This window comes from Haliotis cracherodii, unplaced genomic scaffold (assembly GCF_022045235.1).
Source record: "Haliotis cracherodii isolate W230 unplaced genomic scaffold, xgHalCrac1.p SCAF_17, whole genome shotgun sequence".
NCBI lineage: Eukaryota > Metazoa > Mollusca > Gastropoda > Lepetellida > Haliotidae > Haliotis > Haliotis cracherodii.
In genome coordinates this window covers 27,250,439-27,394,617 of record NW_027266272.1, presented here as the reverse complement: position 1 = coordinate 27,394,617, position 144,179 = coordinate 27,250,439, and the positions used below count along the sequence as shown (strand labels likewise).

Here is a 144,179-nt window from a genome sequence, read left to right as displayed (position 1 = left end):
CCTTATTTCTCAACCTGCCTATATCTACCCACATTAGAACAGTCTGTCAGAAGGATAACCCATTCAGATCGAATAATAAACACCAGGGTGTTAGGGATCGGTTAGGGAAAAACACAGAAACATATGGTGCAAGTCAGAATCGATTTTATCGGATATTATTATTGTTACAGATTTGGTAATGTCCTCCACGTCTCTTAACAAAGGCGTTTTTGTAAAATGTACTGAGGCCTTGAGGAACAACCTCAAAAGCTGTGAAGTGTAGATACCAAAGGCGGGAGCTGCTGGACTATTGGTCGACTATTGGCAAGGTGAAGTCATCCTTCCCGTCACAGACCCGTGTGGATAACGTTTTATCACTCTGAATCCGCAGATCTAAATAGGATTATGAAGAGGTAGGCGGCTGGTAACGCTTTGACTTGTCAGTCAACGGAACACTCGAAACAGCATCTGCTTTCCATTTGTTTTCATCCTACTGACATTTAAGATATCAGGTTAAATATAAGTGTGCAAGTTTGCAAGGCAAGGGTGGTGAAGAAGCAGATCCATATAGCTGTGTCTTTACGCAACGTTGGCGATTGAGTGGTCATTTTACAGTGCTAAACTACTGTCTCGAATACAGAACTATTTGACTCTCTACAAGTCTCGGGCAATATAATCCTTTGCCAACTAGAGATCTATTTGACTCTTTACAAGTCTCTTGCAATACATATTTTGTCAACTAGAGAACTATTAGACTCTCTACACGTCTCGGGGAATATAGCCCTTTGTCAACTAGAGAACAATTTGACTCTCTACAAGTCTCGGGGAATATAACCCTTTGTCAACTAAAGAACAATTTGACTCTCTGCAAGTCTCGGGTAATATAATCCTTTGTCAACTAGAGAACTATTTGACTCTCTACACGTCTCGGGGAATATAGCCCTTTGTCAACTAGAGAACAATTTGACTCTCTGCAAGTCTCGGGGAATATAAAACCTTTGTCAACTAGAGAACTATTAGACTCTCTACACGTCTCGGGGAATATAACCCTTTGTCAACTAGAGAACTATTAGACTCTCTACACGTCTCGGGGAATATAGCCCTTTGTCAACTAGGGAACTATTTGACTCTCTGCAAGTCTCGGGTAATATAATCCTTTGTCAACTAGAGAACTATTTGACTCTCTACAAGTCTCGGGCAATACATTCCATTGTCAACAAGAGAACTATTTTCCTCTCTAAAAGTTTTAGGGAATATAGCCCTTTGTCAACTAGGGAACTATTTGACTCTCTACACGTTTCGGGGAATATAATCCTTTGCCAACTAGAGATCTATTTGTCTCTTTACAAGTCTCTTGCAATACATTCCATTGTCAACTAGGGAACTATTAGACTCTCTACACGTCTCGGGGAATATAACCCTTTGTCAACTAGAGAACTATTAGACTCTCTACACGTCTCGGGGAATATAGCCCTTTGTCAACTAGGGAACTATTTGACTCTCTGCAAGTCTCGGGTAATATAGCCCTTTGTCAACTAGAGAACTATTAGACTCTCTACACGTCTCGGGGAATATAGCCCTTTGTCAACTAGGGAACTATTAGACTCTCTGCAAGTCTCGGGTAATATAATCCTTTGTCAACTAGAGAACTATTTGACTCTCTACAAGTCTCGGGCAATACATTCCATTGTCAACAAGAGAACTATTTTCCTCTCTAAAAGTTTTAGGGAATATAGCCCTTTGTCAACTAGGGAACTATTTGACTCTCTACACGTTTCGGGGAATATAATCCTTTGCCAACTAGAGATCTATTTGTCTCTTTACAAGTCTCTTGCAATACATTCCATTGTCAACTAGGGAACTATTAGACTCTCTACACGTCTCGGGGAATATAACCCTTTGTCAACTAGAGAACTATTAGACTCTCTACACGTCTCGGGGAATATAGCCCTTTGTCAACTAGGGAACTATTTGACTCTCTGCAAGTCTCGGGTAATATAGCCCTTTGTCAACTAGAGAACTATTTGACTCTCTACAAGTCTCGGGCAATACATTCCATTGTCAACAAGAGAACTATTTTCCTCTCTAAAAGTTTTGGGGGAATATAGCCCTTTGTCAACTAGGGAACTATTTGACTCTCTACACGTTTCGGGGAATATAATCCTTTGCCAACTAGAGATCTATTTGACTCTTTACAAGTCTCCTGCAATACATTCCATTGTCAACTAGGGAACTATTAGACTCTCTACACGTCTCGGGGAATATAGCCCTTTGTCAACTAGAGAACAATTTGACTCTTTGCAAGTCTCGGGGAATATAACCCTTTGTCAACTAAAGAACAATTTGACTCTCTGCAAGTCTCGGACAATATAATCCTTTGCCAACTAGAGATCTATTTGACTCTTTACAAGTCTCTTGCAATACATATTTTGTCAACTAGAGAACTATAAGACTCTCTACACGTCTCGGGGAATATAACCCTTTGTCAACTAAAGAACAATTTGACTCTCTGCAAGTCTCGGGTAATATAACCCTTTGCCAACTAAAGATCTATTTGACTCTTTACAAGTCTCTTGCAATACTTTCCATTGTCAACTAGAGAACTATTAGACTCTCTACACGTCTCGGGGAATATAGCCCTTTGTCAACTAGAGAACTATTTGACTCTCTACAAGTCTCGGGGAATATAACCCTTTGCCAACTAAAGATCTATTTGACTCTTTACAAGTCTCTTGCAATACAATCCTTTGTCAACTAGAGAACTATTAGACTCTCTACAAGTCTCGGGGAATATAGAACGATTTTCCTCTCTAAAAGTTTCGGGGAATATAACCCTTTGTCAACTAGGGAACTATTTGACTCTTTACAAGTCTCGGGCAATACAATCCTTTGTCAACTAGAGAACTATTAGACTCTCTACACGTCTCGGGGAATATAGCCCTTTGTCAACTAGAGAACAATTTGACTCTCTACAAGTCTCGGGGAATATAACCCTTTGTCAACTAAAGAACAATTTGACTCTCTGCAAGTCTCGGGTAATATAATCCTTTGTCAACTAGAGAACTATTTGACTCTCTACACGTCTCGGGGAATATAGCCCTTTGTCAACTAGAGAACAATTTGACTCTCTGCAAGTCTCGGGGAATATAAAACCTTTGTCAACTAGAGAACTATTAGACTCTCTACAAGTCTCGGGGAATATAACCCTTTGTCAACTAGAGAACTATTAGACTCTCTACACGTCTCGGGGAATATAGCCCTTTGTCAACTAGGGAACTATTTGACTCTCTGCAAGTCTCGGGTAATATAATCCTTTGTCAACTAGAGAACTATTTGACTCTCTACAAGTCTCGGGCAATACATTCCATTGTCAACAAGAGAACTATTTTCCTCTCTAAAAGTTTTAGGGAATATAGCCCTTTGTCAACTAGGGAACTAGTTGACTCTCTACACGTTTCGGGGAATATAATCCTTTGCCAACTAGAGATCTATTTGTCTCTTTACAAGTCTCTTGCAATACATTCCATTGTCAACTAGGGAACTATTAGACTCTCTACACGTCTCGGGGAATATAACCCTTTGTCAACTAGAGAACTATTAGACTCTCTACACGTCTCGGGGAATATAGCCCTTTGTCAACTAGGGAACTATTTGACTCTCTGCAAGTCTCGGGTAATATAGCCCTTTGTCAACTAGAGAACTATTTGACTCTCTACAAGTCTCGGGCAATACATTCCATTGTCAACAAGAGAACTATTTTCCTCTCTAAAAGTTTTGGGGGAATATAGCCCTTTGTCAACTAGGGAACTATTTGACTCTCTACACGTTTCGGGGAATATAATCCTTTGCCAACTAGAGATCTATTTGACTCTTTACAAGTCTCCTGCAATACATTCCATTGTCAACTAGAGAACTATTAGACTCTCTACACGTCTCGGGGAATATAGCCCTTTGTCAACTAGAGAACAATTTGACTCTTTGCAAGTCTCGGGGAATATAACCCTTTGTCAACTAAAGAAAAAAATGACTCTCTGCAAGTCTCGGGTAATATAATCTTTTGTCAACTAGAGAACTATTTGACTCTCTACAAGTCTCGGGGAATATAGCCTTTTGTCAACTAGAGAACAATTTGACTCTCTGCAAGTCTCGGGGAATATAACCCTTTGTCAACTAAAGAACAATTTGACTCTCTGCAAGTCTCGGGCAATATAATCCTTTGCCAACTAGAGATCTATTTGACTCTTTACAAGTCTCTTGCAATACATATTTTGTCAACTAGAGAACTATAAGACTCTCTACACGTCTCGGGGAATATAACCCTTTGTCAACTAAAGAACAATTTGACTCTCTGCAAGTCTCGGGTAATATAATCCTTTGTCAACTAGAGAACTATTTGACTCTCTACAAGTCTCGGGCAATATAACCCTTTGCCAACTAAAGATCTATTTGACTCTTTACAAGTCTCTTGCAATACTTTCCATTGTCAACTAGAGAACTATTAGACTCTCTACACGTCTCGGGGAATATAGCCCTTTGTCAACTAGAGAACTATTTGACTCTCTACAAGTCTCGGGGAATATAACCCTTTGCCAACTAAAGATCTATTTGACTCTTTACAAGTCTCTTGCAATACAATCCTTTGTCAACTAGAGAACTATTAGACTCTCTACAAGTCTCGGGGAATATAGAACGATTTTCCTCTCTAAAAGTTTCGGGGAATATAACCCTTTGTCAACTAGGGAACTATTTGACTCTTTACAAGTCTCGGGCAATACAATCCTTTGTCAACTAGAGAACTATTAGACTCTCTACAAGTCTCGGGGAATATAGCCCTTTGTCAACTAGAGAACAATTTGACTCTTTGCAAGTCTCGGGGAATATAACCCTTTGTCAACTAAAGAAAAAAATGACTCTCTGCAAGTCTCGGGGAATATAATCCTTTGTCAACTAGAGAACTATTTGACTCTCTACAAGTCTCGGGGAATATAGCCTTTTGTCAACTAGAGAACAATTTGACTCTCTGCAAGTCTCGGGGAATATAACCCTTTGTCAACTAAAGAACAATTTGACTCTCTGCAAGTCTCGGGCAATATAATCCTTTGCCAACTAGAGATCTATTTGACTCTTTACAAGTCTCTTGCAATACATATTTTGTCAACTAGAGAACTATTAGACTCTCTGCAAGTCTCGGGTAATATAATCCTTTGTCAACTAGAGAACTATTTGACTCTCTACAAGTCTCGGGGAATATAGCCTTTTGTCAACTAGAGAACAATTTGACTCTCTACAAGTCTCGGGGAATATAACCCTTTGTCAACTAAAGAACAATTTGACTCTCTGCAAGTCTCGGGCAATATAATCCTTTGCCAACTACAGATCTATTTGACTCTTTACAAGTCTCTTGCAATACATATTTTGTCAACTAGAGAACTATTAGACTCTCTACACGTCTCGGGGAATATAACCCTTTGCCAACTAAAGATCTATTTGACTCTTTACAAGTCTCTTGCAATACTTTCCATTGTCAACTAGAGAACTATTAGACTCTCTACACGTTTCGGGGAATATAGCCCTTTGTCAACTAGGGAACTGTTTGACTCTCTGCAAGTCTCGGGTAATATAACCCTTTGTCAACTAAAGAAAAATTTGACTCTCTGCAAGTCTCGGGTAATATAATCTTTTGTCAACTAGAGAACTATTTGACTCTCTAAAAGTCTCGGGGAATATAACCCTTTGCCAACTAAAGATCTATTTGACTCTTTACAAGTCTCTTGCAATACTTTCCATTGTCAACTAGAGAACTATTAGACTCTCTACACGTTTCGGGGAATATAGCCCTTTGTCAACTAGGGAACTGTTTGACTCTCTGCAAGTCTCGGGTAATATAACCCTTTGTCAACTAAAGAAAAATTTGACTCTCTGCAAGTCTCGGGTAATATAATCCTTTGTCAACTAGAGAACTATCTGACTCTCTACAAGTCTCGGGCAATATAACCCTTTGCCAACTAAAGATCTATTTGACTCTTTACAAGTCTCTTACAATACAATCCTTTGTCAACTAGAGAACTATTAGACTCTCTACAAGTCTCGGGGAATATAGAACTATTTTCCTCTCTAAAAGTTTCGGGGAATATAACCCTTTGTCAACTAGAGAACTATTTGACTCTTTACAAGTCTCGGGCAATACAATCCTTTGTCAACTAGGGAACTATTAGACTCTCTACAAGTCTCGGGGAATATAGCCCTTTGTCAACTAGAGAACAATTTGACTCTTTGCAAGTCTCGGGGAATATAACCCTTTGTCAACTAAAGAACAATTTGACTCTCTGCAAGTCCCGGGGAATATAATCCTTCGTCAACAAGTGAACTATTTGACTCTCTACAAGTCTCGGGGAATAAACCCTTTGTCAACTAGGGAACTATTTGACTCTCTACAAGTCTCGGGCAATACAATCCTTTGTCAACTAGAGAACTATTAGACTCTCTACAAGTCTCGGGGAATATAGAACTATTTTACTCTCTAAAAGTTTTGGGGAATATAACCCTTTGTCAACTAGAGAACTATTTGATTCTCTAGAAGTTTCGGGGAATACAACCCTTTGTCAACTAGAGAACTATTTGACAGTTTGCAAGGCTGGGAGAGTATTAGCTTTGTGAACTAAAGAACTATTCAGCTGCATGCGAGGGTATAGAGATACAGTATTTGCTATTTACAGAAGTATTTGGCTGTGTGGAAGATTTGGGAGATGCATGTTCGGCTTCAGAGGTACCACAACCCTTTTAGGCTAAACAAGTAATGTGTCCGCATTTAGCCTCGGTAAATTTAAACTGGGTCGACTAGATAACTATTTGGCTGCATCAAACGTTTGGCCGGAAAATGGCGTGTTCATGGCGTTTACATGCAATTTTTTGAAAGTAAAATCCGAGTGTTCCAGAGACCTATTTGGCTTCATTAATAACTGGGGAGCAATATGAGTGGTCCCCAGCTCCTCAAACAATAACTGTGATTGCCGAGTAGATCAGCAACCCAAATTTGTATGAATTTTTAAACGAATTCGTGCCTGTCACATGACAATTTAGGTTCTTCCATGTCATAAAAAGACACAAATATGCGTCTAACCTTAATCCAGCAGGACTATTCTGTCATAACGTTTTGAAGACTGGAATAAAGCGTTGTTGTTTAGAAATGTAAACTCAATTACATTTCTATCTGGGGACTGTTGAAGTTGCTGACATACGTTCCTTGCCTTCACGGGGGGCATGGGGCACCCAGTTGTCTAAAGCGCCGCATTTCGCTGTGCAGAGATGCGTCCCTTGGGCATGCCAGGAACTAGAAACCCCTGTTCGCCCCGTTTAAATTTATAGGTTTGTCAGCACCATACCTATGCCTGTGTGTTTCGCCGAAATGGTAAACGTCTAAAACCTTCCTCACTTCGGACTATCCTCCCACTCGCCGTGATATACTGGAATGCTGTTTTACAGCTGCAATCACTGGATTGTTTGGTCCAGACTCGATTATTTACAGACCGCCGTCACATAGCTGGAATATTGCTGAGTGCGGCGTTAAACAACAACAACATAAACAGCAACTCACTTCTTCATCGCCTTCACACACAAAACTATACCACACCAACCGGATGTCAATAAATTATTCTAAGGAATGTAAACATGTAGCCTTTGGTATGTGTGTTTCGTTTTGGTATTGAATGTGACAAATCACATTTTCAGGCTTTATTGTTTTTCGTGTACATGGGGTATAAAAATAGAGAAAAAATGAGGCAGGCATTTTCACTACACAGATGTGATACAGCGCAAATCAAACAAGTAACCAGTCTTCATATGTGCTACACATTCATAACCTAGGGAAGAATGTATTGCTGTGGGGACATTAGACACATAGGATCATCTGTGTACACCAAGGGACGAGTGCACGGCCAATGGCGCGCAGCAATGACTGCAAAAATGCTTCTTTGCCGAGTCGGGATCCGTTCAACGTTGGTTCGAATCCCAGATTCGAACTGCCTATGATCCTTGGATTGTCAGCACCATACCCATGTCCTTTGTTTTTACGAAAGTGGGATACAAGCCTACGATCTGCATCACAATATTGAATCTCCTTCCCAATAAAAAGAAATATTGTTTGGGACAAACCACAACTCATTCACTTCACATATCCAGAACCAAAATAATTATACTAAAAAACACTTGATAGTCGATAATTTTATTTCCATAGAAGATTAGTGTTTTCACAGTACGTATAGTAAACAAACATGTAGAGTGTTGAAGCTCTACAAGAGCATTTTGTCGCTCTTAATACAAGAACGACTCACACAACACCACGCTATCATGCAGTGTTATATAAAGAGGATCTGATTACATGGACTTGAATCACTGATCGGTAGTTTATCTGTTTGTAGCAATTCGTTATAAGAGCGACCCTTCAAAATCTTGGACTAACGATATATTTTACGGGAGCTTCAACTATCCACTCTCCCGTACGCGAGGATACAACTTCGCACTACAACAGCAATACGCAATAGAAACAACTTCTTAGATGATAACTTTGCAAGTGAAGCCACATACATATCTTCGGATTTTCACCCCAATGTTAATGAAAACGTTTTTTTATAATCCTAAAAACTATCTTCTAAAATCTGAATCCATTGTACGATTCCGATTATATCACGAGCATGTGTTTATGAATCACTCTCAAGTAGTAAAGACACCTGGTGTTCGCGAATAGGTTTGTTTCCTGCCCCATCGGATTCACCCGTCAGAAACACATGCAAAGGCATGTCAACTGTTCACCTGTACAAACACGGAAACGTGGTACGTCACAACAGCCAATAGCATCTGACATTATTTTTGTTACCAATACGTCAAATTTGGACATGTACTCAACATGTCCACCATACAAAATGAAAAGCCTTACAAGGAATGGATATCATGAATTGGAATAAGTTGGATTGGTACGTTTCGTTGAAAGCAAAATAGGTTTACCTTAACATAAGGTTTCGACATGCTATTTACAGTACGAATGAAACCTCGTTAACATGGACAGTATTATGAAACCGTCTGCAATTGGGATATTTTGGTATGCATCAACCAAGTCCCGTTAGTCGCCTCTTACGATAAGCATGTTATGTAAAGCATGATTATTGAAGACCAATTCTAACTCGGATCTTCACGGGTAATCTCGAAAACGAAGTAAACGACCTTTCCCGAATGAACATATCAAAGTCCACGCCATGTTATTGTTGTGAATATTGTGTTCACCCTGTCGTTTCTGAGCAGGGTACCAACATTCAAAACCCGCATCTCTGTCCAGAGTTAGTTTTCGTTTGTTACAATCGAAATTCCGAATTGATGAGGCATAGAATTGAAACCTCTTTAAAAAGCTCACATCTGATTGGCTCAAAACCCAAAGCATCCTTCATTCGCTCAAAGGTCGCTCAGAGTGGCATCATATCGGGGTAAAAGATGTGATTTTAATGAGATTGCAAGATTGATGAGGCGGGGATTGATGAAGCAATGCACTCACTCACCTAGTGGAATATGATTCTGAACATATAATAAAAAGGAACATATCATATCAGTTTTAACTGACTCCATAGAGTGGTTATTCGTTATACGAAAAATACCAGTAAATTAATGTTGTTTAACGCCGCAATCAGCTATTTGTTTCCAGCTACGACTAGGTAGCGAGTTTGGGTCAGGCGCGTCAGTGGTTGATAGTATGAGCAAATATCGTCGCCTCGGCACAGTGATCACTGAATGTAACACACACACACACACACACACACACACACACACACACACACACACACACACACACACACACACACACACACCACACACACACCACACACACACCCCAACCCCCACACCCCAACCCCACCCCACACACACTACCCCATCCCCCGTTGGGACCCCGGAATAGAATATATCCTGAGCAACCTATGTTGGTTCTCAAATGCGATGAAATGGATCAGACTCTGTTACTTGCTTCTTTTGGGTGTCTCCGTAATTTGACGGTGTGGGTCGTTGCTCATAATATCAATCATTGGTTTGTCTGGTCCAAATTCGATTACATACACACGGCCCTCATGGAGGGGGGCGATAATAACAAACAAATAAAGCATTGGGCATTCCGCACATGTTTCATATCGGAATCCTCACCGGGAAACTAAATCATGAAGTGTGTTATTTAAAAGTAAGTTACTGAGAACCAAATCGGTTCCATTGAAATATAAACAGTAACGTTATGGTAAGTAATAAGCAATGAAGGACCGACTGTGGTCTGATGGTAGAGCATCCCCCGGAGAGCGGAAGGTCAGGGGATTCCCCGGCCGCGTCATACCAAAAGACGTTAAAAGATGGTACTTGTTGTTACCCTGTCTGGTGCTCGGCATTAAGGGGCTAAAACAAGGACTGGTCGGCTACGGAGTCAGTATACTGTGTCTGAGTGGGATGATCGTGTTAAACTGCGGCATGGTATCTCAGTGGGCTGGCACTATAAAACCGACTTTAGTCGACACACGTTCATCTACGTCGCTATACAAGTGCACTAATCTTGGATTCGACGTTAAAACCCCATTTCACCTCCCATGATACAAAGATGATGTTAACATAATGTAAAAACATACTCGTGTGGATTAAATTAAATTTGCAACTATGAGGTAAAGTTGATAACACTGGAAGCAAACGCAATGGCGAAATTTCTGTTTCGGATATATTGAACGTTTTAGCACAAAAACACTTTTGTTGTTTATCAGTATCTTGTGTCGTATGATACATTCTTAACAACATATGACCGATACATGTCTATCGTGTGGTATGTAAGCAGAACACGTGTGGGGAATGGAAGGACGAGTACACCATCATGAATGATGGTCTTGCTGATATAAGGAGGCTAATAGTCTTAGGTGTACCCACTGGGTAGAATAGTCTCCCTTGTGGTTTGGGTTCGAATTCCAAACATGAAACAATATCACAAAGTTCGGCACATGGAGGAAAATTGTAACTCTGAGTTAGTGCTCATGTTTTTGCTATCAGTTCGATCGTCGTAGGAGTCGTTCCATCTTCATCAGTATCCTGGTTGTGTGTCGCCCATCTGTGCTTAGGCTGGAAGGCGATGCGTATTTTCTGGGGGCAAATAGAATAATTTATATCAGAAACAATTCGTAGATTTCCCATTTACAAGCTACACCGACAGCCAAGAAATAAGACGGTGGAATGAACTGTATGTGAACAAGAGCATCAGTGAGTGAGTATGATTTTACGCCGCTTTAAGCAATATTCCAGCAATATCACGGCGGGGAAAAAGTTCACGGCCCAAAAATGGGCTTCACACATTGTACCCATGTCGGGAAATGAACCCGGGTCTTCGGCGTAACGAGCAAACGCTTTAACCACTAAGCTACCAAGGCGAATAAGGGCATCATATTTTAATGTGTGAGAATTTGGTTGGCTAATAGACTTTTAGGCAATATGAAATAATCTTTATGAAATATTTCGTCCTCCATAATTTTCCTGCCATATATCATCAAACCAACAAGATGCTCAAGGAACTAGATCGGTACAGCTGTGAACTAGCAACGAACTGCTGGAGGAAGTAATCGAACAGTACATAATGGCTTGAAAAAACACATACATGTCGCAACGAAATTCGCTTTTTGCACTCAACATTACTTGCTGTTCGTTGATAATAATGTACGATTCCGATTATATCATAAACATATTTTTATTAAACACCTTCAATACACACTTTGTTCAAAAACTTATGGGTAGAAAACCCCGTGACATTAATTGACGGCGCGTTAGTGTAAGCCTCGTTGAGGGGTTAGGGCTTGAAGTGAGTGAGTGAGTTTAGTTTTACGCCGCTTTTAGCAATATTCCAGCAATATCACGGTGGGGGACACCACAAATGGGCTTCACACATTGTACCCATGTCGGGAATCGAACCCAGGTCTTCGGCGTGACGAGCGAAGGCTTTAACCACTAGGCTACCCGACCGCCCCTTATTAAAGCTTGAAATGAGCTCTGGATCTACCTCTTATACATGACATTGAAAGAACTCAGTACTTACCTCGCGTAAGGAATCTCCCGTGGCAGTGTACACGGAATGGATGAAGAGGAATGGGGTGGGGATGACGGTGGCAACTGAAATAAGCCACCCGAACCATTTGGCCCACGGAGGAAAGTTGTACTCTTCAAACTGGGGTGGATGGTAGGAGTACAGCGAGAAGGCGAACATGACCTGCAATGCGAACACAGGGAGGATCACGATAAGAAACACCCGATAACCTACTGTCACTAAAACTGGGCTGGACGGTAGGAGTACAGTGAGAAGGCGAACATGGCCTGCAATGCGAACACAGCGAGAATCACAATAAGGACCGTTTAACTACTGTCACTCAAACTGGGGTGGGCGGTAGAATGACAGCGAGAAGGCGAACATGGCCTGCAAGCGAACACAGGAAGAATCACAATAAGGACCGTTTAACTACTGTCACTCAAACTGGGGTGGGCGGTAGAATGACAGCGAGGAGGCGAACATGGCCTGCAAGAGAACACAGCGAGAATCACAATAAGGACCGTATAACTACTGTCACTCAAACTGGGATGGGCGGTAGAATGACAGCGAGAAGGCGAACATGGCCTGCAATGCGAACACAGGGAGAATCACAATAAGGACCGTTTAACTACTGTCACTCAAACTGGGGTGGGCGGTAGATGTAGTTTTTCCAACACCTAGTGTCATCACCAAATATTAGTAGTGACCTATGATTCATTTAAATAGAGCAGCCTCAATCAGCATGCACACGTTGAAGGATGATTGCGTCGGGTATACTCACAGCTAATAAAATCGGACAGGCAAATCTCCACAGGAATGATATGATCGGGGAAAGATGTTTGCCCCAGAGTAGCACCATAGCCTTGTCTATCCTCTTCACTCCTGAAATATCAGAAGAATCAGTAGAAGACGAGAGAGTGAGGATTAACGTCGGGAGGTTTCAAGGCTGACGAGTGTTTCAAATTTGTTTGTTTATTTGTTTGTTTTGTTTAACGCCGCACTCAGCAATATTCCAGCTAAATGACGGCGGTCTGTAAATGATCGAGTCTGGATCAGACAATCCGGTGATTGACATTATCACCATCGATCTACGAAATTGGGATACGTTGATATGCCTCAATTAAGTCAGCGAGTCTGACCACCCGATCCCGTTAGAGGTCTCATGTACAAGCATGGGGTGTTGAAGACCAATTCTAACTCGGGTATGTTCACATTTGCTAAGGCTGTATTTGATACCGCGAAAACACCCTTAGCATCTTCACAAGACCAGAAGCCCCACTGAATCGTAATATCACCACTGCTGTTGCACTTAATGATTTGCGAAATGTTTCTAAAGTTACCCGGCCGAAAGACGAACTAACTTCTCAGGTTAGGTGAGGATTTCGACCAGATCTTATGAGGTGTGACCCAATGATATAGAGAAGTCAATTATCTTAAGTTTATAAAATGTATTATGTTTAAAGGGCCTGTGAAAATGAAACTATAAAAGTTGTGTGAATATAGATTCATGTTTGGTATGAAATCCTTGAGTTGTGTGATTACTGATGGGTATACCCTAAAGTACTATTAATTTAATTGTATACGCACCGTATATCCAGCCGACAACGATGCATTCCAACATAGCGAAAAGAATGATAGCAGGGAAAAAAGCATACCACTCCACAAGAGTGAGGAAATATACCCCGCCCTGTAGAACAGAAAAACATGTTTTATTTGTTAATTTGTTGGTTTTTGTTAACGCCACACTCGAGCTATATGATGGCGGTCTGTAAATAATCTACAAATCGAAACATCTGTTTGAACAGTATTTCAGTTACATCACGGCGTATTAGCTTAACGAGGGAGGAGAGCCAAACGTAATAATGGTCATTGACGTCTTGAAGACGTGAGACAGGAGAAGGACGAACCTGTGTCATGTAGGGCAGGGCTAGCAGGAAGGACGGGAACAACACGCAGGCGTTGAGGAGCCATCGTCGTCTGGCGAAGTTCGGGAACCATTCACTGAACATGTTTGTCACAACTTCATAAGATGGAACCTTGAACATAAATAATATATGTCAGTTGTGTTGAAACTTCCACACTGCGTCTATTCCTCATATGTAACGTTGACGGGTTGATTTTTTTATTCCTTGAAAACATTGTGTTTACTCATCGAAATCTCTTTTTCAAATAAAGCCAGTATAAAGTTGTCACATTGAATTGTCTATTCCATACGTGGAAATCATTCCTGAGAATCATAATTGACAGATCGTTTATTACAACAAGTAAATAACAAGTAAAGTCTTTTATGTGTAGCATTACTCTCAAAACCATCTATTCCTTTTATGTTTACTAAAACACCTCCCCAAACTGTCTATTCATTTATATGTACTAAACCACTAACTCTCCTAACTGTCTATTCCTTGAATGTGTACTAAACCACTAACTCACCTGTCTATTCCTTTTATGTGCACTAAACAACTAACTCAGCTAACTGTCTATTCCTTGAATGTGTACCAAACCACTAACTCTCCTAACTTTCTATTCACTTTTATGTGTAACAAACCACTAACTCACCTAACTGTCTATTCCTTTTATGTGCACTAAACAACTAACTCACCTGACTGTCTATTCCTTTTATGTGTACCAAACCACTAACTCACCTGACTGTATATTCATATTATGTGTACCAAACCACTTACTCAACAAACTGTATATTCCTTTTATGTGTACCAAAGCACTGACTCACAAAACTGTATATTCCTTTTATGCGTACTTAAGCACTGACTCACCAAACTGTCTATTCCTAATGTATAAAGCATCACAAACAAGAAGACAGACCAAAGCTGAGGCAAGGGGAGATATGAGGCTGCCTCCGGATATGTAATAAAACCAAGCTTGAAGCCTGCAAAGAGAAACAAATGATTCGTAAGAATATTTTGATGAGAGACATTAACACGAAGTAAAATCAATGTTTTATGTTCTTTGTGTTACAGTGCTGAAATACTGTTTAGTAAATTTGGCGGATCTTCATCACCCATCTAAATGAAGGCTTCGTGGGTTCTTGAGTCAATCAGATATCAGCCTTTCTGAAATGGCTTCATTATATTTCTTCTTCGATTCGGAAATTTCGATTATAACAAAAGAAAACCCACACAGAACACAACTGGTACTCCATTTGAATCTAAAGTTCAGATATGAGAGGATTTGTATAATATCTACAACAATATTTTTAATTTTTAATTACATTCGGAACTAGTCGTCAAATTTCGCTCTTTAAATTTGCAAGAAGCAGTCAATATGTTTGATTGGATAAACCAAGCAATTGTTTTTGTGTTTATTGATAAGAATTGACTTTAATATGTACTGTAAATCCGGAAAGCTTTGCGAGCAGGAGAGTACTTCGAAACCTGCGAGTAAAACACACTCGCTATAGTTTCACGACGCAGTTATTTATTGCAAGCTAACAAGAAACAAAAGATATAATGAGGCATATTTTTTTAATTCCCTGCCATACGTTGTTAAACCAGCTAGTTCGTGAATAAACAAACAATCCCTCACTTCCTGTATTTACCTTATTACACATGGTCACTTAGTGTCAATAGCCTAATTAGTCTAAGTTCACTAACGTGCCACATTACGTCAAGTTGTTGACAAAACAGTATTTATGACGTTATGATGTTACGCGGATTTACACATCATACACACCAGGTTTTGCATAAACGCAAAAAATAGTAAAGTCAATTCTAAATTAACATTTGATTGCCCCTTTGAACCTGGGTACACATTTGTTAGATCTTAAATTTAAGATGTATATATTAATGAAATATGTATTTGTTTTCTTTGTTGTTCAACGCCAAAATCAAGCTTGCGAGTAAGTAAGTGAATGAGTGAGTGAGTTGGGTTTAACGCCGCTTTTAACAGTATTCCAGTTATATCACGACGTGTCAGCTTAATGTGGGAGGAAAGCCCAAAGTGATGCAGGTCTTAGACGTTTACCACTTCGGTGAAACCCTCGAGCATGGGTATGGTGCTGACAAACCTAAAGACATAATCGGGGCGAACCGGGATTCGAACCCACAATCATCGGTTTCTGGCGTGCCCAAGGGACGCAACTCTGCACAGCGAATCGCGGCGCCTCAGACGACTGGGCCCACCTTGCCCCCCCGTGAGTAAGTGCGTGCTTAATGAATTGGGAAAACTCCCTGTATAAGTCATAGTTTGTGATAGCATCGCCAATCATGTTGAAATTAGTGTTTGTTGTTTAACGCCGCACTCAGCAATGTTCCAGCTATATGACGGCGGTCTGTAACCAGTCAATCCAAGGATTGATGTCATGAGCATCGATCTACGCAAGAGGGATACGATGATATGCATCATCCATGTCAGCGAGCCTGAGCACCAGTTCCCGTTAGTCGTTTTTTACGACATGCATAGTCGCCTCTAACGGCAAGCATGGGTTGCTGAAGAAATTTTCTAACCCGGATCTTCACGAATGAAGGCTGTACTGGGTAAGATGTATTATCAGCCGCCATCTGTACGATATGACATACCTGAGGTCTGGAAGTGTTCGATGGGGACATCACGTTTAAACGCCACGTGCCCTGTGATGCAGAACACAGCGAAGCCGAAGAATATCTGTGACAGCAGCGTGATCAACGTGATGAATAACGCATCCCTGTAAATGGGACAGTAACTTTTATTAAATGGTTTGGTATTTTTCTGGTGCATTTGAAAAGAATGAGTGTTGAAACCGATCATATATAATATTGTAATCAAACATTCAAAGATTTTATAACAATATGGAAAATGTTTGTCGTTTGTTTAGTGCATCGGAAGAGTGGACATGTTTTATCAGTAATAGTACAGTGGCCAACGCATAACCAGTGTCTGGCAAACGAATGGTTGATAGCATGTGCAAGGATATACGTCGTCGGTTTGTGATGACACACAACCAACAAGGTCGCGCATTGTGCAATGATGTGCCAACATTCTTATAACCATGAGTCAACATATCTTTCTATGTTATCAAATAAACCTGTACTGTCGAGCGAAAGAAAGTATACAAAGTATACAAAACATTATAAACGTAATCCAAACGTTACCAGACCGAAAAAAAGTCGCCAAAACACTGCGAACGGAAGACCTCAACCACAACTATGTTACTCGCATCAAATACGTCACCATCGAATAATCATTTCTTGTTTGTATCATTTTTAGAAACCATTATTCATGGTGTATACTTTCTTTTGCACGGCAATCAATGTTGCGTTACACTGTCCTCAAGCAGATTGCATGATCTCGACCCATTCTGCTATCTGATCTTCTGGTGATCTTCTTGTCACACTCTCCTACCCAGAGTTCCATGTGACCAGCATTTTGTGATCGTCACATCTTACACAGTCCATTCAAAATATTACACATGTTTTTTCATCTGTTTCATTTTAACAAGTCTACATATCGAGATAAACATATGTCATAGAGTGGTCATATGTCATTTTCATTGAGAAAATATCCTAATTCGTGAAAAACTATTTCCATTTGCGTAGTTATCCTATGTTTACATTGGTTGTCCGGCTCCACGTGCTGTCATCGAAGCCCTACGGAGAGCTAGCGATACGGTCACTTTGGTGTGTAAATATGTATTGTCATGCAACTCACTGTCGAAGTTGTAGTAGCATAATTATAATTATGCAAAACAATATGTACAGCGCCCCTAAATATTTTCATTAGTCCGTTCTATTCTCATTTCTGAAAAACCGCATTTGTTTAGAAACAAGAGAAAAGTCCGGTCACGTGGTATGCAAATTAGCATGTGGCAGTGGTGTTATGCTAAGTCACCACTGCGCCGGAGTGTGTACTTGTCAATCATTCCATTGGTCGGTAAAAGTTCGCGAAATGTCGATGTGACGTTATCCTTAATGGGATGTCCTCAGATCTTTGGTTAGCGGTAGCGAGAACTAAGATCTGATTCCAATGAGATTGCGTGATCACCTGACTATATTGTGGAAAAAAATGGGTTTTTTAATTTGTTATCAAATATAGTGAAAGGAACTCACCTAAAACAGTTGTTGTTGACTGGGTTGTGGGCTGCCATTGTTATTAGGAACCCGTAGCTAATTCCCATTTGATACAAACTCAGTCCGAGTGCCTCCATCCACACCTGAATGTTAAAGAAATCATCATTAGAGTGAGTGAGTGAGTGAGTGAGTTTTAACACCCTTGAACAATAGTCCAGTTCTAGACATTTCAACTGATGAAACCCAGGAGGACGGGTATGGTGTTGACAAGCCAAGGATCATTATCAGGGCGTACCCTGATTACTGAGTGAGTGAGTGAGTGAGTGAGTGAGCGAGTGAGTTTTAACACCCTTGAACAATAGTCCAGTTCTAGACATTTCAACTGATGAAACCCAGGAGGACGGGTATGGTGTTGACAAGCCAAGGATCATTATCAGGGCGTACCCTGATTACTGAGTGAGTGAGTGAGTGAGTGAGTGAGCGAGTGAGTGAGTGAGTGAGTGAGTGAGCGAGTGAGTTTTAACACCCTTGAACAATAGTCCAGTTCTAGACATTTCAACTGATGGAACCCAGGAGGACGGGTATGGTGTTGACAAACCAAGGATCATTATCAGGGCGTACCCTGATTCAAACCCTCGATCATCGAAATCTTGCCAGACAAAGGGATGTAAAGTTTGAAAAGGATTTCAGTTATATCAAGGCATGTCAGCTCGATGTAGGAGGAAAGCCATAGGTGATGGAGGTTCTGGTCGTTTCTACTGGTGGAACCACGAGCACGGGGATGGTGATGACAAACCAAGAATCAGAATCAGAGTATCTCTCATCAGAACCATCGATTAGCGGAACCTGGCAACACCAGGGGAAGTAATTCTGCATATGGAATTGTTGCGGCTTAGAAGACTGGTCCGCCCTAACGGTGGTGACAAAAATCATTTCTGTAACCATATGGAAGATGCTGTCAAAAATGCATGGATATGACAATGGTGAATGAGTGAGTTTGAACATTATTTTAGTTATATCACGGGCATGTATTCGTGTTTGTTGTTTAACGCCGCACTCACCAATATTCCAGCTATATGACGGCGGTCTGCAAATAATCGAGTCTGGACAAGACAATCCAGTGATTGACATCATGAGCATCGATCCACGCAATTGGATTACGATGACATGCAACAACCAAGTCAGCGAGCCTGACCACCCGATCCCTTTAGTCGCCTCTTACGACAAGCATAGTCGCCTTTTGCGGCAAGAATGGGTTGCTGAAGACCTATTTTACCCCGGAATCTTCACGGGTCGATGAGGCTCGAGTTAGTGACTCGTAAATAGTTTCTACCTAGGAACAATGTACCCATCAAAACGAAAACGTATGCTGGTCTATTCGTGTCGTGTATATAGGCATGTTGGTCCGCCTGTCGGGATGATCCTGAATAATAGCACCCTGCAACATACTTGTAAGTTTTATCTTTTTGTTATAAAAGATATTACCAAACTATCATGAAACTTCTGACAACAAACAAGTATATTATACTGCATTGCACAATTAAGAGATGAAATTTAGACTATGTGACGGGGGAGGCTGAGAGGTCTGCTCTTCCACCAGGACAATGCGCCAGTGGAAAATTCAGTCATTGCCATGACGACAATCTTTTCACGGGTCGCATGTATTCTTGATGTAGGAGGACAATCTAAGATGATCCTGATGGAACCCACGACAATACTGTTACGTTTCAGATACGCCTTAGATGACTGAGTTACCTGACCCTGATGACATAAAGGTGTTAGCATTAAAACACTTTACCTTTGGATCAATAAGTTTTTCAAAGTGTGGCATGATGAAGAACATGACACCGTCTACAGCACCGGGGAGGGAGGAACTGCGGACCAGGAACACCAGGATGAGGATGTAGGGACAGGACACAGTGACGTACACGATCTAAAACGGACAACATACATTGGTGAGTGAGTTGAAAGCCAAACATTATGCAGGTCTTAGGAGTGTACTACTGTACTGATAAACACAGTGCTGACAAACCTAGAAACATAATCACGGCGATGTACCCATTGATGGAACCCATGATCACAGATTTCTAACACGGCTGAAGGACACAGCTCTGCCTGCCACCCTCATACGCTAAGTGTACTTCTTATAAACTAATTGGTCATCTATTTTATGATACATGTACTACTACCACTGCTGCAGCTACTACTACTACTACTACTACTACTACTACTACTACTACTACCACTACTACCACTACTACCACTACTACTGCTACTTCTACTACCACTGCTACTACTACCACTACTACTTCCACCACCACTACTACTATTACTACTACTACCACCACCACCACCACCACCACCACTACTACTACTACTATTACTACTACTACAACTACCACTATTCCTAATGCTGTTCCTTCTGCTACTACTACTTCTGCTCGTACTATTATTACTACTGTTGCTGCTTCTACTGCTACTGTTGTTGGTGCTACTACTACTACTACTACTGGTAATACTACTTTTGCTACTACTACTGCTGTTTGTGCCACTACTGTTACTGTCGCTGCTACAGTTACTACTAATACAGATGATGCTACTACTACTGCTACTATTCATACATATGCTGCTACGACTATTATTACTACTATTGCTACTACTACTTCTACTGTTACTACCACTACTACTACTACTACTATTACTACTACTACTACTTCTTCTACTACTACCACTATTCCTAATGCTGTTCCTTCTGCTACTACTACTTCTGCTCGTACTATTATTACTACTGTTGCTGCTTCTACTACTACTGTTGTTGGTGCTACTACTACTACTACTACTACTACTACTACTACTGGTAATACTACTTTTGCTACTACTACTGCTGTTTGTGCCACTACTGTTGCTATCGCTGCTACAGTTACTACTAATACAGATGATGCTACTACTACTGCTACTATTCATACATATGCTGCTACGACTATTATTACTACTATTGCTACTACTACTTCTACTGTTACTACCACTACTACTACTACTACTATTACTACTACTACTACTTCTTCTACTACTACCACTATTCCTAATGCTGTTCCTTCTGCTACTACTACTTCTGCTCGTACTATTATTACTACTGTTGCTGCTTCTACTACTACTGTTGTTGGTGCTACTACTACTACTACTACTACTACTACTACTACTACTACTGGTAATACTACTTTTGCTACTACTACTGCTGTTTGTGCCACTACTGTTGCTGTCGCTGCTACAGTTACTACTAATACAGATGATGCTACTGCTACTCCTACTATTCATACATATGCTGCTACGACTATTATTACTACTGTTGCTACTACTACTTCTACTGTTACTACCACTGCTACTACTACTACTATTGCTTCTGATTCTACTGCTACTACTACCACTATTACCATGGCTGCTACTACTAATGCCGCGGCTACTATTACCACAACTACTACGACAACCGCTACTACTACTAAAACTGATGCTACCACTACTACTTCTGCTGCAGCTACTACTGTTACTACAACTACAACTTCTACTACCAGTAATACTACTACTTTTGTTACTTTTACTACTAAATCAATATATTTTTATGTTATTATTACCCGTCATATATTACATTGCAATATATACCCGCTTACCTTGCCAGATAATTTGACCCCATTGATTAGGCACAAATATACAGACAGGAAAGTTAACGCCAGACACCCGACCAGCGGCCATCTTAGTGCCCCCAAGTTCTCCACACCATCTGACATATCTAGAACTTTGTTTCTGAAACACGAACAATGAAAAGTGAGTGAGTGGAATGCGTTTAACTCTGTTTAGAGCAGTACATATTTCAGTGTGTATACGGCGTATCAGCTTCAGGAGTGAGGGTAGCTTTTTGTTGGAAGCCCAACACATACAAATAATTAAAAGAATCCTTTTCATGACACATGATAGCTTTTATAACGATATCGAGACGCTAGATTTCATTTCTGAATTCAAATACTCAATGAGTCATAATAGGTCCTTACCGTTCCTCATCCTTTGGTTTTAAATCTCTTTTAAATAAATCAATATGTCTGAAGATGTAGACATGATATAATAAATATATCAAACCAGAAATTGTTTTAAATGTTTGAATGTTTTTGAAGTAACACTGACTTTGGTCCATATTATTTAAATAACATACCGAAAGAATTCTTCGGAGGCCGAGATTTCTACATGACTTTTATTTCCAGTCGACATGTTTGTCAACATGCCCAGCGTAGTCGTTATCCCGTAGTCTGAGAAGTTGCTGTGAAGGGCTGTGGAGTTGTAGGCTGTCAATGTTCTGTTGGTGTGTGACGTCCCGTCCACACAGTCCTGTGTGTTCCACTCCTGGTTGCACTGTGTCCAAGGCAGAGTGGGGAAGAAGGAGAAGTAGAGGTAGTATAGAATCCAGGCGAAGAAGACTGGGTAGTAGATGGCGAATAACCAGGATATCATGACTGAACCCAGACCAACCCCTGCAACACGAGGACATAGAATGAGATTAGAATAATACCTTAATATTGGAGGAAACAAGCTGCGCTTGGCGAATGGCCAGGGCTACATCACTGAACCAAATCCAACGTTAAGAAGGAAGGCTAGAGGGTGAGACTAAAGTTAGGCTTGGAGGGACGTAGATGGCTAATGGTCAGGGAGCCACGAAGATGGTATGATAACAGAAGTATACGTTAATAATATCTGAATGCATTTATTCACAAGCGGCATAAAACATCATATGTTTATGGAAACTGTTGGCCAAATAGCAAATCATTTCGGTAGAGCCAAGGACAACAGAACTACAACATGATAAAGAGAGAACCCTTTCTTCTGCCGGACCTAACTTAAAATGAACATGACCCCACGACTTCCGAGGCGATTCCCTTGCGTGTCAAAAGAAGCGTCACTAAAATATGTTAACAGTTCACTGCTTTGCATTCGGAGGAGGCTCGAAGAAAGAAAACGATGCGTCAATTAAACATGTGAAGTAACCCTGCTGAGTGCCTTTATAAGTTTCATAGGAGTGGACTATTGATGAGTGCGGTTTTAACTAGGAAGGCAATATGCGATTAATCAGCGTCACAGTCAAATACGGCCTTTCTTAGATAAACATCATCCGAGATATTATTCCAAAGATGTTTAAATTCGATGCAGTTTGCAACGCGTTATTTCGACAGTAGGCCTCCACTAACATGGATAATGCACTACCTCGTCAGTGTGACTGGTTTTAGGATGTACATGTATCATATGTTTATTCATAATATTAATTATACAATTCATCCTTTCTTTTGAGAAAATCGGTGGCCTGTAAACCCAAAGTGCGAAGTAAGTAACGTTCTCCACAACAATGAAAAGCGTAAAGTACTCAGGCAACCGGAAATACACACTGATGAGGTGAAATGCATGTATCGACACAGTCATCCTAAACGGTGGTACAGTAAACTACGGTTATAACGAACACGCTTATAACGAAACGGCCGATATAACAAACTTATTTTTAGTCCCGTCCATTTGTTGTATATATATATGCTGTATCTATGTTTATAACGAACGACGGTTATAGCGAACTTAATTTAGTGGTCCCGTTGAGTTCGTTATAACCGTAGTTTACTGTACTAAATCAATCATTAGTGCCACTACTCCTGTTCTGTACTTTGACATCACACTCATCACAGTCTTCAGGCCAGACTGGGTAAGTGGCCTTTTGTAATTGTTCGATTTCGTTTTATAATATATTATTTTTATGATTCTGTTTTTACACCAACTGTAAATCGTGAACCGGTTGACAGCATGTAGATTCATGGGAACTAGTGCTTCATCACATTCGGGACTAAGAGCAGATATTTCAAAATTAATTCAGTTAAAATGACAGAGTTTACCCTATATCTTTTGCGACTGTCAAACTTGGCATGTTTTAGCAGCATGTGATGCCAGTCACTGTTTGTTCTTTGGCTTATGTCACATGCCATGTACGTTTCCAGTCATATTTGTGTCCGCTGGCCTAGCATCGTGGAATCTTAGTTTTGAGTGTAGAGTATGTGGTCAGGTAATATTCCGTGAATTCGATCCTGTTTCACACGCGAATGAATAATTATGAAATGCGACTTCGCCTCTGTTATAAGAGTAAACACTTTCTTGTCTTTTAGATTCTTATTTAAAACTTGCCGATGGGCTATACAAACAATTGAAAAAAACAACTCAAGGAACAACTGATTATCTGTCCCTGGTGGAATTAATGTTGAATGACTCTCGCCAAGGCTCGGGACTTACAACTTTAATTTCACTGGGGCACAGATAATCCGTCATTCCTCGTCACTCGTAAATTATTGTCTATTTAATTCCGTATTTAGATTATCTTCTCATATTCTCAAACCCTCACAAAATACCGTCACAAATGTGTGTACAGCAGGTGAGACCTAGTCCGGTGGTGTTAGCTCAGCATGTTTGGAAACATTTTCTGAAGGATTTGTTTCAAATCCACTCTACAGATTGAATCTCGTTGACTGACTGACCGTTTCAGGAAACCCTGAAGGTATTGTTGATACCATTTTGGTAATGTATAAAAACAATAAAACACGATGCCCGTATTCTTGACGAACTCCGTCCTAACTATCAGATTCATGGTAGATTGAATAGAAAGAAGATGAGAAGAAGGTGGTGAATAGCGAGGACACCATCACTGATCCATGATACACACACATACAACACAGGGGAAGGGTAGGTCAATGGATCTCCTTCCTAACTCTGACACACATCAAGAAGATGGATCCCCATAGAAGATGAGAAGTAGGTGGTGAATAGCGAGGACACCATCACTGACCCATGATACACAAAGTGACGCAATGACCCAGCGGACATCGTGCCATTGTAAACCAATCCTTCGTCTTCGAGTTGAACTAACAAAACTCACCGACTTATCTCCACAATAGATTTATTTTGCTGAGCTGGATCATTGCCATGAGTGATAGTACAATTCGTAACATAAAACGTCCTTTGTCCGCTGTGTGGGATAATTAAAACGCGAAATGTTTCAAGGAGAAGCTACACAGGACTAGACTTTGTAATTCGTGCCTCTATGTCACCAGTCGTAATCTCCATTAACATAGCCTTATCTCTGTATGATTAGGGTAACCGCTAACTGCTAGATGGATAGGCACTTTAGAATTTAAGTTAGCAGACAAACAGAGTCTGCTTTCATCGATTTGAATCACACTTGCGGGGAATGTCAATCTGCCACCTACCTCGCAATGGCGGACATATTTTCCATGCGCTGATTGGTCCACCTCGAGAGTACTGGCCCACGAACATCTCCAGATACGTCAGTGGTACAGATCCAAGCAGAGTGAAGATGATGAACGGGATAAGGAAACTGCCTGGAAAAAAAGGATGTAAACATATCATGGAGTGTGGGCTGCAATCTGATAATTTGAAAAAAATGGTTGAATATATAAATATTTGCTGGATTCCGGAATTACTTTGTTACTTTTATATATTTATTTTGTGTGTATATATATATATACAAAATAATAAAATATATAACGTCCATTCAAGGAAATAATGGGCAAAATACATTATAGCCATGGTAATCAATGAACCACTAAAATTCAGTGATGATACCAGGTATTCGCGAAAACGTTAAGCAAATCCCCCCTAGTCAGTCAAAAAGACCCTGAAACAAATATATCCAATACAGCCCATGCAAGTCTACAATGTTTGGCATGTCTAGATTACTGCAGTATCTTAAACTGAAGAAAGTCTCTGAAAATGAAGAAAGTCTCTGGGGCCCATTTTGTTATATTTTATGAATATAATTTAACAACCGAGTTTTATTGTGTGTAAAACATGTTCATTTCAGAGACTAGATGTTAACCCGTTCCCGCCCGATCGGTAGCACCCGACAAGTCTGCTGCACCTCTATATCAACCTGTGTGGTATGTTAACCTGTATATCTTTGTAAAGCCATGTCTGCTGCACCTCTATATCAACCTGTGTGGTATGTTAACCTGTATATCTTTGTAAAGCCATGTCTGCTGACCTCTATATCAACCTGTGTGGTATGTTAACCTGTATATCTTTGTAAAGCCATGTCTGCTGCACCTCTATATCAACCTGTGTGGTATGTTAACCTGTATATCTTTGTAAAGCCATGTCTGCTGACCTCTATATCAACCTGTGTGGTATGTTAACCTGTATATCTTTGTAAAGCCATGTCTGCTGCACCTCTATATGAACCTGTGTGGTATGTTAACCTGTATATCTTTGTAAAGCCATGTCTGCTGACCTCTATATCAACCTGTGTGGTATGTTAACATGTATATCTTTGTAAGCCATCTCTGCTGCACCTCTATATCAACCTGTGTGGTATGTTAACATGTATATCTTTGTAAAGCCATGTCTGTTGCACCTCTATATCAACCTGTGTGGTATGTTAACATGTATATCTTTGTAAAGCCATGTCTGCTGCACCTCTATATCAACCTGTGTGGTATGTTAACATGTATATCTTTGTAAGCCATGTCTGCTGCACCTCTATATGAACCTGTGTGGTATGTTAACCTGTATATCTTTGTAAAGCCATGTCTGCTGCACCTCTATATCAACCTGTGTGGTATGTTAACATGTATATCTTTGTAAGCCATCTCTGCTGCACCTCTATGTCAACCTGTGTGGTATGTTAACATGTATATCTTTGTAAAGCCATGTCTGCTGCACCTCTATGTCAACCTGTGTGGTATGTTAACATGTATATCTTTGTAAGCCATCTCTGCTGCACCTCTATGTCAACCTGTGTGGTATGTTAACCTGTATATCTTTGTAAAGCCATGTCTGCTGACCTCTATATCAACCTGTGTGGTATGTTAACCTATATATCTTTGTAAAGCCATCTCTGCTGCACCTCTATATCAACCTGTGTGGTATGTTAACCTGTATATCTTTGTAAAGCCATGTCTGCTGCACCTCTATATCAACCTGTGTGGTATATGTTAACCTGTATATCTTTGTAAAGCCATGTCTGCTGCACCTCTATATCAACCTGTGTGGTATGTTAACATGTATATCTTTGTAAAGCCATGTTTGCTGCACCTCTATATCAACCTGTGTGGTATGTTAACATGTATATCTTTGTAAAGCCATGTCTGTTGACCTCTATATCAACCTGTGTGGTATGTTAACATGTATATCTTTGTAAAGCCATGTCTGCTGCACCTCTATATCAACCTGTGTGGTATATGTTAACCTGTATATCTTTGTAAAGCCATGTCTGCTGACCTCTGTATCAACCTGTGTGGTAATTTAACCTGTATATCTTTGTAAAGCCATGTCTGTTGACCTCTATATCAACCTGTGTGGTATGTTAACATGTATATATTTGTGAAGCCATGTCTGCTGACCTCTATATAAACCTGTGTGGTATGTTAACCTGTATATCTTTGTACTTTGTAAAGCCATGTCTGCTGCACCTCTCTATCAACCTGTGTGATATGTTAACATGTATATCTTTGAAAAGCAATATCTGCTGCACCTCTATATCAACCTGTGTGGTATGTTAACCTGTATATCTTTGTACTTTGTAAAGCCATGTCTGCTGCACCTCTATATCAACCTGTATGATATGTTAACATGTGTATCTTTGTAAAGCCATGTCTGCTGCACCTCTATGTCAACCTGTGTGGTATGTTAACCTGTATATCTTTGTAAAGCCATGTCTGCTGCACATCTATATCAACCTGCATGATATGTTAACATGTGTATCTTTGTGAAGCCATGTCTGTCGCACCTCTATATCAACCTGTGTGGTATGTTAACATGTATATCTTTGTAAAGCCATCTCTGCTGCACCTCTATGTCAACCTGTGTGATATGTTAACCTGTATATCTCTGCAGAGCCGTGTTTGCTGCACCTATTTATATATCGGTATGTTTGAACAAACACTGGTTCAAGAGTGCCAAAACAGGCTAGGCGAAAGAATGTATCTGCCAAGGCCATAAAAAATCGTTTGTGTGGGCATTACATTAGAGCGCGAAAACCCACAAGGAGACCAGTACTGGTGCTTCTCGACAGGCAACGATGTATCCGATGGGCACGTCAACATCTAAGGTGGACCAGGTTTAGGTGGTGTAACGTCGTCTTTAGTGACGTGACGAATCACGTTTTAATGCTGATGGGCGTGCTCGAGTGTATCGTCGAGCTGGTAAACGTTTCTGTGATGGCTGTGTAATGCAAATAGACCGGTTCGCTGGTTGAAGTGTTATGATTTGGGCAGGGATTACTGGAAGGGGTAGCACCGACCTTCACATTGTGGATGGCAATATCACGGGGATGAGATTTTGTCCTCTGAGGGTGCATGTGTTTGATGGCACGTTGTTTGAACTGTAAGTCTCACAGCTGAACAGCCCACTTTTGTTGCAACATGACATGGGGTTTCTACATATGCTGTATATTTTATACATTGACGTTTCCGATTCAATAGATTACGGTCGATTTGTCATGGTGTATCTGTATTTGTTGAGTATATGTTAACATTTGGGTATTTGTAAGGCTTATTAACTTCATTCTTTTTGTATATCGGATAAGTGATGGTTGACTGTTTAACCTGATCTTACAATGTCAAGTACATCATACTTAAAAACAATCTACCCCCGGGGCAAATGAAACTAAACGTACTGCAAATTCCAAGGTCAAACGTCACCACGCGACTCTTTGTATGACATGCCGGAATGATACGACTGGTCGTGAATATCAACTTACCCCCGCCATTCCTTGCACACATGTAGGGGAACTTCCAAATGCTTCCAACTCCGACCGTGTAGCCCATCAATGTCAGGAAGTAGTCCAGTTGGTGCGACCATATTTCCCCGCCCATCCTAGATCCAAAACTGATATTAGTCCATAAGCAAACGAAACGAGACACTGCAACACTTAAATAGGAGACACAGTTTATATGAGACCATGCATGCCATGGACCCTGGGACTCCTGTTGTCTCCTGTGCAGACTCATGTTGTCTCCTGTGCAGACTCCTATTGTCAAAGTAATCAATGGAGCAAAGAATTAGTATAATATCTAAGATATTTCTTAATCTAAGAACTAAGGACTAAGAAGCTATGTGAATGTGACGTAAGAATTGTGTGTGGATTTAAGAGTTATTATGGCTTAAAATTCTTCTAAAATCCGACGCAGGTTCTAATAAAATAATGCCAGTATTGATGCTTAACAATGGGGTTCATTAAACCTTAATAATGCCATAAGGTTTGTTTGTGCTAACTGATCCCCTATGATATTATTTTACAATCATATCTACGTTATGGAAGCCCAGCTACCAGTAATCCCATGACTGTTGTATGTTGACAGTTTTATTTAGACCAGATAAAAGCACTAGTATATTGCTATACACTATATTTCATATTTTACTTCCCTTGTGTCGCCAAAGTCTCGCGATAGTGACGGGATTTTATTTCGAAAACGACATCACAGTGGAGCGATAGTGATGAAATAGTGACTCAAAAGTGTTCTTATCCTGACAAAGGGGATGAAAGTGTATCGCGATACCGCGATAGTGATGCAACAAAGGCGGGAAAAGAGGGGAACTTATTTGTGAAATGCTGTGTATGTCCATGTGGCATTTGCACATTAAAGTTTTTTACTTGGAACGAGGTATAAAACCTTTTCCTTAATTATTTCTTATTTTAAGATATAAAACTGAAAAAAGCCACATTTAAGTTTCTTCCAAGTACCAGAAACGCCACTTACCAATTTGACAGAAAGTACCTGGACAGTACAGGGATCAGTGTGTATAGTAATTTCAGATCTGATAAAACCCTTATGCACTCGCGCACGCACACAACCACACACACTATAAACTATTTCATACTCATTACACTGTTAGGTTTATGTTATATTTTTGTTATAAATAAGGGCAAATGATGCTTGATTAGGATTGCACTTTACAGTTTACAACTGTATCTGTCTTATCACAGCCGGACAAGGTGATAACGTTGTACAAAGATACCACTCAGCGACTTGAATGAATGGCCTCTATAAATGGATGAGTTTAAATGTCAGAAATTAATGCTTTGCTTGGTGATGAGGATGCCTAAAGTTTAGATCTTCAATTATTGAATCCATTTTCACAGTTGCAAATGGCGACAGAGCCTCCTGATGAACTAACTCGCTTTCTTGTCTCGTATTATCGCTTTATCGTCTCGTATTATCGCTTTCTCGTGACCGTATTTGAAGTCAATAGACCGATGTCCCCTCTAGGCCACCATACGATTTGGGGATTAACCTTGACTCTTCCATCACACTTAACATGCGTCAGCGTTAGCTTGTGTCCTTACCAAGGTCACATATAAATTCGGGGCTACAAAGAAAACGTCTTTGGGATTTTCCAGGCGTGAGTGAACTGAGTTTAACGCCACATTGAACAGTATTTTAGTTATGTCACGGCGTGTCAGCTTGACGTGATTAGAAAACCTGAAATGATGTAATTCTTGGACGTTTACCACTTCGGTGAGGCCCGCAACCACGGCAAACCTATAGAAAAAATCGGGGCGAAAAGGGAATCGAACCCACAATCATAGGTTTCTGGCATGCACAAGGGACGCAACCAATACTCTGTACAGCGAATTGCGGCTCTTAGACGACTGTGCCATGGAACATGGAAATATGATGTGACTGCATTTATGTACTTAATCACCCAAATGAAAGATAATTTCGATATTCAATATGATACAGTCTAGGTAAAAGCTGTGTCCCAAAACAGTTTTACTTTACTAAAATTAGATAACTGAATAAAATAATTGTAGTTGTTATTCAATTTTTACATATTTGAGTATTTTTTTACAGGCAATGTGTTAACCGCTGTTGCGTTGTGAAACTGAATAAAAAAGCAGTGTGGAATTTTGACCTAATCTTGGCAGACTAATTGTGTAAAATTATGCCTGCACACGCGTAAATCCAAAGCTTTGTATCTATACGTGAACGAAATAATATTATGATCAAGTGCATGTCTCACAGGGCATAGTCCAAATGACATCATCTCACTTTACATTAAAATACTAGCTTTTAATTTGGCTAAGGAGAGGGCAATTATTTTCCACTGTAGCCCGCTCATGTACCCCCTCCGAGAAATCAATCGTAACACGCCGTAACACTTTCTATTCTCGCGTACGAGTCGCATAAGTATCGTTGAGCTGAAATGAACCGATGTTTAGGGCATTGGGTAAAGGGAAGTAACTCGGTTTGCTTGCATCGTATGCTTGCTATCAAAATAGCTGAACCAAAGCGTTTTACTCAGTGAAACTTCGTATATATATTCCGGGTCCGTGTGAATGAATGTGGGCGGGACAAATTCGTTGCCAACCGATTACTCGGGGCATATGGTATGAAGTACCCCATGTGTGAGTCTATGTACCCCGGGTCGTACACAGGCTCACACCATATTCCTCGATTGATAACTGGGAAGGGTACCCATGTTAAACTGCAGCATGGTATCTCAATGAGCCAGCACTATATAACCGGCATTACTCCGGACTAGTACGAGCAGCCACACAGATGCATTTACGTGATAAAATAAGCTCTTTTCATCTCACCACCATTTTCATGTAACTCGTGCGTAAAGTGCACAATCACTTTTGTGAGTGAGCTGTGTTCTACGCTGTTTTGAAGAGTATTTCAGCAATACCACTGTGTGTCAAGTTAATATTGAATGAGGACACCAGGTAGAAATTCCGTGTAATGTGGCTCCCAACCAATGCTGGACAGTTGCTTGTGTGTTTGTTTGTTGTTTAACGCCGCACTCAGCAATATTCCAGCAATATCACGGCGGGGGACACCAGAAATGGGCTTCACATATTGTACCCATGTCGGGAATCGAACACGGGTCTTCGGCGTGACGAGCGAACGCTATAACCAGTAGGCTACCCGACCGCCCCTTCCAGCTATATCGTGTCTGAACCAGACAATCCAGTGATTGACATCATGAGCATCGATCTACGATGGCTGTGATGGTGTCGAGTGCGGCCTTAAACAACAACCAACCAGCGTTAGACGTTAATCACGTTGATGAAACCCTTTAGCACATCTGGTGCTGCCAAACCATTGATCATAATCAGGATGAATCTGGGATTCGAACCTTGATAAGTTCATGCTGGATGTCTGCAATCAACCTGCTTTTCATAGAGCCCATTTAATTATAGAGAGTTGTCGGAACCTGATCACATGAAAAAATCAAAATTGTATTTGACGTCACAGCACAATGAGGTATACTGTTTTAGGTAAGTGTACATTTATGCAATTTAAAAGAAGTTTACCAGTAACGCATTAACATGGAACTTTACAAATACAAATTTGATAAGTTTCAAGCATCAGGTTCCCTCAAAAGGTGAACGAATATTTTCCAAATGAAGGCACACCTACAATCGTTAAGAAAAGGTAAACACTTAGGGGCACAGTGGGCCCCTTGTCGAAGGGGCCGCAATCCGCTGTGCAGAGTTCTGCCCCTTGACCTCAGATCATGGGTTCGAATCACAGATTCTTTCTGATTATATTTCTAGGTTTGTCAGCACCAAACCATGCTCGTGGGTTTCACCAAAGTGGTAAATGTCTAACACTCGCTTCACAGGGACGTTTCTACAACATTAGGCTGGCATGATGTGATCTGAATGAAATAATGTTTAAAGCAGCGTGAAATCCAACTCACTCAAGAAACTCTACCTGTTTAAATATATAAAGGCACTATAACTCAAGTAAGTTTAGTCAGTTGGTCAGTTTCCACTTCGTCACCAGACTACAATCCTATGTTATGATCGGGTGAAAAGCAAACACATTGAATAGGTGTAATTTACATGCAGAATGCGGTTAAGAGCATTTTGGAAACGATAATGTCGCTGCTCAGATTTCTATTACAGACAGGTTATTGTTTTTGTGTCAATTGTTCAAGATGTACAATTTTTATTTTCTCTGAAACGTGAAGCCGAACAATTTTTAACTCAAACATTTTTTTTTCAAATCATCCGATCTGTCCAGCGAACCATATATTTTGTTCAAAATCTTATTAAAGTCGTACCCTCGGGAGCTGTGATTTACACATTCTGACATTAGCACACACATTTACATGTATTTTTAACTGTTAACCAATTCAATAAGTACATATGATTAAATATGGAGCAATGTTAATTTGATATTGTTTCAAGACTGTTACATTATGGGCTGTGTAGGTAATATAACCTGCTATCACAAGATGGCATGAAATAACCATAACTTACATCCTTTTTACCGATGTATGGAACTAAATTTTGTCATGCGTATGACATTCTACTGCGATTTTCCATTCATTGTTTGGAGGAATGCTGTTAAGGCGAGTTGGTCGCTTAAACTCGGTTAATCAAAGCCAGATGTTTTCTACCTCAGTCTGAGATTCGTTGATAAACATACGTCAACAAACACATTTATGATTGAATACAGACGAAGACCGACCGAATGAGTGAATGAGTTTAACTCCGGTTAGAACAGTATTTCAGTTATACCACGACGTGTAAGCTTGATGTGGATGGGATATCTGAAATGAGGAGGGGTGTGGGGGTGTGGGTGGGGTGAGTTGGTGGGGGTGGGGGTGTTGGGGAGGGAGAATGCTGCTGAGGTTTTGTTTTCTGGAACACCCGGTGTCATCACTGATTTCCAAAAGGTCATTCATATAGTTTTCACAGCTACTTTGCCCATTCCGCCAAATGAAATGTTTCGACGGATGAATGCAAGACTGGTTGTCCTACTGCATTGACGTTTAATATTTAGAGAAGGTGTGTATATCTATTCGGTTAAAAACACGCAATGCGTTTCTGGGGGAAAGGATGACATATTCTTCATCACATCATTTTTATCACATCATTTTCAGAACACCCAACATGTCGAGTACATAATTAATTTTGAGGGGTAAACTAGAATTATGTTGTTTTCCTTTTTTGCCACAAAATCAAAAGGTTTAAGACGTTTGCATTTGTAAAACCACAAGGCGGGTATGGTGCTGAATATCTACAACTATTATCAGGGCGAATCTAAGATTCGAACCCATGATCACAGGCTTCTTGAAAGCCCAAGGGGAACAGCTCTGCAACTAATGAAGTTGATTTAAGTAATTAATTGCGCATATAAAATCTGGAATCAAAGTTATGCATTTATATAAACTTTGCGACTCAGAACAGAAAAAGAAAGTAACATTTGTTTATATATTCTCACCTTACCTTCCTATCAGTGGACAAAGAGTTTAGTAAGACCAGAGATTAGTCACCAATAATATAGTTCAGAACTTTCCGTCCAGTTCAAGTGGCATCTAAATAAGAATGAACTTGAACCGTGCCTGGACAAAACTGAAGCGGTTGTGAGGGGATAAAACTAGTTTAGGCTCATTGTCCTCGTACAATTGACCTCGAATGAATGTCACAAAATTGAAGTAGTAGTTCATGATCTATACAGCATAATATCTTACCCTATCATTATTATTTTATTTTATTTATTTATTTGTAAGCTTAGTTCTACAGTGAGTGAGTGAATATTGCTTAACGACGCATCAGCAATTTTGCAGCTATTCGCGGCGACTTAATTCTGCACGTTAGGTTCCAAAATCAATTTAGTGTTGTCAAATCTACTACCATAGTTCTACATTGAAGAAAATGTATGTTTAATTCCTCAATGTTTCAATGTTTACTCATTTCTAAAGATACTAGGTTTTGCATATTCATGATCTGTGACGACAAATTTCTCTTATATGGCAGTGCACGCGAGCATGCATTAATTACACATTAATTCGTCATCGTCATTCGTGGTCATGCGAGGTAAAGGTTTTCCTCTATGTGGCGTCATGTCCAAATCGTCTTGCTCAGCATAACATCATGGTTTGCCATAATTACGCCTTCCTCACCACCTTACCTGTAGCTGTAGCGAGTCTTTTTTAAAATGTAAGGATTGAACTATCCATTCTTGGCGAACATATCTGTTTCAGTCTTAGCGAGTCTCGTCAGATTGACAGTGTGTGCGTTACCAACCATACCAAGTCCCGAACTGTAGATTAAGCTTCCAGTACTTTTTCTCCTTGTCTACCATCTGGTCCGATCCGTGAAGATCCGGGTTAGAAATTTAAAGGTCTTCAGCACTCATGTTTGCTGTAAAAGGCGACTAACGGGATCGGGTGGTCAGGCTTGCTGACTTGGTTGATGCATGTCATCGTATCCCATTTGCGTGGATCGATGCTCATAATGTCAATCACTGGATTGCCTTATATAGCTGGAATAGCAAGGAAATTCCAGACAAAACCTCAACTGAACCTAGACAGAACCTACACTGAAACCATGCAGAACCTTCACAATAATCATGCAGAAACTTCTCTGAAACGAAGCAAAACCTTCACTATAATCATGCAGAACCTCCACCGAAACCATGCAGAACCTTCACTATAATCATGCAGAACCTTCAAAATAATCATGCAGAACCTTCAAAATAATCATGCAGAACCTTCACTATAATCATGCAGAACCATCACTATAATCATGCAAAACCTCCAATGAAACCATGCAGAACCTTCACTATAATCATGCATACCCTTCACTGAAACAATACAGAACCTTCACTGAAACAATGCAAAATCTTCACTGAAACCATGCAGGACATCCACTGTAACCATGCATGTACAACCTTTACTGAAACCATGCATGTACAACCTTCACTGAAACCATGCAGGACATCCACTGAAACCATGCATGGCCTCCACTGAAACCATGCATGTACAACCTTCACTGAAACCATTCATGTACAACCTTCACTGAAACCACGCAGGACCTTCACTGTAATCATGCAAAACCGTCATTGAAACCATGCAGGAACTCCACAGGAATCATGCAGAAACTGTCTAGAACCTTCATTGAAACCATGCAGGACCTCCACTGAAACCATGCATGTACAACCTTCACTGAAACAACGCAGAACCTACACTGAAACCATGCAGAACCTTCACTGAAACCATGTAGAGACGCCACTGAAACTATGCAAGCAGATTCTCCACTGAAATCATGCATAAAAAACATGTTTTTCCACTGAACCTCTACTGAAACCACGCAGGACCTCTACTGAAACCATGCAGGACCTCTACTGAAACCATGCAGGACCTCCACTGGACCGTACCCAGAGAGCCCTCCACGGAAACCATGCAGATTCTCCACTGCAACCATGCATGAAAAAAAAATGTTTTCTTCCAGTGAACCTCCAGTGAAACAATGCATGCACAACCTTCACTGAAATTATGCATGCATAGTCTCCACTGAAACTATGGCAGGGTAGCAACAAGTGCCATCTTTTTAACGTCTTTTGGTATGACGCAGAACCTCCAATGAATCCATGCATGCAGAACCCCCACTCTAATAAAATCATCATTATCGCTATGAGTCACAATGAGTTACACATATTTTATAACAATTCAAAATATAAAAGGATCCTAAATGTCGATAATCTGTGTCAACTTGGGGTTACCTCAACCCCTTGGGGTTACCTCAATCCCTTGGGGTTACCTCAACCCCTTGGGCTAACAATGGCATAGCTCTGTACATCCTAAAACAGTATTCGTCGGCATAAGTAATATTAATACGCATATTTCTGGCAACCTTTAGAAACAAATCTATAGGACAACACACGTGATACGTTTATGTGTGCTAACACGAGTGAGATATGTTTTAAACATTTCATGCTCAGAAAGAAAATGTCGACATTCATGATTTTCGTGTAGTTCGTTCGTTCTTCGGGGTAAAATGGGGATCAGAGTACGTAACAGTAAATGTCGGTTCCCTACCTGTTTTCTCTATACTTCTGTTGTCTTTAGGAGAAATCGGTTACGTCCGGTGCGTTACGAACAGGGTTATTCAAGCTGAGGAAATTTCCACTGAGAACGGGAATATAGTCCGTATCAGGGCAATACCATAAAGCTTGTGAGGCATGACCTAACAATGACAGGTTTACAGGATAAGTTTTCTTAACCTACTATCATGTTAACTGTTTTGCATGAAAAAAAGATCATTAAAAGATGATGGTAATCAAATACGGGAGGATTTGTTGGGTAGCTTGTTTACAGAAGACATAGATCTCCATGTAAGGTGAGAGGAGGTGAAATGTGGTCTAAAGTCGCGTCCAACATTATTGTACTTATATATATGAGTTTCACGCACCCATGGTGTGTGTGTGTGTGTGTGTGTGTGTGTGTGTGTGTGTGTGTGTGTGTGTGTGTGTGTGTGTGTGTGTGTGTGTGTGTGTGTGTGTGTGTGTGTGTGTGTGTGTGTGTGTGTGTGTGTGTGTGTGTGTGTGTGTGTGTGTGTGTGTGTGTGTGTGTGTGTGTGTGTGTGTGTGTGTGTGTGTGTGTGTGTGTGTGTGTGTGTGTGTGTGTGTGCGCGTGTACTAGTCCGGACTAATGCCGATTTTAAATTGCTAGCCCACGGGGATACCATGTCCCAGTTTAACATGAATACCCCACCCAGGTACAGATTACTGACTCCGAGCCGACCAGTCCTTAATGTCGAGCACCAGACAGGGTAACAACATCTTTTAAGTCTTTTGGTTTGACGCTTCCGGGAATCGAGCCCTATACCTTCCACTCCCCGGGGGGACGCTCTGACATTAGACGACGGAGGCATACTCCACGTCAGGATGTGATCTGTGTGAAAGAGATGGGTTATATTACCTTACTCCATTTCGATGACAGAGTAGCCTTGTGGTTAAGTGGTCACGCCGCTTGATTCTTCTCATGGGTACAGTGGTACGCTCATTTCTGGTGTTCCCATTGGTGGATTCTTGCGTAAAATTATATTCCCTCGCTTAATTCGATGAACAGGAAGCATCTACAAATGTGTATTATTTCTTATTTATTACTTTATAATCGTTCAAGAGGGAACACGGCTGGCCCACTGGTCTCAGGCACTAAAATACTCCACACAGAGTTGCGTCCCTTATGGGTGCCAGAATTCAAAGATCGTCGGTTCAAATCCCACATTGTCCCTGATTATGATTCTTGGACTATTTGCACCGTACGGCTCGTGGGGTTCACCAAGTCGGAAGCGTCCAGGGCCGTCATAACTTCACATCAGGTTGATATATCTGAAGTATTGTTAAATTCGGCGTGTGTTAACTCATTAACTCGCTCGAAATGTTAGTTTATACTGAGATACAAATATAAAATGAGAGGTAAAGTTGTTAAATTTGATTATGTCTATTTTACCATCACTCATTCCTGCAACAGTTTGTAAAAAGTAATATGTGGCTGGGAAATCATAACTTGATTAAAAAAAATGAATTTTCGACCCCATGACCCCTACCATGCTAGAAATGTTGTAAGTTTGTGCCGAATACTGTGAAAATGTAGAACACATGGTCCGTAGTTAATGTCAGCCATCGAGCGATGCCCAAAGGCTGAAAGGCCTCAACTGGGATAAACACCATTTTGTCATATCCAACTATTCCACAGTTCATTTCGGACTAGTGGCTTTAGTCGAGTTTAGGAGAAAACAACTAGTCTGTGTAGATTTTCGCTAGTCTCGGAAAAATGGACCAGTCGCCGTGTCGGATCCTGCTAACGTAACACGTGACCTAAATACGTCAAATGGAATAACAGAAGGTCGTCATATAGCTGGAATATTTCTGGAGTGCGGGGTTAAACAACAAACAAACAAACAAACAAACAAAACCTATAATCAGTGTCATAATTACCATTTAAGACTTATTAATGCATCGATGTGGGATAACCAGCGACATGAATGAACGATCAGTGGTTACCTTTAATAACAGCCATAACAAGGTGTGCTGGCCGTAAAATGCCAGTCGGCAGAGTGGAAAGAGCGGCTTGGAGAGCTGGTCACAGCGTCAGCGTCTGATTTGCCCCAACTCCCAATGTGGCCAGCTTCAGATGGATCGAGTGATCAGACTCGTTGCGATCCTCGTGTGACGTTGCCAATAACGTCAATCACTGGTTTACATTATCTACAATGTCAATTATCTTGTCCATTATCTACAAGCCTCCGTGGCGATTGATGCGGTCGGGTAGCCTAGTGGTTAAACCTTTCGCTCTTCACGCCAAAGACCCAGGTTCCATTCAACGCATGGGTACATTGTGTGAAGTCCATTTCTGGTGTGCCCCACATCTATATTGCTGGAATATTGCTAAAAGCGGTGTAAACAAGACTCACTCACTCCGTGGGGATTGCGGGGTAGAATAGTTCCCAGCAGCCTATGCTGATCGTTCGGGACGTCTTAGTGGATAGGGTCAGGCTCGGTGACGTGGTTGGTGGCGTGTCATGGGATCCCGACGGCGTGAAGCGTTGTTCGCAACATTGATCACTGATATGTCAGGTCTAGATTCGATTGTTAACAGGCCGCCATCGTACAGCTGGAATAATGCTGAATGCGGCAAATCATCTTCAGACGATCATTATCTTCAGTCATGGTTTAGCTTGAACACTGCTGAAAACATACAAAAAAGACAAACATTATTGTTGTCATATAAAGTATACATATTTTTTTCTCAAATAAATATGTTTTATGATCATATGGACAATATGCCCGTACAGGCTGGTCAATCTTTTGTGAACACAACAAACAAATTATCAGGAAAACAATAATCAGTTTACAATTAAAAATGAATTTGGAATATTGAAGTGGATTTAAGACAGTCTGGCGTTAAGTGGTCCCCTCATTGTCTATCTGCAATGGCCCCGAGGGGACAGGGTTAAAATCTGTCCTGCACATGAGTGTGAACGTTTCAGAGATTTTGAAGCTCGGCGTTAGCGGATAAGGAAAAGGGAGGACGTGGTTTAACATTACCATCAACATGGTTGTTTATTGTAAGGTGTCGAACAACCAAGAAAGACCACAGTGTCTACAGTAAGTAAATGAACATTTTGGGGGCGGTCGGGTAGCCTAGTGGTTAAAGCGTTCGCTCGTCACGCCGAAGACCCGGGTTCCATCCACCACATGGGTACAATGTGTGAAGTCAATTTCTGGTGTCCCCCGTCTTGATATTGTTGGAATATTGCCAAAAGCGGCGTAAAGCCATACTCACTCACTCACTAAATGAAAGTTTGAGATTAAGTGATCAATAATGGATCAATATACACGATGTGGTATGGTCCTAATCCACCCCGTAATAACAAGTTGAGGGAGTCGTGTCCTTTCCTCTTGCAGCGCCTGGCCAAGTTCGGCTAACGTAGCCGGTGGCCTTTGACATTGCCGTACACGTTTCCTGTGTCCCAGATGTGCTCTGTGGGGTCAAAGGCCAGGATTCTTGGCTGGCTATTGTATTCTGCTGATGTTTTCTTGCTGGAGGTTAAGAAACGTGAAGAGTGGGCCAAGCGCTGCCGCCTTGAAAGACAAAACGTGGACCAGCATGGTCGGCAAACGGCATAACCCAGTATGTTGTCTCGGTAGTAGTGTCAAGTGACTCTTGACAGTATGCAATTCTTACAGTCATATGATCCTGTCCCATGTTATTACACACCCTCCCATAAATCCGTCATATTGCCTTACGTTGACGTTCACATGATGCTGGGGGCGGTCGGGTAGCCTAGAGGTTAAAGCGTTCGCTCGTCACGCCGAAGACCCGGGTTCGATTCCCGACATGGGTACAATGTGTGAAGCTCATTTCTGGTGTCCCCGCCGTGATATTGCTGGAATATTGCTAAAAGCGGCGTAAAACCATACTCACTCACTCACATGATGCTAACATCCTATCCAGAAAATCCAGTCTGCCTAATTGGAGCACAAGACACGATACCATCGCTGATTCTCCAGTTTCTACGATTTAAACACCACTGGTGTCTGGCTGGGGTGAGTCAGTGAGTGAGTGAGTTGTGTTTAACGCCGCTTTTAACAGTATTCCAGTTATATCACGGCGTGTCAGCTTAATGTGGGAGGAAAGCCCGAAGTGATGCATGTCTCAGACGTTTACCACTTTGGTGAAACCCACGAGCACAGGTATGGTACTGATAGACCTTGAAACATAATCGGGGCGAACCGGGATTCGAACCCACAATCATAAGTTTCTGGTGTGCCCAAGGGACGCAACTCTGCACAGCGAATCGCGGCGACTTAGACGAGTGGGCCACCCGTGCCCCCTGTATCTGGCTGTAGTGTGTCGCCGAGCACACAGATGAAAGAACGACGGTGACGTGGTGCACGTGAACAGCGATTTGATTGGCTGTTTGGGGTCGATTTCGTAAAGCATGGTTTCTAATTAATTAATCCTGGACTTGTTGTTGGCCTGGGGCGCCCTCACGGTGCGGAGCCGATCTTTAACATTCTTCAAAAACCATTTCCAAAATCTGCATGTAACAGTTTGAGACAAATTGAACATACTACCTGCCACTTATTGAGCTTTACCGTTATGAAACATACCAATAGCCTTTTGGCATTCATCACGTTGCTCGGCTGGGAATTTGTGGTAACGTTGAAAATATCGGTAAGGTAACTGTCGGAACAAATCATGTATAGCGTATATGCTCAAATTTCCCATCCTTTTTGGATTCCGGTTTAGAACTGGTCCCCAACGACATATGCTTGGGGTGGAGGAGATGGTCAGGCTCGGTGACTTGGTTGATTGCATGAATCAATGTTCTGACGTCAATCACCACTGACAGGAATAGCAAGTGATGTTGAAGTTAGTGAATTTCACTGTCTGTACAGACACTAACATGTTAGTTGACTTTTCTAACAACTTGAAAAATGTTTGCTGATTAGACTAGTAGGTGGCACATCGTTACAATTTACTAATCAGATAGAAGAGATTACTAACTATCTTTCAAAGAATCTTCTAATTTATTAAGTGCAATAGTATATTTACTAAGCTTGAAGTAAGTTTTACTACAATTTAAGTAAGGCTTGTTTCTTGGTCATTTTTCAATCCCTGTTGACAGCTGGGAAAATCTGCGAAAATCCCAAATGACATGGACAATGTATAACAAATAATGTTTTTCAGTGTCATTTTGGGTTTATCTAAACAATGCTATGAAAGAGTAAGTGACAGGAAAATAAAGTAAACAAATATTGTTTTACACTGGCAACCCTTCTTCATTTCACGTGGTCTTGGCGGCGAAAATGAAACAGGTTTCCCCTTCAGCTTCCCTTTACTGCTGCCGAGTGCAGTCTACCAGACAGGAGAGTATATTCGCTGTTTACTAACCTTCTGGCAGCAATTACTAGTTAAGTTAATAAATTTCGCTAGATTTTTCTCAGTGACTACATTGTCTGTCCAAGATTCGATTAATTACAGAGCGCTGTCAGTATGGCTGGAACATTACAGACTGCGGCGTTAAACAACAAACACACAAAACAGTTATTCACTATCTGTTTCGCGAACTTTCTTTCTCCATATTCTTTTTATAATATTCATTTGCCCAATTGGACCTTTCCTATGAATTTTGGAACCATTTCGTATCTTTCTGGAAGGCAGTTTTACCTTACGTATTCACGACAAGAACAGAATTATTTACTTAGAATAAATGTTAAAATCCTAAATGCACCGTTTTCACGTGCAAAAGTGCGTGCGTACATTTGGGCATTTAGTTGTCACTAGTTGACCGTACAATCAGGGGCATATTTTCTAGATTGCATTCCAGGTTTATATGTCCATCAGCATATATGATGGACGGAGAACAATATCGCAAAACATTACGGTGATTATCACATGAACCCGAAAGATAGCTTGAATAATGCAGTATGTTTAAACCTATAGAAAGTCATTAACATGTACAACTGTGTATTTTACTTTGCGGTACACGGCCCCGGCCAATTAGCAGGTTTGGTTCAAATCAGTCAAAGACACAGTTTGTCTGCTATCTCAAATTGCATCATGATGATGATGATGATGATGATGATGATGATGATGATTTAGTTCGTAGTGTAATAAAACCATTCCAAAACATTTCAACACAGATGTCTACTTTCATTTAAACAAAAGGGGACACAGATTACCCAGTCGTCTAAGGCTCCGCGATTCGCTGTGCAGAGTTAAGTCCGTTGGGCACGCCAGAAACTTTTGATTGTGGGTTCGAATCCCGGTTCGCCCCGATTATGTTTCTAGGTTTGTCAGCACCATACCCGTGCTCGTGGGTTTCACCGAAGTGGTAAACGCCTGAGATCTGCAACACTTCGGGCTTTCCTCCCACATTAAGTTGACACGCCGTGATATAACTGGAATACTGTTAAAAGCGGCGTTAAACCCAACTCACTCACTCACTCACTCACTGTGATATTCCTATTTACACGTTTAGACATGGATTGGATATAGAGCCTAGTACTTCATAGAGTGAGTGAGTGATTTGGATATATCATCACTTTTAGCATTATCTCAGCTACATGACGGCGGACACCAACAGTGGGATTTATACATTACACCCATATTAAGATTCGAACTCGGCCTTCGGCGAGACGATCAAGCGCCTTCACCACTGGGCTAGACAACTTCTTTTAAGTTAGCGCTGTCGTTGTAGACGGTTTTTCATAAACAATGTCAGGTCAGATTTGAAGGGTTGTATATTTCACGTAGGTGTTCGTCGGCACTGTCACGTGGTGCCATGGTTACGAGTTGAGCCAATCGAGGCTCACTTCCGTTGCTTCGACTTTTTTTATGGGCGTCCAGACGCAGAAGTGGTGTGTGTTCAAGAACTCCATTGGTACATGTTAATTTTGTTCAACAAGCTTCCGAGAATCAATCTCATTAAAGTCAGATCTTAGTGCTCGCTATCGCTAAACAAAGATCTGAGGACATCCCATTACGGGTCACGTCAGACCAACCTAGCGCGAATTTTGACCTACCAATGGAAGGACTGACAAGAAGTCGACATAAAAAGACTGCTCTATCGTGCTTTACGGCAATAAATTCAAATTGGCGACTACGCTTCGAAACATTTTTTGACAAATTCTCGATTAAAAATTTGAAATCTGAACAAAAGAACATTCTGGAATGGCATATATATGGTCTAGATTGTCTGGATTCAGTCGTTAAACCCGGAACTATCGTTCGGAATACCCCCTGTTAAAGTTTTCGAGGTTGCATGATAAGAAATCACATTCCGACTCTCACTTTCATGATCTGGTGAGCGACGCTCTGATTGGTCGGATGAAAGGTCGTTCTGACGTGACCCCTAATGGGATTATCTCAGATCTTTGTTTAGCGGTAGCGAGAACTAAGATCTGATTTCAGTGACATTGGGTGAACAGATTTAAATTTGAGATGAACATGAACGTAGACATTTATTAATGATGTTTCTATACTATTTACGGAGGCACGGATTGCCCATACGTCTAAAGTGCAGGGTTCCATCCCTTAGGTACACCAGAAACCTATGATTGTGGGTTTGAATCCCGGTTCGCCCCGATTATATATCTGGGTTTGTCAGCACCGTACCCGTGCTCGTGGGTTTCACCGAAGTGGTAAACGTCTGAGACCTGCATCTCTTCGAGCTTTCTTCAAACATTAAGCTGACACGCCGTGATATATCTTGAATACTGTTTAAAGCGTTAAACCCAACTCACTCACTTACTATAGTTTTTAAGCTTTATAATGAACGTCGATTGGATTTTTTTTGTTATGTGCATATTGAAAGATATCCATGAAGAAACGTAGCCAAACTTTGATTTCTGACCCTGCTGTTATTTTGTTGTAAAGTTAAAATGTCGACAAGGAAGGTGCATAAACATTAGTTTGTGACCCGATAAGATCAGGGTAGAGAAAAGGTCTTCAGCAACCCAGGATTGTCGTGAGAGGCGACTAACGGGATCGGGTTGTCAGGCTCGCTGACTTGGTTGACACATGTTATTCACAGGAGTGTCTGATCAAGACTCGATTATGTACAAATCGTCGTCATATAGCTGGAATGCTGAGTGCGACGTTAAACAACAAACAAAACAAACAAACATTAGATTGTTGCCATATGATGTTCTTCACAATGTCCTGCCCCGTAAGAATTGGTCCGCAGAAACCTTTGTTGCAAGTGATAGATCAGGTGGTCATGGTCAGCAATGTAATTGAATGTCGGTCATCCTCGATTTAAGATTTAACGCCGTCTGTAAATAATCGAGTCCGGACCAGACAATCGACAGTGAGTATGATTTTGTGCCTCTTAGCAATATTTCAGCAATATCACGGCGAAGAAACTTGAAATGAACTTTTTATCTATGTGGGCAATTCAACCCGGGTCTTCGGCGTGACGAGTGAACGGTTTAACCACTAGGCATCATTATCTTTACTGATGCAAATGGTTTGGTAATACTATCAGTCAGTTCTTCTTCCTCAGTACTCAGCCTAACATTAATCTTAATTGCCAAAAGGTGGGCCGGTCGGGTAGCCTAGTGGTTAAAGCGTTCACTCGTCACGCCGAAGACCCAGGTTCGATTCCCGACATGTCCCCCGCCGTGATATTGCTGGAATATTGCCAAACGCGGTGTAAACAAGACTCACTCACTCACTCACTTATTGCCAAAGGAACAAATACAGCACTTGCCTAATTGGTTTCAAGTTTCACAGTAAAAATATACAATGTTATGAATTATGCTACGGAAGCGAGACCTGCCTTACATTAAACTACCATAAGACATCGATAAGATTTGAAACAATATTAAAATGAAACAACCTTGATACAAAACAACGTCTACATCAAATAAAGAAGGCACCACGCGTATTCGATACTGTATGATGAGTCCCGTATGTTGTCTAAGGCATATGGCGAAACAACACAGAAAGGTCTTGATGTGAACACTCTCTGCTGGCATCAGACCATATTCGGTCAAGTTAGGAGCGATAGATCAGTGAGAGAATGAAACAAATATTAAATGCCGCGCATCATATTTACATGACACCACATAATATATGCATGTACTAACACTGTTAAAAGTGACAAACCTATAAGAATAAGGTACACTTTCAAACAGATGAGGAGGAGGAGGAGGAGCAAGCAATGCAGCAACATTGCAGGAACGTTAACTCTACCCATTATTTCTTCAATAGTCACTGAAGCGTACGTACAGTACCTTCAGGAGTTTTTTTTCAAGCGGCTGTGAGGAAAGAATATTCCTCTCGTTATTATAGCGAAATGGCGTATGGATGGATGTGCTGGAATTCAAGGTGTCTTTTAAACATACTTGAAAACGACCCATTGACAGTGCATTCTTTTCGAAACCCCGCGAAGATCCGGGGTAGAATAGGTCTTCAGCAACCCATGCTTGTCGTAAGAGCCGACTAACTGGATCGGGTGGCCAGGCTCGCTGACTTGGTTAATGCATGTCATCGCTCCCAATTGCGTGGATCGATGCTCATGGTGTCATTCAATGGATTGTCTGGTCCAGACCACCGTCATATAGCTAGAATAGTGCTGAGTGCGGCGTTAAACAACAAACAAAACAAAAGCATTCCTGTTATATTACCCATAAGTCCCATAGTCTCAAATTATCGTACCATGATTTCCTGTATTAAACTTTGCGTGACCTCAATCAACCGAGGTTACCACTTTTCTAACAAACAGGACTCACTACATAGAATCAGAATTAACCAGGGTTTGTCAAGGATAGTTCTGCTGGTCAAATTGTGTGGTGTTAGTGAGTATGGTTTTACGCCGCTTTTAGCAATATTCCAGCAATATCACGGCGGGGGACACCAGAAATGGGCTTCACACAATGTACCCATGTCGGGAATCGAACCCAGGTCTTTGGCGTGACGAGCGAACGCTTTAACCACTAGGCTACCTGACCGCCCCCTGACCGTGGAGGAGTGGGGAGAGTATAACAATCATTATGCATGAAGTGTAAGAATGAGTTGCGGGTGCTGTCCACACCCAATGATACCCCAGTTTCCGTAGAAAGGCAGTTGTAGTATCAGTTGAGGTCGTCTGGAAGCCTAATTTCATGTGTTCAGACATGCGGAATAGATCGGAAATGCTAGTGATATAGAAAAGTATTTTGCACAAGAGTCATTGTATTGCAGGACAAAGTTAAGTTTTAATGCATGTAAAGAACTGATCTGTAATTTCAGGTGAACTATATCTATCTGAGCTAATGAACGCTTACTCAGTTAACAGGTTTGTTCATTTTGAAATAGATTATACTCATTAGAACAAAGAACGTTTAAAAGTTCAATTTATTTGAAGCCATATATAGTTTTATAGCACTGTAATTAAATTAAGTTCGGTGAGTGCGATTATCGGATTATTGTGTGGCCTGATTCAATTACACCCAGCAACAGCCTGCTGTCCGATTATATATCAAGCTTTTCAGTTTATTTATTTGATGTGTTTAATTTCATTGAATTCACTGTGGGACACTCAGCTATTTATTTTCTATCAACATCTAGGTTTTCTGATAGGCACTAAATCATGTTTTGTTCATTGCTGCTATAGTGACAGTGTACATTTTGCCTTGCAGGACAGCTGCATTAGTTGTTGTCTGGTACTTACCAATTAACGTGTGCCTTCGCGATTACGCAGAGGGGAATGTCTGAGTAACTCTCCATTCCTTAAAAATAATGGAGCAGGGGCCGAGGCCCATTATTTTTAAGGAATGTAGAATTACGAGGATATTCCCCTTCTTAAAACTCATCCCTACTTTTACACTTTGACAAAATTTTCTGTTGTGGAAAATATTTGACAAATAAACCAGAACACTTTGTTGTCTGTATTTATAATGCGTGAGTCGCCATTGCGTGATGCACGAGGAATGCGTTCTCTGTCGCTGTTGCACGTGCCCCAAGCTCCGTCGCGAGCTGACATTTACAATGCATGGTTCACGGTTCTTCATAATTTCGTTGGGACCTAAACTAGTATTTATCAATCGCTTGCACATTGTTAATACATGCTGACGGGAATAATTAGAAATATAGAGCCCCGAACAAAGATAGATATATATTACCTGATTTGTTTTTTCTCTTCAAAGGTTTATCTAACTATCTATAAATATGAACATTGATGTGGGTAACCTGCTCTAACACAAACTATATACATATTACATGTATTTTGAGCTTTAGAGAATTATGCAAAATTATGAAAATATTTAATAGTTAATTTAACACCATACCTCCATGTGCCGCCGTAGCTGAGGTTAACAATTACAGTTTCTCAAATGAAACGATGCGAGTACGTACCCTGCTTGCGACACATGTTTTCGGAAAAAATATGAAATTATTCACTTGTCAATGAATGTGAAAAATAGTTCCGTCTATTCCAAGTGGAAATTAATTCAAATGTTGGTTCAAGATAATGTATAGTTGACAAACAACTCTCCATTCCTGAAAAATAATGGAGCGTTCAAACAATAGAATGACGTCACAGATGTGTTTTAATTTGACTTATTGTCAACCTAGTATGCCGGTGTTGTCGTAAATCAACGCTACAACGGCTGATACGCCCTTAGAGTGTCGTTCATCTTTGTATGAACCGACTTACACCTTGCGTCACCTGGTTCACTCGTACAGTTTCAATGTGATCTGCAATGGCCTGGGGGATGCCACTGACGTACTAGGGTCATCACCTGTTGCATGTCCGAGAGGCGTCATACCAGTGCTACCCGTGAAGAATTGGTCTGCAGCAACCCATACTTGCGTGAGAGGTGACTAACGGGATCGGGTGATCAGGCTCTGACTTGGTTAATGCATGTCATGGTATCCCAATCGCGTAAATCGATGCTCATGATGTCAAGCACTGTTCGGGTGCGGCGTTATACACACACACACACACACACACACACACAGACACACACACACACACACACACACACACACCGGTAGGGCAGGACACCTTTTCAGCGAATACCTTGTTTTTCCTCGATATTTTAGTGATCCACCTATATTCCATTATGCCAAATGGAATACTGAGTATCAGATTTCCTTGTAAAACGGGGAACGAGTGGCCGAGTCGTTTAAAGCGCCACGATTCGCTGTGCAGAGTTGTGTCCCTTGGGCGCGCCAGAAACCTATAATTGTTGGTTCAAATCCCTGTTCGCCCCGATTATGTTTCTAGGTTTGCCAGCACCATACCCGTGCTCGTTGGTTTCACCGAAGTGGTAAACGTCTGAGACCTGCATCACTTCGGGCTTTCCTCACACATTAAGCTGACACGCCGAGATATATCTGGAATACTGTTAAAAGCGGCGTAAAACCCAACTCACTCACTCACTTTGTAAAACATAACGCGGCATAAACATCCGTCTCCCTGTATCTGCACGTCTCCATGTCTATGGACATTGCAGTCTTGGTGACCGTAGAGGAAGAAATTCACCTTTCAGAATTAATGACGAAGAAGACGGAAAGCAATATTTCAATGCCATGCGTTTTGTGTGTTGTACCGGAAGTGCAGACGACAGATGCATTAGTAACGTTTCCGTGTTACTTCAGTTACCTCGTATTTCATCGCATCGTGACGATGCCGATTCATTCTGATTAATTCTGATGTGCCTAGTGACTTTGGATTGAAACGTTTCGCTAATCGGAATAGAGCAAGGGACGTTAAACATATTATATCCCCTGGTTTTCATTCGATGCACACGTAAAATAACTTTGTCAGGTTTTTGTGTCAATCGCATGCGTTTCTTTTATTACTCTTTGGTAGTATCAGAGTCCCGATACATGGTCTCTATACTAATATATAGCCTCTGGTAGTATTTACTACTTTCATCAGAAGCAGACAACATGTGGGATCAAAACGACATTGTCGTAAGGGGCGACTAACGGGATCGGGTGGTCAGGCTCGCTGACTTGGTTGATGCATGTCATATCGGTCCTAGTTGCGTGGATCAATGCTTGTGATGTCAATCACTAGATTTTCTGGTCCAGACTTGATTATTTACAGACTGCCGTTATATAGCTGGAATATTGCTGAGTGCGGCGTTAAACAACAAACAAACAAACTCATTGATGAATGAAATATTCTCTTCTGATGAGCACGTAAAATCGCTATATCTTGACCGGCGATAACCTGATTGCATTTACTAACATTTTGTTATATGCATTTAAGAGCAAATACACAGTTGTGTCGAATTTAAGGTTGTCTCGAAGTAAAAGCTTGGTCCCTATGTATTTCTGCGTTAGTCATCATTTTCGGTTGTGTCGAACCTCTCATAACTCGAAGTATTTACGTATGTCCTTCAACTTCGACACAGCGGTATTTGGCATACACTGAACAGACTGGACAGAAAATAAAATATTGGTAATTGTGTTGTTATTGTTATGGGGGTTAGTTGTAATATGTTTCCCAGGTTGTAGATTTTGTTTTTAGATACTTTAATTATTTTTAATAATGATAAAATGTTTTTGTTGGTTTAACAATCCACATATATATGCGCGTGTTTGTGTGGTAAGCTGGAACGGGACTAAAATATTGCTTATTTGGAAGAAGCAAACAAAGATATGCTGACAGTTGTAAGGCATTTATTACGTCCGTGAAGATCCGAGGTAGAATTGGTCTTCAGCAACCCATGCTTGCTGTAAAAGGCGACTAACGGGATCGGGTGGTCAGGCTCGCTGACTTGGTTGATGCATGTCATCGTATCCCAATTTCATGGATCGATGCTCATGATGTTAATCACTGGATTGTCTGGTCCAGACTCGAATATTTACAGACCGCCGTCATATAGCTGGAATATTGCTGAGTGCGGCGTTTAACAACAAACAAACAAGCAAAAATTGCGCCATTTCATATAGGGTCTACTATTAATGGCAGTGTCATTAATGTAGTTATAAAAATAATACGTAGCCTACATCAACATGAGTGAGTGAGTTTGTGTATGTGTGTGTTACGTGTCGACATCCAAATTGAGTCAATAAGTTAATCCATAAATCTGTACGTAAAATAATTCAGTGTGAAACTAACAAACAACAAAGACATTATATGCAATTAACATTTGTATCACAAAATGAACCAGGTTGCCAAATCAATGCCAATTACTGCACAGCAATTACAATGCAAGCATACAACAGAATTGCAGTACAATACAATAGCAGTGATAAAACACAACAGCAGTGCATGGCGATAACAAAAGTCAGTGATAATAATATTCACCTAGCAGCAACTGTGGTCAAGCTTCCAAAATAGGCTTAGGCTGGGAATCCAGGCTGAAAAGTGGTTTAATCACAACCGCTGGTCTTGATGTAATGTGAGAGGATATATGCACGGGCTAGTCTAAATACCTTCTGGAAGGTTCTATCACATGAAAGCATTGCCCATGATGCTGAAATTAGTGTTTGTTGTATCGTTGTTTGTTGTTTGTTGTTTAACGCAGTTATCATCAATATTCAAACTACATGACGGCGGTTTGTAAATAATCGAGTCTGGATCAGACAGTCCAGTGATTGGGATCATCAACATTGATCTACGCAATTGGGATATGATGACATGCATCAACCAAGTCAGTAAGTGAGGCCACCCGATGCCGTTAGTCGCCTCTTACAGCAAGCATGGGTTGCTGAAGACCTATTATAACCAGGATCTTCACAGGTGAAATGACCTATGAAAATGTACATTTTGTTAAATGTAGTATTGACATATGTACATTTTCCTAATGTTGATTATATTCAATGTGCCAAATCACATTATAGAATATGGATTAAAATGTTAAGGAATCAATGCGCGTTCTGTTTTTTCTGTTGCCAACACTTGGACCAGAGACCATATAATAGAAGTCTCTGCTTGGACCAAACCATTTTGATATAAGCATTAGTTAGGGAATTAGGCTGTCGGACTGGTGGGACGTCTGCGTAATGGGGGGACACCGTTTCGATAGATAATCGAGATTTAATTCTCGGGAAATAGAATGTTTTAAAGGTTTGTCACAAATATAAAAAGCAAATGGGTCTAAAAGGCTTCCGTAGGATCTTGATATTTCAAGATTATTCACTTATTCACGTATTTTTACATCTTAGGGTGTTAACTTAATATCTTGAAATTTCAACTTAGTATCTTGAATTTTCAACTTCTGTATCTTGAAATTTCAAGATACTTTCTTGCAGTTTCAACTTAGTATCTTGAAATTTCAACTTAGTTTCTTGAAATTTCAAAATAGTATCGAAAAAAAATTAAAAAAACAAATGGCCCTAAAAGGTTTCCGTACGTTCCTGACACAATTTTTTTTTTTATTATGACTCAGTTTTTAAAAAAACATGCTTTCGAGGAATGACGTGCATCCGGCGTGAAGATACGAAGTCTTCAAGGAAGTCAAAAGTAAAGGATATTGAAACACATTTTCATAGAACATTAACAGCCTGTATCGAACTCCACATGCACGTAACTGAAATTTTACTAAACGATCAAACTAGAGAATGATCCACATTACAGGATGGTGAATAATTAGCTATCAAACGGTTTTTTATGAAGACATCAAGGTACATATATTTTTAAACGTAGATAGATTTCAGACTTAGATTCATTTCACAACACCATTAAACATGTTTCCCGGTTGTCTGGTGACAGTAGACCGCCTCCATGATATAGTGGTAGAGCGTTTGCCCGGAGAGCGGAAAGTCCAGGGTTCAATACCCGGCCGCATCATACCAAAATAGGGTAAAAGATTATACTTGTTGTTACTCTGCCTGGCGCTCGGCATTAAGGGGCTAAACAAGGACCGGACGGCTCGGTTTTGAGTATGCTGTGTCTGAGTGGGGTATTCTTGTTAAACTGCGGCCTGGTATCTCGGTAGGCCAGCACTTTAAAATCGGTGCTTGTCCGGACGTCGCATGCACGTCGTTATATCAGTGCAATAACCTTAACGCTACGTTAAATCTCATTTCACCTCATATTCCAGCTATTTGACGCCGGTCTGCAAATAATCGAGACTGGACCAGACAATTCAGGACTTGACATCATAAGCATTGATCTACGCAATGGTTTACGATGACATGTAATCTGTCATACAAACCCCATATAAATATATCCAATACAGCCCATGCAAGTCTATAATGTTTGGCAAGTCTAGATTACTGCAGTATCAGGAGAGAGTATCTAGGCTCTTTTTTATTATATTTTTATTAAGATAATTTAACAATTGGTGTTTTTTTCAGTAAGATATGTTCATTTCAGAGACTAAATGTTAGTCTAGATGACAAGCATCAACCAAATCAGTGAACCTGATCACCCGATCCCGTTAGTCGCCTCTCAACAACTGAATCTGAAAAGAGATGCATGCAAATAACCGAATAAATAAATAATTTATAAGTGACGGAAAGAGAAGGAAGTTGGGACACATGCGGGTATCGCGTACGTACAGCCAGAAGCGTAACCGATTCACCAGCAATGATTCAGTGAATTTCCATTTAAGTGTCGGAGATTACTGATTATGGAAATACGTTTTTGTCGTTTTATTTACAACATTGCATCAAAGACTATGTCTGTTGATTCGATTCTCAAAACAGTAGGCAATAAAATAGGCATCTTCCTTTTTTAATACGTTGTTATTAATCTATTTATATCTATAAGATGACAGAACACGGTGGCAGAACACAATGGCTTATACGATGACAGAACACAATGACAAAGCATGCTGACAGATACGATGAAAGATCACAATGACAAAAGATGGTGACAGAAGATGACAAAGGATGGTGACAGATACGATGACAGAACATGGTGACAAATAAGATGACAGAACATGGTGACAGAAGATGACAGAACATGGTGACATATAAGATGACAGAACATGGTGACAGAAGATGACAGAACATGGTGACAGAAGATGACAGAACATGGTGACAAATAAGATGACAGAACATGGTGACAGAAAATGACAAAAGATGGTGACAGAAGATGACAGAACATGGTGACAGAAGATGACAGAACATGGTGACATATAAGATGACAGAACATGGTGACAGAAGATGACAGAACATGGTGACAGAAGATGACAGAACATGGTGACAAATAAGATGACAGAACATGGTGACAGAAAATGACAAAAGATGGTGACAGAAGATGACAAAAGATGGTGACAGAAGATGACAAAAGATGGTGACAGAAGATGACAGAACATGGTGACATATAAGATAACAGGACTTGGTGAAAGAAGATGACAGAACATGCTGACATATAAGATAACAGGACATGGTGAAAGATGGACACGATAAGGGCACATGGTAACAGAACCTGGTACACGGTGATAACAAGTGGTTCCAAGCCTCGATGACGGGACAAAGCCCCAGAACTAAAGACAGAGGAAGGCGACAGAACACACTAATAAGATATACGGCAGGCGACTTGACGCGGCGGTAGGTGACGTGAAACATGGCGGGATGAAGTGACGTGATACAGGGATGCTGTGTAGAGTCAGACAGCAGGTGCATGTCTGCCAACTTATCACAGATTACAGGTAAGTATTAAATGCGGTGACATTAGTGGAAGCAGGAGAAGGGGGAATCCTGGGCTAACATGGGTACGGTACATCGCTGGGGGTTGTTATGTTACGTATTGCGGCTACTTCGTGTGAATTCTTGGCAGTTAGGAGTGAGTTGACATCACGTCTCTGGCTTAACGCGGAGCTGACACAATCGCCCAACGCTTGACCTACAGGTTAATAACATTTGGTGCTCCTTCTTTAACATGACAAGTCGAGTTGTACATACGTAGCGGGTGTTTAAATGGGCTGAGAAATCCCGTTTCGTGTAATGATGATGGATGAGTACGATACAAAACCGATCTACGTCTTCTAGCAACATATTCTTATTTCCCACTGTTGTTAAATTGAAGAGGTGAGATGAAATGGGGTTCAACGTCACATTCAAAATTATTTCACTCATACAGCGACGTGGTTGCAAGCGTTGCTTGTACTTGTCCGAACTGTCTTCATGAGTGAGTGAGTGAGTTAGGTTTCACGCCGCTTTTAACATTATTCAAGTTATATCGCGGCGTGTCAACTTAATGTGGGAGGAAAGCCCGAAGTGATGCGGGTCTTAGACGATTAACATTTCGGTGAAACCAACGAGCACGGGTATGGTGCTGACAAACCTAGAAACATAATCGGGTCGAACCGGGATTCGAACACACAATCACAGGTTCCTGGCATGCCCAAGGGACGCAACTCTGCACAGCGAAGGCCCTGTTTTAGGTTGTATATATATATATATATACCAGTCCACTGAAATACCATATAACATGGATCTCCCACTCAGACCTCAGACATATACTCATCAAAAAAAGAAACTTGACATTGACTTTCAAAATGTAATATGATGCGATTGTTTCCAAATAGGACAGAGAAACCATAATTGAAACACTGTTTGAAGATCAATGTACACAATGTTCAAAACATTAATCGTGTCACCTAGACAGACACACGTACACGATACAGTTAATGTCACAGGGGTACAGAAAATGTCAGTATCGGTTGTGCCCACCACGTGCATCAATCACCGCTTGACACCGACGACCCATAGATGCAATCAAGTTGTCAATAACACGTTGTTGGATGTGCTGCCATTCATGCTGAAGTGCATCAAGAAGCGCCGAAAGTTTTTGGGGCGGTGGATTCCTTCTGCGAACGCGTCGATCCAACTCGTCCCACAGATGCTCAATCGGGGACAAATCTGGTGACCGGGCTGGCCAAGGTAATGTCTGGATGTTGTTGTGGTGTAAGAAGTCCTGACAAACACGTGCAATATGCGGTCGTGCGTTGTCCTGCTGGAACTGTCCGTCATGAACGTTAACGTGAGGAAGAACGTAAGGCTGTAGGATCAAGTCTCTGTAACGCACACCTGTCAATGCACCTGCCACATGCACGAGAGGCGTCCTACCACCGTGATGAATTCCGGCCCATACCATGACACTCCCGCCGCCAAATGGGACAACCTGCTGCACACAGTTGGGGGCGTAACGTTCACCCCGACGTCTGTAGACACGTGCGCGCCCATCAGCACGTGTAAGTAGGAAACGGGACTCGTCAGTAAACAGTACATTTCTCCACCTTGCTCGTGCTCATCTAACCCTATGTTGGCACCAAAGCAGACGGTCCGCCAGATGACGTGGGGTCAATACATGACGTCGAACAGGTCTTCGTGCAAAAAGTCCAGCCACCCTCAGTCTGTTGCGTACCGTTTGATCTGATATTCTGCCTACCCCAGGGATATGTGTGGTTGTAGACTTGGCTGTGGTAGTGCGGTCTCGGAGGTGTCGCAGTCGGATGTATCCAATCTTGTGCTTGGGTTGTCACCCTTGGTCATCCTGACCTTGGTCTGTCGTCAACTCTGTTGGTGTTGTTGTATCGGGTCCACAGTGCGGAGATTGTCTGTCTGGATACGCCAAAGTGCCTGGCCACTTCTTGCTGAGTTGCCCCAGCTTATAATCACCCAATGGCGGTTGCGTTTGGATAAAGCTGTAAAATTGATCCCCAAACGCTACGTTTATGTGCTTTGCATGTGTTTTCGCGAATTATAGACACATCATCTTTCTGTTTGACTTATTTGGTTCTCATTTAACGTAATTATTTTAGATTTTTGGCAAAAAGTGGTTTTACATCTATGTCAAGTTTGTTTTTTTGAAGAGACTCCGATCTAATGAGTCCTCATCATCCTTTTATTGTCGAGCTACAGGCAGGGAAAGAACACATACAGTCGAATTCCGTTGTCTCGAAGTCATGTGTTCCAGAGAAATAGTTCGACTTATCCGGGCACATTAGACATGACCGTATTTCTTTTAGGCAATATAAAGCCTGCCTACCACATCGAGCATTTTATGTACATAACATTTATAAAAAAAACCCCAAAAAACAACAGAAGCTTTCGTCATATCAACAGTTGTGCATATATATACATTTCAATCATATCAATGGGCCAATGAAAACCCGTGGTAGAATGGGTCATCAGCAACCTAGGCTTGCCATAAGATGCGACCAACGGGATCGGGTGGTCAGACTCGCGGACTTAGTTGACGAATGTCACCGTATCCAAATTAGGTTGATCGGTGCTCAAGATGTCAATCACTGGATTGTCTGGTCCAGACTCGATTATTTACAGACCGCCGTCATATATAGCTGGAATATTGCTGAATGCGGGGTTAATCAACAAACAAATAAGGTTATAATTAGATAATGGGGACTATGACATTTGACAACTGTGACAACATTCTCCGTAGCACAGGTGGCAGAGTGAAGGACTATATATCAAAAGGTTGCAGTTTCGTATCCCGCCGAGTTTTGAAAGCGTTGTTCTCATACAGGAAACGGAAGCTGGCAATAAAAGTATATCTGAGTACCATGATAATTAGACATTTTAGACACCCCCCCCCCCCCCCCCCCCCCCCCACCTCCCCTCATTTACTTTTGTATCCCAATTAAACGCTAAAAACACCCACAGAACGCGACTTTTATTACCTAAAGTGAATTTTAAGGGGGTATAAGCGGGTCTTTCCCACATTTAGACCCAAAACACGTTTATTATTTTAGGACATGGAACGTGTTTAGGATCTAAACACATTTTAGCTGCACATTTTAGCTACAAAATTGCTGATGAAAAATTCACTCACTCAATAAGTGAATGAATATTGTGTAACGTTGCTGTCAACAATATTTGGGCTTTATCACGGCGGTCAACGGCGGTCGCGCGTTTGCCAGAAAACAACAACATTGAGTGACGGCATGTCATCGTATCCCAATTGCTTGGATCGATGCTCATGGTGTCAATCACTGGATTGTCTGGTCCAGATTCGATTATTTGCAGGCCGCATCTTACGACAAGCATAGTCTCCTTTCACGGCAAACATAGGTTGCTGAGGACCAATTCTACCTCGGATCTTCACGGGCGTAATTAATACCTGACATCACATCTTTGTTTAAGAAGAAGAAGAAGAAGAAGAAGAAGAAGAAGAAGAATGAGAAGCCTTACAACTTACATCACATCTTTGTTTAAGAAGAAGAGGAAGATTTATATTTAAGTATCACGCATTGTACGGCATACAAATTGCTACATAGTTTGAGTACATGTGTACAAGGCCCGGCCTGTATGAACTATGAGACACTAATTATAAAGTAATTAAAATGCGTAAAACATTTTTAGAAAACACTATAAGTGATTAAAAAAAAAAAACTCCAAAAAAAAACAATCACAAAAAACAACCCGAAACTCCCCCCCAAAAAACAACAACAACAACAACAAACAAACAAACAAAACAACAACAAACAAACGAAACAACAACAACAAAATAACTGTACCGAGAAAGTCGACCCGATAGGGTTTAATATATATGACACATACAATGTGTTATATGGCTTCAATATTCACTTAGTAAATTTACACAAAGCCTACATAATTCAGTCATTTTACAAATTCACTGAAGACATCTGTCCATATATTTTATTATGATAACGAATCACAAACATTTTGATGTTCCATTTCATCACCCGGTTATTAAAAATGATAGGATTAAAAGAAAACAAAAGTCGGTATTTTTCTTTTATTATTTGGCTTCTAATCCTGCGGAAATTAGTACATTGTAAACTTTTGAACTTCACAAGTTTTAGTCGGTTTGTCAAGTTAATGACAGATCTTTCAATCAACGTGTTTGAATTCATTTTACAGTTTTTTGCAAGAGAAATAACGCCTTTTCACACTTAAATTAGTGTCTTATTCTGTGGGCATTTACTGACAATCTCAACGAAAGCGTCTTACATAGTTTAGTATACATAGTTTCTGTTGAAGAAGATAGTATTTGTAACATTTGTGTTGTAAATAAATGACATCCTATTGTTGTATCTTCCTCCTTTGTTTTTGCTCTAATTTTGTGTCCTTTTATTCTGACATGTATCTTTCAGTGTGTAATATAAATAATTCTATATTAAAATGACATGACTGTCTTAGTCATGTGTGATTAGCATCAACTTGTCACAGCTGAATCCGTTTCCGCATTAATGTCAGTTTTCGCGTGCACATTGTCATTCGTTTCACATGCTCATCCGTCTTTTTAACGACATGTCGACTGGTTTCTGCAGTGTAGTTACTCGCCGCTTTGAAATCACTGCAGACAGTAACCCAGTACACGCGCCTCGTTTTCAATACCGGAAGACTGGCTATTACACCAGTGACCGGAGTGCGAAGGCCTAGCGGGTGAATCGCAAAGGCTTTCTTACTAATAAATGAAATTTACACTGAAAACAAGAAGATCAAGAAGTTTGGAGTAAACCGGAAAGAAACAGAAACCATACCGGTCAGATCGGGATATACATTTACAGTATTGAAAAGTTTAGCGAGGACAGGTGCTTGTTGCACCTCTGACTGTCCGATTGTGTATTACCGATCGTTCACCGAGTGTATTCCTTTGTGAATTTGCATTCATTACACACATAATCTCTGGGCACGGGGCAATATACATGTTCAGGATTGGATTATCAGAGTGGATGTGGTGCAATGTAATTCACTTGTGAGGGAGTAGAAACGGAACATGCTAAGTATGAACGGGCTGAAAGTGTCAAACTATGTACCGAACAGTACCATCAAGACGGAGCCCCTGACAAGCAAATACACCATTCAAGGCAGCATTGGCCGGTATGTTTATTGTCAATCTATGCGATCTTTTATGATAATTATTGTCATTTGCCTTTCAGGAAACAACTAATTTATATTATTAAGTTAATACCTTTGAAACTAATGATCATTTTGATTTGATTTTCGTTGATGGTCATGTGAGAGGTACTGTATACTGTACAAATGTACTGTCCGCTTATCTTGAACTTATTTGCTGATTCACTGACACTTGCTTATGTCATTATGGTCATGCTGGCGTTAATTGCTGCGTGTGATGACAGCTGTGTTAATCAATCAACGCTAATTAGACTACATAGTGAGGTGAGGTATCTTGCTGTTTGGTTTATGGCATTTGGTGGGAATATTTATTTTACCTGAATGAAACGGTTACTGAGACTATATTTGTTTCATATCAAGACATATATATACTACAAGACATTTGATAACAAAGTTGATATTCTTTACATTTTGTGTGAACTATTTTCATCTTGAAATGGTCAATTCCATGTTGAGACATTTATATTCCAAACATTGTATGTATTCAGTGTAAATGTTATACATGACATATTAACTACGGACATTTAGCTGTAACAGTTTAATTAAGGACTCATAAAATATCATTTTAATATTTTGATATAAGGGTTATGACAACAACCCCTTGGCTATCCATCCAAATTTTTAAAAAATCCTCACACTGTATGAACATTCAGTGTTATTAGTTGAATTCAAGCCGTAAATTACTTTCATAACTTTACAAACACATCACCAAACCCTATTACCATTGATTACATGGCCTACATTCATCATGTTCATGTTGATTGTTAAGGTGAATTATGATTATCTGCCTGACCTTTTAAACCATTTGATTACCAGTATGTGTGCCATGATTTAACCGGGGCAGACTAATGTCTGACCGGGATGACACTATGTTCAGTATTTACCTCCCTGTCTGTCAGATAGTTCACCAGGAGACAGCAGGGTACAATGAAAAATGATGTTGAACTTTAGGCTGTCACACGCACCAGTATGAAGCAGTGAGTGTTGCCTACTGTTGATCCTGGTCAAGTGAACTTCCTGCCTCCCCACAGATCCACTGGACCATATGACCCATATCATTATGATTAATTTGAGGAATGGGAACAATAAACATGATAAAATTGTTTGTAGACATTACTGGGGACGTTCAGGGATAGAAATGTATATTTTCACTTGTCTGCGACAGATGACATGCTGCAGTGTTGCAATCTACTTAATGGGAAAAATGTGGCAGATTTGTAACAGGTCTGCGTTCAGTGTATATGTTCAGTGTCCAGCTTTGCCTATATGTGTGTCTGTGTCTGTCTGTGTCAGAATCTGTGTGAACTGCATAGTAACAGGTCTGTGTTCAGTGTATGTGTTCAGTGTCCAGGATTGCCTATATGTGTGTCTGTGTCTGAATGTCTCAGACTAACAGACTTATGTTAATTTTGAATCCTGCTAGGTAGGAACTATCATTGCAGTCATCAGTCCGCATAATGTGTTTATGTGAAAGACGCCTTGTTTATGGGAAAAACGCCTATGAATATCTATCGATAATCAGTGTTAATCCTGGAGTGCTATAGAACTGATGCTAAGTTGATTGGCCCTCCTAAATCATAAATTCGTAATATTATGATAAGGACTTTCTTTCTTTACATCAAGTATTGGATACTTCATCTTCAATTTTAGGACTAAGTGACATGTGTTAGGCTCTAAAGCTGTAATCAATGACGAAAAATCACTATTGCTCAGTGGTTACACTACAAGTCGCTAATGTTCCAATTTCTTTATGATGATGCACACATTCCTTTTGACTTGTATATGTTTGAGTAAAGATAAAGCTTCAGTCAACTTCAGTGTATGCATGATTCGATCGTTTCATAAGAGACCATGTGTCTATTATATGGTCTCTTGTTTCATACATGTATCTAAACAGTTTTTGCCAGGGCTACAGTTAAACTATTCCCAGTTAGACATTGTGTTCCCAACTCTTGAGACCTACAGTGGGTACCCGGATAGGGTCGGGTAATAGGGGGTTGGGTACCTGGGTAGGAAATTTGGACTCGTCCCAGCCCTACTGTCCTGGTATAAATTTATTATGTAGACACAATAAAAAAAGGGTTACTTGGTACTTTTAATGCAGACTGTGGAAAAAGATATTGTAAAAGCTATTTGACCATGAGGTTTAATGTTTTGAATTTGATGGCAGTTATCCTGCAGGCGAATTTTTAAACCTGTTCTGCAGTTAAGATGTATAGAGTGTGTCTTTGATGGCCGTTTTACAAAGAAGATTGCTCCATGTTTGCTTGCAGTGTATTATGCCACTGAATGGGCCATGTGTTCCAGTTGGCTGGGAATGAATGGTGGCCCTATGTGATTATAGGATGGAGACTGACAGAGTGAATGAATTGCTTGTACTTATCGGTATATACCCCCTGTTTGACTAGGAGATGTCAACCATCAAGATGTTTGAACAAGGAAGCATAGGTAATGCTATGAACCCTGAGAGATTGCCTTAAAAAATATATGTCACAAAAATAGTTTAAATAGGTCATTCTGAATAAATTTGAATTTTCAATGAAGCTTTGACTTTGGTACATTAAACCTTGATGAATGGTGTGGGACTTCAAACAATGTATCAGTGTTTGAACTTGGCCCTAGTCCTATAGCCCTTTCCAAACTGCCCAATAGTAATGTATCATAAGGACAAGTGGAAATTTGCATTTTAAGGGTTTTGCTATATGTTATCATTATTAAGACTAGTGGACTAATACTGTTAGTTTCTATTGCTGTGTAAGTGAAAAGTGTTGTAGTTCTTGGTGCCTTCTTAGTTGCAAGTCCTTGAACAAATACATGTCTTTCATTTGGATAATAACTGATTGAAAAGTTTGTCAAAGTGTCTGGTAGATCTTTGTGTTTTGTCAATTGCTTTCTTTTGTTCAGATTGTCAAAACCTTATAGGATAAGTTTGTCACACTATTGTGGTAGTTCTTAATGCTTTGTCAGTTGGGGTTTCTTGAACATATACTAGTCTGCCATAAATTAAATGATGAGTACCTTTGCTGTTTTAGACAGTGATATCCTAAATAAACTAGTTAAAGGTTTCACTGGTACGTCTCGAAGGTCAATTTGTCAATCGGTATTTCTAAAAATACTTTTTGTATTGATCATAATGGGTAACATGACAAAGATTCTTTACAATATCATATGTGACGAAATTTCTTATAACAGGTTTCATTAACACTGCCATGTGTCTACTCATACTGAAACAAGTCAAATTCTGAAAGGACTAACTGCTTTTCTGAAAAAGTTCCTGTCATTTCACTTATGGACTGAGTTAACATTAAGTCTGCAATAATCCATCATCTGGTTGTATTTTATCTTTGTTTTATCCTATTGTTGTGTTTGAATAGGGGGATCCTTACATTAAGTATTTAATGTGGTCAATTTCTACATCTTGACGTTTTCACATCGGGACTATGTCAAGGAAACCTACTTAGACCTTCATGCTTAGTTTTGAACATTGCTGTTGCATTGTTTGAGAACCAAAGGATGAAATGTCAAGTTTATTTGGAACAATTAAGCTTCATCATTACTTGATTTTCATCTAGGCGCCTCATGATCATGATCAATAATTTTTTATGGTCCCAAACGTTAATTTTGAAAATTAAGTGTTGGATGGCTGCTCGTTTATTTGTACTTTATGTTATGGGAGGTACTCCTCTGCGTGTAGACAAGGCTGATGTATTTTCAACATGATTCACTATATCATTATCTCATTTCTGAATTATTACTATTTTCTTCTGAGCTGGTTTTAATACAGGGGTGGATTTAGCTTTCTGTCAAGACAAAGGAACCACCCAGTACAATGATACTTTAATTATACTTGTAGCGATCACCAGCATCAACTCCACAAAACTATCACATCTAGCCATTCAACAGGGTATGCTCAAAAAGTCATCTCGGCTCCGGGTATGTCAGAAAGTTGTCTCGGAAACACAAAAGTGGACTACCATCTATCTGCTGAATCTTCAACACAATAGAGTCTTAAGACTTCAATAAACCAACACACTCCCATTGACCCACTACAGTGAAATAGGAGTGAACTCAACTCAAAACCATGGGGCAATTTTACACATCGCTTCATCTCTGGAATGCCTGTGTCAAGTAGCCAGCCGACCACAGCACAAAGAACCAGCTTTGTTGGCTGCTGGGGTGGCAGTTTTGTGTCATTGTCATCATAGAATAGCTTAAGAATAAATCTGAAAATATCCCTTTCGTCATTGCTGATTCTGTATGAACTTTAACTGGTTTGCCATTACGTTATATTTATGTCTCTTGTCATCGGATATCAGTGTGTTGATGTTTTTCATTCATAGTGGGGTTTTGTGCCTTGGTGATAAGCTATTGTGAGTTTAGCTGTGCGTGAGGTATAATGTCTGTATAAGTTGTGGAATTTTAGTTTAAGTTTTAGGCATTGTCATTTAAAATGCATGTCATGCAATTGGCCGAGGAATGTGCCGTGTGTTGACATTACAGATTATGCTGGATGGTATAAGTTCAGAGGATGACAACATCAAAGCTACTGTTTCATGACTGCTTGTTTGAATTCAAAAGAAATAGTCTACAAAAGATGTTGAGTGAATACCTGATTATTAAAAATGGAATTTGGTATATTTTTCAATTTTTTTCTTTCATGAAAGAAGTGGAGAATTTTGATCCACTAATATATTTCTTTTCCCGACTCTTCTCCATTCTAATTTCTTTTCAGTGACTTTTGAAAAAATATCTCTCAACATTTATGGTTGATTAACTGTCAGCTATTTATCAATTTGAACTTTATACTAAGACAACAGATTTAGACACTGCTTCTTATGAGTCAAGTAGTCCCTATACTTGTTGAAAATCTGGAAGGACTGTTGTTTTCTATTAGAATCTACTTTGCTTACATAACCGACTTGTCTGAATGAGCTGTGGACTAGGTAGGATTATTTCAAGATATCTTCTACTGCAAGACAACAGTTGCTGCAAACAGCCTTTATTTTGGACATGATATTTTCATCCCTCAAAGAATCTCCTTCAAATTATATTCTTCCAGATGCTTAAGAATTAGATGTATCTGTTCCTATAATGCAGTGACTGCCATAGACTAATGCTTTGTCTCTGAAAATATTTAATATTGATCTATAGAAATAAATAACTCCTTTTAAATTGAAAAGGAGCACCAGTGAGATTGGAGATTCTGAACCTGAGGGAAATCTAGACTTGCTTCATGTAGGGCTTCTGTGTTACGGTAAGGGCTGGGCGGAAGGGAAAGTAATATGGTTAAGAGACTGTAATACAGACTATGAATGCCATAAGGGCTACACTTTGACCTGAGTCTAGTGTCTCAGAACTACAAGTAGTTTTTCTAATTCTTTATTCAACATGTTCAATACATTTTATTTGTTTGCCTTTTCATGTATTTAAAAGAAAACATATATTGTTTGATGTAACTGTTTTATATGACTCTGTGCAATTTTTTATGCTTTTGAGTCATTTTCATTGGTTTCAACTATGAGTTGTCTTTAATGCAAGAAATACAAACACTAATGATGGTTGTATAACAACAAAATATACTACTCAATACTTTGTAAGGACCAAAATAGTCATCAAATGTGTCGTCCTTAGAATTTGTTGAGTAGTATATATCAGCTCAAAAAACATTATCATGTGATCAGAAAAACAAAAATGGACATGAAGTATTGGAACCTTGGAAAACTGTCAGAAGTGTCATAAAACAATATTGGTTGAAGAAATTGGTTGTTTTATTGATGCCACAAGCTGGAATTAGAGGTCCCTGTTTTATTCTCACCATCTCAAAGTGTTTCTTCCTCAAACATACTTTGTATTGTTTTACATACAGTAAACTACGGTTATAACGAACACGCTTATAACGAATTAACGGATATAACGAACTAACTTTTTAGTCCTGACTATATGCTGTAGTCATGCTGTATATATGCTTATAACGAATTACGGTTATAACGAACTAAAATTAGTACTCCCTTTGAATTCGTGATAACCGTAGTTTACTGTATGTGAAAATACTGTCTTCACAAAAGACAATTCAGATGTGAATAATCCTCCTTTTGAACTGAAGAGCTGCAATGTAAGTGTCTTCCTGTTTGAGAATACATTGTTATGTGTGGGTCACCTCAGTGATGTGGATCCTATCTAAGCAGATCCTTGTTTGATCAATAGGGCTACGTAAGTTGAATCCTGCTGAACTTCATGTGTCTGTCGCCACAAGGTGCCCTGTGGGGTCCTAATTGCCGGAATTCCTGCTGAGATAATCCCTCTAAGGAGCTGGCAATCTTTTAGCTGAAGTGGGGGTTGTCTCATAATAGTTACTTGGCCGTGGGTCAGTTGTGTTCTGTGAAGAGAAACAAATAACAGTGCGACAATGCAGTGTAGAGTAGGAGAATAATACTACAGTGTTTGTTCGTTGGTCATGGGAGCGTAACGACTTTAATGAAGCTGTATGTGCTCTTTGGACATAGAAGGGTGACAAATGTATCTGTGCCATATGTGTTCTTTAGACATAGGAGCGTAATGAATGCAATGATGCAGTATTTGTTCTGTGGAGTAGGAATGGAATAAGTCTAACAACACCGTATTTCTTTTTTAGATATAGGAACGTAACAAATGTAACGATGCAGTAATTGTTTTGTGGATGGGGGAGCGTAATGAATGTAACAATGCAGCATTTGTTCTGTACTAGATGTAGTCCAAAGCGAAGAGCACAGTATTTGTTGCAGGAGCTTAACAAGACTTCTGAAGACTCAAGAAAGGCAATATTTGTTCTGTAGACAGTAAATGTAAAATGAGTGATGGAAAGTTATTGTACATTATAAGGAGAAAATTAAAACATTCAACTTAACACATCTCAACTCAGCAAGCAATGAACATTGTAATGAACAACTGGGTAAGCAGTGTAATGTACATCGTAATGTGCAACTGGGTAAGCAATGAAATGTACATCGTAATAAACAACTGGGTAAGCAGTGAAATGTACATCGTAATGTGCAACTGGGTAAGCAATGAAATGTACATCGTAATGTGCAACTGGGTAAGCAATGAAATTTACATCGTAATGTGCAACTGGGTAAGCAGTGAAATGTACATCGTAATGTGCAACTGGGTAAGCAATGAAATGTACATCGTAATGTGCAACTGGGTAATCAGTGAAATGTACATCATAATGTGCAACTGGGTAAGCAGTGAAATGTACATCGTAATGTGCAACTGGGTAAGCAGTGAAATGTACATCGTAATGTGCAACTGGGTAAGCAGTGAAATGTACATCGTAATGTGCAACTGGGTAAGCAATGAAATGTACATCGTAATGTGCAACTGGGTAAGCAATGAAATGTACACCGTAATGTGCAACTGGGTAAGCAGTGAAATGTACATCGTAATGTACAACTGGCTAAGCAGTGAAATGTACATCGTAATGTGCAACTGGATAATCAGTGAAATGTACATCGTAATGTGCAACTGGGTAAGCAGTGAAATGTACATCGTAATAAACAACTGGGTAAGCAATGAAATGTACATCTAATGAACAACCGGGTAAGCTGTGAAATGTACATCTAATGAACAACCGGGTAAGCAATGAAATGTATATCGTAATAAACAACTGGGTAAGCAATGAAATGTACATCGTAATGTGCAACTGGGTAAGCAGTGAACTGTACATTGTAATGTGCAACTGGGTAAGCAGTGAACTGTACATTGTAATGTGCAACTGGGTAAGCAGTGAAATGTACATCGTAATGTGCAACTGGGTAAGCAGTGAAATGTACATCGTAATGTGCAACTGGGTAAGCAGTGAAATGTATATCGTAATGAACAACCGGGTAAGCAATGAAATGTACATCGTATTGAACAACAGGGTAAGCAATGAAATGTATATCGTAATAAACAACTGGGTAAGCAATGAAATGTACATCTAATGAATAACTGGGTAAGCAGTGAAATGTACATCGTAATGTACAACAGGGTAAGCAATGAAATGTATATCGTAATAAACAACTGGGTAAGTAATGAAATGTACATCTAATGAACAACCGGGTAAGCAATGAAATGTATATCTTAATAAACAACTGGGTAAGTAGTGAAATGTACATCGTAATAAACAACTGGGTAAGCAGTGAAATGTATATCGTAATGAACAACCGGGTAAGCAATGAAATGTACATCGTAATGAACAACCGGGTAAGCAATGAAATGTATAGTGTAATAAACAACTGGGTAAGCAGTGAAATGTACATCGTAATAAATAACTGGGTAAGCAATGAAATGTACATCTAATGAACACCTGTAGACAAAGAGCAGTTAGAGCACACTGATCTTCTGACAGTTTATCTGCCTGATCTATATTAGTGAGACTGGTCATATGTTTGTTCATTCCTTGTTTGATGCATTATTCAGCGCTACTGTAGCTGTGATGGCAGTCTGTAAATAATGAAGTCTGGATCAGACAGTCCAGTGATTGAATCATAAGTATTGATCTGCTCAACTGGGAACCAACCACCCCCCCCCCCCCCCCCACACACACACACACACACACACACACACAACTTGATCCTGTTGTTTCTTATAACAAGCATGGGTTATGGGTTGCTAAACATGCTAAAGACTAACCCAGATCTTCTGGGGGGTGAGAAGCACGGACTACTGCTGCTACTACTACTACTACTACTACTACTACTACTACTACTACTACTACTTGGGACCGTCACTGCCCTAATCTCTTTGTAACATTGCTATGTTGTAATTGTTCTATTGATAGTTTGAGTATAACACTTTAGTTATGATCATGAAATTGTCATTAATCAGTCTGTGTCTACCCTGTGTTCATCTAGTTAACAACTTGACATATGAAATGACAGCTAATCAGCTCTGGTGACTGTTGTCCTGGAGGATGTTGAAAATTGTTTGAATTCCTCATGAGATAATCCCTGTGAAGGACTTGATTGTCAGCTGAAGTAGGAAGGTAGTCACCAAGATGTGACAGACAGTCATATACTGAGCCCAGGATAACCAACACACGGCCATATTTGAAAATATGTCTCTCTTGGGGATGTCATTGATTGGAAAGTTTAGTATCATTCAGTATATCAACTCAAAAGCAAAGATTATTTTAGGAGCGTGTGTGTCGTACTAAATTTACGAAACGAGTGTCACAATTCTTGTATTTCCTGAGCAAAAGTTATGATAATACATGAATTCTTACCCGAGTTTAGTAAAATCAGTATGACACATGTGTGAGTGTAATAATTTTATTATTACCCGATGTTTCATAATCCTTTTGAGCTCCCCTGTAGAAAAATGCACTGATCATCACCGCTGTCTTAAAAAAGACAATTTGTCGAATGACGTCAGCGATTTTCAGCTATGACGTCATTTCTAGTTTGGCGCCATTACCACTTTATGTCAATAAGATTCGAATTTCGTTGACAATACCGTCCGAAACTGTACACTGTTGCACGAGAAGTGATATTTGCACTAGTGCACATACAATTTTTATGAACAGGGTTATGACTAACCCTATGGGTAATAAAAAGATATATTGCTCAATAGTTATTTATTTGTTATTCTGTATATGTATGGATAACATGTCCAATGTACACCTGCAATTATACAACTTTTTGCTTTAATATGAACTAGGCTGAGTTATTAAATGGTTAAAATTGAATGTTCGGCTTTCTTATTGTCCATCTTAACCATGGTTGTCTCAACAAATGTAAATGTTTGTGGTAGTGAATTATTAATTTAGTATGAATATTAATACATTTGTATTGGTACATAAATATTGCGATATCTTATTACATCCCGAGTCTCACTTCATTCTGCCAATCGTGAACCATGGGCCTAAATAAATTAGATCCGTGAGTGGATTATGTCTTGAAGCTCTGGCGAATGAGTGAGTGGGTTTACGAGTCACTTTTAGTGGATGGTAAGTGAGGTGATGGGTTGCTTGTATGGTTAAGTTGGATGGGTGAGTAAATCGATATCAAGTAATAGGATGGGTGGTGAAATGGATGAGTGTTTAGGTGAGGTGAAATTGCCTTAATGTCGAGTCCAAGATTATTGCACTTACAAAGCAACAAGCATGCATGTGTGTGTGTGCACTGTGTGGTTGTTTGTACTAGTCTGGACCAATCCCTATTTTATTGTGCTAGCCCACTGAGATACCATGCCGCAATTTAACATGAATACCCCACTCAGTCACAGTATACTGACTCCAGTCCTTATGTCCGAGCGCCAGGCAGGGTAATAAGTATCATCCTTTTACGTCTTTTGGTATAACGCGGCAGGGGATCGAACCCCCAACCTTTCGCTCTCCGGGTGGATTCTCTACCACTATACCACTGAGGCGGTCTGGACGGGTGTTTAGTTTAGTTTAGGGTGTGAGTGAGCATTGCTGAGGTCAGTATCCCTTGGATGGTAAATGCTTTGAGGATTGGTTTGCTGTTATGATAAAGTGTGTCATTATCAAATAGCCTGAGGCCTGGCTCTATTAACTTCCTGTGAATCTAGCAAGAAGACATGCATTATTCAACAACCTCCTCATGATGCGATACTGGAAAACTTGCTTAGGTTCGCAGACACGAACATCCACAATGACATGCATCAACCTGTCGAGTGTGGAAGCCTGTTGGGACCATTTGCATTTTTTTCTAGATATTTCAAGATGATAAAAAGTGTGATCATCCTATCTAGTTAGTAGGGGGCACGGATGGCCCAGTCGTCTAAGGCGCTGCGATTCGCTGTGCAGAGTTGCGTCCCTGAAACCTATGATTGTGGGTTTGAATCCCGGTTCGCCCCTATTATGCTTTGAGGTTTGTCAGCACCATACCCATGCTCGTGGGTGTCACTGAAGTGGTAAACATTTAAGACCTGCATCACTTCGAGCTTTCCTCCCACATCAAGCTGACACACTGCGATATAACTGGAATACTGTTAAAAGACCTGCATCACTTCGAGCTTTCCTCCCACATCAAGCTGACACGCTGCGATATAACTGGAATACTGTTAAAAGCGCCATTAAACCCAACTCACTCACTAGTTAGTACAAATACATTAAGTAAATGATACAGTGAAAACTAATCATGAATGGCAATCATTGTCTTTGTCATTACTCTCATGTTAAAAAATCAAAGATTTACTATCATTTAGCGTCCCCTGATATTACGGGTTATAATTGGTCTTCATCAACCCATGCGTGTAGTTAGGGGTGACTAACAGAATCAGATGGTCAGGCTCGCTGACTTGGTTGATGCATGTCATCATATCCCAATTGTGTAGATCAATGCTCATGATGTCAATCACCGGACTGCGTGGTCCAGACTAGATTATTTGCAGACCGCCGTAATGGAGCTTGAATATTGCTGAGTATAACAAGCAAACAAAGCTATCATTTCGCCTTCTTTTGAGCTGAGGTTACAATGTGTGAAGCCCATTTTGGTGTCCCCTGCCGTGATATTGCTGGAATATTGCTAAAAACCATACTCACTTACCACATAGGAGCTGAACACTTGTCTATTAAGACTCTAAATGACATGAGACTCGGTTACCATTGACATTAAGCTTTCATGAGTAAGTCATGGTACAATAGCTAGATTTGGGGAGAAAACAACAAATAAATTAGATTTCACTTATATGTCTCTGACTAGTGCCTGCCTATATCTGCATGACTGATAGACGTGAACCTGTCTGAACTCTCCCTGGTGACGGGTTTGAAGGATGGTCATAAACAACAGTAGGTATGACAGATAATCATCAAGGTGTGTGCCATGATAGGATTCATGTGTCTTGACACAGACAGGGTCTCTAGTTTACCTGTAGGCTGTAGATTCAATTAACTCATTGATCATACTGATTGGGTATTGTTTATTGTTGTTCAGGTGTTGCCCTAGCTCCGGGAAAAATGTAAATGTCACAACACATGTGATCTATGTGTGTGATGTTGTAGGGAAGGAAAGGAGGACATTTGCAAATGCATCAGTATTACAGTCGCTTCTTACTTCGTATTATCTGTTACTATATCCTTGGGGGCGGTTGGGTAGCCCAGTGGTTAAAGCATTTGCGTTCGATTCCATGACATGGGTACAATATGTGAAGCCCATTTCTGGTGTCCCCCGCTGTGATATTGCTGGAATATTGCTAAAAGCGGCGTCAAATCTCACTCACTCACTCACTACTATAGTCTTGTGTTAAGATTGAATATAGACTTGCACAAGTCTCTAAGGCAATAAATATCATATCATATTTCCTAGGTTATATAAATAAATAAGAATAAGTTGTCCCAAAAGAGACTGGTGTCCTTACTGTCTATCAACTTTATCTAGACTTGCCCTTTATGAGGATAGAATTACTAACCCCCATGGACTTATCATTCAGTGCAGCCTTGGAACAAGGCTTATTAGTGTGTATTGTTCTTCACATTATGAATTGTTTGATTGGTTCTAATTTGATTATTACAGGCCACTGCAGTGTTAAACAACAAACACATAAATAGCTTGATCTGTAAGATAATGATCCCTCTGAAATTCCTGTTTTAAAATTATACAAGGATCCTTGTCTTTGGTAACCATGGTAACAATAGTGTTGTGTGGAACCATCTCAGTGTTAAATATTATGGTTGGTCCTAGGTCTTAAGTTGTCCTGCTGTGGTATTTTTATCTCAGGACCACCTATAACAAAAACCCAGTGACATTCAATCTTAATTTCAAACACCGAGAGGGCTACGACACGCACACCTTTACATTAATGCTTAATTTCAAACACTTAAATGTGTGTTTATGGCAGTACATTATGTTATGAAAAAACATTTGGCACTTTTAAAAAGTATATTATTTGTCAGTCCAGAATTGTTGTCTAATTCGTGAATGTAGTCCTGAGTTTAGGGGTTAGAATGTCAGCTGCTGAAGCAGTGGAATAACACTCTTATGACTAAGCTGCAACGCGTGAGTCGGAATCCGAGAGAAATGTTGAAGGTGAAATGTCAGCGGCACAGCCTGCCTGATACCCTGGGTTTGACTCTGCTCAAACTAATTAGGGGCACAAGTCAGGTTTGTACATACAGTTTGTGTTTGACTGACCTGGCTCTGAATGTTGGATTACTTCAGAGTTGTTACTCCCAGGGAAAGTAGAGTAAGGTCAGATGTCTGTAGATAACTCCTAACAGATCGCTACAGTAAAGGTTTAGCTAGGGGTAACACAAGGTTGTCCTTTCACACCTGACTTGTTATGCTTTGGAAGGTAGATTAAGGTCGGATATCTGTAGATAACTTCTTAACGTTTTGGTACAGAAGCGGTTTATGTAGATCTAGGGGTCAGGCAAGGTATTCCCTTTACACCTGACTTATTATTGTTAGGAAAGTAAATTAAGGTCAAATATTGGAAGATAATTCCTCATAGTGGTACAAGCAAGGTTGTCCATTTTCAACTGACTTGTTCTGCTTAGAGGTCAGGGCCTAGATTTTCGAAACGATCATAGCCCTAAAATTATCGTAAAGTTATCGTAAGGAAATCGTAGGCTATCGTAGCATATTTTCGAAACTATCGTAGCCCTAAGATATCTTAAGATTGTCGTAAATCTAAGATAGACCCATACCTGTCGTAAGTTTATTTTATCTTCATCCAAGATGGCGGCATACTTTTTCATAGATATTTTGCCAAACAATTAGTCTGCTTTACGTTCAAAAATTGACATTTCATTTGGTAAAACTGAGTGATTCAAATTGACACTTCGAAAACACAAAGAACGCATCAAGGATTTCGCGTCAAAAATGTTCTCAATCGCGACAGCGATCCACATAACTGTGGAGTCGAAAGCTTACAATATATTTCTATCCGAGTCTATGCTGAAGAAGTGTGAAACAACATACCTTTTCGATAGTTTGGGAAGGATAAAAACGGAAGGTGTCGGCAGGCTACAGTGATGACCGTGACCTTATTGATAACTCAGGGGGAGCTAATCTTAGTTGAGAGTGGTTTCCCTTTGTATTCGCCCGGGACACCATAAAGCACAGTGTTCCGCTGTTATATTTTCTGGATCGCATTTGTGTCAATGCTTTAGTCTTTATTTTCGCATTTTATAAAATTATATCAATCTACATATGTAAAAAAAACCATAAAGGTTTCGCATAAGGTTTTACATCTAAAATCGTGTGGGACGGGTTGGGGTTTAATAATTGAATTTTAACTATACAGAGTAGTATTTATTGACTTAACGAAGAAATACATGTGATCAAATATTTGTATACGATAACTAATATTTTTCTTGCAAAAGTAATTGTAATTTGTTTCGTTTTAAATTCAATACCTATTTTAAAAACATTAATTAACGGCATATAGATGTATTCAATTAATTATAACAATTTAGTGAAATTTTGACAGTAAAAGTTAAGCACATATTTTCGTATCGACATATCAAATAAAAAATGGGTTCCCATGCTCGTTCTGGTTCTCGTCAAAATGTAGCATAGATTGTACATTGTCCAAAATTCACTTTCCAATATATGTTCGCAGAAAAAAAAGTTTATTGAATGAAATTTACTGATCAATATAAAATACACATTTTCAACACAATAATCTTTGCATTCAATAAACCGGTTTTAAAATATTTTTGTGTTTTTAATATTTAAGTCTACATCTTCCCGTTTTATGTTTAAAAAATATATAGATATACTTGAGACCATTCAAACAATAAAATCGTTGTCACGTTTAGGGTCAACGGACAAATACTAGTAAATGATCCTCAGCAATTCTGTCAGACAAGCCAAACATCATTGAACTACGTTCTGGAATAGGTTTGACACATTACAAAGTATTTCGCTCCTTACTCAGATTTAATTGAAATCAGACGAATCAGTTTATTAGCTCTACTTAATTCAAAAGGATAGAAAATGACTACATTATATGTATGTTTACGTTAACTTGTGGCGTGTTGCATGAGACAACATAACTTGACAATTCCGAAATTATCTCTCTTTGCGAACCAAAATTAGTGTCACTTTTAAATTTTTGTAAAGAATTATGGATCTAGATAGATACAAAATAATGTCATCATCTAAATACTTATAGCTTGATATTGTATTTAAGTCCTTGGTTAATTCGTGAAATATATTGGATACATAAATAACAAAACAAACTTAACAAGCTTAGATTGTCATAAAAAACTTGCTTGTTGGTGCGCTGCTTCCTGAACAATTTTTGTTTTGAGTGTTTCCACGTATAATGTTGGTGTTTACACTAATATAAACTTGACTTTTGACATAAACACAAACATATACAGTATACATCACTTAACATCATACTTGAACACGCATGTTAAATGCTGAACGCATATGCTGTTCGATCAAAGGTCTCGTCATTGTCATTTAGAATAACGTCCCTTACTTTCGTCCTTGACTTTGTACGCGATGTGTTTATATCATAAAGTTCTGCGCGGTCACGAGAGGACCATATGAAGGGAAAATAGTGAAGTATCTTTTGGCACATTATTTCCATTCTAATAGCTAAAGTGTGGTTACACGTAACACTTATTGATTATAGCATTTTTGGGCTTTGAAAAATGCTATTGCATGGCACGCGAATGCTTTTTGTGTTCTGTTAGTCATGGCATCTTTTATCATAAGAACAACACGTCTACATGTAGGACATTTGTAGGATTGTACAGAATTTCACTCAAATATATGCGTGTTAAACAATGTGACCTTACAATGTGATCATGAATTTCGTGTCATTTATCTATGTTGTTATTGTCAGCAGCTGGGAAATCCCCGTGACGTCATTGGGAAACACCCGCTTTTTCGATCTCTAACACAAATGAGTTCTCTGTCAGAGTTACGATAGGTATCGTAGCTCTGAGCGATCTGCGACAGGTTTACGATAGTTTCGAAAATCTATCTTATCTTAACCTTAAGATATCTTATCTTTGAACGTAAGTTGTTAAGATTTATCTTAGCTAAGATCGTTTCGAAAATCTAGGCCCAGTGTTGTTGCACTGAACTTTGGACAAGTATTAATGTCTGTTTTAGTATAGGTTTTAGTATATATGGCCAGTGGGTGTTTATGGTTAAGTTTTGTAACATTACATGTGTCAACAGATCTCAGTAAGTCATAGTCATACAGAAAAGAGTTCTGTTCTTTATCAAAGGGAATATAGTAATAATCAACCATCAAAGTACATTTACGTAATTGTGCTTTAAAATTTACATTTAAAGAAAGTTGAAGATTCCATCCCTTCTGAATATGCTATTTACCATGGTGCCCATTTTAACCCTGTCTAGATGTTGCAATAAGTGCTGACATGTCACACTGAGATATTATCTCGGTGTAAGTTTGCTAACCAATTATTACTGGATTGATGTAAGGGATAGAATTTGGCTATACCAAGTCAGTTTATCTAATAGGTATATTCAGAGATATTCAGCCCCAAGTATATAGCAATTAACACTAGAAAATCCCAATTTGAATTTAAAATTACCCATTTTCTCATAATTTATGAAATAAGAACATTAAAAAAATCCCATTTTGAACAAACATCACAATTTTGTTCCCAATTTGCCTGCCAAGGGCACTAAGTTTGGAATCCTGGATAAAAACTTGTGTGACCTTGTAGGACTGTGATTTTGTATTATACCAAAGTAGTTCTTTCTCTCGCTAAGGCCTCCTGAAATCTGAAGCAGTATAGACAGTGAAGGTTTAGCTCCTTGAAACCAGACCGAGCAGACTGTTTACCTTCAACACAGCCCTTAGTTGATCCTGCAGTGTTGTGCTTCACTGCTAATGGACTCTGGAGATTTGGACTAATCGCCCAACTCCAATGTTATCAAGGAATACCTTGAAATTAAGGATAATTGCAGTCATGTGTTGCAGCTGGTTTATGCTTCAGTGACGGTAATTAATATGAATTGAAGATAATGTTTTGAAGTTTTTTCAGAATTGCACCCAGTAGTTTTCTCTTATTGTTGTCGAACATCAGCTTTTGTCTGTGAAGTTGCATCATAGCAATAGGCATTGATCCTAGTAGGTAATTTGCCCTTCTCAACCTTCACCCTAGATCGGGACGGGACAGTCGGGAGCCAATGGGGCTGCCTCACTAATGCTTCATTAGGATGCGATTGCCCAGGTTGAAAAGGACATGTGAATATTGATGTGGTGTGAGGGTCACAGTGACCCTACAAATTGATGAACAACTGAGTTCAAGGCTGTTTTGTCAGCAGTGCATTTAACATTAGCAGTGTTGTGCTTCATTGCAGGAAGTTGGGAGTGAATATGAGTCTAGGTCTTGAGGCACTATGGTGAAGAGGATGTATTTAAGAAAATTATAATACCATTAATGATGAGGTGGTCGGTGCATGACAGCTCTTGTTGCTGATATGACCTCCATGATAACATGTTGATGTTAGGAAATCAAACTGAACTGTCATTTGTCATTTCAAAAAGTGATGGGGACAGTGGGAATCTTGGTAATCCTTCATACGCGTCACTAATTAGATGATGAGGCATTTGGTTACCTTAAGAGAGTCATAGCTCCTGTAAATATTTAAATATTTGCTCTGAAATTTCTTTGATATTTAGTATGTTCAGATATGTAGGTAATACCAGATATGTCATGCTTTTATTGAACCAAATTTATACCCCTATATATATACACCCATGTGTGAGCCAATATTCAGTATGTGAGTGTGTCCTCAAACATTGATTGTTGATATCATTGTGGTATATAGCTCCTATACCCTTTCATGTCCCTATGCTCAGGTCCTGCTGAGGCCAGCTACCATATTTCCTCTATCATGTATTGGGGGGCACGGGTGGCTCAGTCGTCTAAGGCGCCATGATTCGATGTGCAGAGTTGCGTCCCTTGGGCATGCCAGAAACCTATAATTGTGGGTTCGAATCCCTGTTCGCCCCGATTATGTTTCTAGGTTTGTCAGCACCATACCCGTGCTCGTGGGTTTCACCGAAGTGGTAAATTTCTGAGACCTGCAACACTTTAGGCTTTCCTCCCACATTAAGTTGACACGCCGTGATATAACTGGAATACTGTTAAACCCAACTCACTCGCTCACTCTATTAGATGAAGTATGGTACTTCAGCTAAAGGTGTGTATCATGAACTACTCATATCTCCAAATCCTTCTTAACAAGCATTCACTGGGGGTAATATTTATTGAGTATTTTAGACAAACATCTCCAGTCATCCTGGTGGACTTAATCAACCCATCTCTCGGCAGGGGGTGTTTGTCCTTTCTCTCGGGGCTGACTGACACAACCTGACTGTAGGCCTTTCCTTCTCTGTAGTTGAAGGTGATAATAATCTGTTGGTAAACCTTAGTATGCTGTGTAGATATGTTTGTGTTCAGTGTCGGCTGATTTGGGACAATTCTTGTGTTGGTTCCCATTTGTTCACTGTGGCTAGAACGATATGATATTTGCTGTGACTCACGAACTTGATGAATACTTTTGAAGGTAGATACTGCCCCAGTGCTTTGTGTTTAGTCCTGGACCATGCCTGTGGTATATATGCTACTTAAAAGAACTTTTAGAACAACCAACTTCTGCTGTGCCATGACAGATTATCTGTAATTTGAAAGAATCGGGTTTCCTTTACTTCTTTTGAGTAGTATATGTATTGTATGAAAACTTATAAAAACCAGTCTAGAGTATAAATACGCAAGTCTTGCCATCTATTCCACTTGAAGCCATCATCAGATAAAAATGCTTTCTGGAGGAGAGAGATGTATTTTGTACTAAATGATTTCACAGAGTACTTGTTAATCTAATTGTGCAGTTTTGTGGTTTGTAAATGAAAAAGTTGGAAGGAAAGCGACTCTGATGTGGCACTTTATTACCAAGTATCTGTAGGTCTTCAGCAACCCATGCTTGCTGTAAAAGGCGGCTGCTTGTCATAAGAAGTGACTAACGGGATCGGATGGTTGCTGACTTGGTTCATGCATGTCATCGATCCCAATTGCGTGGATCGATGCTCATGATGTCAATCACTGGGTTTTCTGGTCCAGACTAGATTACTTACAGACTGACATATAGCTGGAATATTACTGAGTGAGGCGTTAAAAACAAACAACCAACCAACCCAAGTATCTGTATGCTTGCTTATTTGAGTCCTAATATGGGAGTTTCGGTCATGACAATTGTCCCGGGTCCCAGGTGGCCTCTGTACTTCATCAACAAACAAAATGAGAGATATTTGTGAAGCCTTACGCTAACAATAATGAAATTTTCCTTGTTATGGACAAAAGATCAAACAGGACAGTTGTACTGCTTCATTGATACTACTTAATTTTGTTAATCCGACATACTTGTTAATCTGACATAATCATATGCAACTAACCATGTCAGATTAACACGAGTTGACGGTACAGTGATTGTCATATTACAGTGACAACCTTCAGAGATAAGCGATACAAGAGTTTTTAAAGTCAGTACATTTGTGAGTCATTGACAAATACATCATATTTAATGACATTTCTAAAAAAATATCATTTATTGTATTTGCATGACTGGAGGAGTGGTAAATTGCCAACATCAAGTGATATTGTATTTTTACCTTACTGGACCAACTTGAAGATCAATGTTGGCATTTGGTGCTCAAATTGTTCATATACTGTGTTCACAACTAATACTGGATTTATTGCACATTATTGTGGCAAGTCAGCTGTGTTTTTATGAGTTCCTATCTATAAACCCCAAAGCAGTATCTTTGTTTCACCATGGGGTCTTGGTGATTCACCGTTATCGAAAAAAAGTCCACCCTCTATTGTTTTCACTGGAATCAGTTACTTCACTAATGTTGAAATAAGTCTGAAAGTCTATGTTATGGGAGGGGAAATAACTTAATCAAATCATTTCTGACAAATTTGAGTATTTTTGTTACATTAGAAGGGCACTGTCATATATGTAACAATGTGAATGTAACAATGTGTGTGAATGTAACAATGTGTGACTAACATTGTTAGTGAATGTAACAATATGTGTGAATGTAACAATGTGTGTGACTAACATTGTTAGTGAATGTAACAAATGAATGTAACAATATGTGTGAATGTAACAATGTGTGTGAATGTAACAATGTGTGTGACTAACATTGTTAGTGAATGTAACAATGTGTGTGAATGTAACAGTGTGTGTGACTAACATTGTTAGTGAATGTAACAATATGAATGTATCAATGTGTGTGAATGTAACAATGTGTGTGACTAACATTGTTAGTGAATGTAATTATGTGTGTGAATGTAACAATGGGTGTGACCAAAATTGTTAGTGGATGTAATAATGTGTGTGACTGTAACAATGTGTGAGACTAACATTGTTAGTGAATGTAATAATGTGTGTGACTGTAACAATGTATGTGACTAACATTGTTAGTGAATGTAATAATGTGTGTGAATGTCACAATGTGTGTGACTAACATTGTTAGTGAATGTAATAATGTGTGTGAATGTAACAATGTGTGTGACTAACATTATTAGTGAATGTAACAATGTGTGTGACTAACATTGTTAGTGAATGTAATAATGTGTGTGAATGTAACAATGTGTGTGACTAACATTGTTAGTGAATGTAATAATGTGTGTGAATGTAACAATGTGTGTGACTAACATTGTTAGTGAATGTAATAATGTGTGTGAATGTAACAATGTGTGTGACTAACATTGTTAGTGAATGTAATAATGTGTGTGAATGTAACAATGTGTGTGACTAACATTGTTAGTGAATGTAATAATGTGTGTGAATGTAACAATGTGTGTGACTAACATTGTTAGTGAATGTAATAATGTGTGTGAATGTAACAATGTGTGTGACTAACATTGTTAGTGAATGTAATAATGTGTGTGAATGTAACAATGTGTGTGACTAACATTGTTAGTGAATGTAATAATGTATGTGACTGTAACAATGTGTGAGACTAACATTGTTAGTGAATGTAATAATGTGTGTGACTGTAACAATGTATGTGACTAACATTTTTAATGAATGTAATAATGTGTGTGAATGTAACAATGTGTGTGACTAACATTGTTAGTGAATGTAATAATGTGTGTGACTGTAACAATGTGTGTGACTAACATTGTTAGTGAATATAACAATGTGTGTAAATGTAACAATGTGTGTGACTAACATTGTTAGTGAATGTAACAATGTGTGTGGCTGTCACAATTTGTGTGAATGTAATAATATATGTTGATTTTACTGTGTGTGAAATAATACTTTTATAGACAACACATCCCCTTCTGATGACCTGCTAATCTTACTTTAATACCTCTCATGCCTTCAGATTGATGTGGCTATATGAGTGAAATGGGTGGCCTGGTGAAAAGATCAGCCAGGTTTCAGACCTATCAACAGGGGACCCATTAAGTTCACTTTTTCACAGGTCAATGCCCGGGACCATCTGGCAGACAACAGAATTGCAGATTCCATGCCTGGCATTGTGCTAAGTTAAAGAACATCTTTTTGGAGACATGTTATCCAGCCTTCAAATTTCATGTTAGTCTGCTTTACTGAGTCTAGTAATTTGTGCGGAGGACAAGTAAAAATGCAATGATGGTAGTCCTCATTTGAGTAGTATTTGAGGGTCATATTTCTGAACTAGTTCTCAATGTTTCAATGTTAAAACAAATTGGATCTGAATATAACTGACTGAAAATATAAATATAGAAATATGTTTGCCTCGTTCAAGCAGGTTTAGCTACATTTCTCACTAAGAATACTAGTGAAATACTGTTACCACTTAGTTCCCTGGACTAGTCTTGAAAAAAAAATGAAAAAATTTAAGGCTGGATATCAAGAACTTGATAGGTCAAGTTAGGTGTGTTGTGCACAGATTGTCAGCCCTTGAGATATGAGATGGTGAGTGAGTGAGTGAGTATGGTTTTATTCCGCTTTTAGCAATATTCCAGCATTATCATGGCGAGTGACACCAGAAATGGGCTTCACACATTGTACCAATGTGGGGAATTGAACCCGGACCTTCGGCATGACAAGAGAACTCTCCACCGCCCCTGAGGTCACTGTGGTATTAGTAGCAGATAAAAATTCAGGGTCGTCTGTCTTTTCCTGCTTCCTGACTTCATGATAGTAATCAAGACGGTCTTGTTCAGTCCTGAGTGGTCATATCTTGTGTCACTAACAGAGGGAGGATAATAAGGATACTATCTCTCCATGTACAATTAATCTTGTTTTATTCCTCTATGTAAACAAGGATATAGTTTAATTTGTATTATATGTATCAGATGACAGGTTTTTTAAAACATGAAACTTCTTAAACCTTGAATATTACCTTGTTTACAGTAAGCTCAATAAATGATTGATTTCCTAACAACTGGTTGCAAACAGTGTTCGAAAATAGCGACTGCCCGAAGGCCCGTGGCAAGTAGATTATGTGTCGCGTCTGTAGTTTTAAATTTGTATGGATTCCTACAGCTTGCTGTAAGTTTATGTGTCAATTTATTTGTCAGAATAAGCTGCAGTTCTTTTAAAACAAGGACCTTAAGAGTTTAGTCAAGACCTGCAGCTTTTAAAGTATATGGTCCTAAAGGCAGTCTTGAAGGGTTTTTTTAATTTCAAACACTGTCTGCACGTGTATAGAAATCTTGTGGGACTACGTCAGTATGGTGATTGCATGTTCGCTCTTCTCCAGTGTAAACCATGCTTCAGATGCATGTACACATTTTGAAACCAAATTACTAAAAAATAATCTCTACGTACAAAAATACCCAACCTATTCTGAAAATGAAAGAAACATTTTTTATTTTAGCTTTGAGGTATTGTTTTCTGACTGCCAGCAATGGTAGCCCATTGGCGTAAGGCTCTGCAAGTTATTCATGTGGAGTTGCATCCCTTTCCTATGCCAGGATCTGCTGATATTGTGGTTGGAACCCGTGGTCTTAAAGATGATCTTTTGTTAATGGTATGTCACCACCATACCACTGGTCTACACAATCTGCAACACTTTTGGCTTTCCTCCCCATTATGCTGACACGCTGGGATTCAATTAGGCAGAAATCACGTCTCGTGAACATCTGAGGCCAAATTCACATGTGAAGTTCATTATGCCTCTCATTCATACAAGGCCAGAATTTGATCCAATTATCAAATCTTAAATGATTTTGTTTTGTGATAAAGTTATCCATGTGTGACTGAGTATATTCAGGCCACCCCACCTGGAGACTTGTGGTAGACTGGGTAGGTACAGGCAGACACAGGTGAGGAGGGGTGGGGCAGGGCTACCTTCTCTGACCTTAGTATGAACTCACTCATCTCAATTGGACTTTGTCTGAGTTGGTCTCTCTATTCCATGTATCCTCCTCCGTAATGGGATCTTGTACTGAACAACTAGCTTTTCAAACACCTTACTGTTATATTTGTATCTGTTGTATACTGTCCAAATGATTAGACCCTGCTGTATTTCGCGGCTCACCAAAAATAAAAATTCTGCTGTCAAGTTTTGTTAATTCTGCTACTAAATTTGATACTGCTGCACACAATTCTGCAAACTTTAAGCTTAGTTTTCATGATTGTTATTGTCTTGGACCTGTTTGACTTGTGGTAGGAATTTTAATAATAAACTTTAGTGAACAGTTTATTGAAGTGAACCTGGCAATCACTAATGAAAGCATACAGACATGCACTATTTGGTAAGCAATAATACAACAGTGTTAGAAATTGGCACTAGTCCTGTAGTCATTGCCAAACTGCCCAATAGTTAAGGTATCATAAGGACTAGTAGAAATTTGCCATTTTTACAGGTGTTTTGCTACATGTTATGAACATTATAAGGACTAGTGGAGTAAGACTGTTAGTTTCTACCACTGTACAACGGCTGCATTTGGTGTCCTTTTCATCATCATAAGGTATTCCAAGACTGTCAACTTTTGACCCATCTAAGCAATTGCTTGTTACTTGTTCACGCTGCAATAAAGCAATACCATCAACTGATTGCGAACTCCTATAACCCAAGACAAGAGGACATGAGATCAAGCAATTGACAGTTGCAGATTGACTTGAGCAATATATTAGCATGGCAAGGAGAGTCTTGGGGGCATCCAAGTCGCTGGGGGGCATGTCAAAAGTTCACTTCCTATTTTCCCTTGTTGAGGATGTTATGCATGACAATTGTTTCCTGGAGGGTCTGGCATTGAAGGTCATCAAACGTATTGACGGTGAATCAAAAGAGGTAATTGTGGTTGGGGTTGGGTTACACCTGGAAGTTGTTGGAGAATGCATAGAATGTCTTTGTTGGATGTTAGTTTGATACGGTTGAATTCAAATAGAAGAATGTGATCCCTTTCATCTTTTTACAACGTGTTGAATATAATTAGAAGGCACGATTTGTGGCCCATCAAAATTACATTGATTTTGGGCCAGTGGCTCCGACTGGGGATCCATCAATATCCCACTGAACATCACTCCTTCAAGTAATGTTTAATTCTGAAGTTTCAGTGCATATCTTCAGATGCAGCACTGCAGTAGAAATGATCTGGAATGATTTCAAGCCCAAATTGTGATAACACATTAAGATACAGTAAAACATATGGATACTCCCCCTAAATCCCCCGAGCACATAAGAGACAACCAAATGGATCAGATGGTCAGCTTCGGTGACTTGGTTGATAATGTATCATCTAGGGCTGGGACGAGTCCAAATTTACTACCCAGGTAGGCCCCCCTAGCATAGCCCTGGCAAAACATATTTAGATACATGTATTAAACAATCTTGTCTTTCAAACACTGAAGTTGAATAAGTTATATCTTTATTCAACTATATGAAAAATAAGAAGGAATGGGTTCATAGTCAGAAAAAAATGCGAACATTAGTGACTTGTAGTGTAACCATAGAGTTCTAGATAATTTTTGTTATTAAACGATATATCACATGACTAACCTCGGGTCCGGGTAGTCCTGTGGATACCCGGGTCCTACAAAGTACTCACCCGACCCGGGTACCCAAGTTACCCGTCCCAGCCCTAGTGTCATCAAACCCTGGCAGCGAGGATCGTTGTTTTCTAATATCAATTAATCAATTGATTGGACCAGTTTGTTTGAGATAGGATTATTTTTTCAGTCATCGCTGCAAGGCTTCGCCATCTGTTTCTTTGAAAGGAAGGGCCAAACAAATGTTTTTTAGCCAAACACATGTTTTCAGAACATTCAACATATCCAGTGAACAATTTATTTTAAAATTTTGCAGAACATGAGGCCATTTTGGGGCTTTTTTTCACAACTTAACAAGAACAGATTATTATGGTAAAAGACCCATCCCATCATATGATTCGTCTGTGCCAAAAACGTTTGAGTTTACTAGCCTGAACTTGGCTCTTAGCATCATTTTCGGTAGAGTTTAGTGTTACTATATTGACTGTTATTTGCTGAGATTACTGGACCGAACAGAATTTTACGATACTCAGGCTGTGGATGAGTGGCTAATGTCAGAGACTGTCTTTCTATGTTGTTGATATAGTCCCCAACACAATACCAGTCTAGTTTGTTGATTTGAATGGATGATAAAGCACTATTATGACTATGAGAGTCCAATACTGTCTTTGATCTGTGATATGTGGACACTGTTGTCAACCTGACTGTGTCTCTCCTGGGAGATTTACTGCCTCAGACATACATGCGACTCGATGGAATCCTCATGTACTTGGGGGCTTTGGAACTGTTTCACTGGCTCTCGAATTGTCCGTTTATGAATGTTGGAAGATCAATAGACTCCTGGAACCTTTGATGCCTCTTTTTGGGAACATCATTCAGTTTGGCTCTGATGGTGACTGTTAACAAGCTAATGGATAGTTGTAGTCTTTTTGAAATGTTTATATATTTAATGGAATAAGATTTGCATTAATTTTGTCAATTTTTTCTCTCAGAAATGCCTATGGCAGAAGACTTTAATGAACACGAAAAGTTTGGTGATACGTTAATGAAACTGTGTGTTCAGCGTTCACTGCAAAAAATAATATTCCCAATAAGGCCCCATCACTAGGGTTCATTGAAATGTGTGTGTCCTGTATTAAATATATAAAGCACAGCCGTGTCGCAATGACTAAAAAATGCATGTCAGTCTAAATATAGTATGAAACTGAAACGCGAGGTTGGTCTCAAATGAAATGCAGTTGTGAGGAGTGAGTTAGTGAAGGTTTGTTTCATATCCCAGGCAGCCATGGTTAACTAGGTCATGATGGCCTGTATAGAACTGAGTCGGGCCAGAGAAACCAGAGACTGAAGACATGAGCAACAATCTAGTCAACAGGGTACAACACACAGTCAGCCAAGAATGGGGAAGACTGATACCAGATTCGTAGGATGACTAATCAGTTGGGCTAGTGCCGTTGGGCTAGTGCCGTCAAACCCATCTTCCCATCTTCCCGAGGCAAGAGAGTTAACTGACTATAAAAGTCCAGTTTCCACCCTTGCCAACTTAGGTTGGTATTATGGAGTTACATTTTGGCTGGACTAACAAATCTATGCATAGTCCAATCAAAATCGTGAAACGAAATCGAAATCCGGTTTATAAACTGTCGTGCAGATTTAGGTTGATTTCCGTATTTGCAAAGCATGTGCACCGCCAACTCGTCAACAGATGTTTTCCAAGTTTTTCATGTTTTCGATCAAGGTGCTCACGTGATTTGATGCACTTCGCGATGTAAGACCCGTTTTATCACATTATAGATCTTGATTATCAATCAGATCATCTTGACTGGGCACCGCCATTTTGTTTGTAACAAATGCAAGTGATAGGTGGAATCTGATTGGTTCATAGGAGAGGTTTAGAAGGGACATAACTCGTAATAACCACTGGTGGCGCTAAGATCGAGCCCAGGAATTCCAGCCTAGTTCGGCAAGGGTAGAAACTGGACTTTTAAAGTCAGTTAACTCACTTGCCTCGGGAACATGCTTCAAACCCTGCAAGGTGTACTGTTTTAGTCGTAAATCTTGAGTGAAGTTTGGACCACAGCTGTTAAAATGAGATTGCTCCGGTTCCATCAGAGTTTTAATGAAAGTCCTCCAAGAACTCTCCACCTTTCAGTCAGCAAGCACCTGTCCAGACAGACAGTCAGCACTCATGGCCTATCAAACACTCACTTTTGTCAGGCCCAATCTTCAGTGGGTCCAATCTACAGCTATCAGACCAGTTGTTCCACAGTTAGGCAGCTACAGATAGGCAATCACTTCTCCCATATCTTTAGGAATGTGGTGTGTGTATCATTATCGGTTCCCAGTTATATCATCAAGTATTTATCAGCTAGTCTTACACAGTGGCAGTTAAGGGGACCTCTTCTATCACATTTATCTTCTCATTAAGGTGTAAATGTATCACGACATCCTAAGGACTGCAAGACCTGAAGTAGTGCTGTTTTAATTCTGTTACTGTTGAATTCAGTCCGTTTGGCGGAGGTGGTCAAGTTTCTTAGGAAACTCGAAGATCTTTGTGGTCTTCTTTGCTACTTTATGCAAAGTTACTTCCCTTGGCTGCCAGGATCTCCTTGTGTTGGGTTCAAGATTTGCCCAGGTTATTGTTCTTTGTAGTGATTTGAGGTGTAAAAGTGTTCTAAGGCACTGAAACATGCTAGTTATGATGAGCAGCGTTAAACCACTCATTTACTCACTTAGATTGTCAACACAATGATGCTTGTGTGTGTGTGTGTGTGAGAGAGAGGGGGAGGGAGAGAACAAAATTATCGCCTTAAATGTTATGTTTATCCAGAGTAATTGCAATTTTAGATAACGTGAAGTAAATTGCTACATTTCTAGAGCTATACTCACGAATCAGTAGAGTTGTTTTTGGTTAAGGTATTTCATGCATTCTGCCAGTTAAACCACTTCTGACAATGCAGCCAATTGATGATAGATATTGACCTTGACATTCAGATGTTTGGCCAGACCATCAGCTGTGTGTCTGAGGCCATTCATTGTCTGTGAAACCAGTGATTAATTTGTCTAGTTGATGTATGGGGGATTAATGAAGGTGCCATAGGAATGTTGCCTGGAGATTAACATCGGAGGTCGGCAAAGCCGGGATTGAAATTACATTGTTGATAGAATGTTGTGATAGTGACAAATAATCACTTCTGACCATGCATAGGTGACATCGTAATATTGATGTATGTATGTTGTACTGTCAGTCTTTGTGGAACAGTCTTATATGGCTGTAAAGGTAAGATGTTAGGGCTTTCTCGGTTTAATTGATCTCTGTAAGCCAGGATTTGAAGACATCCATATAGGTGACACATATGTACAGGTACACTGGCAATACAGACACGTCATTAATCAAGTAACTATCTCATCAAGGAATTTGAAAAATAACTCATTTCACTTCATCAGCATTATCTCTTTTTAAATTCCCTTATTCCCTTTGAAGTCCATTCTTTGCACCCACTGTGGAATATTGCAGAAAGGAGTAAAAAAAACATTTTCACTCACTTAATTCATTTATTATTTGACATTTATTTAGTATTGTAGGACTTATATTACCAGAGCTTTTCTGAAGAATTCTTCGTTTCCTTCTACTGTCCTTGAAATCCTCTGATTGGGTATTGTTTTCCTGCCACATTTAGAAGTTCACCTTTTTTTTCCGATATCAACATTATTTCAATCATCTATTCTATTTTTATACTTTCTAGGTTATATGTTGTCTTGTTTATATTCAACAGCATAACAATATTCGGTTTCACTTTCACGTCTTTGGGTCGTGAATGAAGTTTCCTGTTAATGGCATACTTTCATCAATAAACAGCAATAGAATAAGGAAATATTTTAAATTTTAAAAAATGAGTTAAAAATAACTCATTTGGGAATGAATTTGAACAATTCTTTAATGAAGTCGCACCTTATATTTCACTGTGACAAATTTGAATTTGTTTCAATTTCATTATTTGTTTGCCATTGAAAGCTTAAGAAAGAAAATGTGGTCCTTCTTCAACCCAATTAAAAACCAGAATACTGTAATTCTTCAAAGAAAGGGACAATAGGTTTGACTTCTTTTCACAAAGCAGACATAAGAAAACAAACATAAGAACATGATGACTGTTGTGTTTGAGTATTTGTGTGTAACCTTTGCTACAGAACCATCACAATGAAGATCTGCTGTATTATTCATCCACTGCAGGATAGGCTTGGTGGAGTATGTAGAACACGCTTGTTTGTCAGGTTAAGTTTCAACATCATAAGATGTTTTAATTATTCAACACAAAATAAACATGGAAGGCAGACTACAAAGTATGAACTACAGGATACGTGAAATAAAACGTGTTTTGTTGGAAGGGAATATCAAGTTTCGCCTGGACAATGTTGTTTCTGCAGTTCTATGCTGACATAACAAAATCATGTACACTAGTCCTATAGTCCTTGCCAAACTGCCCAATAGTTAAGATATCATAAGGACTAGTAGCAATTTACCTTTCTAAGGGTTTTGCTATTCTGTTATCGCTATAAGGAATAGTGGACTAAAACTGTTAGTTTCAATCGCTGCGAGTCTGGACCAGACGAACCAGTGTTTGATATCATGAGCAACATTCCTCAAGGTTGGGTGTGACGATACACAGTCAACAAACTCGACCACCTGATACATTTAGTTGCCTCTAACAACAAACAGCTGGTGTTGGGGTCCTGTTCTGTCCTGGAATCACCACGGTTGGTCCCAGAGCTGTTGAGAATGACCAGTCCTTTAGACCTGACTGCCAGGGATGGCCATCTAATGTTGCTGATGACCAATATCCCCATTTTCAGTCATGCCTCTGAACCAAAAAATATTGTCAGGGCATTGTTTGATGTGAAGGCCATCTTGAGCAAATCTTCTTGGTCCGACTGTTGATATGATTGCGTAAATATAATAAACAGTTGAACCTGTCTCCTCTCGCCATTAATCACATGATGTAAGTAGCTTCAAACATCTTAGCTGTGTAAACATCACTACACACTTCCAGGGATTTAAAAGAAGTTTGACTATCTGACTGGTTTATAGTTAGCAAATAACGCATCTCCAGTTTTCCTATTAGCTTATTTCTGTGATGCATTTCTGTCAGATAGATACAAGTATTCTTAAGTATTATCATTATTCATATTAAGTATGATTTGGTATTGTTCTTTAAGGTGTTGATATTTTTTTTTAAATTGTCAATATTTGTCAACGCTTTCTCAGGCTAGTATATAAATAGATCTGAATTTTGTGTGTTTTGTTTTTGGGCAGAAATTAAGAGGATATGAATTTCATATTGTTTTCAGAGCGTTTGATTCAATGTTATTGATAGATAATAATGTTGTGTTATGTGTCAATAAATCAAGGCTCTCAGATATCGTTTGCCGTGTTTCTGACATTAATATCATAAATTCAACCCTACTGATGACATGTGATAAGGCAGAGTAAAATATGTTTTCTTTACTATTTAGACTGGCAATGTATGTTTTTTCGTTGAATGTCAATATTTTCAGACACTGCGTGACATGCAGGGGTTGCATTGTTAGCATAACTTCGGCATGTTTGTTGATTCAAGATCACCCTTCTCTGTCAATGTAAACGAGCAACACTTGTTATTCCACATACTTAGATGCTATTACATCAAAAGATTACATATGTACACATGGAGGAAATGCCCTAAATGTGACGTTTATCATGACTAAACAAATATTTTGCCCACTTGTAAAAATATATGCACATTCCAAATGAAATTCAAATGAGGATATGCACTTTCCTACTCGAGTAGCCTTGATGCAACAAGGGCCTCTTTGACGTTTTGTCAACCAGAGATGAAGTCCTCTTGAGAAGGTGTTGGATGTATTATTCTGTTCCAGGACAGAGTAGGTCCACAGTGAGTGAGTGATTGAGTATGGTTTTACGCCGCTTTTAGCAATATTCCAGCAATATCACGGCGGGGGACATCAGAAATTGGCTTCACACATTGTACCCATGTCGGGAATCGAACCGGGGTCTTTGGCATGACGAGCGAACGCTTTAACCACTAGGCTACCCGACCGCCCCGAGTAGGTCCACAGAACCCTGTCTCATTGTGGGGATTCTAGGTCATAACACTGGTTTCCAATGATGAGTTTTAAAAATGTTTGTTTGTTGTTTGCCACACTCAGCAATATTCTAGCTATATGATGACGGTCTGTAAATAATCAAGTCCGGTCCAGAAAATCCTGTGATTGACATCATGAGCATCTATCTATGCAACTGAGATACAATGACATGCATCAACCAAGTCGGCGAGCCTGACCTCCTGATCCTGTTAGTCCATTACATTCGAAATGTTTTTATGAAGGCATGACCAAGTTATATTTCTGTTATTCATAATTTCTAGACTCGTGAAGATCCGGGGTAGAAAAGGTCTTCAGCAACCCATGCTTGCCCTAAAAGGCGACTATACTTGTTGAAAGAGGTGACTAACGGGATCGGGTGGTCAGCCTCGCTGACTTGGTTGATGCATGTCATTGTATCCCAACTGTGTGGATCGATGCTCATGATGTCAATCACTGGATTGTCTGGTCCAAACTCAACTATTGACAGACCGCCATCATATAGCTGGAATATTGCTAAGTGCAGTGTTAAACAACAAACAAATATATAATTTTGATAGAAACAAGCAACAGTTGAACTACATTCAAATTGAAAGGAGCCCCAGTGAGATAGGAGATTCATAACCTTTGGAAAAATCTAGACTTACTTCATTTCGGGCTATAGCGTTACAGTCAGGGCTGGGCGGAAGGGGAAATCCTGTGGTTGAGGGACTGTGAGACAGTGTAACAAATGAGGTTTTGTCGTTGTGTATAATGAGTGACTGGCTGTTGTGACTAGCCAGCGATGTGTGTAGAGTTGGCGCTGACACACGGCATGCTAGTGTCATGAGGTGTTTATCTTGTTGACAGTTGGCTGCAGTAACAGCTGATGTCATGGGTAAACAGTGCAGCCATGTTCAGGCTAAATCTGTCACAGCTCAAGCTGGTCTGGATAAGTGCAGAAAAAAGACAATACATTCGCCATTGCAAAATTCATTTTGAGTTGATTGCGTACCAATATGCATGCAAATTTTTCAAGCAATGAATAGTAAAACATCACTGTTTGGCATAACCCAGTGTGGCTTTGGGGCTCATGTACCTGTGAAGTCTTTGGTTTGGTTTGGTTAGGTTTGGTTTGGTTTGGTTTGTTGTTTAACGCTGCACTCAGCATGCCCAAGGGACGCAACTCTGCACAGCAAATTGCGGCACCTTAGACGACTGGGCCACCCGTGCCCCCTCTCTTTATGTTTCCATAGTTCGTTTCTTTTGGCGGTGAGTATATAAGCAAATCTACAGAAATTTTGTTTTCCCAAAGTATTTCAAGTTTTCATTTTGCTTTTGATGTTGGAGGGTTTGTGAGGGACAGGTGAGGGTGTTTCTGGCTTACTTCAATAGGCCAACCATGCCACAGTTTATAAATAATCGAGGCTGTGAACTACGATAAGGCGAGCGTATGGTTTATCTGCTTAAGTTAATGTTAAAAGGATACTAGATGGTGTATTTCCAAAAATTAAATGCTCATTACCTAATTGAATTTAGGAAGTGTTGATCGTTTGAACATGTTTCGATGTTTATTTTTGTAATGTGTTGATGACATGGACGTGGTGCACACATATAATTTTTAAAGCTATCAACATGTTTTTACGACCTGCTAAAAACATTATCGGCAATGTTAGGTAGGAATGTGAAGTAAAGATTACAGCCTTGGTAACTGCAGTAAGAACCAAAATACTCAACGGTTTGGCAGTGTTGCACGTGGGGCTGTCACGATTCATTCCCATATTCGGTGAATCGAACCGTATCCATTCATGAATTGAACTCGTTATTCGTGACCACTAGAATCGAATATTTATGAATATTATTGCAATCATGTGCATGTACATACCCTGTAGCTAAAAATATCCATAAGAACATATTATATACCGGTACATAGATTTCTTCAAAAACAACGCTCTTATAATATTTGATTCGACAGTATTGTGGTCACTGGTCATTGTTGCATTTGAACAGATACAAGTACCTGGATAAGTGCAGTGTATGAATGTATAATATATTAATAATTAACAAACGATGGGTTATATGGGAGATGAGAATTGAAATCGAGAACACAAACGGATCCATGGATGGGGGTAAAAATAACGAAGCTCTTTGAGCATGCCTCTTTGTGCATGCCTCTGTGTGGTGTGAACATATTATGCAATATAAATGGCCTTGTTATTAATATTATGAAATCTTTATCATTAGTCATATGACAGGGAATTAGTTAAAGCAGTTATAGTATCATATGACTAGAAATGACTAACTTTGGCCAGGCAGTGATATAAACAAGTGAGTATGTACCCATTGCTGAGATATCTCGGTCATCGGGACAATTGACCATAGCAGTTTGATGGACAACATTCCTGGTTTGGTTAAACCACCTACAATCAACACTGGACTGTTAGCAACAATTAACAGTTTGAATTAAGCTTCCACAGTGGGAGAACGTGTATTTGATATTCAACATGTGACACAAATATTATTCTCCTGCCGTGGGGAAGATTTTGTCAACAGAGGACAGAGGTGGAGACACAAGATAAAGTTTGTTTGGGGGGGACTTGGAGTTCACTGAAACTAATGATTATGTTTTGAGTATTTTGTTTGAAGGCTTGTGAAAATGTTTAAATTGTAATGAAGCTTTTCCCATTTAGGAAAGTGGTAGTTTTAAGTTACCATTGTTTGGTGTGTGGTGTTATGAATATTAATGTGGCCATCTGGATATGATTTATGCAAGATTTATGTCACAGTATTATGTTTGAAATTAAGCATGGAAGTCAAGAGGTCCTTCTCAAAGTGTTAATGCTACGAGTTAAAAATTTAAGGGACCCATGTGGATCCAAATACTTGATGACCTTGAAGGACCCTAGGACTTAGTATAGGACACTGAGTAGTCATGAAATACTATCTACATATATTATTCGTTTTGCACTATCAGTGACTAGTAAACTGACTTTTTGTTCATATCTGTCAGTAAGATCTTTTCCAATTGATTTAATATTTTTGATTGGGTTTAATATTAATTTTCAGAAATAACAATGAACTGGTTGATTGTCACCTTAGTAACTTTAACTCTTTGAAATTTTATTCATCATCAATAATTTGTTTAACGTTTACAGTTAATTTACCTCTCAAATTGAATTCAAACTGGGATGCTTAGGTAATTTTAGGAATACAATAATAGCCTGACCATCTGGCGTGCAACTTTTCAAAACTGACCATCCTTCAGCAAACTTATAAGACCGACTCGGATTGTCTGGCAGGCGGGTAGTTAAACAGTTTTTATGAATATTTTTTTCCTGATATTAGGAAGGAAGTAGGGCTGGGACGAGTCCAAATTTACTACCCGGGTACCTTCTGCTGTAGGTCTCAAGAGGTAGGTACAAACTGTCCAATTGGGAAAAGTTTGACCGTAGCTCTGGCATAATGTGTTTAGATACATACATGTATGAAACAATCTGGTGTATACACTGAAATTGACTGAAGGTATATTTTTATTCGAACACATAAAAGTCAGAAGGAATGGGTGTAGTAGTCAGTAAGAACTGCGAACATTAGTGACTTGTAGTTTAAACATAGAGTTTGAGATACTTTGTGTCATTACACAATATATCACGTGACTAACCACGGGTCTGGGTAGTCCTGTGGGTACCCGCGTCCTACTCAGTACCCACCCGACCAAGTACCCGAGTTACCTGTCCCAGCCCTAGAAGGCAGCATAAAGAATATGTTAGCTTCATTTTGTCTTTGGAATATTTTTTTATTAGAAGCTGCACAACATACACCAGAGGCCATGTCTTATAAACCTTGATGATAAGATGGTGATATTTATTAGAACTCTAGCTTGTTCGTGATTCATTGTGTTTGTGGCCATGCCAAGGGACGATCCAGCAAAGACATGAAGTGTGCCATGTATGGATATCTGAGTCTTGCCAATGATCTGACTCGATGCCTGTGTTCAAGGATGCAGACACACAAGGCTGGGCCATTATTGATTGCCTGTATGGTACAGGACAACATTCTTGTCTGTTGTGCTTCAGCTGGTTTTGCCAAGTTGAGCCAAAGGTGTTTATTAATGACTTTCGTACAAAGGCTGTTTGTCAGAAGGAAATTGATGCCACTGTCATTGTATGGCATTGGTGTTTTATTGATATAGTTATATATGGGTGGGTGGGAGATATGTATTATATAGGGGTAGGTGAAAGAAGCTCATATGGTACTAGATGTAAGATATTTACATAGGCATTTTTGTAAGAGGTTTATACAGGGGTGGATTTGAGATATTTATATTGGGGTAGGTGTAAGATATTTATGAAGGGTTAGGTGTATGACATGTATATAGGGGTAAATGTGAGATATTATATAGGGGTCAGTGTTAGATATGTATGTTGGGGTAAGTGAAAACACAATCTACTAGCCAGCTAGCAATTTGAAGAAATGGACTGTCAAATCTCACTTGCCAACTACCAAATACGAGTATGATACTGTACGCTTACGACCCCACAGGCCCCCTGCTATTTCTGCTAGGCACAGTCTAGAGGACTAGCGGTTAGTTCTACCACTGTACAATACCTGAGACAGTCATGAGTGTGCAGTAGTTTAAAAATTATAGATAAACTCTGATGTTTTGGTTGAAAATCTAAAACTGCAAGCTCAAGGTTTTACATTTTCAACCAATATTGAGGAGGAGAGTTTAAACTAACCTATAAACTGTTTACATTCAAGAAATACCAGAATTTCTTTTTAAAATAACCATCGGGGAACCTATAGTGAAACAGTACAGTAGTTGCAGTATAAAACAAATTTGTTGACAGTGGACAAGAGAAAGATGATGTGCAGCATGCAGACAACTGTAGCCATGGCATGTGAGACTGAACACCCTTACATCATTTGCCTCGGTGGCTCAGTGGTAAAACATTAGGTTACAAAACTAAACACGATATGTGAGGCTGCGGGTTTGATTCACATCATGGAATTTTCATGTAAATCTTTTATTAACCTGTCAAAAATGAACCTAGGTCACATAATTCAATTGTAAAAGCCCCAAACAAGTCTTACAATGTAAAACCTCTGAACTGGACTCACTTGAAAGTAGTACTTCTCACAAGGTTGCTATGAGATGGAAAGATACCTACGATACAATAGGCAAAAGGCAGTAGGTTTATAAATATGTTGCAGCTCCAGTACTTAAGGTCTTTACAATACAATCCCTACTGAATTTAAACGAAATACATATTTAAATATACATTGATTCAAGGTTTTGTGAACAAATTAAATCTAGTTTTCTAGTTTCAAGTTGATTTGTTTGTTTTGTTTGTTTGTTGTTTAACGCTGTACTCAGCAATATTCCGGCTATATGACGGCGGTCTGTAAATAATCGAGTCTGGACCAGACAATCCAGTAATTGACAACATGAGCATCAGTCCACTTAATTGGGATCGATGACATGCATCAACCAAGTCAGCGAGCCTGACCACCTGATCCCGTTAGTCACCTCTTATGACAGGTATAGTCGCCTTTTACGACAAGCATGGGTTCCTGAAGACCTATTCTAACCCGGATCTTCACGGCTCCCAAGAGGTTGAAAAACCCTGAATCTTAAAATAGTTACCGGCTGACAGTACATCAGAAGTGGTGGCATCACAGCAGTGCTTCCATTTGGGATTATTGAAGTTTCTGCCACAGCCAATCACAAATGCAGTGAAATACTTAAAGTGAGAATGTGGCCTCCATTTTGAAACCGTCATGTGTGATTTTATTTCATAATGGTCAGATGTCAACAGATTAATTGTGAAGCCCAAAAATATTTTTTTAAATTTTCAGATTTTTCCAAATGAAATTCTAGTTTGTCTTTCATTGTTACAAATATGGCAGGAACACTTTAAGGGCTATAGAGACATTGTATGGGTTGAGTTATTATAACATAAATTCATAAGTTCATGATTTGACTAGTTGATAATATATTAGTTCACAAGAATCAGGCTGTGTCAAGAACTTTTAAGCAGTGTTCGAAATTGGCACTAGTCCTGTAGTTCTGGCCAAACTGCCCAATAGTTCAAGGATACTAAGGACTAGTAGAAATTTGCCATTTTAAGGGTTTTGCTATATTTATCTTTGTAAGGAATAGTGCCGTAGTGGACTAGAAATGTTAGTTTCTACCGCTGCTAAGTCTACTAGGCCTGCTAGCCTTAGCATCATATTTCAAAGAATGTGTTATTAGCTTCATTACAGAATGATCTGCTACTGGAAATAAAACCATCCCCAAACTTATCATCTTATAAGAGACAGTTGAAACATACATTTTTTGAGAGGCTTTCCCCTTACCTGTTTCTTGACTCGGTCTCTTCCAACAAGCGAGGCTGAATGAATGTTATACGTTTTTTTAAATGGTTTATTTTGAATTGTAAAATTGTTTTGACTTCAAACATTGCTTTGATTACCAGGAAAGTACTTTAAGGAGACAGGTGGATGTGTGCCTGGAAGTCACATGATGATGCTGCTGCTTTGAAAGATTCCATCAGCAGAAAGTCAAATATAATGACTGCGGCCATATGTTTCAAAAGAAAGCGGTCCCATTATGATAGAGTGGCTTGAAACTTGAAACTAAAATGAAGGAGAATATTATGTTTGAGTTTTTTGGGTTCATATTCTTTCACACCTTCCAGAAATTTAATTTTGAGAGATTCGCCAGTTCTTAAGCATGGAGAGGGAGTCCTAAGTTGGATAACTTGTTCCCAATCCATTTCAATCTGAATAAAATATGTTTAAATCTTAAGCATGTAGACAGTCGTGTAGATGTCACGTCTGTCCATTTCTGCTACAGTTGACATGACACCTGCTTGAATGACAAACTTCGGGTTACGTCATGCTCTGAGACCATTGGTCTGGGAACGTCGGTTCTTACGTAAATCTCCTCAAAAAGCGGTGTTACTTATTTGGGTCAAATGCAGTTTCTCAACTTTTATGTGTTTTAAAGGGTTCATGATTAAAGAGAGCATGTTCTGGCATGTTAACAACCTGTTCAAAACTAAGGAGTGTCTTCATTTTGTATAGCTCTCAGACACCACTTGAAATAGAATCATGAAATACTGTGATGATTAATTAACAAAGATAGCGGCATGTGTTCTAATACCATTAATGTGAAAACAAGTCATTCCGCCAGTGAGGAATATTACTTGCTTATAAATGACAAAAATTGCAAAGTGTGCTTTTCAAGAAATGTTTATTTGATAGAGATAATTATCATCATTGAGTTTTGATCACGTATTTACAATTTGTGTAAGAATTGTCAGTCAGGTGACTGCAAGTGTTATATATAGCAGAGAACTTGGTCAATGACGCTACATCCGCAAGATACTACATCCGCACGTTTTTTTTCTTTCAGTTCATGCTGGTAATCTATGTATGTATGCTGCACACGCTAAATATAGTCTTCTGACAGCCAAAGGTTGGATACTAATCACGTGGTCAAAACTCAGTGATCATGTTTATCACTAGCAAAATAGATATTATTGTAAGAGCGCTTTTTGCAATTTTTGTCATAACTGAAATTAATATTCCTAACCGGCGGAATGACTTGTTTTCACTTTGTAAGTATTAACACACCCAGCAATCGTTTATTAATCATCGCGATATTTCATGATTCTGTTTCAAGTGGTGAGGACAATAACACCATGTACCATGTGATGCGAGTGAGTGTGATGGATGCCACTGTCAGTTTTGCAAAAAATATCACAGTGGCCTTAAATAACATCTGGACCAGGGGTTGACTGTAAGAACAACTCTCAACATGGACACTATCAGGAAGGTCACACCTTGTAACCACCTGCATCTGCTTGTGATGAGCAGGGGTACTAAGGGACCGTTTCTGTCCTGAAATCCCAGCAAGGTTAAATAGTCAAGCCAGATATCTGCTGCTACACACTAGTGCTGTAACGATTACACTATGAAGTCAATACAAATCGTATCATGAAATAGGGTAACAAATACGACTATTAATTCACGAATACAATAACAAGTCAGTAGTTGATGTATTATTTGTCATATTCAGTGAAACAATAACAACATGAATTATTTGACATTGTTTGTTAATTATTGATATACATGTGTTATACATTTATATACTGCACTGATCCAGGTACTAGTATCTGCTCAAATGCAACAATGACCAGTGATATAAATATTATAAAAGTGTTGTTTTTGAAGAAATCTATGCATATAATATGTTCTTAAGGATTTTATTTGCTGCAGGGTATGTAAATGCACATGAGTGCATATTCATAAATATTTTATTCTAGTGCCCACGAACAATGAATTCAATTCGTGTAATATACGTTTGATTCACCGAATATGCGAGTGAATTGTAACAGCCCTACGTAACCCACTGATACTCTATGACTGGTAACTGTCATGTCCATGGACATAGGAAGGTGTTTAGAGGGACAACTTGCGCAGTGGGTTTCAAAAGCCTCGGGGGATTTGATGGACGTAGATTAGAGGTTTCTGAGGGCAATATGATGACACCAATCCTCCCAGTCTTTTCTCCTTGTTTGTACCGGACTCTGCAGCTACCGTACAACCTGACACACTGAGTCATAAAGCACTGAATAAGAAATGCTGTGACTCATGTGAATGATGTCATGTTCTCTGCTGTCAGCAGGACTCTGGTTGACAAGGGGAAGGTTGAGGATGACATGTTGTTGATGACCTGCTCACTGGGTCACGGCGAAGATCTCGTACTTTATATAGTAGAATGACCGTAGCTCATACGGGAGCTATGCTCAATGCTAAAACTGTATGTTGTCTGTAGTTGAGTCTCTGGGTTCCTAAGGTTTGTTGTTGTAGTACTACAGGGTTCGTCTTCTGGAACTTTGACTTGGGTTATCCAAAATGTCCAAAAGATGTTTTCATAAAGAATATAAAAGTTGGTAATGATATGGAAGAAGGCCCTATCAGGTTTTCATAAATTCATGGAAATGTCTTAATGCCATTTGTCTCCAACAGTATCACTGTATTTGCATCTAGGGACCACTTATACATTCATGCTTTTGACAAGATCCGGGGTAGAATAGGTCTTCAGCAACCCATGATTGCAGTAAAAGGTGACTGTGCTTGTTGTAAGAGGCTACTGATGGGATTGGGTGGTCAGGCCAGCTGACTGGGTTTATGCATGTCATTGTATCCCAATTGCATGGATTGATGCTCATGATGTCAATCACTGGATTGTCTGGCCCAGACTTGATTATTTACCACCTGCCGTCATATAGCTGGAATATTGCTGAGTGCAGCAAACAAACAAAGAAAACATATTTTGACAATTAGGGTTGTGACAAGGACCTCTTTTCTTTCATGTTTCATTTCAAGCACTGCTGTTGGTGTCAGTACCCACAATCCAGGATTTAACAATGGACCTGTGTGTTGTGTGATGTTGTAGTGCATCTGTCTGGTGATCAGGTCAGTCACTGCTGTTGGTGTCAGTACCCACGATCCAGGGTTTAACAATGGACCTGTGTGTTGTGTGATGTTGTAGTGCATCTGTCTGGTGATCAGGTCAGTCACTGCTGTTGGTGTCAGTACCCACGATCCAGGGTTTAAGGATGGACCTGTGTGTTGTGTGATGTTGTAGTGCATCTGTCTGGAGATCAGGTCAGTCACTGCTGTTGGTGTCAGTACCCACGATCCAGGGTTTAACAATGGACCTGTGTGTTGTGTGATGTTGTAGTGCATCTGTCTGGAGATCAGGTCAGTCACTGCTGTTGGTGTCAGTACCCACGATCCAGGGTTTAACAATGGACCTGTGTGTTGTGTGATGTTGTAGTGCATCTGTCTGGAGATCAGGTCAGTCACTGCTGTTGGTGTCAGTACCCATGATCCAGGGTTTAACAATGGACCTGTGTGTTGTGTGATGTTGTAGTGCATCTGTCTGGTGATCAGGTCAGTCACTGCTGTTGGTGTCAGTACCCACAATCCAGGGTTTAACAATGGACCTGTGTGTTGTGTGATGTTGTAGTGCATCTGTCTGGTGATCAGGTCAGTCACTGCTGTTGGTGTCAGTACCCATGATCCAGGGTTTAACAATGGACCTGTGTGTTGTGTGATGTTATAGTGCATCTGTCTGGTGATCAGGTCAGTCACTGCTGTTGGTGTCAGTACCCATGATCCAGGGTTTAACAATGGACCTGTGTGTTGTGTGATGTTGTAGTGCATCTGTCTGGTGATCAGGTCAGTCACTGCTGTTGGTGTCAGTACCCACGATCCAGGGTTTAACAATGGACCTGTGTGTTGTGTGATGTTGTAGTGCATCTGTCTGGTGATCAGGTCAGTCACTGCTGTTGGTGTCAGTACCCATGATCCAGGGTTTAAGGATGGACCTGTGTGTTGTGTCATGTTGTAGTACATCTGTCTGGAGATTAGGTCAGTCAGTGACGTGTTGGGAGGTCGACCTCCTGGCATTACGTGCAGTACAGTGTCGGGGGATGCTTGTGTCGAGACCGGCATACAGGAAGCTTAGTCATAGAGGATATCCGTACACCGTCTATTAAAAGTTTCAAATGTTAGTGTTGAGTTGAGACTGGACATAGCTGGGCCTCATGATGCAACATGGATTCCTCTGACGGTTAAAGCAAGAGAGGTGAAATAAAACCCAATAACAGCCTTAATTTATAAAAATAAACAAGCAGTGTAGAAACTGCATCATGAATCATTGATTTGATCAGGTGATTTTGTTTGGGTGTTCTCTGATGTAATGCCATGGTCTGATCATTGATTGGGCCCCAGCAATAACTCCATTGAGCTACCATGTCTATAGTAAAGTGTAGAGTACTGTTGACAGGGGAGTTCAGTCCTCAATGCCCTATTCCTGTCATAATCATTGTCTGGACCAGACAGTCCAGTGATTGACATCATGAACATCAATCTAAGTTTTGTTTTTTGTTTGTTGCACCTAGCAATATTCCAGCTATATGACAGTGATCTGTAAATAATCTTGTCTGGAACAGACAATCCAGTGATTGACATCACGAGCATCAATCTACTCAATTGGGAAACTATGACATACATAGGTCACAGGTCACTGCGCCTGACCACCCAATCCTGTCAGTTGCCTCTTACAACAAGCTTGGGTTGCTAAAGATCAATTCTAACCCGTATCTTCACGGGTTTCGATCTACGTAAATTGGGACAACTGACTAATGAAGATCCTGTGGATAGATGCTCATGTTATCAACCACTGGTTTTCCTGGTACAGACCTTATTATTTACCATGTTTACAGAGGCAAGGCTGGACTATTGCTGAATCTCTTAAAACAACATGTATCCACACATCCAAAACGTGGATGGTTAGAAAGGTTAAAAAGAATACTTTGGAAAGTAGTCATAAAAAAATGGAAAAGTAATTTACTCTCTAATCAATAATCATGTCAATCATATACAAGAAGCTATTTTTATTTCTTGAGGAATACATGAACAAGTAGACAAAGCTGCAGAAAACAATCCAGTAAAGGCAACCTTTCTTATCTCTTATATGGTTGGATAAATCTTCACTTCTGCACGCTTCGAATAAAGCAGGATAAATGGCTGATTCGTGAGTTTAGTGTCTCTTGTCATTTCCAAACACTGCATCATAATGTCTCCATCATCTTTGATCGATTGCTCCTTGTCAGGTCTTCCATCATCAGCTTGTTGAAACTTGTTCTGTATAGCTGGTGGTAATATGCATACTTCTACAACAGACTGGCAGTGTTAGAAATTGGCACTTGTAATAAGTCCTTGCCAAACTGACCAAGGACTAGCAGAAATTTGCCCTTTTTAAGGGGTTTACTATATGTTATCATTAAAAGGACTACTGGAATTTTTTTTTAAACTGTTAGTTTCTATCGCTAGTCTGGTGTACGACCTGGATGCTGTTGTACAAAGCGATCTTAACTAAGCTCTAGGGTGATCGTAACTCCCATACCTTAACAGAGCGTTAGGGTGATCGTAACTCCCATACCTTAACAGAGCGCTAGGGTGATCGTAACTCCCATACCTGTGAAGATCTGGGGTAGAATAGGTCTTAATATTGGGCACCCTGATGCTTGCCGTAAAAGGCGACTTATGGGATCGGGTGGTCATGTTCGCTGACTTGGTTGATGCATGTCATCTGTCCTAATTACATGGGTCGATGCTCGTGATATCACTGGCTTGTCTGGCCCAGACTCGATTACTTACAGACCGCCGTCACATAGCTGGAATATTGCTGAGTGGCGTTAAACAAAAAACAACAACAAACCTTAACAGAGACTTGTGACAGTCGTAGTGCTAAGGTTGTATGGTACAACGGCACGATGGTCAACAGGTTTAGCATGTGTTGAGGTGAATAGTTAAACACCTGGCTTTAAGCCTGTCAGGGATTATTGATACATAATGATGTATGGAAATAGCCTACAGCACACAGCTGTACAAGTCTGTGTATGATTTATCCACCTTGATCAGGCCTTGGAAATGTTGTAAACAATATTAAATATGATCTGGGTCAGAAGTGTAGGCAGTTGTAGGTAGTGTACAATGTCCGTGAGTTTTATGAAAGAGTAAGTTGCAATTGGAATATATGTGCATTTGAGAATGAATTACCAAATATTGCTGATTCACCAATATTTCAGCTGCTAAAACTGAAAGTGTTAATAATAGGTAAAAATGGAAATTTGAGTGTTGGAAAAACCAGTGTAATAAATTATGGGGAGGGGTCCTTGTGGACCATTGGCTTTAGTATTTAAATCTAAGGCAGAGAGCATTTATTCGTCTGATGAAGGAGTAAGTTCATACCCTGAAACGATTTTTTCCTCATAATAAAGAAGTTAACATCCATATATTCTCTTCCTTATGTGTATCACTTCTAAATCCCTTTCAAAGACTCAGTAATTTTAGTCTAATATTTATAATTATTTGACTTTCACTCTTGATTTCAAACCCTGAATACAATTACTTTTACACAGCAGTGTCAAAATATTGTGAACATACAAAATTAAGAGGGAATAATTATCAATAGCATATGTATAAAGTCCCTGAGTGTCAAATATAAGGGAACTCCTCTTATACTCTCTATCAAGACAGCTTTTGTTGTACTTAATGCCTGCTGGTAATGATTGTAATCATACAGAGATAAAAAGTATTGATGTATTTTTTAACCAGATAGCAGTAAATATAGGTCACAAAATATGTCTAGCCCACAGGTTACATGCAACCTTTGCCATGAGTGAGTCACTGTGTAACGCAGCCTCCCGATGGGTCTGTGTGGAGGACGACTCGAGGAGTGTAACTCTAACATTGTGTCTACAACATGAACCAGTATACCTCTGTATGCCTGATGTAATAATAGCCTCGGATTCATCTAAATATAAACATCCATTATGATTTTGTACATGTTATATGATAGTTGTGTTATCAGGATATGATAAAATGGCTTACGATGTCAGAATAAGCTGTGGTCACATGGTTATTATTTATTAGATTTTGGAACTAAATACATCGCTTGATGTTATGCTTTGATATAATGGTTTTGTGTTATGGAGTGTGGTTTTATTCCGCTTTCAACAATATTCCAGCAATATCACAGCAGAAATGGGTTTTACATATTGTACCCATGTGGGGAATCAAACCCGAGCCTTTAGCTTTTAGCCATTATGATCAAACGCTTTAACCCCTGGGCTACTTCACCACCCTTTTAATGGTGGGGTTTTTTTTAGATATGGGTTTAAGGATGTATTATGCTTATTGGTGTGATTATTGTTGATATGGCCATTTTTCCTCAGTTCGTATGCTGGCAGGGCTGCTGGGGTACACTTCATCATGCTAACTATAAACATCCTTCTTACATGGAGATTGGTACAGGTAGCTGTCATTGACTAGTAGCATTTGAGGGCTGTAATTCTGAATTACTTGGAACTACAATGTGTGAAGCCCATTTCTGGTGTCCCCCGCCGTGATATTGCTGGAATAAGGCATAAAACCAACTCACTCACTCACTCACTCACTCACTCACTCACTCAAATTGGAACTGAGTATTACTGACAGAAAATATGTTCATTGAAAAGATTTTGGTTTGTTGAAGCAGGACTATCTACAAACATTGAGGACCGGCAAAATAAGGTTAACACTAGTCCGGACAAGTCCTCAAAAAGACAAATGTCCAAGGCTAACCACATGAAAAAGCAAAAGCTTGAAGTGATGAAAAGGCTTGAGAATTTGTCAACATGCTGTCAAAAATGATTATCTTTCAATTTGTTTCATACCATATAATATAGCCTAGGGGTAGCCTTGTGCTCATCATCACGCTAAGGCCTGGGTTTGATTCCCAACATGTTTTGTCACCTCCAGTGTAATGTCTAGACTGATGATTGTTTGGACCTGAGGCAAGACAGCTAACCCTTGCCTCAACTTAACTAACCCTAAGGATCGGATAGGGGCACCTAACCCTAAGGATAAAAAGGGGGAGTTTAACTGGCAAGGGCTTTCTGACCCTAAGGGAAATGATATGGTATTTGATCTGAAGGGGGTGCCTAACCTAATGAACAGATGTTGCTGTAGCTATTTTGACCTACAATTTTAATCAATATTGCAACTAACATAAATTTAAACATTGCAAAAAGAAATATTAGTTAAAATTTTTAAAAAACTCCCCACCTAGTCAGTGTTAAAAATTAGCGCCTGCCCATAGGCCCGTGGCAGGTAGAAATCGTGTGGGGCCCATAGTTTCAAATTTGTATGGGTCCTTACGGCATGTAGCAGATTTTCGAGTGGAGTTATTTGTCAAAATATGCTACTGTTTTATAAATGAGGGCCTAAAGAGTTTAGTTTGGGCCTGCATCTTCTAAAATCTGTGGGTCCTGATGGCAGTTTTTTTATTTCACACACTGCACCATGTCCATTTTAGCTGATAAAAAGGTACATTATCCTTGGCCTTGAGACACAAATCTTCACAAAGTATGTGTGCGTTTGAGTTTGATTTAAGTTATTATCTCCAATATTGTACATATTTGCATGTAGTCAAGTGCCATGTTGAATAATTATCATATTTTGTCTCTAATTTCAGAGGAAAATTTGCTGTGGTGAAAAAATGTGTGAACAACGAAACTGGGGATACTGTGGCTGCCAAGTTTATCCGAAAACGGCGGAAGGGCAAGAGCTGTCGAGAAGAAATATTACGTGAAGTGGTGATGCTTGAACTTGCCCTAGCTCATCCCCGATTAGTGGATCTCCTCGAGGTGTATGAAACACCGTCAGAACTCATCTTGGTCACAGAATAGTAAGTACATGCAGATCAGTGCTTATCTGTGTTAAGTCAATCTCAAGGTGTTAAAGAAACCTCCAGATATCCTCGAGGTGTTGAAGATACCTTCTGATCTCCTTGAGGTGTTGAAGAAACCACCAGATATCCTTGAGGTGTTGGAGATACCTTCAGATCTCCTTGAGGTGTTGAAGATACCTTCAGATCTCCTTGAGGTGTTGAAGAAACCACCAGATATCCTCGAGGTGTTGGAGATACCTTCAGATCTCCTTGAGGTGTTGAAGATACCTTCAGATCTCCTCGGGGTGTTGAATATACCTTCAGATATCCTCGAGGTGTTGGAGATACCTTCAGATCTCCTTGAGGTGTTAGAAATACTTTCAGATCTCCTTGAGGTGTTGGGAGATACCTTCAGATCTCCTTGAGGTGTTGGAGATACCTTCAGATCTCCTTGAGGTGTTGGAGATACGTTCAGATCCCCTTGAGGTGTTGAAGATACCTTCAGATCTCCTCGAGGTGTTGAAGATACCTTCAGTTCTCCTTGAGGTGTTGAAGATACCTTCAGATCTCCTTGAGATGTTGGAGATACCTTCAGATCTCCTTGAGGTGTTGGAGATACCTTCAGATCTCCTTGAGGTGTTGGAGATACCTTCAGATCTCCTCGAGGTGTTGGAGATACCTTCAGATCTCCTTGAGGTGTTGGAGACACTTTCAGATCTCCTTGAGGTGTTAGAGATACCTTCAGATCTCCTTGAGGTGTTGGAGACACTTTCAGATCTCCTTGAGGTGTTGGAGATACCTTCAGATCTCCTTGAGGTGTTGGAGATACCTTCAGATCTCCTTGAGGTGTTGGAGATACCTTCAGATCTCCTTGAGGTGTTGGAGACACCTTCAGATCTCCTTGAGGTGTTGGAGATACCTTCAGATCGCCTCGAGGTATTGAAGACACCTTCAGATCTCCTTGAGGTATTGAAGATACCTTCAGATGTCCTCAAGGTGTTCAGACATCATTTTGTCTTATCAAGGTGTTCGGACACCATCCCATCTCCTCAATGTGTTGACACACCATTCGGTCTCATCAAGCTGTATACACATCACATCGCCTTGACGAGTTCCTTTATCACAGTGTGACTAGATACCCGAAAAACCCCTTAATTATTGAATCTGAAAATGGTTTTGGAGTTTTTCTCCTGAAAGCCTCTTTTTTCTTTTTGCTTAAAAATGCAATAAGTGGGAGATCTAAAATAGATATCAAACAGCCTCCAATCTATACCGTTATCCTGTGAGATCTCCGCCACTTGTCAGGTGAATAGATCCACCTACACCAAACAGACCCTAGTGGCAATCTCCCATGACCAGAATCATCGATCATTCCGCTGCCTACTTCCTTAATACAGTGATCCCTCGCTATTGTGCTCTTCGATAAAGTGCTACCTCGGTTACTACGCTCGGTAACGCATGGCTCCCAAAATTTATGTACACTTTTAATACAGTTACTGAGAGTTTTACACAGACATAATTATATTGTTGTTCGTTGTTCATTTGCACATAACGCTTCTAATTGCATAATCAACCGTTTATCGCTGAATGGAGTTCTAATAATCTGTTTGAAAACATCCGCGGCAAGTCCCGGAAATACGATTGTTCAACTAGTTAACTTTTCACACTATACATCCTTTGATCTTAGAAGCGCATGCATGTAATAAAAGAGAACCACAAGCGAAGTTTATATTCTTAATTAGTGGGCAATCCAATTTGAGACGACACTGTCACACACATGTAGTTGCTGTCACAACACGGCGGTCATTCATTTCGTAATCGCGCTTTCGTAACATCGGCTGGGTTTTTTCCGTAGTTATAACAAGCGATTTCATTGGATTAAAATTTGTTTCTAATGACGCTTTCTTGCCGAAATCTGCTACAAGCTTCGTGATTGGTCAATTTTGAGCACGTGACCTCAGGCAGCCAATCAAATTATAGCTGTGATACCAAGCTTGTGTTTGATAAATTTCAGAAGTTGGCGAAAGATTTTTTGTTAAATCGTGTTATTCTGAACGTTTTAAGCAGGAAATCACGATATATATTAAAAATATGCAACTTCATGAATGTATCGTGCTAGGTTACGAGCTGTGACAAAGATTTTTCATGCACATATTTTTGCATTAAACGTTGTGTCCGAGCCGAGAATTCAAGGCGACGAAAGCCGAGATGTCATTTGACTTAACATAACACGCGATCGCACGAAACGATGGAAATAATAACTTAGATGTAAGTTTGATTACTTTTAGATATATTTTTGTTGATTTTATTTATCACTTTGTATAATATATTTAAAGATTTGCTTAAAACGTCTTTATTTTGCTCGTTGACATGTTCGATGCGGACCCGTTGTCGAAACGTGTGCCCGAGAATTTTATTTTCAATAATATCGTGGGAAATAGTGAATATTTTTTTAATTTATAGATAAAAAATGATAAATTGAAATGGAATACGTATTTCAGACATTGTGAAATGTGACAGATTTAATAAATGAATGATATTACAGGTAGAACTAGGTCCATAAAAATATATACTATTTTGACGTGACGTGAGATAAACACATATTGATGATTTGAGATTTGCCGAGCGCGCTCCCCCGCTTCGGCCTCGGTTAAACGGCTCATCGTCTATAACGCCCACCAATTATTTGGACCCCATTGGTAGCGCTGTAGCGAGGGACCACTGTACACAACAACTCACAGCTACAAGCTGCTTAATTCAACCAGATCAATATCCTAAATCAACAGCACACTGTAGCAATGTAGCATGTAGCCAAGTTCACCTTGAAGCCCATGGCTACAGCAAGATTTCAGCCATTACAAACTACCTTCTTCAGGTAGAATGGTAAATTACAAGGCCATTAACGATGCGCCTGTGCAATTAATTGATTAAGTTCTGATTATAAGCATTGCTGTTATTGTGTTCTTGGGAAATCATTGAATTGGGACATTCTCTGGATGCAGATGGTGTGGGTGCTGGCTTGTTAGAAACTAATTTCTATGTGTCCACTAATCGTTACAACTAATTGATATGTCCTCAAAGGACGTCCTGTAGGACTCAGGAAGTCTACAATGGTATTTCCTTTCAGGCCATGGGTTTCCATCATGCTAGAAAATAGTTTGGGCATTGCTTCCACTTCTAATATGACTTGTTCTAAAAGACTCCTTAGAAGGTGGATGGACAGTGTTTCATGGGAACCAAGAAATGGACTTAATGTCAACATTCATCAAAATAATTTGGAAAATTGATATTTAGGTTTATGAAGGTGCTATTTTCATGTCTTAGATTTGTGTACTGTAGGGGTGTCACGATAAGTCGAAATATCGATATATCGCAATTGGTAAGCACTTAAAGTCAATAAATCGATCGTTAAATCAGTTTCTGATCAATAGTATCGATTTCAATTAGGAATATCGATAGTTTCGATTGTTTAACAGTTTCAATAAAATACATGCAATGCTGTTCAAATTTGTTTTTCATTTGATCATTAGTGGTAGTAATTTACACATGGTAATGTTGAAGTTTCTTTTTCTTAAATTATTAGGGTAAAGAAAAAGCAAATCAGTCATATCTCAAACTTTACTTTTTATTTGTTGTTTTGGTTATCACATTCAAAGGAAACTTCAGTTCCAAGGTTTAATTCAACTCTGAAATCCATCTAAAATGGTACACTGAAAACTATCGATATTTATCGCAATAGTTTCTTTCAATATGAATAGTTATCGCAATAGTGATTTCCAGGCCAATAGTCACCCCTAGTGTACTTTTACATCAGTTTTTTACTTTTCTCCTAGAAGAAATATTCTGTTATAATGAATCTACTGACATACATCAAGGAGGAAGTAAATGTGATGTTTTTAGGTGAACATGTATTTTGAGCAGTTTATGTTGACTGTTGTAGTCAGGCTTTGCCTGGGAATGTGGAAACCTGACAGGTTTTGTCTCATTAACCATATATTGAGTGACCATCTGAGACACTTGTGGTTTCAGGGAAATGGCTTTCTTGGTTGATGAAGTCCATTTCAGATCAATCTGTATCAACTTTACTTTCATAAATTCCAAATTCTGTCGGTTTGAAGAGTTAGGGTAGGATGCAAGTTCATGTTCTGTGCTGACGTTGACATTCATTATCAACTGTTTCCAGAAGATGGAGAGGTGACATTCAGTTGAGGCCATCTGTTATCTTTTGCATCCAACTTGTTACCAAGGTAACATTGTTATTGATGTTTGATTGATTTTTCAAAGATTTAAAAATGGAAAACTGTATTCTGAAACATGTTTCTTTTATATCGTGGTATCTCTACATGATGGCTTTTATGGATATTCTATGAAACACCCAAGTTGATTTATGATGAAGTTTCAAAATGATCTCTTTTCATTCATTTCAACATGCAGAATTGAACTTTGTTCTGATATCAGCAAACACATCAACAATGGAGCTACCATTTTGCAGGAGACAGCGTGAGAGTGAAGTTTGTTATATGCCTAAGTTAAACATATTCCATTTGCCTGTAAACAATTAAGCCTGGACGGACATACTAATGGTTGATAGCATAAGCAACTATTCATGCCATTTTGATAAGATAACACACTATCATCTTTGTCATTTGGCACTGCCATTCACTTTTCAGAGTAATGTACCTTAGACATGTCAGGATCCATAGGTCATGGGTTCGAATCCAAGATTTGCCCTGATTTTAATCCTTGGTTTGTCAGCACCATGCTTGTAGTTTTAACCAGACTGGTGAACCTGTAAGACCTACATGATTTCCAACATCAAGGAACGCCTACGTGGTCAGGAATCTTGAACACAACGTAAAACCCCATTTCACCTCACCCCCAACATTAAGAGGTTAAGCTGACACAGGAATAGAATTGAAACACTGTCAATCCTTTAATCACTCATGCACTCTCTGGCTTGTTCATTTATTTGAGGGGCAGTTGGGTAGCCTAGTGGTTAAAGTGTTGCTCGTTACGCTGAAGACCTGGGTTCGATTCCCGAGTGGGTACAATGTGTGAAGCCCATTTCTGGTGTCCCCCTGCCATGATATTGCTGGATTTATTGCTAAAAGCGACATAAAACCATACTCAATCACTCACTCACTCACTTGTTTATTCGTTCGTTTGTTAGTCAGCTCTAACCATAAGCAGCTAGCTGTTCTGCTCTGGAATCTTCATGGGGAAAAACCAAAGAGTTGAGAATAAGAACATTCTATTCTTTTATCTTGTCTGATGTGCTGGTTTTCGGTGATGTCAGAACTTGCCATCATTGTTGTATCAACTAAGAGCTTTATCAGAGTCAGATTGAAAAATGGCATCGTTAAGGCTGTCACGTCGGCTTCCGCAAGCCTGATACAGTTTGTGATATATTCCCCGTTATCAGGAACAGCAGAATCCCACTAGTCATCAGTCCAGTCATTGTAGTATCCCGTTCTACTGCTTCAATGTCCCACACCTGCAAACATGTCTACCCAATACTATTGATCTTACCGGGAAATTAAAGGAGGTGTATGTCTGTATAGAAATAGTTGTCAGGAATGTGATATATGATGGAGGATTTGTGGCTTGGAATGCCTGTGTGATCGGTGTAGGGGAGGCAAGAATAGTGGGCGTCAGGGAGGCTTCGTGGCTTGGGATACCTGTATGTTGATGTGGGGTGGAAGAGGCAAGGGGGAGGCAAGAGTAGTGGGCGGTCAGGGAGGCTTGGTGGCTTGGGATACCTATGTGTTGATGTGGGGGGAAGAGGCAAGGGGGTTGGTGTGAAGTATGATGGAGGCTTCGTGGTTCAAGATACCTGTGTGTTGGGAAGGGGTGTGTGTGTGTGATATGCAATGGAGGCTTCATGGCTTGGGAAACCTATTTCTTGGGGTGGGGTGTGTGGGAGGGGGCTGATATGTGATGGAAACTTCGTGACTTGGGATACCTTTGTGTTAGGTTGGGGGTGATACATGTGATGGAGGCTTTGTGACTTCAGGCATACCTGTGTGTTGGGTGCAGGGAAGTGGTATGGGGTGATGGAAGCTTCGTGACTTGGGATACCTTTGTGTTTGGGGGAGGGAGGGATTGGGTGATATGTGGTGGAGGCTTCGCGACTAGGAAAGCCTGTGTGTTGGGGATGGGGAGGGGATGATATGTGATGGAAGCTTCGTGACTTGGCATACCTGTGTGTTGGGATAGGGGTGGGGGTGATATGTGATGGACTCTTTGTGGCTTCAGGCATACCTGTGTGTTGGGGTGGGGTGGGGGTGGGGGTGATATTTGATGGAAGCTTTGTGACTAGGCATACCTGTGTGTTGGGATGGAGGTGATATGTGATGGAGTCTTTGTGGATTCAGGCACACCTGTGTGTTGGGATGGGGGTGATATGTGATGGAGTCTTTGTGGATTCAGGCACACTTGTGTGTTGGGATGGGTGTGATATGTGATGGAGTCTTTGTGGATTCAGGCATACCTGTGTGTTGGGATGGAGGTGATATGTGATTGAGTCTTTGTGGATTCAGGCATGTGTGTGGAAGAGGCAAGGGGAGGTTACTAATAGCCAAAAGTAACTAAGGAGCACCTTAAGGAACAATCAACAATTATTTTGGGTTGTGATACCTGAGGCAAATTACTTTTGCCTTGTGTTTTCTGGAACAATTATATTTTTTTAAAAAAGCCCATGCCCCTCTCACCAAAATATCAAATTGTTGGTTCCTTATTTGTCATATTGTGATAACATAAATAAAAAAACTCAGTTTCTTTGCATCCCTGGCACTCATTGAAGGAAAAGTTGCCCCCTCTTCACAGCTCTTGTAGGTCTCCCGTACAGAATCAGTCTGAGATTGTGAGAGATTCTTGCAGTTAGGGCGTGTGTGTCTGAACATTCAGCCCACATCTGAAGCAGGAAACATTCAGCAGATGCTCCATCCTACTCTTCAACACACACCATCAAATAGCTTGCAGGTGACGGAGGTAGTCATGGCAGGTAGCTTCGTAAGTCTCTGCCCAGGCCAGCTATGCACACGGACGGAAGTAAACCCAGGATCATTTTACAGCCGTTGTAGTTGCAATATTCAATATAGGGGCGGGTAGCGTAGTGGTTAAAGTGTTCGCTTGTCACACCGAAGACCCGGGTTTGATTCCCGACATGGGTACAATGTGTGAAGCCCATTTCTGGTGTTCCCCCGCCGTGATATTGCTGGAATATTGCTAAAAGCGGCGTAAAGCCACACTCACTCAATATTCAATATACCATCCTTGAAAAAGTGCTTTTCTGCAAAGTTCATTTGCTATATAACCAGGATACCAGGAGCTTAAATTTTTGTTCTTGACAGAAAATTGATTAAGCTCTTCAGTAACCATTATAAGTGTTATGATGTCAAGGAAGGAGAACTGTACCGTTTTAAAGATCACGACAACCTGCACATTCACAAAAACCCAGTGCATATTATACTGATCAATACCCCAAACAATTGATTGCCTTGAGAAATAAAGTACAGGGAATATTTCAAGTGGTTGGTTGGTTGGGTTGTTGTTTAACGCCGCACTCAACAATATTCCAGCTATATGACGGCGGTCTGTAAATATTTGAGTCTGGACCAGACAATCCAGTGATTAATGTCATGAGCATCGATCCACGCAATTGGGATCGATGACATGCATCAACAAAGTCAGCGAGCCTGACCACCCAATCCCGTTAGTCGCCTTTTACGACAAGCATAGTCACCTGTTTTGGCAAGCATAGGTTGCCGAAGTCCTATTCTACCCCGGAATCTTCACGGGTCATATTTCAAGTGACCAGTATTATAAGTAACATTGTCTTATTTCCAAGCCTTTTCACAACCTGATCATTTATGATGTGTGAATGGTAGGAAGAAAACATGGTCAGCCATTGATTGAAACACATAGGACAGGCATCAGTTTCTTGGCAGTGTTCTACATTAATCAACTGGCTAACACTTGGAGGCAGGTCACATTAACAAATGTTATTTTCTCACCAATCAAAAAGGCACCAAGACCCATCTGGTTGACTTATTTTGAGCTGTTTCTTTGAATGAGGTCCATGTTTTTGGTTATGTTCTCTGTACAGCTGGGTTTAGATTGTATCCTTTTCTTCTGCTCCCATGAAAGGAGCCAAAGGCTGAAGAATATTTGAGACACCCTTGTGTGTGAAGCAAGGGGGAAAAGGTTCCTTTGCCTGTAGACTGTCACAGCTAATTGATTGCAATGCTCTAAAACCTGGAGAAGCATTGGCCTATGTACTCAAAGGTTGGTTTGTTAAGATCAGGCTGTTGATTGAGCTGAACTGTTTGATGGGCAAGGCTAGATCTGCACACCTGCCAGTGTTCACAATGAAGGGGATGCTGTGGTCCTTTATGTCTACACTCCTATAGGAAGCTGAGAATGCAAAATGAACACTGAGATTGCAGTTTGGTGATAATTGTGTAGTAGTCATTCATTAGTGTTGTTTTATGCCACACCCATCAATATTCCAGATATATGATAGCGCATGCACTAATGTATTAATTTCTTCTTCTTCTTCTTTGAATTTGGGACCCCCTTAATCTTTACTCTTAACATTAGGGTTATGAACAAGGAAAATGTGACTTGCGTGCTAAATTTTGAAAACACTTCATGCGTAAGTGCAATCGCACTCAATCACTTGTTGCTAAGTGCACTGGCATTTGTAATACTTATTCAGTGCGTCTTGAATACCGCATTAATAGGATGGGTGGGTCCAAAGTGTGTGTCATTATTGTCCCACTTGCACTAAGTGGTATAGGTGATGCTGTCATGTTGCTCTATGGTTGCTTTGGTTCATCGGTCCATCCTTTATAAACACATAATTTGTCGACTTTATCGCTTTGTATGTTAAAAGTATGTAGGTGAGTAGATAATATTATTATTTGGATGGGTGAAGTATATTTCAACCATGTTTTGGAAGACAAAGAGCTAGTATTTTAAGTTATATGGTGCATTGTCTACACAAGCTTCGACAACCAGGAAGATCCGGGTTAGAATTGGTCTTCAGCAACCATGCTTGTCGAAAGAGGCGACTGTGCTTGTTATATAATGGGATCAGAGGGCCAGACTCGCTGACATGGTTAACGCATGTCATGGTATCCCAATAGATTAGGTCGATGTTCATGATGCATGACTTGATAATTTACAGACTGTCGTCAGGTAGCTGGAATATTGCTAAGTGCAGCAATGAACAACAAACAAACAAAACAAGCTTTTGCATTACAGTAAATGTACAGGGGCAAATCTTCAGTGCAGGACACGTTAGAAACCGTATTTTCTTGAGTATAGTGCGCACCCATGTATAATGTGCACCCCCCTCTAGCAGAAAAAAAATTACACCGTAGAATCTTCCCCTTTAGCGAAGATAAAAAAGAGATAAAAAATCACAAGACATGTTGATTTACCGTTTAAATTGTAATTTTTGTTCTGCTAGGCATTGTTTTATATCCAGGGATTAAGATTACCATGTGTATTTTCTCGTAAACTAAGCCGGACACAGCAATCAGCTGTACACACGTTTTCTTGGAATCTACCGGTGATTCGGTCAAGACACACCCAATGATATAACTTACAGGATTTTAATGCAAGGATCGGCGAAAATTGTATCTGAAACTATTTTTTTATCAGGAATAATATATTCCAATATCTTGTTAATTTAGATGCAGCTTTTACTAAACATATTTAAAATAATAATAACCCTAAGCGAAGCAGCTGATCGCTATTGCCGGGTATTATTTTTTACATGGAACTGAATGCTACTACTGGACATGCATAGGTACAAATGTGGAATTTGCTAATAAAATAAAATATGATTTCTTCTGAATTCATGCGAATAATATGTCAAGCTATCGAAAATATCACAAGACATAAATATACATCAACACCAGTAAAGAGATGGTCATTATTTTGCCTTTCACCATCTGCTACTAACATGTCATGTTTGTCGATTGGTATGAAGTCCATTTATAGTGTTGCATCTGTTAAATCGTCTCGAGACACTACCCTCGGATGGTGCTGTGGTCGAAAAAGAAACTAAGCAATAAAATTATGGACAGAGTTTCGGTATGACATGTCTGTATTGTACAGTGGACAGGTCATATCATCCGACTTGGGTGTCTCGACCAGAAGATCGGAACAAACTACTAATTGTAGTTTGGAAAGTTTGCAAATATGGTCATGAAGGCTATGAGCATCAATGAAGTCAAAACTTGAATTGGGTCCCTGATCTAAATACACTGGGATTGAAATTAAAGGGGTTCCGGGGGTTATTCACGATCATGAAGTTAAAGAGGGGTCCCTTTAGGGTCTTGATGTTCTCTCAACGTATCTGGCATCTAGGGATCCCCTTCATATTACCGTATTCGACGTAATAAGAGCCCTGCTCTAATAAGCGCCCACAGCGATATTTGCTAACATATTGGCAAGTGGACAATCCCAATCAGCACCCCTTCCAATTGATCAATGTACACAAGACTTATTTATTCGCGTTTAATACGCACTCGTGTGTTGCATCACCCTTGATTATGGGCAATTAAATTCTTGATGTAAACATATGTAAACATTTCAGGCTGTTAGCATAAACCATGAAATTTACGATCTTTCAACTCAAAATAGTATTCTAATAAGCGCCCCCTATTTCTTATTTTGCGAGCGCCCTTGGCGCTTATTACGTCGAATACGGTAACCCTTTTTTAACATTACAGTTGTGGCCCATGCAACATTAGGACGCCTTGATTTCCATGCTTAATTTCAGACACAGGATACGGTTCTAAATACTTCCAAGGAGTTTTAGAACACAAAATTTATGTACACTGAGAAGTTTACTACTAATACTAGTACTAGTGCATTAATAATACTAATTTTGACTTTATTTCGACCACCAAACGAGAAAGTGCAATCATATTCATTCACTTGGTGATAAGTGCACTAGCATCTGTAATACCTAGTCAATGCTTCATGTGATGGATGCAGGTCTGAACTCTGTCTGCCTCCCACATCTGAGGTCATGTGATACAGATGGCTGCAGCTGTTGCTGTTGTTGATGTTGTTGATATATCTAGTTACTGCCTCTTTTATACCATTAGCATCAGGGAATGTCAATGGACTTCAAACAGACCAAACACAATATTGTATGGGGGAAATTCATTATTTATAATAAAGTCATATTATCAGAAAGGCACAAAAATAATATTTATTAAATCATGGCGCTTTTTTTTTTAATTTGTAAATTGATTCTCTGACCATTTTTTGAGGATTTGTGTAAAATGGAAATGATGCCAGAAGATTTGATTACCTCAGAGAGAATGCAAGACGTTATGCTTTCAAGTTTAATCAGTTTTGGGATGCAGTACATGAACAAGGGATCCCAAATGGGCAGTATGTGCCATGCTTTACCATTTTCACTTGATTTCAAACAATATTTACACTGCACCATGTTAGCCTTAAGCCTGTTTTATTATAGATAGGGAATTTAAGTTCAACTGAAGGATAACAGCCATTGTCATAACCGAAATGTCACTTATATGTAAAATGCAATCTACAGTTTGATAAATGAGGTTAACAGTTTATATATTTGGCATCCCACAGATCTTGCAACTTAAAAATGTGTGGCCATTTTTATTTCATATGTGTATCAGATGCAATATTTTTCACTCACTCACTCACTCACTCACTCACTCACTCACTCACTCACTCACTCACTCACTCACTCGACCTGAAACACTTTCCTCCCACATTCAAAGTTCAAACACTCTGATTTTCAGAAATATATAAAAATAATTTATTAAAAATTAAAATTTTACTCAAAATAATTCCCTTTCCCCCAATTAGCCTGCCATGGGCACTTTATTAAGTTAAAAATCCCAGATATATCCCTGATGATGTACATCACCTTGTCAATACCCACGGTGTTTGTAGAGCTGATTTTGTAGGTACCTGTCATCATTGTACTCTCAACACAGTGTTTAATGTCGGACTTGTTAATCAATATGCAATATGCCAACAAGAGACCGGGACAAGTGATGATTCATGCTAACAATTCACAAAGATCTTATTACAATGCAACAGTCTGGTCCGAAACATGTCATTTCTCTCATTCTCACATTGTCAGTGATTAAACTCTCTGATGTTGATGTCATGCATGGGAGGGTTGGAATGCCCAGAATTAATTATGTTTGGTGATGATATCACTGCTAGAGTATTTAGATGGTCTAAAATTACTTCACAAGTTCTCAGTGCAGCCCGTGAAATTCATTTGGACATTTCGTGTATGTGAATTAATTGTTTGTGATAGGAGTATTAGATGCATGTGGAGTGGAGACAATCCTGTCGAAGATAGATTCCAGAGTTGTGAATGATAACAGAAAATGTACTTTGCTATAAGAAAGTTTCAAAGGGAATTGTGTATTATATAGACTTTGAAGAACACCAGATTTTTTCATATTTTACAAAGTATAAATAATCTTGAAAATACTTGTTCAGAAAATAGAGTGTCTTGATAGATGTATTGGTCTGGGGAGGATTAGCATTACTGCAAAGTGAGTGAGTGAGTGAGTGATTGAGTGAGTGAGTGAGTTGGGTTTAATGCCGCTTTTAACAGTATTCCAGTTATATCACGGCGTGTCAGCTTAATGTGGGAGGAAAGCCCGAAGTGATGCAGGTCTCAGACGTCTACCACTTCAGTCAAACCAACGAGCACGGCTATGGTGCTGACAAACCTTAAGAAACGAACCAACACTCACAGGTTTCTGGGGTGCCCAAGGGACGCAACTCTGCTCAGCGAATCGTGGCGCTTTAAACGACTGGGCCACTCGTGCCACTGCATTACAGCAAAACAAAGCTGACTGTTGCGAGGGAGAGGCAAGAGATGGTTTACCATGTTTTATTTTCCAACTTTTTATATATTTTTCTGGTTTCCCTCGTGTAACAGAATCTGTTTGATTTACTGCTGATGGTAGCTGACACTGTGAGTTTGACAAGTTTGTTACTGACGTAAAAAAATATTAGCTTGTCATATTCAGTTTGCTATGAGTCATGAATTTGTTACTGAGGTGATGTTTATGTGAAAAAAGGTATAGTTAAGCAATCAGGACTTTGGAAATTGTTTATCATAACCATTAGCATGTTATGTCCAGGTTCACCATAACCATGTTCTTCTGTACGTAGTCTTAACTAGAACGCCTACTTCATAGCATTATCTGTATATGAGTTCAAGTATTTGTTTGATTTCAAAAGTAATAATAATCATAAATGTTAATATGACAGTGTCAGTTAGTGAGTGGATGGCTAGGATTTGACGCTTTTAACAATTTTGTAAGCAATATGGCAGGGAGACCAAATTAAGAATCAAACCCAGGTCTTAGGTGTGCTTTGCAAACACCTTAACCACTAGGCTACCCTATATAGCTTGTCATTGGTATCAAAGATTATGATTGAAATATAAGTCCATTTAAATGCTCCCCATTTGCAATTCAGTGGATAGGTTTGTATTAATTATGAATTTATAAATACATTTCCATGTAATGATTCATTTAACATAGTTAGAACAACATAATGACCAATATCACTCGTTTTCAAATAAGTGCAATTCAAATATTTCCATGTCGTTGACATAAAGGTTATTCACTAATTGTTCTAGGTTTATAACAAGCTAAATGGAACATTTTCCTGACTTGGCAAACTTTGAAACCTTTGGCTGTCACAGCAGAGATGGCAAACATTTTTATACTGCATTTATAAAATGTCATCCGAAGCCATTACCACATAAGTGGCCAGGATTGGCCTGCATCCATCCATCAATCCAAGGTGCAGTGATAGGGACAAGATGGCTGCCAGTTGCCGTCTGCTTCTTCCAAATGTCATCTGATAATGTGTGCCACTCCCCTCGGTTGAAAGGGAACCAAGAGCAACATTGTCTTGTTTGGTAACAATCAGTTCTCTGTAATATTGTGTGATTCATTGATTCAGCTCCCAGATGAAATGACTCTCTGACATTTCTGAGTATACATTATGGATAGCATTTGTTGTGTTTGAACTCTTTCAAATAATTGTGTGTGGATATGGTCTTGAATACAGATTGAAGCAGCAAGTTTAAATCTTGTTTTTTTTCCCAATGAATGAGTTGAGAAAAAGAAAAAAGTTTTAATATTGTGATTTTTATCATTGGCAATAGATTATATTTTCTATCACTGATATTAAGATGATTAATTTGTTGCTTAAATCTTCAATGATTTCAATTTGAAAACTTAGTAAAGAATGATTTAATTAATTTGTTGATGACAGTATGATTAGCATGCCCTCTTTTTGAAATTCCTTGCCATTGATTAAACAAAAATAAACACCTAATCATGGTAAACAACCACTAAAGTCTCAGTCAAACTTTTTAAAATGTTGGAAATCTTTAGAATTAAAAATCTTAAAAAAATCAATTGTTGCATGATGATTATGAACTTTGACAAAAGACATGAGTTCAAATTGAGAAAGCTAATTATGGTTATTAAGTAAGAATGAAATAGTAAATAAATATGGATCGTGTGTCTGGGGTGCGTCATTTATGTTCATCATCCAAGTGAATGTGTTGGGCGTGTACTGAGTTACATTGCAGATGATTGAGATGACCCTGACATTTACTGTAAGACGCTGAATAGGATAAGCAGGCATTGATTGATGTGTTATATAGCAACCGTGGTATCTCAGCAACTGTGTACATCATTAGATTCCATCCAGCTGTTCAGCTAGTGGTCTGGCACACATCAATTCTCATTGCAGAGTTACATGTCTTGGCCATGCCAGGATCTGCAGCAGATCAAGGGGTTTACTTCACCCTGATTATAACCGTTGGCCTGTCAGCTCCATGGATATGGTCCTTGAGTTCACAAAACTGATGATTGTCCACAACCTGATTTTGTTTGGGCTTTCTTCTTACATTTGCTTGTAGATGTGTGAACATTTTATCAATCCACCTCCAATAGACAACCACACACTCACTCACTCACAGTACACATTGTGACAGGCTAAAGAAGGTCTATGCTCCAGCTGTGGTGCCCAGTTCCATCCTAGGTCTTGATATGTGAAACTGAGACACTGGCCTTTGTATTGAGGGTATTCATTAACTGCGATACTGATCTACTTCCTCAAATCTGAGTTAACATTTCAACAAAATGACTACTTTAAACAAATTTGTTGGAACTGCTGTGCTCCATGAATAAGTGACCAGTTCCATGACTATTATAATTCCATTACATTAAACTGCGGCATGGTATCTCAGTGGGCTAGCACTTTAAATCAGCATCAGTCCGGACTAGTACAAGCAGCCACACACGTGCATGCACGTCGCTATATGAGTACAATAATCTTGGACGCGACGTTAAACTCCTTTTCACCTCACCTATTATTTCCACAGAATGGCCAAGTCCATTCTTCTGTTACCTGTGAGTTTTACCTCCTGTGGATGTAGTTAGTATATAGTGACAAGACATTGATGGTGAGCTGACAGTTGGATGTGGTGCACTCATTTCTAAGTGTTCTGTAATGATGATGTGTCTATTGTGCTGCTGCAACTGTTTGATTGGTTGGGATGGAGGTTATTTGTTTATTACTGGATCTTCCTGGTGTGGAGAAGAGCTCCGGTAATTGGTACTTCTATGTCACGGAAACATATTTCAACTTTACTGATAATGTAGTAAATTGGCTTGAAGGAGCCAGGTGAATCCTTTGGATTTAATAGAATTATGTTATATATTAAAATTAAAAATATATTTTATGTGTCTTCTGTAGAAGCAAAAGGGGGTTTGAGCTTAGGATCTAAACATTATTGCTTCACCACGATTGATGTGACATTCATTAGCCACGTTTGTGTATTGATATGATATGTATAAGTGTTCAAGGTCTAAGGAATGAAAATCCAGGGGTCCTTGTCATAACCCTAAATACTCTAACAGCAAGCGCCAAGGACCCCAGTACCCCCTTTAGTACTGTGTGATATCAATGTGCAGTGTCTAAGGCAAACACCAGGTGGGATTCAGTCCCCAGTGCCCTATGCTTGTGGTAACTGTCGTAGAATGAGGATTGGGGGTTTTCGTCCATGAAAGTGTGGATCATTGCTCATACTATCAACCACTGGTTTATCTGGTCCAGATTTAATCATTTACAGGCTGTCCTATAGCTGGAGTACTGCTGACTGGGTCTGTGTTTCAGTGTCTGATGTTAACATGTCTGTTTCAGTGTCTGATGTTAATGTGTATGTTTCTGTGTCAGATGTTAACGTGTATGTTTCTGTGTCTGATGTTAATGTGTGTGTTTCAGTGTCTGATGTTAACATGTATGTTTCAGTGTCGAATGTAAACGTGTCTATTTTTCAGTGTCTGATCTTAACATTTGTATGTTTCAGTGTCTGATGTTAACATTTGTATGTTTCAGTGTCTGATGTTAACATGTCTGTTTCAGTGTCTGATGTTAATGTGTATGTTTCTGTGTCTGATGTTAACGTGTATGTTTCTGTGTCTGATGTTAATGTGTATGTTTCTGTGCTTGATGTTAACAGGTATGTTTCTGTGTCTGATGTTAACGTGTATGTTTCTGTGTCTGATGTTAACGTGTATGTTTCAGTGTCTGATGTTAATGTGTGTGTTTCAGTGTCTGATGTTAACATGTATGTTTCAGTGTCGAATGTAAACATGTCTTTTTTTCAGTGTCTGATGTTAACATTTGTATGTTTCAGTGTCTGATCTTAACATTTGTATGTTTCAGTGTCTGATGTTAACGTGTCTGTTTCAGTGTCTGATGTTAACATGTCTGTTTCAGTGTCTGATGTTAATGTGTATGTTTCTGTGTCTGATGTAAACGTGTTTGTTTCTATGTCTGATGTTAATGTGTATGTTTCTGTGCTTGATGTTAACATGTATGTTTCTGTGTCTGATGTTAACGTGTATGTTTCTGTGTCTGGTGTTAATGTGTGTGTTTCAGTGTCTGATGTTAACATGTATGTTTCAGTGTCGAATGTAAACGTGTCTGCTTCAGTGTCTGATGTTAACGTGTCTGTTTCAGTTGTGCAGGTGGGGAGCTGTTCCATGAGTGTGTAATAGAAGAGTCGTTCAAGGAGGCTGACGTGGTGCGCCTCATCATCCAGATCCTCGAGGGGCTCACGTATCTACATGAACGCAACATAGTGCATCTAGACCTGAAGGTAGGTGAACACTCACTCATTTTGTACTGTTCTTTACCTTGTTTCATTGTGTTAACGATTACATGAGCAATCTTTTTTATTGTTGACATATTGATTTATAAGTACAGTAAACGACGTTTATAACGAACACGCTTATAACGAACTGACCGATATAACAAACTAGTTTTTTTTAGTCCCGGACATTTGTTGTATATATGCTGTATATATGCTTCAAACGAACTACGGTTATAACAAACTAAAGTTAGTGGTCCCTTTGAGTTTGTTATAACAGTAGCTTACTGTAGTGACTTCAAAATGTATTTGCAATTACAGTGAGTGAGCTAGTATGGTTTTACTCTGTTTTTTATAGTTTTAACAATAGTCCAGCCATACCAGAATGGGCTTCACACATTGTACCCGTCTGGGGAATCAAACCTGGGCCTTTGGCATCATGGGCAAATGGTTTAACCACTTAGAGGCTACCCACCACCCATTGCATTTACAGAGTCATGAATGTAAAAATCGGTGTGCACATTTTGCGTAAATCCAATGCTCCAGGTTACAGTTTTCACGCCAGTTCCTTCATTTATACCTCAAATAACCGAAAAAAATATTGTAGTCAATTCTTAAACTATTTTGTTTCGAATTTGGTTATTGTCAAAAGTAATGCTGATGATAAACAAGTGTGCAGCCAATGTTTGCATTGAGATGGACACTCATGAAGAAAAAAATTTAGAAAACTTTTTCACGTCTGGTTAGAACATACACATGCAGCCATCAACAGTTCTGTAATATGATAGACTGACCCTGTCTGGTGCTGTCTGCTGTTGTCTGTATTGTCTGCTGCTGTCTGTATTGTTTACTGACTCCCACCCAGACAGCAGGAACACATGCAAGGAAAACAGCTAGTTCTGGTCAAGTTCAACATGCTCTCTGTTTGGACTGCTAGACACAACCAGGCTAAACAGGGACATTATTTCTCGTTGGTTGTCCTGGTAATTAACAAATGAGATACAGACTTTATAGTTGGATGTTTGTGGGCGGAGAATGACCCAGTCCCATATCATACTCGCTGGACTTTAAGCCCGCGAAGATCTTGGTGAGAATAGGTCTTCAGCAAACTCATGCTTGTTGTAGGAGGTGACCATGCTTGTTGAAAGAGGCGACCATGCTTGTTGTAAGAGGCGACTAACAGGATTGGGTGGTCAGCTCACTGACTTGGTTGATGCATGTCATCTTTACCCCATTTGTTCCGAACGATGCTCATGATATCGATCACTGGATTATTTAAAGACCTGCCCTCATATATCTGGAATATTGCTGAGCGCCGTTTTAAACAACAAACAAACAAACCTATGAAATGCTCATGTGAATCACATCTGATGACAATATGTGTACACAAATGTCATTGTTCAAAACTATGTCATAAAAAAAAAAAAATGCCTCTCAAACATTTTCAGTTTATTTTTGATGAAAATAAAATAGTTAATTTCTTGTGGCTTAAGGTAACTCCAGGCAACACAAATCTCTGAGGAGATCACCTAATATCAAAGTAACACAACAATCCTGTGTAGTGTAAATAGCTGAGCCATGGCCAGGGCGCTTGGCAGCAGCGACGGTACCCGTGTCGTGTGTGACAGTGTACCACACGCCACTATGCTCTCCTATAGAAGGATTTATACACTATGGTGATTAAAGTGTTTTAATCCTATGTGGACTTTGAAGGGCCATAGTATGTACATAAACAAATAGACTACCGGTGATGTTTTAGAGGGTGTCAGATATCTGCGTGTGTTTGGGTTGAAAATACAAAGTGGCTACTATAATGGCAAGAAGCAGTATTATCTGTCTATTTTGAAGTGTTTTCCATAAATGATGTAATGTAACATTCAGACGTATGTGATATGCAACACGTAAATGACATACTGACCAAGTTTTCGAGTGCTTCACATCTACGTATTGCCGAGCTACCTAAGCTCCTAACAGCGATAGTCCATTCACGGAGCTCTCTATACTATCACTGCCACCAGTCAAAACTCCCCACTGTGATAGGTGGCCCCAACCATGCTTGGAGTTAAACTTGCAATGAATGACCGTTATGAGGTTAGAGGGCAAATTTCAAGATTCTTGTAATGGCCGCGCCCACACTGGTGGCAGCGATGTTAGCGAGAGTGTAACGAAGGTGTCACGTGCTGGGAAGGAGCTTGCCGAGCTACCTAGTTGGGAATGTGTTACCACACGGATATAACAACTCACAAGTACCTGCCATATTTCCTTGATTAAACGCTGGACCTTGATTAAATTTTGGCTAGCTTTTATGCTCGGAAATCTCACCACTATTTTCTTCTTCTTCTTCTTTTTCTTTTCTCCCCAGGGGTTTATTTGAGGAAATATGGTACCTTTTTCTCAGTATATCCTTGAAATTTCCGCAATACAACAGTGGTATGATATAGTGATATACAAGCTGTTTCAGTTCCACAAATGTAATTAAAATATGTACTGCATTAACTCCACAAACACCATGTTAATTCTGCAAGCCTGCTGTGTAAGTTCAACAAACTTCAATAATTTATTCCACAGGTATATTGTGGTAGTTCTGCAAATGTTTTACAGAAGTACCAGGGTACACCAGAAGTGAGCTTCACACATTGTACCCATGTCGGGAATCGAACCCGGGTCTTCGGCATGACGAACACCGCTTTAACCACTAGGCTACCCAACCGCCCCCGTAACAGTAGTGTGCAGTTGTGAGGGTTTAGTTGTGCAGCCTAGTTTAAGAAGTGCATACCTGCATGTTACTGAACCCGTCATCATCGTACGGTTGACACAGATGTAAACAATACAGGTGCAAAGTATACAGATTACCGTATTCGATGTAATAAGCGCCCTGGGCGCTCTCAAAATTAGAAATAGGAGGCTCTTATTAGATTATTATTTTGGTGAAAAAAACAGTTGAAAGATAATTTTGTGGTTTATGCTGACAGCCTGAAATGTTTATGTATGACAGATATATTTTCCCCCATAATTCCCCATAATTAACAGTGCATATAACACATGAGTGTGTATTATATGCGAATAAATAAGTCATGTGTACATTGATCAATCGGAAGGGGTGCTAATTGGGATTGTTCACTAGCCAATATATTAGCAAATATCGACGTGAGCGCTTATTAGAGCGGGGCGCTTATTACGTCGAATACGGTGAGTTGTTTTTTGCTTGTTGGTGTTTCATTTCAGTCCAGTTATATCACTACTGTTAGTACTTGTAAGTACCATCACAGCAGGAGCTTAGCCAGAGATGTTTGTTTGTTGTTGTTCAATGCCACACTCAACAATATTCCAGCTATATGACATGGGTCTGTAAATAATCAAGTCTGGACCAGACAATCCAGTGATTGGCATCATGAGCATCAATCTACTATTTTGGATTCCTTGACATACATCAACTAAGTCAGTGAGCCTGACCACCAGATCATGTTATTCGCCTATTACGACAAACATAGTCACCTCTTACGGCAAGCATGGTTTGCTGAAGACCTATTCTCTTCCTGGATCGTTACAGGTCTTAACCAGAGATGACCTACCCAGTAGTTGTTGAGCTGTCTGATAAAAACATCACTGTTCCTCTCTAGTTATTGTCAGTTCTCATTCACATTATGAGTAATCGTGTGAGAATAACTATAGTGCTTAAGTTCACAAACCAAGCCTTGAATTCCATAATTTAAACAAGTGTTTAAACTTTTTGCTAAAGGAAAGGGCTTCGGCCAAAAGAATTCCATTTCCAGAAATCTCCATGAGAAGAAAATTGCTGACAAGGCAGAAGTAGCAGCTATTTTAATTTGTATTGATTTTTGTCCTTCATGAAAGACTGGTTGTAGACGGTTGTTGCGTGTTTTGAGGGTAGCAACCACATCTCCACATGTGGGACTCCACTTGCATTTCAAATACCCCTTTCTTGAGGTTGTATAAGTCTCTGCTCTCAGCATCACAAGTCTGAGTAGGCCTTGTTATTCTCCACAACCATTCTCAGAGCCATGGTTTGAAGGTGTATCAGTCGACACTCCTCACCTCTTTGCTTTAAGTGTGGGTGCATAATACACCGACACATGTTGCCTCGCCCAGGTATTTTCTTAAATTGATTTCTTAACATTTTTCCCACCTGTGATATGAATTCCGAACCATCTGTTTGTCAAGCTGTGAGAGTCAGTGGAGGAGAATGAGAGTGTGATTGAATTGGGCTTAACCCTGCTTTGAACAGTAATTCAGTTATATCATGGCATGTCAACCTGATTTGAAAGGAAAGCCCGAAGTGATGCATGTCTTAGAATGTTTATGACTTTGGCAAAACCCACGAGCATGGATATGGTACTGACAAACTTAGAAACCTAATCAGTGTGAACTGGGATTCAATCCCTTGAATCCTGGCATGCTCAAGGGACACAACTCTGCACAACAAATTGCGGAAAATTAGACGACTGGATCACCCATGCCGTCTGTCAGTGGAAGAAGCAGTGGGAAACTATTTGTGTTTCAAGGAAATTGTGAATATTTCCATGTCAGTTATTTTCCTTTGCTGTGATACGTCATGTAACATTAAATGGAAAGGGTAGATACGTGTGTACCCAAGATGGGTGTAAGTATAAGCCAATACACTTACAGTTTCGGACGTGAAATCTCCTTGGCTAATGCCTTGTAGCTCCCACATCTGTCATGTAGGTGTTCTGGATGATACAGCAAGGAGAGTATGAATATAAAACTTACTTACTGCCTCAGATTGCTCTCCCTCATCTGAGTTGACTAGTCACAAGGGCAGCGAAAAATGGGCTTGGGCGACCCGGTCGTCGAAAGCATTGCATTCACTAGACAGAGTTGAATGTCTAGGCATGTCAGAAACATGGAATTTGTAGGTTCGAATCCCAGATTCACCCTGATTGTTTTTAAGTTTGTCAGCACCATGCCCATTACAGATGGGTTTCATCAAAGTTATGAGTACCCATCTAAGACCTGCATCACTTCAGGAATTCTTCCCACATCAAGTGAGTGAGTGAGTGAGTGAGTTGGGTTTAACGTCACTTTTAACAGTATTCCAGTTATATCGCGGCGTGACAGCTTAATGTGGGAGGAAAGCCTGAAGTGTCCCACATCAAGCTGAAACACGGTGAAAAAAACAGAATTTAGTCATTTCAGCAAACTGTGCACACTAGCTTTAACATGTATACCTTCATTAGTCAAGAAAATATTAAAGTCAATTCTTATATATAAATAAGTTAAATAAGTTAATAATATTTTCACTGGCTAAGTATTAAATCATCATATGGAGCACACAAAACTGTGGACAATATGAAATCAGTGACATCGTTCAGTGCATGGTTCATGTGATCTTGATAAAATTCTATATATCCCGCCTGGGAGTGGGAGAATAAATCCCTTATACCCTTCTTCACAGCAAATTTAAAAGCTACATGCTTTTTGTGAGTCAGTGAAAGTCACGTGACATAGCACAAGTTAACCTCAAACAGCTGTTTTCTATCAATTTTCAATTTGTTTTATTTCTTACAATGGCAGATTAAAACATGTCAGTTGGATAAATTCATTGTAGCAGTATCACTTGGGGTACATGGGTTTTTATGTACCCCTCGTTAGTTTATATAGCACAAGGCTCGTGGTACAAAACCTAATGTGGGATGCATATTGTTCCAGTAAGCTTAGCCAATACCAGCCCAAGTGGAATTGAAAGTTGGCACTGACTGTATATTGCTTTTGACAATGTGTTTGACTATTGGACTTGAAAGTTGGCACTGACTGTATATGGCTTTTGACAATGTGTTTGTCTAGTGGACTTGAAAGTTGGCACCGACTGTATATGGCTTTTGATAATGTGTTTGACTAGTGGACTTGAAAGTTGGCACTGACTGTATATGGCTTTTGACAATGTGTTTGACTAGTGGACTTGAAAGTTGACACCGACTGTATATGGCTTTTGACAATGTGTTTGACAAGTGGACTTGAAAGTTGGCACCGACTGTATATGGCTTTTGACAATGTGTTTGACTAGTGGACTTGAAAGTTGGCACTGACTGTATATGGCTTTTGACAATGTGTTTGACTAGTGGACTTGAAAGTTGGCACTGACTGTATATGGCTTTTGATAATGTGTTTGACTAGTGGACTTGAAAGTTGGCACTGACTGTATATGGCTTTTGACAATGTGTTTGACTAGTGGACTTGAAAGTTGGCACCGACTGTATATGGCTTTTGACAATGTGTTTGACTAGTGGACTTGAAAGTTGGCACTGACTGTATATGGCTTTTGACAATGTGATTGACTAATGGGACATGTCATTTCTAATTGCAGCCTCAGAATATTCTCTTCACAAGACCATACCCAGAAGGGGACATCAAGATATGTGATCTCGGCTTCGCCTGTCTCGTCAATACTGGAGAAGACATCCGGGACATCATCGGGACACCGGATTATGTTGGTAAGATCTCTACTGGGGGTTCTCACAGCCTTATACAGTGCTTGAAGTTACAAGACTTCAATGTTCACTGATTATTTAAATCCTTAAACTTACAAGGCTTGAATTAGTGCACCTTATTGTGGTATTTGGAAGGTTAGGCCATGAACAGTTACAGAAATATTTCAAGGTAATAATGGGGGGTGGTGGGGTAGCCTAATGGTTAAAACCTTCATTCGTGACACCGATAACCCAGGTTCGATTCACACATGGGTCCAATCCATTTTCTTGTGTCCTCCACATGATATTGCGAAAAGCGACGTAAAACCATGTACTCTCTCCATTTCTCATCAGTGTGGTTAAGTGTTTAAATCTTTTCAAAATCTAAGGACAGAAAGGTGATGAAAAATACTTTTCTCATCAGAAGCCTCTTTTCATAATGAGAAGGTCACCAGGCTCTCCTGACAAGGCAAGAACCTTTTCAACCCGGGTGGCATCATTAAGGCAGAAAAAAAGAAGACAGCTCTTCCATGTAAATTCATAGAACCTATGTCAAAACAAGACTTTTCAGCGATCAAAATTCATTGCTTGCCTGTTTTATGTTACTTGGGTGAAGATGTGAAAGCCTGCGTTTTAACAGCACATCCAAGTGGAATGGCCTGGCTGATTGTGTGCCATTCCTGGACAGTGTTGATTGTTGCTCATGATATCAACCATTGGTTTGCCACTCACTCACTCATTCACTCCATTCTGTTGTTTCAGCTCCTGAGGTCCTGGACTATGAACCACTCAACACAATGACGGACATGTGGTAAGACTATAACAAACACACAACATGCACCAATCATTTGCACATGCAGTATGTTGGTGTATTCATACCTTTGCACTAAACTGTTCATCGCACATCAGAGAGATTTATGTAAGGTCTAAAACTATGAAATGAGTTCATTCCCTTCTGATATTCATCAGATAAGATTCAGCGAATCAGTGTTTAAAATAAATAAAATTGTCTGCCTACCATCAGGACCCACAAACTTTTGAACCTGCAGGCCCTGACTAAACTCTTCAGCCCCTCATTTATAAAACTGCAGCTTATGCTGACAAATAAATCCACATGTAAATATGCTGCAGGTCATAAAGACAAATACAAATTTGAAACTACGGCCCTGACACAAGTTCTACCTGCCACGGGCCTACAGGCAGGCGCTTATATCTAACACGGGGGAAATCGGGGGGTTTTAAAATTAGGAATCTGTCCAGACTACTCTTGAGCAGGATGATATAGATTCATGCAGGTGAATGAATTGATTTAAGAAACAGCTAGAATTTGTCAAGCAACACTCACTCATGTCAAAAGAACACATTAATGGCCCCGTTATCTGCTTGTGTGTTGCAGGAGTATGGGTGTTCTGGCTTACGTGATGTTGACGGCGTGTGCTCCGTTTGCCGGGGAGAACAACCAGGAGACCTTCTGCAACATCTCCCAGGTGAAACTGGACTTCCCGGCCGAGCTGTTCGGGGAGATCAGCGACCTCGCCCAGGACTTCATCTCCTGTTTGCTGGTCAAGAACCCAAGGTGAGTCTGCACCATTGAACCACTGGTTGAACAACCTTGTAGGCATTTCCAGGTTAGAATAGGTCTCCAGTAACCTATGGGGTTCAAGAACCGAAAATGAAGGGGGCTATAGAACCACTGGTTGAACAACCTTGTAGGGATTCAAGGTTAGAATAGGTCTCCAGTAACCTATGGGGGTCAAGAACCCAAGGGGAGGGGGATGATAGAACCACTGGTTGAAGAACCTCGTAGAGATTCCAGGTTAGAATAGGCTCCCAGCAACCTATGGGGTCAAGAACCCAAGGTGAGGGGCCTGTAGAACCACTGGTTGAACAACCTTGTAGGGATTCCAGGTTTAGACGAGGTCTCCAGCAACCTATGCGGGTCCAGAACCCAAGGCGACAAAAGGACCAGAAGTTGAGCACTTGTACCAGATGTACACGGGAGCTGGAAATTACCATTACTTGACATCCTCTTATAACAGGGAGAGATCCTGGACTTGTTCAAACAGAGGTCCATAGTTTTGGGGTTTCTGTCCAATTTTTGACTGGTTTCCACAAAGTACATGCCCATTTTTAATTTCGAAATATGTTGCTGATTTGCTAATCGAATACGCAGGGTTACTACACAATATTTTGATGATATGCACAAGTTTTATTTTTGTAGCGTATCTGTAATGTTTATTGCGTATGTGATACGCTTGGATTTTATTTTACTGCGTATTTCTGCATTTCTGATGCGTATTTTACGCAGATACGCAGCTTATCTGGAGCTCTGGTAGCATCATGTTTATAATATTGTACAGATTATTGACCAAACATGTAACTGAAGACAATGTTGATGCAGTAACTCTGGTATTAGGACATTTTGACCACATATTGAAACCACCCACTTTTCCTTTTCAGAAAACGATTGACAGCTCGTCAGTGTCTAGACCACCCATGGCTCAAAACCTCTGTGGATAACACTGTGGTGCCGTTACTGCCGTCCCCGTCGGATGCAGCTTTTGGCCTGTCTCAGGACCTCGGATCTACAGTCAACTACCACTCCAAGTCTCGGGAAAATCAGGAAAACTTCATTAACGGCAAACAGTTGAAGGCCGCGTCAACCAGCATGTTGATGGAACTGAAAGAAAAAGATGCTAATTCTTGCCTTAACCATCAGAAGAGTTCCATGTCTAGTGTTGACAAAAGGCGGTCTATGGAAATACCATTGAAAAAATTACGTAGTGACGATAACGGTGAGCAGCCACACAACGTCATGTGTGAAATATCGGCCAAGGCTGTCAAAGACAGTGTGAATATGTTCGAGAGCACAAGAACTTACAATGTTCAAAAGGAAGTGGATTTAGTATGTAGTGAGAACCAGAGAACGGACATGACGTCAAGAAGCGCTGACAAGGAAATAGACAGTAATATATTGCAAGTGTCGCCGGTGGAGCAAGATATATGCATCAAGTCGAGCCCGGATTAATGCTAGTTTGGTTTAGATAACTTACGTGTGTCATGTAAATGAGAGGTCACATGCCTAATACTCACTTACACAAGGGTGGTGGGTTGATGTCGTACTTGAGGCAGTGCCCCCCCACAGATTGAACCTGTTTCACGATTGTAGATATGTAGAAAAAAGCCTGTGTATATTGCAGAATTGAACATTGGATTTGAAAACTGGAAAACTGTTAAACACATATCGTTGTAGCATTGTTATGTGAGTAAAGTTTCACAAAAGCTCACGAACAAAATGCTTTTAACAAATCATGATCTAAAGGTGAATAACAAATTTAAGTGACCATCGTGATTGTGACAAATTCATGATTAAATGAAATTCACTTTTTGATTAGGGATGGTCTCTAAGTAGCGAAGTAAAATTATGATTGCTAAAATATTTTGTGCTTACCGTATTCGACATAATAAGAGCCCAGGGCGCTCTCAAAATTAGAAATAGGGGGATCTTATTGGAATATAACTTTGGTGAAATTTGGTAAATTTGGTGGTTTATGCTGACAGCCTAAAATGATACAAAAGAAAAGTCTGTGCATATTATACACAACAGATATATTTTTCCAGAATTTAATTGCCCATAATTAAGGGTGCATATAACACATGAGTGCGTATTATACACGAATAAATAAGTCTTGTGTACATTGATCAGTCGGAAGGGTGCTAATTGGGATCGTTCACTAGCCAATATATTAGCAGATATCACCTTGGGCGCTTATTACGTCGAATACGGTAATCTAAATATATTGATCTGACCTCCATCTCTGATTAGTGCCGTGTATGTAGTGTGACCCAAGTGTAAGTATACAAACAACACATTAGATTAATATAAATCAATAGAAGACAAAAAGGCCCAGATACCCTACTATTGCAAAGCTACAGGGAAACATGTACTTATCTTTTAAACTTGTTAACACCTCATGGGACAATGAAGTGTTATGGTCTGATGGATCATTTAAAAGCCTGCCTCGACTAAAAATGTACCATATTCGCCTTGTTAGGCACCCTGCTGCAATAACCGCCCTAGCCAAATTCTAGACCAGTCTGAAGTTCTAGCCTTATTAGACAATAGGGCCATCCATTGTTCCTGTCATACATTGCACTTAACAGAAAACATCTGCACAGACCTTTTTTATCTGAGCTTGTTCACTATCACCATCTCTGAATACAAATTCCACTCGACATGCATGGTTTTAATAAGTGCCCCTTTGGTCATATATCTAAGTACCCAGGGCACTCATCACAGCGAATATGGTACGTCTTGGTGGACACGACAAACTTAGTAATGATCCTGAATGGTAAACCTTATGTAATGGGAAGTATCCAAGATTTGAGTGTGTGTTATTCTGACCATTAACCTTTTTGTGTTGGAATCTTAAGGGGGCATTGTTTTCATTATTTTCCTCTTCTTTGAAAACAACTAACTTTGAATGTAGTTTAGGACAGATATGTATTCTGTCAAATAATTGATCATTTGTAAAGAGACAAAAACGTTGTTTTGAAATATTTGCCATGAAATGGTTGAATTGCATTGTATCAATGGTATTCAGAAGGTAACCTACTGTCAAGCTCCTTGAAGCACTTGTAAAATATATTTTGACAATTTGTCTGGATAAATTTATTGACTTCAGCTGAATTGTAGATGTAACAATGAACAAATCTCTACACATAGGACGTCCTTGTGTTACTTTTAAATAGTATTTATGTTAACTGAATCTGTAGATTTCTGTATTTTCCGGGTATTTTTTTTTTTAAATTTGCAATCCGAGAAGTCTTTTAAGTGTTCATCATCGTGATCATTTCAGTTGTGACTTGTCATTGACTTGCCATGTCTATTTGTGGAGTTTTTGTCAGATTACCTCAGCCCTTATTCCCTCAGTACCTCAAACATGGAGAAATCACAGAAACTCCAGTGCAGTCGTCTTCATTCATCAGTCCACAAGGGGGGAAAAACATCTGTTACTTTTAGGCCTCGAAAAGATTTTTCATAGTTTTCTCTTCCATATGCCATGTTTTACAAAAATATCAGCTCAAATTTTGGTTTGGTCTGGTAAAAAATCCAATTTTGAAGGATGTCAGTATTGTCCGGATTATAACAGCATGAGAGTTATCTCTCTTTGAAACTATGCCATTTAGTAATAAGCTTTCTACCTTTTCAGAAACCACACAGAAAATATGATTGTGACCCATCTGATGAAATCTTATTTGTATTTTCTCATCCTTATGATAATTGAGTTTCTAGGATGTGAATCTTCATTATGCATCAGATTAATATGGACCAGAAGATATGAGTTGTCAATATAAGCTGTGAGGACAGGAAGTACATATATTAGAGTTATTCATACTGTTCATTTCAACTTCTTGAAAGCCAATCAAAGTAGACACGGTCAGTCGAGACATTTAGGTATTGGTGTAGTGGCCATATGGTTGGAGTGTTAGCCTATCAAGTCACAGACTCAGGTTTGATTCCACACATGGGTGCAGTATGTGGACCCCCTTCTTGGTGCCTTTGTAGCAATACTGGGGTGAAATAACATTGCTCACACTTGGGTTGTTACGATGTCACGGTATGACACTTTGTCATGATATGATTGGACACTTGCCCCGTCAAGACGACACAGAGTTCCAGATAATTTTGCCATCCATTGAGTATTTTACTCACAAATTACACATTGAGTAATGAAAGGTTTATTTGGAATTCAATATACTTTAATCACCTGGGTCCCTGTCTATTGGGTCTAAAGTGTCGCAAATTGCTGTGCAGAATTATGTCCCTAAGGTGCGTCACAAGCCAATCATTGTTGGTGTGAATCCTGGTTTGCCCTGAGTACTGTTAATCTTGAAATTAACGTGGGCGTGAATTAAATGTGAAAAATGCGAGTGGTCCTTGCTTCTATTATTAAACATCGCATTTATATCAACAATAAGACATTTTTTAAAGCAGAAATAGCAACTTGGTATGTACCAGTGAATTGTCATTGCTTGGGTCAAGACAAGAGTTCTACTCACTTACGTCATCACTGATCACACCTGCAAGTCCAGACAGACATCACCAACCCAACATGGTGTCTTTGTTCTTTGTGACTGCGTCAAAGGCCGACACGAGCCAGCCCGCATGTACTGTTTTAGTGGAAGTACTCTGCTCAGCGCTAATAAGCAGTGCTATTCGGTGTGGGGTGTGTGATTGGATTAAGGTGAGGACGTTTTCTTTAGATGCTTGAGAGGAGGTGGGTGTCGCAATCATTTGAGTCGCATTTTTGGCTCGGGACCAGCGTTCACATTCTTTTGGAGAAGCATTAATTTCACGATTTACAGTATGTTTCTAGGTTTGTCAGATCCATGACCGTGCATGTGTGTTCAGCCAAAGTGGTAAATGTTTAAGACCTGCATCACTTTGGAATTTCCTCCCACATCAAGGTGACACACCGTGATATAACTGGAATACTGTCCAAAAGCCTAGTACATAATCAAGACTACCCGACTACACTCGCCTGTATAGTATTGTTGACCTCAGGATAGAACTATGAAATAGTGACAGAAAGCATCACACCCGGTGAATCGTTACTCCCCAAGCCCTTACCCCCTATTGGATGGCCCCTGGATTTATGAGATATTTTGTCAAGAATTAAATATGATCAAAAGGAAGAGAATATATGGATGTCAACTTCTTTATTTCTGAGTCAATGAAAGTCACGTGACACAGCACAAATTAACATCAGCTCAATCAAACCGCTATTTTCTATCAATTTTCAATTTGTTTTAATTCTTTTACAATGGCAGATTGAAATGTGTCGGTTAGATACACTTGTTGTAGCAGTAGCACCAGGGGTACATGTGGTTTGTGTGTCCCCTAGGTTTTATCCCACTGGCGGCACACATAAAACCACATGTACCGCGAGTGATACTGCCACAAGTTAGAATGTATCTTGCTCCTCATAATAAAGATATAATACATTATGTGTGTCACTTCTAAATGCCATTCAAAGACTGAAATATGATCAAACATTATTTTCACAAAACATATCTCCGTCAAGAGACCACTTTCATTGACCAATCGAGGATAGGACCAAAATAAGCTGCCATTGAATTCTTCACGACCATATATATACACATGCTTCTGGCTGTGCTCATGTCTATGCTGAATATTTGAATAGGCTTGAAATCTGTGAAACGATGTTCATGATCGATTCCTCGGACTGGTAATCTTTTACCAATCTTGTCCTGAGCTTTTTTAAAATGTGTATAGATTTGTTTCAACCTATCATTCTTATGATATTTAATTCTAAACATGATGGTTTGAGAAAAAAATTATAAGAAATGAATTAATTTAATAATGTATTTGTTCGTTGCAACAGAAAGTCACTATTCAGTGCACATACAAAAACTTAGTTTGGTATATGCAGGAATCATGTTAGATTTGATAGCAGCAAAAGGAAAAGCATGTCGAAGTTGTTTTGCTAGTACAGTCACCATTCCAAACAATTTACATAATGATCTCCCAATTTATATTTCACTTACATAAACATCAGTTTTCATTTTGTTTTAAATCATAAAATATATCATTTCCAAGCATCAAGATTTGACCACTCACTCCTTCATCTGACTACCCTGTCACGGTCGCAATCCCTTGCTCCGTTAGAATCCAAGGATGCAATTCTTGTTTAGAAGTAGATCCAATAATAATCTTGTTAAGAAACTACTTGGTCTTAGTGATTTGGCCGTTACAATGAGCTGTTTAATGATAAAATTGGGTCCCTGAATTATGACACTTTTTGTGTATTTCTTGCTTTGAATGCAATGCCGCAACTGCTCCCTTTATGATGATGTGATTTGGGTGACCGATGAATCAGCATAAATAAGGCCCCACAAAGCAAGGTTTACGTTAAGGTTTAAGACTAACACATAAAAATCTTTCATGATTTTATATGTTGGCATTAAGGCTTTGTCAATACTCAGTTTATTTGAAGGAAAATACATTCTACTTTCTGAGAGGATAAAAGTACCAAGCATTCCGATTAATGTGCGTTTTTTGCACGACCCAATTTAAAAATCATCAATTTCATACTCTGTTATTATTTATGTTGGATATTACTGAATCGGACTACTGTCCATCAATTTATCAAATGTTGTAATGCCTTGGTTATTAATAATAATCTGACCTTGCGTGACTTAGCTTCCGGGTTACAAAGAACAATTAGTTTCTAATTATGCAACATTAGCTTCATGTTTGTTTACTTTGTTGTGAGGATTGAATCATTATGCAGTCAAGCAAAAGTTTTTTTTAGTGATGGACACTTTATCATGCAGTTTGCTTGTAAATAACGCCCTTTTTGCGGGTTAAAGTTGCTTCTAATCTTTATGCAAAACAAGAAACAAAGTTCCATTTTCAGTAATGAGTGTTATTCAAGCAATATGTTTACTGTATAAATTATCTACAACTGTTAACGCCTTATTATTTTTTCATGGATGAAGTCTTAGATATAAATCTTGTTGAGAGTCTCATGTGCTTGGAAAAGGTTTCATGACCAAATTAATTTACTTAATTTGTTCAACAGTATTTTTTTTATTATTTTTCTTGCAATAACAAATAATAATTAATTGTCTATATCTTTTTTTAATGGCTTAAAATTTAACAACTTTAACAATTATTCTTTTGATAATTTTCTTTTTCTTCACGCCAAGTCAAATAATTACAGTAATGAAAAAATTAAGAAATTTTTCAGATGTATTAACTTTCTTTTGAGAAGTAGCTTTTAATTATATATTTTTTTTATTTTGAGAACTAATCCAATTATCAGAAAACCCCAACATGTGAGACAGCCCAAGGTCATGTTAACATTAGACTGTTGTTAATCAGGTTAATATTTCTACATTGTTTAGTTGTTGCATGAAAATAATATATTTGAATTGTTGATGCTGTTTCTATTACAACTGGTTCCATCCTTTCCACAAACATTGCACAATTTTATCTGGGAGAGATGAACAGGGGAAGTTATGATAATAACCTCACTGAATAGTCTAAGAAAGAAAAGAAAGTTTTTGTGATTTTTTTAGGCCAGGAATTTGATCATGCAGTTGAGGTCATAGGTCAAACGTTCAGTAGTCCACTTGAACAAGGCGATGATAATGTTCCTTGTGATACAGTGTTGTGTTGAGGATGTAAGCAAAGCGTGACCTCTAAATTGTGTTGTACATGTGGGTCAACTTAAGGTCAAGGTCACTACAGTTTAGCCCTGTTGATACTGGCTTTATTTTTCAGTGTTATGATCTCGACCCAAGTTCATTCTCTCCCTAATTTATTCAGTCAAGTGCCTTCGCCTTGACCATATTTGGTGAGGTGTTTTGAGCAGTTTAAGCACTTTTTATCACCAAGATGACAGGTATTCAATGGCAAATGGTTGCCTTGTTACAGGGAACCAATATTGAACATATCAAATATGTTGTTGCATATGTGTATGTTGTACAATCCATTCACCAGTGTGTTGCTCCTTGCATGTTTTATCATTGACAGACAAAATATTGTTGCTGAAAAATCGTAGGCTATTATTCCAGGTATTCCTTTAACCAGCTTTTTTCATGGTAAATAAAAGAGAGGTAAAACTGGTTTATATTCTCTATCCAAGAGACCCGAGCACTGACACCTTGGTTACAGCTGAAACAGTTGTATCCTGCCAAATATTTCTCCTTTATTCCCACGTGTATGTGTTGTCATGACGATATTGTGCACAGTTGACTTCATTAGTTTACTTTGTACAGTGTAGGATTTTACATTTTGACTTTTAATGAAATAGTGTTTCATATAGGACACAAATTACAGCATGTAATGTGTTTATTTTAATTTAAGGAAAGATGTTTCCAATCTGTAAATTCTGAAACATTTATTTATCATATTATTAGCTAGAAATTATGTGATTCTGGACTATATAAGCTGCGAAGTGTGAATGTTCATCTTGATATGTTATACGTGCTGAGTTGTCAGTTTTAAAAAATCTGGGTTTCTTTCAGTAATTCTTCTGCATTCAGTGACTAAATACTCATTCGTATTTTAAAGCATTATGATTCAAAATCTTTTAATAATAATTTTTTTTGCGAATCTTACGTGATTCAAGCATTACAAGAATCAAATCTTCAGGAGGAGGAAATAACTCCATGACATACATTGAGATTATTTTGTCCATAGAGCTTGATTAGCGGATAAAATAATTCTGAATGAATCCAACCCAGATTGTATGTTTTATTTTTAGAGTATTATGTCTCCAGCATTACCATTGTATTCATACAGCAAGCAATTGTCAGCTTCCTTTTGTTCCGTGGCTATAGAATTGTGTTTATGACTGAAAACCTTATGCTTTGTAAAGGGAATCTAGCTCAACCAGCATTAGCACAATCAAAGTAAGTGTGTGTTACCTGCCTCGTTACCTGTCTCGTTACCTGCCTTTGATAATTTGTAAGATGGCAGTAATTTGTTTGAAGACAAATTTGCAATAATTTCTGTAAAATTGGAACTTATGTTGGAAACTTTAACTTAATTAAATGTTAAAGTTTGTCTACCCAGTTGAAGTCAGTCTGAAAGGTTCTGGCTGTCATAGTACCGCTGGTGTCAAGTCATTACAATCTGGTGTGCCAGGATAAGTGCGTATTATTGTCATGTCTTGATATAAAATGATACTCTCACACCACATAAAAGAATTTGTTGTTACCCAATCCTAAGGGTTTTAAGAAACAATTGCATGCTAAATTCAGTTCAGGTTGCACATTTTAAGATATTTACCATTCCAAAACTAAGTACAGTAGGACGTATTGTCTTGGTTTATTTCATACCTGTCAACCTTACTATGATGACTTAGCACCACAGTAACAGGAATGGGTGTCTTCCTTTAGGCATGCCAGAGACCTAAACCTACGATCATGGGTTCGAATCCCAGATTAACCCTGCTTTTGATCCCTAGTTCGTCAGCATGACACCGTGATCAGGAGTTTCACAAAGTGATAACCGTGTGAGGCCTGCATCACTTTAAACTCTTCTCCCACATTAAGCTGACACACCATGATATAACTGGAATACGGAACAAACATTGTTTAACCTGACTCCCTACTAGGGCAAAAACCCTTGTTATTCCAGTTACTGTAAGTCTAGATAACATAACAGTATGTCTGTCACGTATAGGAACAAAATTATTTGGTGATATTTAAAAAAACCCAGCTGATCACAAAGTACAAGTAACTCCAAGGCTTTTGTTTCCAGTTATTGAGCTAGTTTCTCTTGTCTCTGTTGTATGTAGATAACGATTGACACATCTCAAGGTGTAAACTCTTTCCGTGTCATGATGTTTCTGGCAAAAACAGAACTGATGGAATGCCCTCAGTAATCTAATGAAGCCATAAATTTTGACATTTTGTTGAGCAATATCCTTCACACTCAATTTTGTCACATTTAACAAGGATTAAAACAATTGTCATTTTTATTTTCCATCAAGAGGCCTGGAGATAATGATGGCCCATGTTTGCCCACTTGAACTGCCACATTTATGAAATGATGAAAAGCTTTTTAAAAAGTCAGGCATGTGACCATACATGTTCATTTGACTGTGAGATAACTAACTTTTTGTCATTTCAACTCTTACAAGAGATATAGGTACAAAGAAATTTGGTGGGAAATTTCTGCGTGTATTATGGACTTGCTCATTGTTACATCTGCTCCAGATGTTAAAAAGATGCCTTTTTCTTTCTTTCATTGATGCTCGAAGTCCAAAACTGGTCATGAATGTGTGAATTTCTTTTTATTGACAAATTGATGCTTCTTTAAAGTGTGTGAAGGTTTTTGTAAACCAAAACTTTATGCTTCTAGAAAAATAAATCTATTAGTTCTGTATTTGCTACCATCAAATCGTGCTTAAAAGACATGGGTTCAGTTCCAAGAAGCAGTCTCAGAGCTATGACAATCTTAACTCTCATTTTAACGTGGACTTACCACTATCTTAGCACTAACATTGCTTTGTGGAACTGGCCCATTTCCCAGACTCTTTGTGTGTCTACAGACTGTCTGGCAAGAAATGGCTGACTTTGTTGAAAGTATTAGACAACAGTATTCTCAAACGAAAAGCTCAAATTTCTGTTTCAAGACAAATCAGCTGAATCGTTGAATTGAAAATGGCAGTTTTATATGCCAGCATAGCCTAGAACTGATTGTCTTAGAAATTCAAGCTTTTCAGCTCTAAGAGAGACTTGAAATTTCAATGTTATGTTTGATGTATTTTGTGTATAGAATTTTGTGAATATCACAGTAACATTTTCTTCAAGTGTTCAAATTTAAGAGTCACCTGCCGAAGTATACTGATTGGGACAGAAAACATTTTCTTGGAGACTTTTTAAAATGTTTTTCTACATCCTCCATGTCTTGGTTTTAATGGTTTCAATTTTATAAATTGGAATAACCTTACTGAACATGGTAAAGGTTTAGGAAAATACACGAGGGTATTTTGAGAATATGTTAAGACCTACCATACAGTCATCCAGTGTTGTACGTCTGAGACCTGCTTTACTTCCTTCCTCATTAAGCCAGGATATAACTGGAATACTGTTAATAGTGGCATTGAGACCCATTTCAGTCACTCACTCACTCACTCACTCACTCACTCACTCACTCCAAGGTTTTAATGTCCAACTGTAAGCACTTCACTGTTGTTTGTAAATTATGCCATTCGACAGGTTTTTGGATGATGTTGCTTCCAATATGGTGTCATGCCGCAATCTGTTTCCACCATTGCAAGCTGTATGTGGTAGGTGCCCCAGCAGTATTGTCTGTGTTTCCACCAGTGCGGCCTGAGTGAGCTGTGAGGGAGGTGCCCCAGCAGTATTGTCTGTGTTTCCACCAGTGCGGCCTGAGTGAGCTGTATGGGAGGTGCCCCAGCAGTATTGTCTGTGTTTCCACCAGTGCGGCCTGAGTGAGCTGTGAGGGAGGTGCCCCAGCAGTATTGTCTGTGTTTCCACCAGTGCGGCCTGAGTGAGCTGTATGGGAGGTGCCCCAGCAGTATTGTCTGTGTTTCCACCAGTGTGGCCTGAGTGAGCTGTATGGGAGGTGCCCCAGCAGTATTGTCTGTGTTACCACCAGTGCAGCCTGAGTGAGCTGTATGGGAGGTGCCCCAGCAGTATTGTCTGTGTTTCCACCAGTGCGGCCTGAGTGAGTTGTATGGGAGGTGACCCAGCAGTATTGTCTGTGTTTCCATCAGTGTGGCCTCAGTGAGTTGTATGGGAGGTGACCCAGCAGTATTGTCTGTTTCCACCAGTGTGGCCTGAGTGATCTGTATGGGAGGTGCCCCAGCAGTATTGTCTGTGTTTCCACCACTGCGGCCTGTGTGAGCTGTATGGGAGGTGCTCCAGCAGTATTGTCTGTTTCCACCAGTGCGGCCTGAGTGAGCTGTATGGGAGGTGCCCCAGCAGTATTGTCTGTGTTTCCACCAGTGTGGCCTGAGTGAGCTGTATGGGAGGTGCCCCAGCAGTATTGTCTGTGTTTCCACAAGTGTGGCCTGAGTGAGCTGTATGGGAGGTGCCCCAGCAGTATTGTCTGTGTTTCCACCAGTGTGACCTGAGTGAGCTGTATGGGAGGTGCCCCAGCAGTATTGTCTGTGTTTCCACCAGTGTGGCCTGAGTGATCTGTATTGGAGGTGCCCCAGCAGTATTGTCTGTATTTCCACCAGTGTGGCCTGAGTGAGCTGTATGGGAGGTGCCCCAGCAGTATTGTCTGTTTCCACCAGTGTGGCCTGAGTGATCTGTATTGGAGGTGCCCCAGCAGTATTGTCTGTGTTTCCACCAGTGCGGCCTGAGTGAGCTGTATGGAAGGTGCCCCAGCAGTATTGTCTGTGTTTCCACCAGTGCGGCCTGAGTGAGCTGTATGGGAGGTGCCCCAGCAGTATTGTCTGTGTTTCCACCAGTGCGGCCTGAGTAAGCTGTATGGAAGGTGACCCAGCAGTATTGTCTGTGTTTCCACCAGTGTGGCCTGAGTGAGCTGTATGGGAGGTGCCCCAGCAGTATTGGCTGTGGAGAGTGGCCAGTTGGTGGCGTTGTGCAATATGTCCTCGTGTCAGCCTCCTCTGTTCTGTATATATATCCCATGTTGACTGTAGAGCTTGAAGATAACATGTGTCACAACTATATAATAAAGCACTAGAAACTTGAATTGTGTTTATTCTTGTTCCCAAAGTGGTTACCAGAACCCTCACTTTGGGATTTCACTCATCGAGATTCCAGGCTGGAGTTGGTCCCCAACAACCAATGCTGGTCGTAAGAGGAAACCAAATGGATCAGGTCGTCCAGCTCGGTGACTTGGTTAATTGTTTGTTACGTTGGCAAGTGTTTGTTACGGTGGCTGTCGGCATGGATCGATGCTCATAATTCCAATCACACAAGGTCAGCGCTGTCCATGCCAAACCGGAAGTCGGTACCCTTTTCTCGTTGGACAGTAAAATATGTAATATCACCTGAGCACATGAAGC

The 144,179-nt window shown here is 39.6% G+C and overlaps 2 protein-coding genes across 2 annotated transcripts; one reads left to right on the top strand and one right to left on the bottom strand.

Annotated features, from left to right (window-relative positions):
- Positions 1 to 11,016: 11,016 nt before the first annotated feature.
- On the bottom strand, positions 11,017 to 28,955 carry LOC139464574 (sodium- and chloride-dependent glycine transporter 2-like). Its single transcript, XM_071246092.1, has 13 exons — positions 28,841 to 28,955; positions 25,332 to 25,463; positions 22,256 to 22,571; positions 21,720 to 21,852; positions 19,853 to 19,987; positions 18,094 to 18,197; positions 16,588 to 16,712; positions 14,827 to 14,939; positions 13,963 to 14,091; positions 13,643 to 13,742; positions 12,837 to 12,937; positions 12,068 to 12,238; positions 11,017 to 11,124 (listed from the first exon to the last, which is right to left on the bottom strand). The coding sequence occupies exons 1-13, from the start codon at positions 28,953 to 28,955 to the stop codon at positions 11,017 to 11,019; spliced, it is 1,782 nt and encodes a 593-aa protein (XP_071102193.1).
- Positions 28,956 to 59,137: 30,182 nt separating this feature from the next.
- On the top strand, positions 59,138 to 143,845 carry LOC139465031 (serine/threonine-protein kinase 17B-like). The gene is made up of 7 exons (XM_071246705.1): positions 59,138 to 59,604; positions 105,778 to 105,990; positions 123,058 to 123,196; positions 129,531 to 129,657; positions 130,396 to 130,444; positions 131,030 to 131,209; positions 132,094 to 143,845. Exons 1-7 carry the CDS (start codon positions 59,501 to 59,503, stop codon positions 132,659 to 132,661), a joined length of 1,380 nt encoding a protein of 459 aa, XP_071102806.1. The 5' UTR covers positions 59,138 to 59,500; the 3' UTR covers positions 132,662 to 143,845.
- The last annotated feature ends 334 nt before the right edge of the window (positions 143,846 to 144,179 follow it).

What these genes read in the sequence shown, in the direction of transcription:
- LOC139464574 (XM_071246092.1), bottom strand. Translation starts at nt 28,955, where the DNA reads ATGGGCGGGGAAATATGGTCGCACCAACTGGACTACTTCCTGACATTG. An exon ending in AATATGTCCGCCATTGCGAG is followed by an intron (nt 22,572 to 25,331) that starts GTAGGTGGCAGA and finishes CTCGTGTTGCAG; the next exon opens with GGGTTGGTCTGGGTTCAGTC. An exon ending in CGTTGTCGGCTGGATATACG is followed by an intron (nt 12,938 to 13,642) that starts GTGCGTATACAA and finishes CTGATATTTCAG; the next exon opens with GAGTGAAGAGGATAGACAAG.
- LOC139465031 (XM_071246705.1), top strand. Translation starts at nt 59,501, where the DNA reads ATGCTAAGTATGAACGGGCTGAAAGTGTCAAACTATGTACCGAACAGT. An exon ending in CTCATCTTGGTCACAGAATA is followed by an intron (nt 105,991 to 123,057) that starts GTAAGTACATGC and finishes TGTCTGTTTCAG; the next exon opens with TTGTGCAGGTGGGGAGCTGT. An exon ending in TTGCTGGTCAAGAACCCAAG is followed by an intron (nt 131,210 to 132,093) that starts GTGAGTCTGCAC and finishes TTTCCTTTTCAG; the next exon opens with AAAACGATTGACAGCTCGTC.